A 101,602-nucleotide genomic window follows, 5' to 3' on the forward strand; every position below is an offset into this window, starting at 1 on the left:
TTTGTGAGATAACATGATGTTAAACAACAGAAACTGTTTCATAGGGATGATATCAATAAAATATAATTTGGGGTTTCAAAGTTGGCATGATATTTATTTTGATAAAGCATTTTATTTAACTTTTGTACAAAGTTCATTCGATTTCCTGTTCTATCCATAACATACACATAGCCTGCATGGACAGGTGTGTAAAAATGCCTATATTTTATTTAGTCAATAGCTTACGAAAGGAGGGCGGAAGGACATTAAGCCGTAGTCTTTTTCACATTTCAAAGGACCTGCTTTTTTTATGGTGCTGTTCCTATGTCTTCTAGATTTCTTCTATTTCATGTTCAGTTGATTTGCAACTCCGGCTCCCTCTCACACTAAACGCAACGAGAAGTTTTTCGCTCTCTTCCAATTGGTTGCCGACTGGCGGCTCTCTTATCACAGTAAGGTTCTCATTCATACACCCTGTGTACGCCTTCTAAAAATAACTTACTGTCATCCATGGTACCGACTTTGAATAGACGGGACAAATCATTTCAATTGGGGAATAATTCAACTGAAAGAATAGACGACTGACAACATAACGACAGGTGGGTGAGGAAATTCCATTTGTAAGAATGCTAGTCGTTGTCTTTTCTAACCATCCACAAACCTGTGCATGCAGCATGTTTGGTGACCATAAATCAATTCCACTGTTTTCTTACTAATTCTAGATTCATGCCTTTTCATAAAACTATCTCATTTATCAAGATTCCATGCCAGTCTTCGGATCTGGTTCAATTTAGCTTAACCAAATGCTTTTCAGGCTATCATCCGTTAAAAATGATTTTTTTTCGTTTACAAGTTTGTTTTCGAAATGTGTTTTGGTTTGCCCTAATATAACTCGCTTTCAAGGTTTCTAGATGAGTGAGAACTGTGGTTAGAAAAAGTGCATAGATTAGGGAAAATCAGTTCGTTCTCATTTATGATGGATGACAGCACGCGCTTGTGCAAGGTAAGATGCTTAAAATGTAACACTAGAGGCTTTCAGCCCACGGGCTGTCTCGGAGGAAAGCCACTGCAGTTATTCAACAGTCCTCCTGAGCCGCTAGTCGCCTAATTGGCTACAGATGCGGAATTCTATGCTCTTTTACCGTTTAGAAATTGGATGCATTTGGGAAACTTTATGAGGCGAGCCTAACGTTTGCCTGCAGAAGCTGAAAATAGTGCTCACCAACAATTATCAATAGTGCCACGATCATAAGCCCCTTAGATAATATACCAGTAGCCGAGGTGATGCGGCAGAAATTCAATAACCAAAACATTTCAGCCAAACATGAAAGTATTCCATAAATATGTGAGTGTGGGCCTTTAAAATATCTGATCACACACTAGTCAGTTCGTGTGTTTCATATTTACTTATTTAGAGATTGCTATAACATGAATTCTGGATGTGTAGCGGTCTATCTGTTTTCGTCGTATTTTTGCTATGTGGTTGTTTTTAACATAATGCCGCTGTTGTTTTGGGGTCCCTGCGCCATGTATTGTAGGCCTATATCGACAAGTGCTTCCTTACCTTTCGTTATTCACAGTTTTCACAGTGACAGTGAGTGTCTCCTGTCAACGGACGAGTCGAAATTAATTATGCTATGGCTGCAATCTGCATTGACAATAAAAAGTTAGTTTTCATTATTCACTCGTTCTGTTTTTGGAGACCAGTGTTTGTCTCAGTGTAATTTGCTTGATGTTAGGAATGTTAAATGTTGCACGTGCCAATCTTCTTAATCATTCCACACCGAGGGAACGACCAAAGACTTCGTCCTCGAGCTGCCCTTTCACCCTAGACTTTGTAAGCTGCACTTATTAAAGAGAAAAGTGTTTCAATATGTGGTAAGCTTTAGGGAGAAAAGTAGGGAAGGTTGGGGTTTGGGATCTCCACCTGAGTTGTCTATCGAGCAAGTTAAAGTCATTCAACCATGGTAGTGATTCCGATCATCATGAACAGTGGTATTATGGATGCGAATATGTGACTGGTAATTAGATTATCATTGTACCACTAAATATGTGATGAAGGAAACAACAGTGCACGGACGGTCATACGGCTGAATGAATCAAGTCTGAGTCCAATAATTTACAGTGGGCCTATGAACCAAATCTGAACCTATTATATATTTTGGTGGAAGTGCTTTCACAGAATGGAACGCAAATCACAAAACCGCAAGGCGCTCCTGGCGCGCTCCAGAGATCTCTAGCTGTGTTGGTTATTGATAACTTTGTCAATAACTTACCCTGATATCACAACAACATGAACAATAGCAAAAGGCTTCCGAAATAAAAAAGGTTTTCAAATTGTTTATTTAATTTAATGTGTGGCCTGAGGCTAGGCCTATACATAAAACAATCATTTAACTTGAGGGCGACAATATCAAAACAAAGCTAACGTGATAACAACCAGAATGCAGAAAACGGAACTATCAGCCTGAGGGGAAGATTTTCAGGAGGTATCACTGCCATTGAACATTCACAAAAGTTTGCATGGGGCCCTGAAAATACAAGTTATTTAATTTAACATAAAAAAAATTGCTTGCAAAAGAGTCAATGAAGTATGAGTTAATGGATGAATGAAGCTTGAATACTGGATGTGTGGATATTAGTGCATTATGAAGAAAAGTTGTTGATGGTCTAATGCATTACTGAAGGAGTGGGCGGGAGAGTTTGTGATTCCAGTGTTACGTCTAGCGGGAGAGTTTGTGATTCCAGTGTTACGTCTAGCCTATACTATAGCTCTTTACCAATAGGAAGCTGAGTCATTCTTCCACCAATCAGACATGACATATTGCCATGATATAATATTTATTATTCCCCACACTATAGGCTTTATTTGTCATTACATTGTTATTACATTATTGATTATTTTCGTCTGCATTGAACCACAATTGGTGATCAATATGCCCATAATTATTATAAATAGTATTATTGTTCACATTAGCCAACTAGTATAATTATTGTGCACATTATTAGCATATTATTACTATGTTTTACAATTATATTTATTTGTGTGTTTATAATTAATTTATTGTCTTATTATTTTAGAATATATTGCTCTTTTTCACTTTTTCACCTTTTTTGTTCTAATATTCCTCTCCCCAAGTTCCGTTGAACAGTGTTGAAGACCTCTCGACCCTCTCGGTTCTATGAACATGTTTCAGACCGTGCCTGACACTTCGTCTTACGTCAAGGTAAGACAATATCTTCTCTTCGAGCAGGTAATTTTGCTGAACAGTCTGGGTCCTCCCTAATTTTCTATTCATGATGATCCTTTGTGAATAATTAGCATCTTCTTGTCATTCTTTAAATAGCTATCGGTAAGCATACCCTAGGCCTAATATGATAGGTATCAATTAAATCTTGTCACAATTGTCTCTCTCTATTCGGTTGTTGTTACCATGTTATAACCATTATGCAAGAATAGACCTGCATTCAAACATTTTATGGTAGACTACTGTATAATGTGATTCTCTGCATTTGTCTGGACATCACGATTAATTGAATGTCTTTGCCTCCAGTGCGGGACGGTTATAGCACATTGTTATATTTGACATCATGCAGTTTTTTTCTCTCTCCGCCACAGTCTCAAAGAATGTAAACAAAGCAAATAGTGCACATCTGGTTTTCACGTTTAAAACTCTGTGCATTGAATCACGTGGTACAACGTGGAATTCCTGCAACCTGACAATGTATAGGCCTTGGGACGATTTGTTGGAAACGAAATATGCACTCCCATTGTTAATCTTATAGCCTATATTAAAGTGCACAATCCACGGCATGCCATAACCTACGTTTAAGAAACTATCAGTGTAAGTGCAGTCGCCATGTATTATGGGAATGTTTGCCTACCTGTCATTGAGTGCTCACCATAACACATCAACATTTCCGTAGGCTATTATGGGAATCTGGCTGTTTTAAAATAGTAGAGGAAATGTGATGCCATGTCTTTCTGTCATAGATCATTGGTCGAAGATTATGAAAATTAACATTTGTGCTTAGTCAATTAATAAAATCTTTATACTCAAAATATTCCAAGAGTGACTTGTTGTACTTTGTCGACTTATTTCCCTTTGCATATAAGGGCTCTTTTCATACATCCATACCGTTTGTAGCGCTCTGCAGAAAATGTCACTGGCCACATTGCTTGAGTTCTCTGATTTGTTTTGGGAGATTTGAACAGCAAGGAATGTTTGAGGAGAAAATATGCTTTGAAATGAGCCTTTCTGCTCCCTAAATAAGACAACAAGTCAATGACAGGGAAACAAATCCAGGAACCTGTGTAAAGTGTTCTTAGGTGAACCATTTAATGCTTACGATTGCTTAAACAACCAATATTGAACACCAAGTTCGTCAGTTCAATTAATATCACATTGCCCTCGTTTTAATCTAAACCTTCACTGAATTATTTTGCATTTGGGGGAAGATATTAATTGTTCAGAATGTGAACCAGGCACTTCTCAAGACACATTTGTAAGACATATTCTGCTTCATGGTCTAGCATTGGTTTTGTTTGATTAAGGCCAGGCGAGACTCAAGCTCTCCAATAAAAGTACATCTCAAATTAATGATGGTCCGGAGCAAGGGACCAAACGGTTCGATCTCTGCTTTTTTTTCTGAGTATTTTTACTTGGGCTTTATTTTTGCCGGAGAAAGAGAAGGGACTTACCTGAACTCTCAAGTCTAATGAACAATCTTAAATGGCCGATCCATGTCTATGTCTATGTAGTGGTTAGAATAATAGGCCTAAAACGTTTGTCACATAAATTAATTTATAGAAGTCACAACAGACAACCTGTAGGCCTAGGCCTAATGGAATTTGTTTAGTCTTTTATGAATTAATATTTGTTCACGAATAATATAAACATAGGACTCTTTCAGTAGGCTAATAATATTGCCTAATAATTCAAATGAAAACCTATAATAATACCGTCATAATGATCTGATCACCGTCATAATTTATCCTTGGATCATTTGGTAACTTAATGGAGACGTCTTAGGTCTATATCGGCTATTATTGAACATTTGTAAGCATGTGAAGTTGTGAAGTGCTATAAATTCACGATGAGCATAAACTGAAACGAACCCACGTGTATTGTCCAATGGAGGTGCTAGGGCTTCCCAAGGCTCGTGGTAGGAAATGTCTGGCTGTCAGATTTCAGCGTCAAGTCAGATGTTCTGTGGTTCGCTGTATAAACCAACTTGCATCTGTTTATTGGCCTCCGAAAATATTTGTTACCACTCTCTTTGCATAAGCATGCATGTTCCGTGCGTAATGGAGTGAATAATTTGATTAGCTTTAGTCTTTAGTTTGTTAGCGATTTGCCTCGGTTACTGTGGCTCTGTGACCAACTCAATCAATAGTGCTAAGTGATTTCAGAATTTGGTCACATTATACCTGAAGTAACCTCAGGTGTCAACGAATCACATAAGATTTTGTTTGCGTTTTACGGGGTATTAGGCATATTTGAAATAGGCCTACTTATATGGCCCATACAATGACAGTCATTCACTATTAGGCCTACTAGCCAACAGGCTATTAAAAATAATAAACATTTATTATTTTCAAAACGCTAAGCCATACCAATGCCCTCTGCTATTGCAAACGGGTCTAAAATGAATGGAATCTATAATTACGCAATAACGCACGAGGAGGTGTGGTATTGCGGAGTGCCTGGATACAGCCCTTTTTAGCCGTGGTATATTGGCCATATACCACAAACCTCCGAGGTGCATTATTGCTATTATAAACTGGTTACCAACGTAATTAGAGCAGTACAAGTAAATGTGTTGTCATACCCGTGATATACGGTCTTATATACCACGGCTGTCAGCCAATCAGCATTCAGTCCTTGAGCCACCCAGTTTATAATGAATAGTATACCATGACATTCATTCGGCCTACTTTCTTTCGGCCTAACTCCAATACAAAACCAAAACAGGAATCTTGAATAAGAAAATGTAACGGCCACTAAATAGTTAAACAAGGGGTCTCCCTTAATTACACGAGGCTGAATTGGCCTCAGGCAGGAGAAGCCTTGACCCCAAGCAGGATCCAGATGTGGTGGTATAGAGGGGGCCTCTCCCCCAACAGACCCCCAAGTCGAGAGCGGACAGGTCGGCCAGTCTGTCAGTGGCAGCGTCGCAGGCTCCGTTTGGCCGCTCTGTGGCCTGGCCGCTCCCCCAGGCAGAGCCCATTGGTCTGGTCACGTTCAGGGCTGGCTCCATGTCTAGCATCTGCGCTGAACTTGTGTCTGAAATGGCAAGGACAATTTCCAAATGTAGAGGGAAAATTGTTGGGGATGGGGACTGGAGATTTTTGTCCATGGGTCCAGTAGCTTAAGAAAGTAGTTCAACTATAGCCTAGGTCTAATAATAATAATAATAACAACAACAACCAAAATAATATTACAAGCCTATAATAATGTAATAACAATGTAATAACATAACATGGGAGTAAGTACACTTCATCATTACTTTAACGAAAACCATACACATTTACTCATTAACTAATCTCCAAACATATTAAGAGACGGGGTTCCCCTTAGCAATATTTGGAAATATACAATCCATTATCATTCCCTCCTGTGTTTGATGCAGACTCACACGTGTAGAGCAGACATTGATATTATGCCTCTGGGGCGCTGCGTGCTTGGGTTTTATTAGGAAAACTTCACAGAGGCTTGGAAGGCTATAACAAAGAGTAGCCTAGATCGCAACAACCCTCGCCACAGGTAGTTCAAGTTCGTATTCCTCTTGGTTAGATTTACAGTTCATTTCATCAGCACTCTCGAGGAAAACATCTGTCTGCTTTGAAAGTGAAACGCTATTTTATATATCTATCTCGCAGTGGAAACGTGAATATAAAAAGTTAATAGAGTTGGGAATGATTTGGGCTACAGTAAAATCATAATTGTGGAAAACTGTTTCACGCATTGCTTTAAAGCAATGCATACGGATATTATAAAACATAATGGAATCCCATAACAGCCTATAGCGGTTAAAATTATAACTTTTTAATTGGAAAGTAAATGTAACATAATACATGTATATTGATGGAATTGCTGAAACAAACTCATTCGCCAGTGTCTGTGACTTTTGGATAACAAAAATGCTCAAATGTAGCCTACAGCAACATATGCATAACGCTGGCAACCATTCTGTAAATGTTTCCGAGTAAAAACATTAACAGGGGGGAACACGCAATTGTTTTCCTTGCTTATCTCTTCGTGACAAGTATCCTGCTTTTTGGAACTGCAATGAAGGCAGGGCTTGAAGTGACACACATAGCTTCCTTCTCAAAAGCGGTGACTTCCCTTCCCAAATGTAGAGAAAAAAAAACATCCGGTTAACTGTCTCTTTCTCCCTGAGATATATCGGGGGCTGGAATTAATTCAGGAGCGTGTCATGTTTGGAATATTGTTGGGGTCCGCTGAAAATTGCGCAAAATGGACGGAACTATTAAGGTAAGGGTGGAGGACGGGGTGTACGAGTTTGTGAAAGCTTTGCTTTTCGGAGTTGCGCCTCCTTTTAGCATGAGTTGCTATGTCTGTGAGTAGTAGCCTACAATGTTGGGCAATGAACGGCTTTTTATTTTGCTCCGAAATCGGTAACCAGATGTCATTCTATTTTCCTCTTTATCTCGAAGTTTCCTTTTCCTTTAGGAAACTCTGAAAGTGAAAATAAGAATTTGGTTGGATGCGAGCGCGTAGACTCACGTCTGGAATTAAACAAAGTGCTTATTTTATTCAGTGAAAAGTATGTATTTATATAACAAAATGTAGGGCAATTATATTTATCCAGTTGATATAGTGATGATGAGGGATTAAGCAATATGTAGGCGATATATGGCTGTACTGTTAGATGAACGTGCGTTTCTTTGTCAAGTAATGTATGATGTGTCAAAGAGGGGCTGCGCAATAGTGGTGGCACGGTGACCGGGGATCCTCTCGCAGTTCATGGTTCAAAACGTTAATGATGGTGTTTTGGTGGTTCATGTCGTTCATTATGCAGGATATACAAGGAAGTACAATCCCTGCGTAAAACCATTGATTTTATACGAATATTTTCGGTTGTAAAAAGAGTGTTAGAACAGTTGCCATTTTTAGTAGCCTTGTCAATGGCCAAAATGTAATTTGGAAATATCACGGGTTAATTGAGAAGCAAAAACTGCGCATCTCCTTGTAATTCACTATTAACAAAAGGCTCACATGCTCACCTGGGTATTTATGCTTATATTGAACACAAAAAGTAATTAATTACAGGGAGAGTGCATATTTTACTTTTGAGGGACGGGTATTCAAGCGCGGTCTTCGGTTAGCCATGCAGCCTCCGGTATTGAAATTCCAGATGCATTGCTATGCAGATATTTGATGGTTAGGTCCCTGCATTTCACACCACGGTATTGTGTCTTGAGTTTGAGTAGACATGGCCGATTGTCCTGTAGACATGGCCGAGTTATTTCGCTCAGATATCCAACGAACTGGACTATTATAATAGCCATGTAAACGTATTGTCTGTCAGTGTGTTTTCTGTGCTGGTTGAAAGAAGCTGGTTTGTGTGGTTGAAGTGGTGGCTGGGTGAGGTGTACGTTTTTGAACAGTTTAAGCGTTGACTGCACAGAAATGTTTAATTTATATAAAATAATTCTCACCCGACTGGTTTGTGATTGTTTAACACTCAAACATGCAAAATAGAAAAATGTAGGCCTTGTGAAATGATTGTTTAATTATATTATCCTAAATTATCATGTATTGATGACAATACTATAACAACAATAATGACTCATTATTATAAATGTATCAGGACTGTGTATGTCTCTCTGTGTATATTTGATTGACTACTAACTGTTTCTGACTTTAGTCATAAAAAAAAGGGGGGGGGTGTTATCGAGCCATGAGAGCTTCCTGTTCTACACAATCTGGTTTCCTGACAGGTTTCCCTTTCCTCCTCAAACAAAGGACAGGAATGCCCCCTGAATCGCAACGATGCTGATGAGTGTGTGTGGACAACAAAATAGACCTGTGCAGTCTGGAAGTAGCGCACTGGCGCACAAACCCTTTAACAAAACGCGACATGATGCATTTGCAGGCAGGCTGTTTGGCTGTAAAGCATCTGTGGTGGCCTAGGCACGTGGCAGCTTCCACTGTCAGTTTCCCAATAATAGTTTGGAAAGATCTGTTAGTTTATGAATGAGGGTGGTGAACAACATTACACTATTTTGAGATGATAATGGCACCCTATGTACCATTTAATGATTGATATGTACAGTAAATAATTTAGAGAAAGCAAGACTTGGAGTGCAGTTATTATTGTTCCCTGGTAGACTACTTGAATAGCCTAGATGGGAAGGGTTGTTGGCACAAGATGTTCAGAAGAGACAAATGTAGATGAATTAACTGTATCTCTGTCCCACCCGTACCATAGACGTGTGTGTGTTCCACACTGATACAGAACACACATACCAAATAGACTCAGAGTGGTGTGTTAGACTGTTTGGAAGTGCATACATTCACACTATTTTTAAAACCTGTAATCTTGATCGGCACATGCCACTTGCCAATCATGGATTACATGGCAGGGGCTGATATGTCAGTGTAAATGTAATGTGCAACAGCCATAATAGCAGAGCTGCACATTCCCTCACTGCTCTCAACATATAATCCACAGCCCTGGCCAGCTGCTGAATAAACCACTCTGATAGGGTATATGGCTGCCAGACTGCCAGTGTCCAGCTACAGTATGATGGTTTGACTGATGAAATCACAGGCATGTCTGTCCAACTCTGACTGCGTTATCTGATGCTGTCTCACAGTATCGTCCCTCTAGCCCTCCCAATGAATGGCCTCAAAAGCTGTCATCTTGGTCAGTTTGGAACCTCTGGCACATCACGGACACATACAGTCAGTGTTAGTGAATGTACTTTGTAGCATTAGTTTTCTGAATCGTACTGTACGTGAATATAATATGTGTATTCTTCTGATTAGCGGTGAAGATAGAAATCCCCGTCCCAAGATAGACATCTCAGGAAATGAGTACACAGGCTGTAAACAGCAGACTGGCCACTGTATGTATCACTGGAACTTCAGGCTAACTCTGCTTCACTTTTTCACTTGTTAGGACTCATTGAAATGTAGCACTTAATAGCCTTTTTTATCCATGTTTGCTATTTCATGAACAAAGTCAGACGTGTTTTGATGCGTACATACCTTGTTGTTCGACAGGGGAAGAACTGTGTGCTAATGGCACATCATTGTCTTGATCGAGTATGTTATCTTTGAACATATCTTTAATCCCCCAGGATTACAGATACCTCTGTCTAATCTGTGACATCAGATGCTATCAGATCAGATGTGTGTCAGACGTGAGCATAATCCTTGAAATGGCTTAACTTTAATGACTCTAGATCAGTTTGTCTCTATTGCTACTGCTTTGTTTCATTAAAATGATTCATTGACAGAGCTGAGGCAAGGCAGGCCTCACCAGCTCCTTATTCATAGTAAACAGAGGGTTTAAAACTGATTTAGCTAAGAGGCTGCCCCGTTCTATACAGGCAGCCATTTACCTGTATATCTCATACATACTCTAGAACTCTTTGGCTCTGTGTAAAGGTTATTGTATGTCACATCATTGTGAATAGCAAGTATTGTATTCCCATTAGCCCATATACATCTCTGACAATGATAGATCTGATATGTATTCCATGCATCAGTTACCAGGCATGAGACGGAACACGTGGACACAGACAGAGGAGTGTACCAGTGGAGACGTTTGTTTTATTTAATAAACGTACATTGCTCCAGCAGAGCTGTCAATGTAGAACTGATCCCATCCCTGATCCAGTTGAGTCTTCAGCTGCCATTCCTTCTCTGTGGAAGGAAAACTCAGACTAGATCTTTTTGTGTGTAGTAGTCATCCGAATTGTAGTCATGTTTGAAGTCATGGTAACATCAACAGGAAGCTGTAGTTGCTAAATAGGCCCAATTGCTCTATACACAAAGCACTTAGGATGCCAGATTGTGATATGAGACATAACTGCACATAATTACTCTAAACAAAATGTGTCTACAACAAGTGAGAGATTGAAGTTGTGAGATCACAGGTTCTCTCTGTTGTTCTAGAGGAGCCCTGCTATAACCTGCTCCTCCTCTGGCCTACAGGAGGCACTGTCAGTGGTGAGTGAAGACCAGTCCCTGTTCGAGCCTCCTTACGCTGCTGCTGCCCCTCTACCCAAGACAGACATGACTGCATCTGGCACACAGGACTACGTCCAGCCCCACAAAATCCACCCATTACCCCCTCAGCAAGAGTGGATTAACCAGCCAGTCCGAGTCAATGTCAAGAGAGAGTATGACCACATCAATGGATCCAGGTATGTTCAGCAGTATGCAAAGTCCATCTCACTAGACTCCAGGTTTTATGTTTTGTCCCTGTATGTCTTAGTCTATGCTGATTAGAGTTGATGTTCCATAGATTAGTCTAGATTCAAAAGGACAGTTGATCAAAACAATTGCTTGTGCACAGTTAGATACCATTTTTGGCCACTTGCAGAAATTGGCACTTACATTCCATTCGGCTCTCTAGCTCCACTCCATTGGCCCTGTGGTTGTCTATATGTCAAAACATTTTCATCTCCCTTTAATAGACACTTTGAGACAATATAAAGATGTCTCTCCCTGACATTGACACTGTGTGTCTGTGCAGCAGGGAGTCCCCAGTGGACTGCAGTGTGGGGGGTAAATGCAATAAGCTTGTGGGGGGCAACAACACATCTCAGATGAGTTACGGAAGCTACATGGATGAGAAGAATGCTCCGCCCCCCAACATGACTACCAATGAGAGGAGAGTGATCGTCCCCGCAGGTAACAATGACTTCTATGATACAAACCACATGGTATTTCTTTATAATTAACAAACATTTCATATTGTTTTTATTTTATTTCTCATGTTATTAATTGTTCATAAACTAGACCTACAAGTTGTATGACTCTCCATTCCAGCCTGTGAGAAATGTTTATTTCTCAGTAGTTTTTCTTCATAGTCAGATGGAGGGCGTATAAACAGGCTCTCAATTGGCATTCATTTTCTGATGTCATAGAAATGTTTTTATTAGCCTCAGATCTATTTAGCTGGGCCACGGGGGAAGGATCTTTGATGCTTTTGTTAGTCATGTTTTAGCTTACTCATGGGAGCATGACTCAACACATTGAGGCAACCGAGGTCTGTTCAGTCAAAGAGCTCTTTACATTAGCTAATTGATTCACATATTACAGAGTGTTATTTATGAGGGATAAATGCTTTGGGAAACATTCTCTCTCTGTCAGTCTTGGAAGAGATTTATTGTACATCAGATATACTGTAGAATATATGCAGGTGCATGATTACATAGGCTACACAATCTGGGAAAGGATGGGTCACATAAATTAATTGAAAGATGGATGAATGAATAACTAGATGAATAAACAAGTGACAATAACGGATGAATACATTAGCCATCATTTGGAAATAATTATGACACTAAAACTTGAATTGCATTCTCAATCACTGTGAAAATGGTAGATTGTCCAGTGATGTTTACAGTACATTACCTCTGTCCCCTTGTCTTCCTCCAGATCCATCGTTGTGGTCTCAGGATCATGTCCGCCAGTGGCTGGAGTGGGCCATCAAGGAGTACGGCCTGCTGGAGATGGACACGGCCATGCTCCAAAACACAGACGGCAAGGAACTGTGTAAGATGAGCAAGGACGACTTCCTCCGACTCACCACCATGTACAACGCTGAAGTCCTGCTCTCTCATCTCAATTATCTCAGGGAAAGTAAGTTCTGGCAGCCATTTTAATTGATCTATACTGAACAAAAATATAAATGCAACATGTAAAGTGTTGGTCCCAGCTAAAATAAAAGATCACAGAAGTGTTCCATATGCACAAAAACCTTATTTCGCCAAAATGTTGTGCTCAAATTTGTTTACATCCCTGTTAGTGAGCACTTCTTCTTTGCCAAGATAATCCATCCACCTGACAGGTGTGGCATATCAAGAAGATGATTAAACAGCATGATCATTACACAGGTGCACCTTGTGCTGGGGACAATAAAAGGCCACTCTAAAATGTGCAGTTTTGTCACACAACACAATGCCATAAATGTCTTAAATTTTGAGGGAGCGTGCAATTGGCATGCTGACTGCAGGAATGTCCACCAGAGCTGATGCCAGAGAATTTCATTTTAATTTCTCTACCATAAGCCGCCTCCAATGTCGTTTTAGAGAATTTGGCAGGACGTTCAACCAGCCTATGGCGTTGTGTGCGCGAGCGGTTTGCTGATGTCAACTTTGTGAACAGAGTGCCCGATGATGGCTGTGGGATTATGCTATGGGCAGGCATAAACTATGGACAATACATTTTATCAATAGCAATTTGACTGCACAGAGATACTGTGATGAGATCTTGAGGGCCATTGTTGTGCCATTCATCCTCTGCCATCAACTCATGTTTCACCATGATAATGGACGGCCCCATGTCCCAAGAAACTGTATACAATTTCTGAAAGCTGGAAATGTCCCAGTTATTCCATGGCCTGCGTACTCACCAGATGTGTCACCCATTGAGCATATTTGGGATGCTCTGGATTAACATGTGCAACAGCGTGTTCCAGTTCCCGCCAATATCCCGCAACTTCACACAGCCATTGATTAGGAGATGGACAACATTCCACAGGCCACAATCAAAAGCCTGATCAACTCTATGCTGAAGGAGACATGTCGTTCTGCATAAGGCAGATGTTGGTCACACCAGATACTGACTGGTTTTCTGATCCACACCCCCTACCTTTGACCAACAGATGCTTACCTGCATTCCCAGTCATATGGAATCCATAGATTAAATTAACTGATTTTCTTATATGAACTGTAACTCAGTTCATATAATTGTTGCATGTTGTGTTTATAATTTTGTTCAGTATATGTCTGATGGATCATAGAGGTGTAGAACTGTAGTTTCATAGTGATCTTTGTTCTCAATGTCGTAACAAACAGTGATAAATTGACCAAAACAGAAGTTCTCTGTCTCTTCCATTAGACAGTTTGTACTGCAGTCTCACATTGACATACTGTACATCAAGACTCGTTCACCCGGGTATGTGAGAATGCCAGAAAACGTGGTTTACCCGTTTGTAATGTTTTACATTGGTATTTTGCCTGGATTGTTTTTTCATAAAGAGTAGAGGAGGCTTAAATAGCACAGACATTTCAGTCTGTTTCTCAGCCCATCGCCCCTGTTTTTGGATGTCAACTGAGGGTAAGAATGCCAAACCAAGGGGAATAATATGACTCACTGTGTTTTGTCATCATAGTCATCGTTTTATATTCGCCAGACAATGATACAGCCTTACAGGAAAATGGTCGCCCTGCAGGCCTTGGCACATATAGCCATTGCAGCCAAGAGGACATAAGAGTTTTTTCCCTGTAGATAACCATCATCTCTGGACTGTAACCCGTTCTCCCTCCACTTAGGAGTGCCTTATTCCACATATGTCACAGTAAGATGAAGCCCATGTGCATTGCCTCAGGAATCACGCGAGTGAGTGAGGTCTGTGTTCAGCAGAGCACAGGAAGTGTATCTGTAATATACAATGGAGGCAGCTTTGCTGATTAATTGGAAGGCCTTTTGTACATTACGGCCTCGCATGTTTTGGCAGCGAGACACGGCTGTAAAGAAACAATGTTTCTCTGCACCATAATGCAAATGCCATCTATACGCAAGATATCAGGAGGACAGGCAGCATCTGGCATAGCGTACAGATCATCGGGACTGTGTACCATTCTGTGCTGTGCTGTATAGTTCAGGTTTTATAGACATCCACTGCATTGTATGGAGTTGGTGAATGGCCATCAAAAAACAGACTAAGCCATAATATTGGATGCCATCCATAAAATCAGTTATTTCAGTAAACCAGTAAATATATCTCACCCTCTACTGTATGTATGACGGTTATCCTCTGCTGTTTGCACTGTACTGCAAGAATAGCAGCTGCAAAACTCCACCATTTGGGTGGAGCCCCAAATGGTTAACTAATGGTTTAACATTTCTCTTAAAAATTGTGATGGGTCTTGCTGTGATGTAATGGGAACTTTATTCGGTGGGTGTCAACAGTTTTCTCTGTGCTGTGTGTGGCGTCTGGGTATAACAGCCCCATTGTGTTACAATGCAGCATGGACTGGAGGCTCTGTGTGTCTGACTGACCACCACCGGGCCCTCTCTGCAGAGCAGTTTTCATTAGGAACGGTTGCTGCGGGACTTAGCCTGGCTTAGGCGTGCTGCACTGCGTCTTCTCCCCTCACCACAATTCTTTTGATTTAGTTGTTGTGTGTTTTGGAAACAGAAGAGATGTTTCGGAATCCTCCGCTCGGCCATTGAAATTGCTTTGGACCCCTTCCCAAGCCATGAGACAAATGCTCTCTCCTCGTCCCGTGCCTGGCTGACCAGTGGCAGGCCTTTTGAGAAATGAGCAGCAATAGGGCATATATTGGGAGGGGGGCTCGGGTTGAGGTGGGAGGAACTGTGTTAGTAAAGGCACGACGTCGGATGAGGGTAGAGAGCTTCCAGGGTTTATCCTGGAAACTGAAGCCGATCTCTTCCCCCCCCTGCAGCACAAACAAACACAATCACAGACAAGGAGCTAGCCCATCCAGAATGCAGACCACTGGCTTCACTCACGAGGAGAGCTGGAGCAGAGCCGAGCTCTCGGTTCAGACTCAGACACACATATAGAAGGAGAGGGAAAAGGAGAGGGAGAGGCAGGCCCTGGAAGTTTTTAGTGAATACAGGCAGTCTGATGCCTCACCCTCTCCCATCCTCCCCCCTCCACTCTCTTCCCAACCCGACGACGGTCCGTCCTCGACGAGCTGGAATCATTTCATACACATCTGTGTACACCATGTGTGTTACTTTGGGGTCGGTTTATTGAAACTCTGATTAACATTCTTCAGTGTCATTAAGCTTGTTCACTGTAGGCCAGAGAAGGGCATGGACATTTCCCCTCCCTGCGGCTATAAGCTAACAGTAACATCACACACCTGTCTGATTACTCTTAGTCATACACAGGGAGTAATATAATAAATGCACATGCCAGCAAGACATTCTGCACATATCTGAATCTCTGTCTCCAGCTGCGAACAGTAATAAGGGTGGTTGCCCGTGCATTATTTTGGCCCCATAGTTGGTCACTTATCCAGATTTTTATACGCGATGGCCGCCTTTTCTGCAATGTGCTTTCAATTTGGGGCGCAATTTGAGAATTTGTTCAAATTAGTCTGTCAGGGAGGGACTGAGGACTGTTTGCTTTATTGCACCCATGTAGGTCGGTTTGATACCACGTGTGCTGGAACAAACCAAGCACAGAACAGTGAAACCTCCATCAAGGAGAGACTGTATCCTCAGCCACAGAGACAGGAGAAAGGGGGAGAGAGAGAAAAAGAGAGAAAGAAAGAGTGGGAGTTTTTATTGAAGTGCGTGGAAATGGCCTGAAGTGGCTTTGATTGAGTGCCATAGGAGAATAGCTGCATTGCTTTCTTTCCCAGCTGTCCCTGCTCTGGTCTGGTCTGCTCTGTGTGGCTGACTGTGGCTGGATGGATTTACAGGAGGGAGTAGAGAAAGTGATAAGTCTGGGCTCCCAGCCCCCCAGGCTGCCTCTGCTCCTGATCCAGCCTCCCGGGCTGCATCTGCTCCTGATCCAGCCTCCCGGGCTGCATCTGCTCATGATACAGCCTCCCGGGCTGCCTCTGCCCCTGATCCAGCCTCCAGCCTCCCAGGCTGCCTCTGCTCCTGATCCAGCCTCCAGCCTCCTGGGCTGTCACTGCTCTTGATCCAGCCTCCAGCCTCCCGGGCTGCCTCTGCTCCTGATCCAGCCTCCAGCCTCCCGGGCTGCCTCTGCTCCTGATCCAGCCTCCAGGCTGCCTCTGCTCCTGATCCAGCCTCCAGCCTCCTGGGCTGTCACTGCTCCTGATCCAGCTTACAGCCTCCCGGGCTGCCTCTGCTCCTGATCCTACTGTTGCTGCTGGTGCAGAGTGGGGAAATTCTCAAGCCCTCAATAGTTTATGCAGACCATAAACATCTGGGCTGAAGAGGAAAAGGTGGTTTTGAGTGCTCTCCTTTGCAGCCATTCTCTCTCTCTCTTTCTCTCTCTTTAGGTTTTTATGGAGGTCTCCCTGTATTAGTTCTTTCTATTGGCAGATTAGCACTCCAGTATAGGGGCTCAGAGGCCTGTCTGCCTGCCTCTGTTGTTAGCTGTTAGGTACCATTACACAGTACCCCTGGTTGGTTTGGATTGGACAGGGAACTGGGCTAATGTATTCTAGTGAATGGGGTCTCCTAGCCCTCCTTTTAAGGGGCCCTAGTCTCACTGCCCACGTGGGTGCCCCTCAGTTTGTTGATGGAGAAAGGGGTATTTACATGTTTGAGGGGGTAGTATAGATTTTAGCTTGGTAGGATCAACAACAAGCCAGGACTCAGCAAAGGCCAATGACGTCTAACCATCTCACAGGGATGTCTGTCAATATTATGGTTGAAGGGCAGGGGGCATTTTAAAGAGTCATCATTAATTGAAAAGAAAATTAAACAATGCTATTGAAGTTATTTTGTAATAGAGGAACAGACTCTGGGCAGATGTTGCTTGGTTTGAGGAGGCTGAACATTAGCCAGTCATCCCAATGTGCAGTCAGATTACTGGGAAGTGTTTGTTTTTCGAGGGTGAAGAGCGCGCCCAAATAAATAGGCGGTATAGCCAAGCCTCCCCCGCCTAAAGTGTCAGTGTTGGCGTTCCCCATTTCTCTCTCTCTCTCTCTCTCTCTCTCTCTCTCTCTCTCTCTCTCTCTCTCTCTCTCTCTCTCTCTCTTCCTTATATTCGCGGTCCCAGTGTTCTCTTTTGGATCTGTTTTCTCTGGGGCGGCGGGGAGGGGAGGGGTTTACCCTACCCCCCTTTCTCTCTCTCTCTCTCTCTCTCTCTCTCTCTCTCTCTCTCTCTCTCTCTCTCTCTCTCTCTCTCTCTCTCTCTCTCTCTCTCTCTCTCTCTCTCTCTCTCTCTCATTCTCTCCCTCTCCCTCTCTCTCTCTCTCTCTCTCATTCTCTCCCTCTCCCTCTCTCTCTCTCTCTCTCTCTCTCTCTCTCTCTCTCTCTCATTCTCTCCCTCTCTCTCTCTACTTCTCTTACTCTCCCTGAGGAAGAGTCGGTGCCGTGCCTGCCCCATGCGCTTACACTGTGTGTGGAATAATGTTAGTATGGGGAGCTACGTTTGATTGCTGTGTAGGGACCCTATCTCACACAATGCTTCCCCTGTTCAGCGGCCACAGGTCCAAATCAGGACCAGAGCCTTGGGGTGGGGTCGGCTGGGGTGGAGCGAGAATGGGGTTTGGGGTTAGAATTTGTGTGTAGAGTCCCCCTCCCCCGCCTCCCTCCACCAGCCCCCCTAAAAACAGCCCCCAGATCTGCCTTGCTGTGGGCCCTCTCATTCCCCTACACCCTCCAAAATGAGCCAAGGCACGCCACTCCAAGGCTTCCCAAGTTATAGCCTATACTGTTATTCATCTCTCCATCTCCTCCTGCCCATTCAGAAAATCTCCTAGGTTTCCTTTCTAACTAGCAACTCCCCATAGTAGTAGTCTTTATATTCAATCTTACACTCTCCATAGCAGTAGTAGCACTGGTGTTTTCCCAGTGCATTTTTGGTCTGTTTTTCCTCTCTGATTTATGCCTAGGGGCAGCTAAAATTAAGAGAGCGTTTTGGTGCTGCTTGTGTCAGCAGAGGAATGCGGAGCACAGTTCTGCTCTATAAGGTGAAATGAAAAGCAATCATGCTATTATACATATTGTAGTCTTGGTTTCTGAACTTTAATAGTCAGGGGGTTTGTGGTAGAATTGTTGACTCAGCACAGCGTTCCGAGTTTAAAGGATTACATATTAAAATATTGCTGGGTTGATTCTTTATTGGGTAGAATGGATTAATTGTTTACAATGTACCATGGGCAATTTTTAAGTATAATTTTAAGAGGCATCTCAAATGAAAGGAAATTGAGATCTACTTACAGAAATCAATGATCTTCTTACTGCCACCCTCTGGGTATTGTCCAGTGTTACTACTCACAGCTAACCGTTGTACACTGAGTGTACAAAACATTAGGAACACATTCCTAATATTGAGTTGAATCCAATGCTTCCCACATGTGTAATGTTAGCTTGATATCATTGGGTGGTGGACCATTCTTGATATACCCTTCTTGGAAACTGTTGAGCATGAAAAACCCAGCAGCATTGACGTTCTTGACACACTCCAACCGGTACGCCTGGAACCTACTACCATACCCTGTTCAAAGGCACTTAAATATTTTGTCTTGCCGATTCACCCTCTGAATGGCACACATACACAATCCATGTCTGAAATGTCTCAAGGCTTAAAAATCATCCTTTAACCTGTCTCCTCCCCTTCATACATTGATTGAAGTGGATTTAACAGGTGACATCAATAAGGGACATAACTTTCACCTGGTCAGTCTATGTCATGGAAAGAGCATGTGTTCATAATGTCGTGTACACTCAGTGCATAATGAATATGAATCATTAAAATTAATACTTGAATTAGTATACTATACTGTATAACCTATTAGCCAGTATTTTTTATTAATCATGCCCTATGCACAGATAACTGTGAACTTTAAAATCATACACCTCTGATGTTGTGCCTATCTGGCATGTTGCAGGTAGCTCATCATTATCCTACAACACTCCATCTCACATGGATCAGTCTCCAAGCCTGGCTGCCAAAGAAGGTAGGACAGCATTATCTTCCAAAACCTTACTGCTAACGTTAAATATGGGCAACTGTTTTCTATTTCAGAGTTTATTTTTATAGGGGACGATGTTTCCTGTATTGAAGAAAGCCAGGTATATGTTGAGAGAATGAGAGAGAGGACAGAAAGATTGTTCTCATTTAGCCAAAACAATAGAGCTGCGGCACGCCCCTCTCTGTCTGCTACCACAGAGGCAGCAGCTGCCCCGACACCCAGGTCCTGGCAGCACCAGGCAGAGACATAGTTATTAACAGGTGAATCTTTTGTACAGGGGAATAATACCAGGCAGCACTACACCAGTCTGTGCTGTTCATGGCCTACCTGCACATGGGGGAAAGTGAGTGCCACCTCAGAATGGAGGGGAATTAGCAAGACAAAAGGCACGCCGTGGCTAACCTCACTATCCACAGGAGGAGATAAAGCAGGATAGGGTGGGGGGCTCAGGGAGATAGAACGACTAAGGTCATTTTTGTGGAGGGGTGTATTTAAAGGATAGGTGGTTCAGCCACAATGCAAACAGAGAGGAGGAGACAGAAAGGGAGATGAGTTGTTTTTGTTTTCACAACTTTGACTCAATCAAGGAGGGAACATGTGGTGGTGGGGAGGAAAGGTTTTAGAGGGGATTTGTATTTGTGTGGATTTGGGAGCGGTCTAGGTCACTGTTCAGTGTTTTAATGTGTAGATTAGCATTCTGTGTTTGGTGTTTATGAGGCTTGTTCATTCTTTCCCATCAGGTCGCTGGAAGACAGTTTTTTTTGCAGACAGCTAAAATGTGAACTTATTGTCCCTAAAAACCTCTGAATATATTTCAAAAACCCATAACAGTCTAAGCCATGTCTGGGGGGGTTCTACTAAGCTATATGGAATTGGTCATACCAAGGACCATGTGGCTATTTGATTTTGAATTGAAATACCCCTTGAAGTATAAAAAGCCCATACAAATGCATTGAACAACAGATTCACAACAGACAGTCCCAAAATAAAAATCTAAAGGACGTTTGTTCTGAAGTGTGCGTCCTTTATCTGAGAGATATAACCCCTGATTCTTGGAACTAAACAGTCTCCATATAGACTTTCATACATTTTTTCAACTGGCACTGGGGGACCTTGTGTTTTGTGAGGCCTGTGGACATACTAGAGCAAAGCAACCCACATGTACTGTAGGTGTTCGTGAGAGTCATAATGAGTAAGGATAACTTGGCTATGTACACAGGGTACCAGTACTGAGTGGATGTGCAGGGGTGTGAGGTAATTGAGGCAGATATGTTCATACTGTATCACTAGGAATAAAGTGACAGACAGTAAACAGTAGCAGCAGCGTATGATGAGTCAAAAAAGTTAGTTAAAAAGTTTAAAATGCAGGTAGTCTAGGTAACTATTTGGTTAACTATTTAATGAACTATTTAGCTGTCTTATGGTTTGGGGGTAGAAGCTGTTCAGGGTCCTGTTGGTTCCAGACATGGTGAGTCAGACCCACCTAAGCCTATATTAGTGTCTGTGAAATGAGGTACATATCCTTTACATGTGGACTGTGAAGTCACCACCACATACAGTACACTAGAACTGGCTGCAATAACAGTGATATCCTGGCTCACAGGAAAAGGGTGTATCTAGGTAGGGGGAGAGGAAGAGAAAAAATAAATGTTTAACACACCCCTCCAGTCCACCGCTGAGCTACACTGTTCTGTTCCCTCTAGTCCACCGCTGAGCTACACTGTTCTATTCCAACGCTGAGCTACACTGTTCTGTTCCACCGCTGAGCTACACTGTTCTGTTCTACAGCTGAGCTACACTGTTCTGTTCCACCGCTGAGCTACACTGTTCTGTTCCACCGCTGAGCTACACTGTTCTATTCTACCACTGAGCTACACTGTTCTGTTCCCTCTAGTCCACCGCTGAGCTACACTGTTCTGTTCCCTCTAGTCCACCGCTGAGCTACACTGTTCTATTCCACCGCTGAGCTACACTGTTCTATTCCACCGCTGAGCTACACTGTTCTGTTCCCTCTAGTCCACGGCTGAGCTACACTGTTCTGTTCCCTCTAGTCCACCGCTAAGCTACACTCTTCTATTCCCTCTAGTCCACCACTGAGCTACACTGTTCTGTTCCACCGCTGAGCTACACTGTTCTGTTCCACCGCTGAGCTACACTGTTCTATTCCACCGCTGAGCTACACTGTTCTGTTCCCTCTAGTCCACCGCTGAGCTACACTGTTCTATTCCACCGCTGAGCTACACTGTTCTATTCCACCGCTGAGCTACACTGTTCTGTTCCCTCTAGTCCACCGCTGAGCTACACTGTTCTATTCCCTCTAGTCCACCACTGTGCTACACTGTTCTGTTCCCTCTAGTCCACCGCTGAGCTACACTGTTCAATTCCCTCTAGTCCACCGCCGAGCTACACTGTTCTGTTCCCTCTAGTCCACCGCTGAGCTACACTGTTCAATACCCTCTAGTCCACGACTGAGCTACACTGTTCTATTCCACCACTGAGCTACACTGTTCTATTCCCTCTAGTTCACCGCTGAGCTACACTGTTCTATTCTACCACTGAGCTACACTGTTGTGTTCCCTCTAGTCCACCGCTGAGCTACACTGTTCTATTCCCTCTAGTCCACCGCTGAGCTACACTGTTCTATTCCACCACTGAGCTACACTGTTCTATTCCACCACTGAGCTACAGTGTTCTGTTCCACTGCTGAGCTTCACTGTTCTATTCCACCACTGAGCTACAGTGTTCTATTCCACCACTGAGCTACAGTGTTCTATTCCACCACTGAGCTACACTGTTCTATTCCACCACTGAGCTACAGTGTTCTATTCCACCACTGAGCTTCACTGTTCTATTTCACCGCTGAGCTACACTTTTCTCACCCTGGTTCATACCATCAGTTTTAGACAATAGACATGCTCAATAAGATTCTGCAGTGTCACCTCAGCCCGATCCTTCCTGGTTCTCAGTGGCTGGTATTCTGAATGGCAGACCCAGCAGGTGAACTCCCCTCAACACCATTTCCCCAACACACAGAAGTGATTTCTATTATGGGCTACCATAATAACAGTGCTCCTTTTGCTTCAAGAAATGCCAGCTTTGAGACGTTTATCAACTTTCTATCGCCAGATGTTCACAGTCATATTGCCTGTAGAAAAGGGTCACATACCAACTCAGCTCTCTCAGGGTATAGTAAGCACCATTATTCAGCAGGAGACCTCCAAATCTTTTCCAGACTGTCTGATGTAAAAAGCTAGATTATGAATAGTTAGCAAATAAAACATGGAATGCAACAGCCATGAAAAGTGTGTGTGTGTGTGTTCATGTGCTTGCTTGCATGTGTGTTGAGCTAAAGGATACAGGGAGATAGTTTGGAGATTCAGTGATTTACCACATGGCTCCTCAGTGTTCACAGAGAGGGAAGCTTTAGAGATTGATGGGCTATTCTTTGTCTTTTATCTTTCCCTCTATGGCCTCCCAAGTGGAGGACTGCTGATTTACATTGGTTGTACAGTATAGCCAGGCATACATACAGTACTCTATCCATTGTATGTCCATTGTGTCTGCTAAAGATTGGCATCTGCCTCTTCCTCAAATACCTATTTCCTTTTCTCACACAGATGGCTTTTAATAAAGCACCTGTATACAGTATAAAGAGCCATGCTCTGTCTGAGTCTGTGTCTTTGGAGACTGTGGGTTAAAAGTGGTCCATGACTAGACTTCTCTCTCGCTGGTTCTCAGCCCTTGTTTTGAATAGCTGGTCTGCAGTCAAGTCTCCCAGGACGAGTGAGCGTTGCACCACACCCCAGCCCAGAGTGGAAACTGGCTCCACTCAGAGAGAGCCTGGAAAAAGAGGGAGAGGGACTCCGACGTGCCGTACTTCTGGGGTGTCTGTTGAGTTTTCATGGCTGACTGTGTTCCTGACCTGCTGTGCTCATCTGGACTCTGGTCGTCCTTCCCAGTCTGTCTGCCTGGCTGCCCCCTCTCCTCTCCCCACCTCTCCTCTCTTCCTCTTGGCTCCTCATCTCTCCTCTCCTCTCATCTCCTCTGCTGAATGGTGTCCCACTTTACGTCTCATGTCCACCCCTGCCCCTCTGGTCTGACTCAGACCCTAATCGAATCAGGTATAGGAACTTCCCCACTGTCTATAGCGGTGAACCCTTAATATTAGGATATTGCAGGCATGTGACCCTCTCTCATGTCAAAAGGCTACGTAGTGGAGCCGAGCATAGTCTATCCAACCACATCCTCCACACTTAATCAGACAGTAGCGGGATACAACGCCATTGTTTTCTTTTCACATTCCAATGTTGTGTTTCGTCTGCCTGGGTCTCTTGGTTCTCTCTCTCTCTCTCTCTCTCTCTCTCTCTCTCTCTCTCTCTCTCTCTCTCTCTCTCTCTCTCTCTCTCTCTCTCTCACACCCCCTTCTGTTTGTGACACCTCTGTTGGAAGGAGGTAGCCCCTGTATGGTTTTTTTCACAGGGGGGGGGGTGCAGTAAAACAAAGAGAGGTTGTCTGCAGGCGAGGCAGGCAGGAAACACAACTCTCTTAGGACTCTCCTCCAGTCGTTGCTCCTAGACTATCCCACAAGCCCACTGCAGCATGGACCTGACCGCCTCTGCTGAGACCCCGACTGTTATTCTCTCTTTCTCTCAATTCAATTAAGGGCTTTATTGGCATGGGAAACATGTGTTAACATTGCCAAAGCAAGTGAACTAGATAATAAACACAAGTGAAATAAACAATAAAATTAACAGTAAACATTACACTCAGAAAAGTTCCAAAAGAACAAAGACATTACAAATGTCATATTATGTGCAAATAGTTCAATTACAAAAGGGAAAATAAATGAACATAAATATAGGTTGTTTTTACAGTGGTGTTTGTTCTTCACCGGTTGCCCTTTTCTTGTGGCAACAGGTCACACATCTTGCTGCTGTGATGTCACACTGTGGTATTTCATCCAATACTTTTATAAAGCACAAACACACATGAGTAAAAGGAAAGAAGTTTAAATAACATCCATTGAAAGTGTTCCGAGATGTGATTGAATGCGAAATGTTTTCCAATTTTCATTGTAAATTTATAATTTATGAGACAATAAAACACTTTCTAGTGATATTGCCTTCTAGAAAGCCAGAGTGTTTTTTTCTATTACAGCTTTGAATCAAGTTTGTGGTGGAGAAGTACTCAACACTAAAGTGAACATGCATTTAGATTTATTCAATGTTGGTTGAAGTAAACCAGTGGAAGGTCTGCATTTCCAAATGTTTGTTATATAAGATCAGCATGCTTATGACCACAAGAGGGCAGTGTTGGATAATGTTTAGAGAGATCATGACATGGATCTCAACCAGTTCTAGATGAGTCAGAGGGAGCCACATTAGTAGGACATTATATCAGTTAAATGTCATATTAGTAGTACATTATATCAGTTATATGTCATATTAGTAGTACATTATATCAGCTATATGTAATATTAGTAGTACATTATATCAGCTATATGTAATATTAGTAGGACATAATATCAGTTATATGTCATATTAGTAGGACATTATATCAGCTATATGTCATATTAGTAGGACATTACGTCGGTTAGATGTGTGTCTTGCTTCACTGGCTGTTATATGTCCTCTTGTCTAGTGACTCTCTGCATGTGGTACAGTCTTAGCCGTTAACAAAGCTGTCAAAACTGTCAGGGGTGCTACAGTCATTGCCAGCCAAATGAAGATTAAATTGTATCTACTTTCAATTTAGAATGTTGCAGTACTGCTTTTGATGCCTTGATGGAGAAAATATACATCCTCTTTTATATCTGCACATGTCAAGGAGACTGATTACATCTGGTATCAATCCAGCTTCCCAGACCACATTCAGTCAGTTGTGAACCATGCAAACGTGGGGCAATTCTTTCCAACTCAGTTACTTTTGCAGCATTTTACAATCATCCATTTCTAGGATGTCTATCTGTCTGTTGTGTGTCTGTATGTGTGTATGTTCCCCTCCTGTTTGTGTGTCTGTATGTGTGTAAGTTCCCCTCCTATATGTGTGTATGTTCCCCTCCTGTTTGTGTGTCTGTATGTGTCATGTCTTGTCATATTATGTCTTGTTCCTGTTCTTTCTCTTCACTCTGTCTCCCTCTGCTGGTCGTATTAGGCTACCTTCTCTTTCTCTCCTCCTCCAGCTGTTCCTCATCTCTTCTAACTACCTCGTTCACCCTTTTCCCACCTGTTCCCTTTTTCCCTCTGATTAGGTCTCTATTTCTCTCTCTGTTCCTGCTTCTTTCCTTGTCAGATTCTCATTTGAGTTTCTCATGCCAGAACCAAACTATCATCTTGTTTGCTTCACCCTTGTCCCATCCTGTTGGAATCTGCCTGTTCTTCTGATGCTACGTGTGATCAGGTACCTCTGTCCGCTACGACCCGCGCCTACCCAGAGAGACCAGCAGTCTGTCGCCGCAACCCAGCTATTCTCCTCTGCTGCTAAGAAGGGGACTCTTTAGTAAATATCAGAAGGACTTTCTGTTTCATTTGTCGCCCTCTCTGAGGGTTGTCTATTTTGCCATTTTCTACATTAAAGGACTCTGTTTTTGTTAAATCGCTTTTGGGTCCTCACTCAAGTGCACAACAGTATGTGTGTATGTTCCCCTCCTGTGTGTGTGTGTGTGTGTGTGTGTGTGTGTGTGTGTGTGTAAGTTCCCCTACTGTTTGTGTGTGTGTGTAAGTTCCCCTACTGTTTGTGTGTGTGTGTAAGTTCCCCTACTGTTTGTGTGTATGTGTGTAAGTTCCCCTACTGTTTGTGTGTCTGTATGTGTGTATGTTCCCCTCCTGTATGTGTGTGTGTGTGTGTGTGTGTATGTTCCCCTCCTGTATGTGTGTGTGTGTGTGTGTGTGTATGTTCCCCTCCTGTATGTGTGTGTGTGTGTGTGTGTGTGTGTGTGTGTATGTTCCCCTCCTGTATGTGTGTGTGTGTGTGTGTGTGTATGTTCCCCTCCTGTTTGTGGTCACCATGGTGCAACCTGCTCATGAAACTGTTCTTTTATTGAAGACATCTTGTTGGTTCCTCTAGTTTTGAGACATAGTTGTATGCCAGATAAACCCACATTACCTGGGCCAGATATCCTGCTGCACATGGTTTCTTGGACAGGCTTGGATAGGCAGGCAAACCTTTTTATAGCCGGCTCTTGGCATCATTTCCCTGCCTTTTTTCTGTGACAATCTCGTTGCTCGTATAAAGCCAAGTTGTGTTCCTGAGATGGGTTTGCTTGCAGATGGGGAGGTAGAGAGCACAGTCAAAAACATACACAGCCACATATCGAAAAGAGCCACTACCCCTTTTAATTCAGGACTAGTGTATATTATGAGATGAGGTGGAGGGTTCCTGTCGTCGAGTTAGAATCAGTTTATTTCCCACTCGTGTATAGGCTGCTTGGTTGTTTAGCCACAAAACCGATGTGTGCACAACTATGGGGCAAAACAGTCAGGGGTTGGTTTAGATTTTTGACAACATGGAAACTATTTTCACCTCCAATGTTTATTGGAAACATAAATACATGGCAGCTTCTTGTAATTGTTGCTAGCTATCTGACAGTTCAGAATCATAACACCACACGGCCTTCTGCCTCATCGATGCTTATGCATCATTTTCGTGACGATGTCAGCCAACCCGTCTATAGGAAAAATAAATGAAATAGTCCAATATTAAATGTTAGGAAGTGCAGTAAATTGATAAATCTCTCTCTGCTTCTCAGACCCATCATATGATGCTGTACGGCGGACTGGATGGTCGAACAACATGCACAATGGAAAAGGTAAACATACTCTTTACTTTACTGAGTCGCAGAAAGACTAACCACACAAGGAATTCATATATGGTCCTACACATCATGCATCATATTCTTTTTTGAACCTTTATTTAACCAGGCAAGTCAGTTAAGAAGAAATTCTTATTAACAATGACGGCCTGGGTTAACCGCCTTGTTCAGGTGCAGAACGACAGATTTTGACCATGGGGATTTGATCCACCAACCTTTCGGTTACAGGCCCAATACTCTAACCACTAGGCTACCTGCCTCCCCACTAGGCTACCTGCCTCCCCACTAGGCTACCTGCCTCCCCACTAGGCTACCTGCCTCCCCACTAGGCTACCTGCCTCCCCACTAGGCTACCTGCCTCCCCACTAGACTACCTGCCTCCCCACTAGGCTACCTGCCTCCCCACTAGGCTACCTGCCGCCCCACTAGGCTACCTGCCGCCCCACTAGGCTACCTGCCGCCCCACTAGGCTACCTTCCGCCCCAAAGCTCAAAGCTTCATAGAGCAATTTGTGAGAGCCCACTCTCAACCCAAGCACGCAATGATTGAATCCTCAGTCGTCAAACCCTGAAATCTGGGAACTTTAAGCACTTACCCTAGCCACCAGTTACTGCCCTGTTTACTTTGGAACGGGGCTGACGTGCCGTTTAGATGTGTACCGTGGTTTATCCATGACCGCCCAACTGGCTTTCTTTCCTCCTGTGTCTTTCCCCTCCCAACCCCTCCCTCTTTAGGCTCGCCGGTGGTCACACAGAACGTGTCCAAGTCCACTGAACAGCCCAGACCTCAGCCAGGTAATGTATTTCACCCTGCTCATTCCTTCTATCATGTGTGTGCACTCCACCTAAGACAGTGGGTTACACCCATCTCATTGGGATGAGTGTCAACCTAATGTATATTGATAGATGCAGACTAACAGACCTCTCTCTCTCTCTCCAAAGATCCTTACCAGATCCTGGGGCCCACCAGCAGTCGACTGGCCAACCCAGGTAGGTACGAGAGAATGTATGAGACCAATCATATATTCAATGTAAACTACATTGCCCAACATACATTGCTTCATTATGGCCCCTGTGTATTGCTCTTTAAAATTGACATTTTTATCTAATGAGAATTGTTGGAATTCTACTTTAGAATTGGCATTCTACTTTATTGCAGTATTCAGGAAGTACATAATGAGTTATGGGTCTTTGATCAACTGGCTGTTAGGTGTTCAGTTATAGAACAGCTGTTGATTCGACCTGTGTGTGTCCTGGTCAGGTTCAGGACAGATCCAGCTGTGGCAGTTCCTGCTGGAGCTCCTGTCAGACAGCGCCAATGCCGGCTGCATCACCTGGGAGGGCACCAATGGAGAGTTCAAGATGACTGACCCAGACGAGGTGGCGAGGCGCTGGGGCGAGAGGAAGAGCAAGCCCAACATGAACTACGACAAGCTGAGCCGCGCCCTGCGCTACTACTACGACAAGAACATCATGACCAAGGTGCACGGCAAGCGCTACGCCTACAAGTTTGACTTCCACGGCATCGCCCAGGCCCTGCAGCCCCACCCCACCGAGTCCTCCATGTACAAGTACCCCTCGGACCTGGCATACGTGCCCTCCTACCATGCCCACCAGCAGAAGGTCAACTTCGTGTCCCCACACCCTCCCTCCATGCCAGTCACCTCTTCTAACTTCTTTGGACCCACCGCTCCATACTGGAGCTCCCCAGGGGGCATCTACCCCAACCACAGCGTCCCCCGCCACCCCAACTCCCACGTGCCCTCTCACTTGGGCAGTTACTACTAAACCCCACTGCACCGTGCCATCTTCCCCCAACCTCCCCTCCTCTCCCCAAAACCAACCACACCAGGGCTGACTTGCACTCTCGCAATGAAATGAAACTAAGACCGAGAGAAAGGGGGATTCTCCGCCTCCACCCAAAGTCTGCTCTTAACTGGCAAAATGAAGGACGCTAACTGAAGTATGAAAAAAACTGGATGCTGTGATCCAAATGGAATACTACTTATTTACAAGACAATACTGTTTCCATGTTTGTTTTCTTATGTTGATGTGCGTAACAGTGCGTCTGTGTTTTTTCTGCCTTTCTGTCCCCTGAAAGCTGCACCCATGGGCCAGTTCAGAGTGCCCCCAAAATCTGGACACGGTTACCCACACAGACGCAGCCTTATCAAGAGACAATAGAGGCTCTCATACCTACTGTGTGCCTGATCACAGACATGGACCCATTCTCTATGGGACTCAATTTACATTCTTCTCATACAGTGAAACTCCTGCCTTGTTCCTCGTTTCCGTCTCTGGGGTCTCAGATCCACATCATGTCTGTCTGCCTGATGTTCTGTTATCAGTTTGTCAGTCCGTCTGCAACTCTTTATGTATGCGGAGCATCATCTGGAACTGTTGAGGAAGGGCTCCAAAGAAAAGGACTTCTCAGCACTGAATGAAAATGAAATATTGGCAACTGGAATATGCCATTGATTCACACTTAACTTATCCTCCAAACTGGAAGTAGGCGAGTTGGAGACCAGAGTTGGATGTGAAGCACTGTAGCTATGTTTTCAGGGGGCCACACACCAGTTGACTGTTGTTACAGTAACTATGTTTGTCCTCTTCAGCCATTGGTTCTTTCCATTCCAGGATATAAGTCATTATTAATGTGAATGCCCTCTGGTCCATGGAACACATCATCAATTTGACAATCACAGTTGTTTCTAGAAGAGCTACGTGTCTCACGGTGGTCTCTCCCTCTTCTGTCCAGGCCAGTCAAGTGTCGACACAGAGTGACTTACCACAGCACTATGTCGTGTCATGTCAACCCTCACCTAACTGTCTCTGTGCATTCATACAGCACTGCCATTTTAAAACGTGCATTTTCAGATGGTTAAAGTTTGTTGTATGAAAGAAACAAGTGTATTTAAACAGCTGAATCTGGACTTTTGTCTCAGTACTTCTTGAAAATAAATGGTTTACTAAATAAAGAACAAAACCAGTGAAGTAAGAAAGGATGAAAACAGAGAAATCCTCAGATTCGCGAACGCTGTGCGTTTGTCAGACATATTTTCTATTGTTTTGTGAACATCGGTCAACTAGGCATTAAAACAACTTACTGTATAAATTATGCAGAGTTATTTTCATATGTGACACAGTTTTAAAAAGTCAAGAGAATAAATACGAGTTGACCTCGGTCCAAAATGCAATTTTTTAAAAGTCCGTTACTGATATGTAGTATGTTCAACATTTTTAAACGTTTTATATCTGTACATTTGGGCAATACATTTTTACGTTTGTATTTTATTTTTTAAATTAGTGAACACAAGATTTGTTCTGGTTATTATCAAATACCACAAATGCCTGCTTGAATCATAATCCTATACTTATAGTCAATCTGTTATTCTGTATATACCAAGATTATGGTTGCTTTTAATTCTAAAATAGGCCAACAACACTTTCCATGTCCATGTACCATTAAGCCAACCAGCCCAGAAATTGGCAGCTTTTGTCTGTGCCTTTAAAATGGCCAGGTATATTATGCAAATGAGTGCAGACACCCCTAATATTCACAGGAATCTCTTGAAGCTCCATTGGTTTAGTGGTTTGAACTAAAGGGAATTTGTTAAATTTAACATGAAGGTAATCATCAAAAATGTACCCTTTACGCCCACCTCTCAATAGTAATGTTCAATGAAAGGGAACTGTTACTTCATATATGCAATGTATTTTGGATATTAAATATATAAATATTATGTAATTTTGCAATTAACCATTTTATTATTGTTGTAATTCCTGCGATGTATTAAGTAATACCTTTTGAAATAGGATTTTTTGGGGGGACAAAATAAAAGTTTTTACTTCTGAACAGATTTACTTCTCTTGGTCCATTGTCTGCCAGAAAGTAGAATAGTGCTCTTTAGCTATTAGGCAAAGTTACAACATGAAATTCATAGTGTAGCTCTGTTTCAATCAATACTTAATCATCATTACTAGCCATTTCAACCGGACTATAACCCAATTTCATTCATTTTTAGATTTTCAGTGTTAAAAAAATGATTTGTGGAGAAAATACATTTCCTCTGGAGAAGAGAAACAGGAAATCCTTTATGGGTTCCTCTGATGTGGGGGGGGGGGGGGGGGGGTGTTAGAAGTGTTATGTAAGCCTCAGAAGGGTATATTGAGACTCCTTCCCAACTTGAGAGGTACAAGGATGAGAGGTGGGGCCTTTGTCCTCTTGTTATCATAGATGATGTCAGGTCTCTGTTAATGGTAACTGCATTATTTACAGTAATGTATTCAGTATACTGCCATTAGCCTACGCACAATGGAGTCGTACAAAATAACAGCATGGGTTGTCAGTGTGTGCGCGTGCGTGTGTGTGAGAGAGAGAGGGAGAGAGGGGAGAAAAACACTTTCCTATCCTATACTATCAATTTAATTTATCGATGTATCATGTAGGGTCGGTTAAGTAACACAGGTGTCATCAGGCAATACGTTTCATATGAAATGTTTAATGTGATGTCCATTGAAAGCTTTGATTTTCTGCATGGATTTAAAAGGTTGTGAAATAGCCTGGGCGTGATAAAAAAGTGATTGTATGCCATTAAACAGAGAAGGTCACATCCATCACATCCAACCCATACCACCTTTAAAATCAACAATGGCAGTCATGCACATCACCACAGGGGGAAAAGCGATTCACTGTCGCCACCATGTGGCTAGTATTGGCCAACGCGGGGGACCACTTCGCCGTGTAAACCACCAGTGGCACTTGTGTGACCCGTCCGTGCGGGTGCTTTTTCAAAGGCTATGTCAGACACTCCAGTGAGTGTAATGAGCGTGTAATTTCGTCAATATTAGGAGTTGAGAAATAAAGTTGACATCATTAGAAAGAAGATATTATATTTTCTGCTGTAGGTAATTTCAAATTAGCTTATTATTTTGTTGCTAGCAATATTCATATAAACATACAAAAATCTCATTTTGTTTTGTCAATGCTAGTGTGGTTCCTTGGGACGACCCTATCCTAAACTCTAACTGTAACTATTACCCTAACCCTAACCTGAACCATAACCCTTACCTGAACCTAACCTTAACCCTTACAATTTTCCATTTCAACTTCAATGAGGTAGGCACGTCTCAAGGATCCCAGATAGCAAGGACCATTTAGTAATGGACAGAATTGTCTTCAAGTTCAGTAGCCAATTTGGTGGGAAAGCATATTCAAGTCTTGTGTCTCAAAATGCTGTCACTGTGATGACATTTCAGTTTAAAAGAGATGTTTTTCATTTAGTTTCCTTCATAATGTAAAGACAATGCTAATGGTAGCTGACTAAACTACATTCCATGGTGAAGGAAGTTTCTGATGAACACCAACGGAGTGGAGTAGAAACCAGGTTTTGTGGAACTCGCCCAAGCTCAATACTTACAATGTTTTTAAGGAAACGCTTACCTTGTACTGATGTTTGTGCCTTTGTTTGCTGAGATCAATACTTTTTCAATAAACGTTAATCAAATACACAGACTGTTTTCTCATTGCTATTACTCTAAGATGCAAAGTCAGCTCAAATGCACATGTGCCAATTGAATCGGTGGTTGTATTTGATTTATAAAAAGAAGAATGGATTTCAGCAATCAAAGAAAGGGCCCAAACTAGAGAGGACAAACATACAGTTGAAGTCAGAGGTTTACATACACTTAGGTTTCAGTCATTAAAACTTGTTTTTCAACCACTCCACAAATTTCTTGTTAACAAACTATAGTTTTGGCAAGTCGGTTAGGACATCTACTTTGTGAATGACACAAGTCATTTTTCCAACAATTGTTTACAGACAGATTATTTCACTTATAATTCACTGTATCATAATTCCAGTGGGTCAGAAGTTTACATACACTAAGTTGACTGTGCCTTTAAACAGCTTGGAAAATTCCAGAAAACTATGTCAAGGCTTTAGAAGCTTCTGGTAGGCTAATTGACATAATTTGAATCAATTGGAGGTATACCTGTGGATGTATTTCAAGGCCTACCTTCAAACTCAGTGCCTCTTTGCTTGACATCATGGGAAAATGTAAAGAAATCAGCCAAGACCTCAGAAAGGAAATTGTAGACCTTCAAAAGTATGGTTCATCCTTGGGAGCAATTTCCAAATGCCTGAAGGTACCACGTTCATCTGTACAAACAATAGTATGCAAGTATATACAGTTCATGAAGGAGATGCATTCTGTCAATGTATTCAGAGCTGAATTCCACAAAGCCTGGTATCAGTTTCATAAGAAACTTTCTTTCATCATGAAGTTGAGTTTAGTCTGCTACGTTAATTCAAGACTTTTAAGAAAATATAATTTCTCATTGGTCATGCGGTTTATGAACAGGCCTAAGCCCACATCTTGAGATGCTGTCATTTGTTCTAAAACTATTAAAGACCCTTCCATTGAAAATAGGATATTTTAAAAAGAGCATAACAACAATGTAGCTTCGGTGAGGGTGGGATTCTGGGCCCACAAATTGCCACAATTATATGATGCCCTTTGCGACAGATATATTTAAAACCCCACATACAGTAGGATAACGTGCATGCATAGGTCTACACTCACTACCCAGCTATCACATAACGCTCTGAGAACCATATGTTTCTTAGAGATTGGTGAGAGTGTGGTTTTGCATACAACCTTCCCATAACGCTTCCTCATCGTTCTATTTCAAGTAATGTTCTGAAATTATTTTGAGAATGTTAACAACGTTCCTCTGTGGGAATTTCAGTACTTCGGCATAAAGTTTCCTAAAGGTTTCCTTGTGGTTCTATTTAAAATCATGTTGATGCTGGCTTGCATCTGAAGCTAAGCAGGGTTGCTCCTGGTTGGTTCCTGGATGGGAGACCAGATGCTGCTGGAAGGGGTGTTTTAGGGCCAGTAGGAGGCACCCTTTCCTCTGGTCTAAAAAAATATCTCAATGACCCAGGGCAATGATGACATTGCACTTTGTAGGGTGCTGTCTTTCGGATGGGACGTTAAACGGGTGTCCTGACTCTCTGTGATCACTAAAGATCCCATGGTACTTATCGTTATTACAGGGGCTGAGTCACTGGCTCACTGATGTTCTTCCATGCCGTCCCTAGGAGTGGAGCGTCACTTGAGTCACTGATGTGAACTTCCTGTCTGGGTTGGCGCCCCGCCTTGGGTTGTGCCGTGGGGGAGATCTTCGTGGGCTATACTCGGCCTTGTCTCAGGATGGTAAGTTGGTGGTTGAAGATATCCCTCTAGTGGTGTGGGGGCTGTGCTTTGGAAAAGTGGGTGGGGTTATATCCTGCCTGTTTGGCCCTGTCCGGGGGTATCGTCGGACGGGACCACAGTGTCTTCCGACCCCTCCTGTCTCAGCCTCCAGTATTTATGCTACAATAGTTTGTGTCGGGGGGCTAGGGTCAGTCTGTTATATCTGGAGTATTTCTCCTGTCTTATCCGGTGTCCTGTGTGAATTTAAGTATGCTCTCTCTAATTCTTTCTTTCTTTCTCTCGGAGGACCTGAGCCCTAGGACCATGCCTCAGGACTTCCTGGCCTGATGACTCCTTGCTGTCCCAAGTCCACCTGGTTGTGCTGCTGCTCCAGTTTCAATTGTTCTGCCTGCGGCTATGAAACCCTGACCTGTTCATCGGACTTGCTACCTGTCCCAGACCTGCTGTTTTCAACTCTCTAGAGACAGCAGGAGAGGTAGAGATACTCTGAATGATAGGCTATGAAAAGCCAACTGACATTTACTTCTGAGGTGCTGACCTGTTGCTCCCTCCACAACCACTGTGATTATCATTATTTGACCCTGCTGGTCATCTATGAACATTTGAACATTTTAGCCATGTTCTGTTATAATCTACACCCGGCGCAGCCAGAAGAGGACTGGCCACCCCTCATAGCCTGGTTCCTCTCTAGGTTTCTTCCTAGGTTCTGGCCTTTCTAGGGAGTTTTTCCGAGCCACCGTGCTTCTACACCTGCATTGCTTGCTGTTTGGGGTTTTAGGCTGGGTTTCTTTACAGCACTTTGTGACATCAGCTGATGTAAGGGCTTTATAAATACATTTGATTGATTGGTTGATTGATTGATTGAGTATATTCTTAAGGACACATGAGATTGAGATTCAGATAAGCTTTATTAGCATGAATGACAAATCCAATGTTGCTAAAGGGAAGTGAGATAATTACAACAACAATAACAGCAAAAAAAGAAATAACTATAATAATAATCCTAGACGTCATGCCCATAGGTGCACATGTCACCTCAGATTTGTCCGATTAAAATAAGTGTATTTTTGTTGTTTCTCTGTAATACTACTAGTCACCTAGCAATGTATTATAGTTCCCAATCTCCCAACTTTATAACTAGCTACCAATAAGCCATTTCAAGCTATCAATCAAGTTAGAGTAAATCAAATGAAATTATATTTGTCGCATGCACCGAAAACAACGGGTGTAGCCTTAACCGTGAAATACTTACTTACAAGCACTTCCCAAGGTATTTGAGGTAGGTGTGTACATAAAGGAAGGATAAGTATCAGAATAGATAATAACAAGGTATTTGAGGTATATATGTACATAAAGGAAGGATAAGTATTAGGATATATAACAATAAGAGTAAAATAAAGAACAGAACATATAAGTATAAAAGTGTGTGTGAGTGTGAGTGTGTGTGTTGTGTTGTGTTATGCGTGTGTGTGTATATGTGTGTTTGTGTGGTCGGTATGCGTGGGTGTGTTATGTGCATATGTATGTAGTGTGTGGGTTTCGTGTGAGAGTGTCAGTGTCAGTGTAGTGTGTGTATTTCGTGTGTATACACTGAATGTACAAAACAATAGGACCACCAGCTCTTTTCATGACATAGACTGACCAGGTGAATCCAGGGGAAAGATATGATCCCTTGTTGAAGACACTTATGAAATCCACTTCAATCAGTGTAGATGAAGGGGAGACAGGTTAAAGATAGTTGGTAGAACTCGGTTCGATACCCACAGGGGACCAGCATGAAAAATGTATGCACTACTGTAAGTCACTCTGGGTAAGAGCATCTGCTAAATGACAAAAAAATAAGACATGGATTTTGTATGTGTGCAATTCAGACAGTGAATGGACAAGACAACATATTTAAGTGCCTTTGAATGGGGTATGGTATTAGGTGCCAGGCGCACCGGTTTGAGTGTATGAAGTACTGCAACGCTGCTGGGTTTTTCACGCTCAACAGTTTCCTGTGTGTATCACAACTTGACACAACTGAATTGAGGCTGTACTGGCTGTTCTGAGGGCAAAAGGGGGTGCAACTCAATATTAGGAAGATGTTACTAATGTTTTGTACACTCAGTTTATATATGAAATATTTAGCAGTCTTATGGCTATTTAGCAGTTTTATGGCTTGGGGGTAGAAGCTGTCTCGGAGCTTGTTGGTCCGAGAGCCAATGCTCCGGTACCGGAGGTTTCTTGTTTGTTTATGGTCTCATACGGTTTGTTGAGTTTCAGAGTGATATTGGCTTGTGGAGGAATATATATGGCCGTAATGATTACGGATGAGAACTCTCTTGGTAGATAAAAGGGTCTGCAGCTTACTATGAGGTATTCTATATCAGTTGAGCAAAAGCTAAAGATTTCCTTCACACTGGAAGCAGAGGACCAGTTGTTGTTTTTGAAGAGAGACACCCCTCTCCCTTTGGACTTGCCAGCGGCTGCCTTCATCCAAATATGCCGCTGAAAGGAGAAACAGCAGAGTCCTACGAACATAATCATACAGCCATGTCTCTGCAAAGCATATAATATTAAACAAAGTAGAGGGTCAGAGGGTCAAGATGGTAAAGGTGAGAGGTTAGCATGTCTAGGGGTATGATCTTTGACCCTGGGTAACATTCTCACTCATCATTATTCATGATATATTCAGGATTATTTCTAATCATGGTACCATTCACAATAATGTAGAAGTGTTTAGAAGCATATTATATTCTTATTTGCAATAAAACTCACTCCAGAATGACACAATACATTATTTACCATTCATTTCTGTTGGGCTCAAAATAATCTGAAACACAACCAAGACAAACTGCAAATACATCCAACAAGTTTGTAGAGTCACAAGCTTGATGTAGTCATTGCGTGCTAGGAATATGGAAACAAATACTAAACTTTTGACTACTTTATAAATAAGAATCTTAGGGAAGTCAATAGTTTTGACCCCAATATATTACTTGTTAAACAAAATCTCTTTCTCTGAGTAATTTCCATAGTATAAAATAACATAATTGCATAAATTATAGCTCAGTATTTGAATGAATTATTTTAAAGTCAATATTGGTCATCTTTATAAAGGGTGTCAATCATTTCAAACCCTACTGTATATATAAATATTACAAGATAAAAAAATATCTTCACATATTGCCATCCAAAAGTTCACATCTTGGTTATATTAAATTATTCTAGAATATCAATAACTTCAAATCCAACATTGTCAATGACATTAATGGAGGGGAGGTGATGTCCCATTATGTTGTGGAAGCAGTAGGCACAGTGTGCAGTGGCAACGGACGCTACCTTGGAGAAGTTGGAGAAGTCCACTCTGTACTTGCCCTCTTTGCTGCGGGAGATGATGGGTAGGAAGTTGTAACCCCACATGATCTCCTGAGGAATGAAGGAAGTCCTGACCTGGCAGGCTGAGCTGGTGGTCTCGGCTGTACCCTCCAGAAAGACCACCAGCTCAAACTCCTGCTTACGGAGAGTGTCCACTGCCATCTCAAAAAAAGGGCTAGCCTTGTCAATCACATGGTAGAGTGTGAGAGGGCACACAAAGAAGAGGTTGTCCTTCCCAGCGTCCATCATGAACTCAATGTTCACCTGGTCCATGATGATTGTCTCCCCATCGGGTTTGACTGTTGTCCTCAACAGCTTGCCGTAGATCTGGCTCCCGATCATCAGGGTCTTGCGTAAGTTGGCCACTCTTATCATAAGGCAAAGGAAGTCCTTCTTAGGACAGATGACAGCCACCTCACTGAATGAGATGGTCTTGGCCCTTTTCTTAGGGAGGGATATCTTGGACACAATGATTCCACACATGAAGCAGTGTATGAGGGCCCCTATGAGAGTCTGGATAATGATGAGTGCTACAGCACCAGGACATTGGGGGGTGACAGCACGTACACCATACCCGATGGTGGTCTGGGTCTCCAGGGAGAAGAGGAAGGCCGTAGTCAGACCGTAGACGTTCCACATACAGGGGGTGTGGTTGCTTGGGGGGTTCTGCCATGTCAGGTCCCCGTTGTTCCGGGCGACCCAGAACCACAGCAGGCTAAAGATGAACCAGCTCAGGGTGAATGAGGCGATGAAGAAGAAGAGGACAAAGCGCCAGCGGAACTCTACGAAGGTCGTCCAGAAGTCCACGAGGAAGGCAAAGTGGTTGCCGTACTTCACATTGCCGAATTCAATGTTGCAGTGGCCATCTTTGGTCACCAGCCGGCTTCTGCGGATTCTTCGCTCCACCAGGTGGTCCTGGATGTGCTTCCGGATGCCAAACACCATTTTCTAGGTCCTGTCGTCTGTTAGAGAGGACAATTTGTTATTTAACACACCCAGACAAATAAATCAATATCCTCGTCATCCAAGAACTGTTAGATATATACAGACTGGATACTATTAATACAGAACACTGGAGGTTTTCATTAATATGTTTAATCTTCAAGATAAACCTTCATCCGACCCTGTAACCTATACCTCCGTGTACGCCAGTCATGAAATTCAAGGTGTCTTAAAACTGCAGACTAAATATTCATATTTTGTTCAAGGCTCTTGGATGCTTTGAATTGAATGGAACAAATTACAAACTAGAATTCAATGATAAATAATGTCATTTTCCGTCAATATCATTGTTCTTCAAATGAAATTGCTGCCCTCACAACTTTCATAAAGCAATAATGACAAACCAAGCATTGGTCTATAAGAGGATGTAAGAGAGAATGGAGTTGTGTAACATTCACTCTTGGATCCAGACTTGTGAAATAGTTCATGTTTTACCTCCTTTAATTCTTAATTTCACCCATTGTTAGTGAACTAATTAGGTAAAACACAAGGTAAAGTTCCACTGACCTTAATTCTCATCTAAATATAAATATGTGAAACAACTTAGTAGCACAAACTCCCCAAATGATCAATTAAATGATTTCACCTGCCCCAACCATCCGTCTTATTACTTACTTAAAGTGTTGCTCTAGTTACTAGCAATTGCTATGCATCACTTGCACATGTGAATCTACACGTAAATCCTGCAAATCCTGTAATCCTGGGCACATGCCATAGTTAAGACCCCAAGTCATTACAGAAAAGTTATTGTTGAAATATTTCACTCCACTGGCCCAAATCAGTCAGATAACCATAACCTTCCTAAAATCATAATCATCTAGCCTACTACAACTATATACAGTTGAAGTCGGACGTTTCCATACGCCTTAGCAAAATACATTTATACTCAGATTTTCACAATTCCTGACATTTCATCCTAGTAAAGATTCCCTGTCTTAGGTCAGTTAGGATCACCACTTTATTTTAAGAATGTGAAATATCAGAATAATAGTTGAGAGAATGATTTATTTCAGCTTTTATTTCTTTCATCACATTCCCAGTGGGTCAGAAGTTTATATACACTCAATTAGTATTTGGTAGCATTGCCTTTAAATTGTTTATCTTGCGTCAAACATTTTGGGTAGTCCTCCACAAGCTTCCCATAATAAGTTGGGTGAATTTTGGCCCATTCCTCCTGACAGAGCTGGTGTAACTGAGTCAGGTTTGTTGGCCTCCTTGCTCGAACACTCTTTTTCAGTTCTGCCCACAAATGTTCTCTAGGAGACGCTCCTTCATGAGCTGTATGACGGTTGCGTGGTCTCATGGTGTATATACTTGCGTACTATTGTTTGTACAGGTGAATGTGATACCTTCAGGCATTTGGAAATTGCTCCCAAGGATGAAACAGACTTGTGGAGGTCTACAATTTATTTTCTGAGGTCTTGGCTGATTTCTTTAGATTTTCCCATGATTTCAAGCAAAGAGGCACTGATTTTGAAGGTAGGCCTTGAAATTCATCGACAGGTACACCTCCAATAGGCTAATTGACATCATTTGAGTCAATCAGAAGCTTCTAAAGCCATGACATAATTTTCTAGAATTTTCCAAGCTGTTTAAAGGAACTGTCAACATAGTGTATGTAAACTTCTTACCCACTGGAATTGTGATACAGTGAATTATAAGTGAAATAATCTGTCTGTAAACAATTGTTGGAAAAATGACTTGTGTCATGCACAAAGTAGATGTCCTAACCGACTTGCCAAAACTATAGTTTGTTAACAAGCAATTTGTGGAGTGGTTGAAAAACAAGATTTAATGACTGCAACCTAAGTGTATATAAACTTCCAACATCAACTGTAGATAGCACAGAATTATTTGATTGATGGTCCCTGGCAAGATATCAGGAATCAAGGTAAGACCCAAGTGCAGACTGGGCAGGCAAACGACAAGTCAAGGCAGGCAGGGGTTGATTATCCAGAGTAGTAGCAAAGGTGCAGGACAGCAGGCAGGCTCAGGGTCAGGGACAGGGGCAGGCTGAAATCAGTTATCCAGAGGTGGAGCAAAGGTACAGCATGGCAGGCAGGCTCAGTGACAGGCAGAGGCTCAGATGACAGGCAGAGTGGTCAGGCGGGCGGGTACAGGGTCAGGACAGGCAAGGGTCAAAAGTCCGGTGGACGAGAAAAAGAAAGTCAGGGAAAAAACAGGAGCTGACAGGGCTCCTGTCTTTTGTGCTATTATGTGGGGGGTTTTGCATTATTTGTGCATAATTTTTATGGCAAAAAAAGCTCTTCTGGATATCAGGACAGCGATCACTCACTTCGGATTAGACAAAGATTTTTTCTTCAACAAGCAGGATGTAAAGGACATTCTCCGAACACCCGACAAGGCCAACATCCCAGTTATTTGCAAGAGGAAGAGAAGCAGGTACAGAGGACACAGGGTGGGATGCCTTGTGAGGATCCGCAGAAGGTGAGTGCGAATGCAGCTGCCGTTACCGTCAATATTACTCACCAACGTGCAGTCATTGGACAATAAATTAGACGATGTACGAACACGAATATCCTACCAACGGGACATCAAAAACTGTAATATCCTATGTTTCACGGAATCGTGGCTGAATGATAACATCGATTTTCAGCTAGCGGGATATATGAGGGGACGAGAGGGGGCGGGCTGTGCATATTTGTGAACAACAGCTGGTGCACAAAATCTATGGAATTCTCTAGATTTTGCTCGCCTGAAGTATAGTATATTGAGATAAATTGCATGCTACACTACTTCCCTAGAGAGTTTTCAGCTATACTTTTCGTGGTTGTTTATTTACCACACAGACAGATGCTGGCACTAAGACCGCACTCAGTCAGCTGTATAAGGAAATAAGTAAACAGGTAACCACTCACCCAGAGGCGGCGCTCCTAGTGGCCGGAGACTTTAATGCAGGGAAACAAATCAGTTCTACCTAATTTCCATCAACATGTTAAATGTGCAACCAGAGGGAAAACAATTCGAGATCACCTGTACTCCACACACAGAGACACGTACAAAGCTTGCGGGACTCTAACACGTGCGGGACTCTAACCCGGAAGCTTATAAGAAATCCTTCTATGCCCTGTGACGAACCATCAAACAGGCAAAGCGTGAATACGGGGCAAAAATTGAATCGTACTACACTGTCTCCGACGCTCGTCGGATGTGGCAGGGCTTGCAAACAATTACAGACCACGAAGGGAAGCACAGCCAAGAGCTGCCCAGTGACACGAACCTACCAGACAAGCTAAATAACTTCTATGCTTGCTTTGAGGCAAGCAACACTGAAACATGCATGAGAGCATCAGCTGTTCCGGACGACTGTGTGATCACACTCTCCGCAGCCTATGTGAGTAAGACCTTGAAACTGGTCAACATTCACAAGGCCGCAAGGCCAAGTGGATAACCAGGACGTGTACGCCGAGCATGCGCTGACCAACTGGCAAGTGTCTTCACTGACATTTTCAACCTCTCCCTGTCTGAGTCTGTAATACCAACATGTTTCAAGCAGACCACCATAGTCCCTGTGCCCAAGAACACTAAGGTAACCTGCCTAAATGACTACAGACCCGTAGCACTCACGTCCGTAGCCATGAAGTGCTTTGAAAGGCTGGTAATGGCTCAAATCAACACCATTATCCCGTAAACCCTAGACCCACTCCAATTTGCATACCGCAAAAAACAGCACCACAGATGATGCAATCTCTATTGCACTCCACACTGCCCTTTCCCACCTGGACAAAAGGAACACCTATGTGAGAATGCTATTCATAAACTACAGCTCAGCGTTCAACACCAAAGTGCCCTCAAAGCTCATCACTAAGCTAAGGATCCTGGGACTAAACACCTCCCTCTGCAACTGAATCCTGGACTTCCTGATGGGCTGCCCCAGGTGGTGAGGGTAGGTAGCAACACATCTGCCACGCTGATCCTCAACACTGGAGCACCCCCAGGGGTGCGTGCTCAGTCCCCTCCTGTACTCCCTGTTCACCCACAACTGCATGACCAGGCACAACTCCAACAACTCCAACACCATCAATAAGTTTGCAGACGACACAACAGCCTGATCACCGACATCAATGAAACAGCCTATAGGGAGGAGGTCAGTGACCTGGCCGGGTGCCAGAATAACAACCTATCCCTCAACTTAACCAAGACTAAGGAGATGATTGTGGACTACAGGAAAAGGAGGGCCGAGCACGCCCCCATTCTCATCGATGGGGCTGTAGTGGAGCAAGTTAAGAGCTTCAAGTTCCTTGGTGTCCACATCACCAACAAACTAGAATGGTCCAAACACACCAAGAGAGTAGTGAAGAGGGCACGACAAAGCCTATTCCCCTCAGGAAACAAAAAAGATTTGGCATGGGTCCTCAGATCCTCAAAAGGTTCTACAGCTGCAACATCGAGAGTATCCTTACGGGTTGCATCACTGCCTGGTACGGCAATTGCTCAGCCTCCGACCAAAAGGCATTACAGAGGGTAGTACATACGGCCCAGTACATCACTGGGGCAAAGCTGCCTGCCTTCCAGGACCTTGACACCAGGCGGTGTCAGAGGAAGGCCCTAAACATTGTCAAGACCCCAGCCACCCCAGTCATAGACTGTTCTCTCTACTACCGCAGTAGTCTCACTACTGTTATATTTCACTGTGTTTTAACTGTTGTTTTTATTTCTTTACTTACTTATTGTTCACCTCATACCTTTTTTGCACTATTGGTTAGAGCCTGTAAGTAAGCATTTCACTGTAAGGTTTACACCTGTTGTATTCTGCGCACCTGACAAATAAACTTAGATTTTATTTTATTTGCATGCTGACAAACAAGGCGAACATGGCACAGACAGAGGATAAGTGAGGAAGATGGGCGACACCTGGAGGGGTGGAGACAAGCACAAGGACATGTGAAACATATCAGGGTGTGACACAAGATTAAAGGCAGTGGAGTTTTCTGAATAAATCTGTCCTGTGTTGCTGACAAGCTATGCCAAATACTGAGTTGGATTTTTTATTTTTTATTTTATTTATTTATTATTTACATTTTTCTTTCACCTTAATTTAACCTGGTGGCCAGTTGAGAACAAGTTCTCATTTACAACTGCGACCTGGCCAAGATAAAGCAAAGCAGTGCGACTAAAACAACACCAAGTTACACAAGACAAACAATCGTACTGTCAATAACACAATAGAAAAATCTGTATACAGTGTGTGCAAATTAAGTAAGGAGGTAAGGCAATACATTGGCCAATAGTGGCGAAGTAATTACAATTTAGCAATTTACACTGGAGTGACAGATGTGCAGATGAGGATGTGCAAGTAGAAATACTGGTGTGCAAAAGGGCAGAGAAACAAAAACAAATATGGGGATGAGGTAGGTGGTTGATTGGTTGGATGGGCTATTTACAGGGTCAGGGTGGTGGTGCGCTTGTTAGGCCAAACACTGAGTTGGATGGTGGTGTGCTTGTTATGGAGTATTGTGCACAAAATGACCAGCGCCATAAGCTGGTGCGTTTGTTTCTACGCTCAAAGCTTGGAAACGTCCTGCCTTTCACAAACAAAAATCCAATAATCACTGTTTTGTTGTGAAGCTTTTCTCTCTGGACCTCACAACCCTTTCAGACCTAATCATTATTTCTTCTGCATTCTTACTGTAACACTATGAAACAAATTCTGAGATCATTTCAGGTTTACTTTGATACGATCCTTGGCTGATGCATTGCAATAATATACTTTTGAAATAGTGATACTTTTATTAGTATTGTATGGTTCAGTTGTTATTCCAGTAATAACTCTTCGACAATGAATGATTTCCTCTGGAAAATCATGTAATCATTTATTTCGGCATAATACACACTGTTCTGCAACCAATGACAAGGTAATAGGGACCATTTCCACCCTTGTAATCATCAGTTTGTGATTAAGTGCAGTGTAATCATCAGTTTGTGATTAAGTGCAGTGTCATGACTACAGTTATTCACATTTTATTGTTTGAGCCAATTAAATATTTCACTCAATATTTACACTGATAAATGTAAGCAGATGTTGTATAATTTGCTTCCACAGTGAGAGGTCAGAAAGTTTGCAAATTATGTTCCCCTTTTGAGAGAGAGACTGTGGTTACTGTAAATACAGTGCCTTGCGAAAGTATTCGGCCCCCTTGAACTTTGCGACCTTTTGCCACATTTCAGGCTTCAAACATAAAGATATAAAACTGTGAAGCTGCGATTACAGCTGTAAGTCACTTGGGGTTTGTCTCTATCAGTTTTGCACATCGAGAAACTGAAATTTTTTCCCATTCCTCCTTGCAAAACAGCTCGAGCTCAGTGAGGTTGGATGGAGAGCATTTGTGAACAGCAGTTTTCAGTTCTTTCCACAGATTCTCGATTGGATTCAGGTCTGGACTTTGACTTGGCCATTCTAACACCTGGATATGTTTATTTTTGAACCATTCCATTGTAGATTTTGCTTTATGTTTTGGATCATTGTCTTGTTGGAAGACAAATCTCCGTCCCAGTCTCAGGTCTTTTGCAGACTCCATCAGACTCCATTCTTCCAGAATGGTCCTGTATTTGGCTCCATCCATCTTCCCATCAATTTTAACCCTCTTCCCTGTCCCTGCTGAAGAAAAGCAGGCCCAAACCATGATGCTGCCACCACCATGTTTGACAGTGGGGATGGTGTGTTCAGGGTGATGAGCTGTGTTGCTTTTACGCCAAACATAACGTTTTGCATTGTTGCCAAAAAGTTCAATTTTGGTTTCATCTGACCAGAGCACCTTCTTCCACATGTTTGGTGTGTCTCCCAGGTGGCTTGTGACAAACTTTAAACAACACTTTTTATGGATATCTTTAAGAAATGGCTTTCTTCTTGCCACTCTTCCATAAAGGCCAGATTTGTGCAATATACGACTGATTGTTGTCCTATGGACAGAGTCTCCCACCTCAGCTGTAGATCTCTGCAGTTCATCCAGAGTGATCATGGGCCTCTTGGCTGCATCTCTGATCAGTCTTCTCCTTGTATGAGCTGAAAGTTTAGAGGGACGGCCAGGTCTTGGTAGATTTGCAGTGGTCTGATACTCCTTCCATTTCAATATTATCGCTTGCACAGTGCTCCTTGGGATGTTTAAAGCTTGGGAAATCTTTTTGTATCCAAATCCGGCTTTAAACTTCTTCACAACAGTATCTCGGACCTGCCTGGTGTGTTCCTTGTTCTTCATGATGCTCTCTGCGCTTTTACCGGACCTCTGAGACTATCACAGTGCAGGTGCATTTATACGGAGACTTGATTACACACAGGTGGATTGTATTTATCATCATTAGTCATTTAGGTCAACATTGGATAATTCAGAGATCCTCACTGAACCTCTTGAGAGAGTTTGCTGCACTGAAAGTAAAGGGGCTAAATCATTTTGCACGCCCAATTTTTCAGTTTTTGATTTGTTAAAAAAGTTTGATATATCCAATAAATGTCGTTCCACTTCATGATTGTGTCCCACTTGTTGTTGATTCTTCACAAAAAAATACAGTTTTATATCTTTATGTTTGAAGCCTGAAATGTGGCAAAAGGTCGCAAAGTTCAAGGGGGCCGAATACTTTCGCAAGGCACTGTATCTCAAATAACAATAAAACCATTATTTCTCCCAGGACCATTTCCTTTTAATGTTAAGATCCTCAACAATTTACAAGACCACAAACTAGCCAATACATGCATCTGCATAGAAAGCTTGGAGTGGAGTCAGATCAATCCCATTAAGAATTTGTTCTTAACTGACTTGCCTAGTTAAATAAAGGTTAAATAAAATAAAATGACATACAATGTTTACTGGCAGACGTGTCACTTTTCACTGATAGTGTTTTGGGAAGTAGTGTTTCTTGGAAGTAAGAAGAACATTAGTGGAATGTCAATTAAAAATATTTGCAACACATATTTGTAGAAGAGAGTATCTGTAACACGGCAAGCTCACCCTAGGCTCAAAGACGGTGCATTTAAACATGATAGATATCATCATTACACTGTTGATATAACAGGAGAAAACCAAGTACTCACTGGATGATACTGGTCCAACTACAGAAGATGAGATCCTGTCAGTGTGGAAACTGTGGAAATACAAAGTTGTGTTGCACACGGGATCCCCTCTGTCTCCGTCTCTCTCCCAGCCAGTCTCTGAGGGTGTGCCCTTTGAACTGTAGTTAGTGTTCTGACAGCTCTCTCAGTGCTACAGATGTGTGTGCTTTTATAAAACTTGGGATTGGAATCACATCAGGTGATGTTTACACACACACACAAACATAAAGTAGGCTACCAGTACAGCCCTCCAGCAGGACTGTTGCGTGGGCATGTGTTTACCCCACACAGCGCCAGTACCCAGGTCCAGCCTGACTCCCCCCTGCTACACCACCCGTGTCTTGGGCAGGGCTCTCAATGTCTAGATCAAGAGGAAGCTGTTTACAGTACACACACATGCACAATCACACACACGTGCTTGTATTTGCTGTTAAGTCAAATAGTGTTACTGCATTTCAAATAAAATAAAATAAAATGGTATTTGTCACATGCACCGAATACAACAGGTCTAGGTAGACCTTACAGTGAAATGCTTAACCCTTAACCAACAACGCAGTTTTAAGAAAATACCTTAAAAAGTAACAAATAAAAGTAACAAATAATTAAAGTGCAGCAGTAAAATAACAATTGCGAGGCTATCCTGTACCGCTTGCTGTGCGGTAACAGAGAGAACAGTCTATCACTTGGGTGGCTGGAGTCTTTGACAATTTTTAGGGCCTTCCTCTGACACTGCCTGGTATAGAGGTCCTGGATGGCAGGAGGATCTGGAGGATCTGGAGAAGGTCTGTATGGAGGAGTGGGCCAAAATCCCTGCTGCAGTGTGTGTAAACCTGGTCAAGAACTACAGGAAATGTATGATCTCTGTAATTGCAAACAAAGGTTTCTGTACCAAATATTAAGTTCTGCTTTTCTGATGTATCAAATACTTATGTCATGCAATAAAATGCAAATTAATTACTTAAAAATCATACAATGTGATTTTCTGGATTTTTGTTTTAGATTCCGTCTCTCACAGTTGAAGTGTACCTATGATAAAAATCACAAACCTCTACATGCTTTGTAAGTAGGAAAAACTGCAAAATCGGCAGTGTATCAAATACTTGTTCTCCCCACTGTAGATATATTTTTTTATACCTTTATTTAACTAGGCAAGTCAGTTAAGAACAAATTCTTATTTTCAATGACGGCCTAGGAACAGTGGGTTAACTGCCTGTTCAGGGGCAGAACAACAGATTTGTATCTTGTAAACTTGGGGGTTTGAACTTGCAACAGTTACTAGTCCAACGCTCTAACCACTAGGCTACCCTGCCGCCCCAATATCAACGGTACTGTTCCTGTTATACCTTGTTGTGGCTTGCAGGCTTTCCTCAGGACACATCAGACACACTGTGGCTGCAGGTCTGATGTGTCCTGAGGAAAGCCTGCAAGCCACAACAAGGTATAACAGGAACAGTACCATGCTGGCATCTTACGTTTTTTTGTTTGTTTGTATTTTACCTCCTTTTCTCCCCAATTTCGTGGTATCCAATTGTTTTAGTGGCTACTATCTTGTCTCATCGCTACAACTCCCACACGGGCTCGGGAGAGACGAATGTCGAAAGCCATGCGTCCTCCGAAACACAACCCAACCAAGCCGCACTGCTTCTTAACACAGCGTGCATCCAACCCGGAAGCCAGCTGCACCAATGTGTCGGAGGAAACACCGTGCACCTGGCGACCTGGTTAGCGTGCACTGCGCCCGGCCCCCCACAGGAGTCGCTGGTGCGCGATGAGACAAGGATATCCCTACCGGCCAAACCGTCCCTAATTCGGACGACGCTAGGCCAATTATGCGTCGCCCCATGGACCTCCCGGTCACGGCCGGCTGCGACAGAGCCTGGGCTCAAACCCAGAGTCTCTGGTGGCACAGCTAACACTGCGATGCAGTGCTCTAGACCACTGCGCCACCCGGGAGTCCCATGCTGGCATCTTACAAGTGCAGGTATAGACTCTCAGAGTCACATAGAGAGTGTGTGTGTGTGTGTGTGTGTGCGCCCGTGCGTGCGTGTGCATGCTTCCCTTCCTCCCCTGCCTTGCTAGAACAGGTTGCATTACCTAGCTCCATGGCACGTACACCCCTCCCAAGACTTCACGACGATTAAGAAGCCATCTAGCTTGAAGAAAGTAATTACACCGAAGTGAAAGAAAAGGCCTAAATTAAATCTGAGCCTCTGAAAAGCTGAAAATCAATTCCTTTCTCCAGCGGCCTTTCTCACCCTGTTCTGTTCTGTGAAGGTGCAGTGGCGTGTGTTATGATATGAGTGCCAATGTAATTTCTTACAGATGTAGGATCTTAATTTGATCACCCTGATGCAGGACATTTAAAACTTGTGTTGTTTTTGAGGTTTATAAAGTATTCTAAAATTTGTCATTACCACTTTCAGACGTGATTTTCCCTTATGAAAAATGTATCAACCCATACAAAAATGTCCAGTCATTATAATCCACATTATAATTCACATTTCCTGTTTTGCTTTCTTGCTTTCTTGCTGTTGCAAACAGGCTCAAATTAAGATGCTACATCTGTAGAATGTTATGAGCCACTAAGAGGTGGAAAGAGCACCATTTGTAAGAGAGAACATTAAGTTAAAGCCCAACAAGCTCTTCCTATTGTTCCCTCTGACTGGTTTAGTTTCTCCACGTCTGCTGTTGTAGATACCACCACACCATAACTAGATCCCCTTTCATTTACAATTACAGGTACAGTTCTTCACATTTAGCTGGTGTTTGTTTGGGTGGTAGAAAACACCGTTACAAGAGATGACTTACAACAACCCTCTTTCTCCAGCCCAGCCAACAGCCACAGCCACAACTAGTTATTCACCTCAATAACAAACCTGCAGCGATACTTGCAACTGTACATGCACACAGAGCACAGCAGCTGTCAATGCAATTCTTCAATTATTTACTGCTATACTTATTCTCTCCACGGTGTCAGTGTCAGGGCTATCCTTCACACGCACAACACACAATCTTGTGGAAGTGGTCTAGTCTTCCAGTCGAATGCATCCTTGCTTTCTGTTTTGAAGTTGAAATCCCAACCATATTCTAGAAAATGTTTGCAGTTCTCAATTTAAATAGTGTCTCTGATTGGAGTAGAAAGCTGGAGAACCAGTACTTCAAAAACATTGACAATCTTTTTAACTGAGGTGTCGCAGATAAATTGTTCAGTGGTCCTGGAATGTTAACTTTTATCTCCCCATGTGATTTATGTTAAGATCCCCATAGAGGAAATGAAAGTGTCCGAACAACGGGATAAAAACACACTACATGAGATTGAGTAGACCTGGATGAATAATGTATCCACATAAAAGAAGTAGGTCCATGCACGATTAGATAATTCATCATTTAAACACCAATAGATGTTCTCTTTCCCATAAGTTAGCTCTTGTAACAAACATGTGTACGTATATTGATGTTTGGCTGGTAAATGGATGGTCTAATCTGGGGTTGTTCTTGAAATATCCTTTCACTCTTTGACCAGCAGCTCAATCCAAGGCAATGATCTACAAGAGCTGTATGCTCAAGATGTTTGTGTTTATTGAAGTCAGTCCTATCACAGACGATAAATGAATAATTGAACCATTTTCTGGTGCCAACAGATATGCTTCATTATGAATGTATCATTGCCATGCTATTAATAATGGTGGCCCTCTGCTTAATACCAAATGCAAAAGGATAATTTAGTGAAGAGGATAAATATTGTAGACATTAATGCAGGGACTGACCTTAAAAGCAGTTAAAACCTATAACTTTCTGTTGCACTGTTTAGTCAGCCAGCAGAGCAGCGTGATTATGGAATATCATTTACGTTTTTTTATCAATCTCTCCCTCCCTTCCTCCATAGTCCCGTTTCTTCCATGATGAGGAGTTTATATGTGGTGTGAGTCATTGGCGTGCTCTGATTTCCCTGCTCTGCTTCCGCCTGGTCCTCGTGCATGGTCCTTCTTGTTCCTGGGAGCTGGTAACATTTCAGTTCATTGGGGTGCCATGCGCTCTGACAAGAGGATCAATCACAACTAATGAACCCTGTGAAAATGCAGTAGGGAGGGAGGGAGGGAGGGAGGGGGAGAGAGAGAGAGAGAGAGAGAGAGAGAGAGAGAGAGAGAGAGAGAGAGAGAGAGAGAGAGAGAGAGAGAGAGAGAGAGAGATGTCTGACCCATTTTCAAGGGTCACATCCAACAACCACAGGGCAGGGCTTGAGTAAAGGGTCAGACCAATGATCCCTGGATGTGAAGGAGATGTGCAGTCAACCTCCAGGTCCATCAATTACAGCAATACTGTATAGCTGTCCTGCCTGACCTGTTTTTACTACATTGAATAAAAATATAAACACAACATGCAACAAGTTCAACGATTTTACTGAGCTACAGTTCATATAAGAAAATAAGTGAACTGAAATAAATTCATTAAGACCTAATATATGGATGTCACATGACTGGGAATACAGATAGGAATCTGTTGTTCGCAGATACCTAAAAAAATGGTAGAGGTGTGGATTAGAAAACCAGTCAGCATCTGGTGTGACCACCATTTGCCTCATGCAGTGCGACACATCTCTTCAATGGCTATGCGAAGTTGCTGGATATTCGCGGGAAATGGAACACACTGTTGTACATGTCGATCCAGAGCATCCCAAATGTGTTCAATTGGTGGGTATACAGGCCATGGAAGAACTGGGACATATTCAGCTTCCAGGAATTGTATGGGGCCATGCATTATCATGCTGAAACATGAGGTAATGGTGGCGGATGAATGGCACAACAATGGGCCTCAGGATCTCGTCACATCGTGCATTAAAATTAACATCGATAAAATGCAATTGTGTTCATTGTCCGTAGCTTATGTCTGCCCATACCATGACCTCACCGCCATCATGGGGGCACTCTCTTCACAACGTTGACATCAGCAAACCACTCGCTCACACAACGCCATACAAGCTGTCTGCCATCTACCTGGTACAGTTGAAACGGCAATTCATCTGTGAAGAGCACACTTCTCCAGCGTGCCAATGGCCATCGAAGGTGAGCATTTGCACACTGAAGTTGGTTACGACACCAAACTGTAATCAGGTCAAGACCCTGATGAGGATGACGAGCATGCAGATGAGCTTCCCTGAGACTGTTTCTGACAATTTGTGCAGAAATCCTTCGGTTGTGCAAACCCACAGTTTCATCGGCTGTCCAGGTGGCTGGTCTTAGACGATCCCACAGGTGAAGAAGCTGGATGTGGAGGTCCTGGGCTGGCGTGGTTACACGTGGTCTGCGGTTATGAGGTCGGTCGGCTTATGGTAGAGAAATTAACATTAAATTCTCTGGCAACAGCTCTGGTGGACATTCCTACAGTCAGCATGCCAATTACATGCTCCCTCAAAACTTTAGATATCTGTGGCATTGTGTTTGTGTGACAAAACTGCACATTTTAGAGTGGCCTTTTCTTGTCCCCAGCACAAGGTGCACCTGTGTAATGATCCTGCTGTTTAATCATCTTCTTGATATGCCACACCTGTCACATGGATGGATTATCTTGGCAAAGAAGAAGTGCTCACTAACTGGGATGTAAACAAATTTGAGCACAACATTTTGTAGAAATAAGGTTTTTGTGCATATGGAACGTTTCTGTGATCTTTTATTTCAGCTCATGAAACATGGGACCAACACTTTTACATGTGGCGTTTATATTTTTGTTCAGTGTACATGGCTAAATTAATTAGTTAGAACATGTAATGTATTTTCTTTCCATGCACAGTATCCCATCACGCTCTTATAGAGTGGGTTAGGGTTAGGGTTAGGGTTGTGTGCACAGTAAACACAGTTTTCCTATTTACTATTGGGATCCAATGTAGCTCACAATAATAGCGCAACTCCATTGTAAATATAGTTTATCACATGTCTACTCATGGGTATGGAAATGGCTGAATTAATGAATAAAAAGTCCCCCAGAACACATTTACATAATACTATAGTTCTGGAAATAAACTATTGTCTTCAAGCTTGAAACTTAAAAATGCTGTACAATACGTTTCTCCCTTGACACCATGCTAATATAAACTCCCCATGCACCCAGATCCCATCCACTCTCCCTCTCTCCTCTCCCTCTCCCCCAATGGGAGCTTTGATTGTGTTGATGTCCTGGGGCTCTGTGGGGTCTGTTTGTGTTAGTGAACAGAGCCCCAGGACCAGCTTGCTTAGGGGGAACTTCTTTAAGTTAATTGCTCTGGAAGTGATGGCTTTGTTATGGAACATGTGGGAATCGCTTCCTTTTGTAGAAATTGTAGAATTTAACAGCTCTTTTCTTGGATTTGGATCATTAGGGGGCTATCGGTCTAAATCTGCTCTGTATGCATTATTTGTGGTTCGACATTGTACACTGAGGATATTTTTGCAGAATTCTGAATGCAGAGTTTTAATTTGGTGTTTGTCCCTTGTTGTGAATTATTGGTTGATGAGCGGACCCCAGAACTCACAGCCATGAAGGGCAATGATTTCTATAACTTATTGAAGTATTTTTTATCCAGATCCTAATTGGTATGTTGAATTTTATGTTCATTTTGATGGCATAGAAGGACCTTCTTGCTTTGACTTCTATCATTCACAGCTTTGTGGAAGCTACCTGTGGCGCTGATGTTTAGGTCGAGGTATGTATCGTTTTTGTTGTGCTCTAGGGCAATGGTGTCTAGATGGAATTTCTATTTGTGGTCCTGGCCGACTGGACCTTCTTGCAACACCTTTATTTTTGTCTTGCTGAGATTTACTGTCAGGGCCCCGGTCTGACAGAATCTGTGCAAAAGATCTAGGTGCTGCTGTAGGCCCTCCTTGGTTGGGGACAGAAGAACCAGGACATCAGCAAACAGAAGACATTTGACTTCAGATTCTAGTAGGGTGAGGCCGGGTGCTGCAGACTATTCTAGTGCCCTCGCCAATTCATTGATATATATGTTGAAGAGGGTGGGACTTAAACTGCATCCCTGTCTCAGCCCACAGGCCTGTGGGAAGAAATGGGTGTGTTTTTTGCCTATTTTAACCGCACACTTGTTGTTTGTGTGCATGGATTTTATATTGTCGTATGTTTATCCCCCAACACCACTTTCCATCAAATTGTATAGTAGACACTCATGCCAAATTGAGTCGAGGGCTTCTTTTAAAATCAACAAAGCATGAGAAGACTTTGCCTTTGTTTTTGTTTGTTTGTTTGTCAATTAGGCTGTGCATGGTGAATACGTGGTCTGTCATAAGATAATTTGGTAATAGCCAATTTGACATTTCCTCAGTACATTGTTTTCACTGAGGGAATGTAAGAGACTGCTGTTAATGATAATGCAGAGGATTTTCCCATAGTTGCTGTTGACGCATTTCCCACAGTAGTTATTGGGGTCAAATTTGTCTCCACTTTTGTGGATTGGGGTGATCAGTCCTTGGTTCCAAATATTGGGGAAGATGCCAGAGCTAAGGATGATGTAAAAGAGTTTTAGTATAGCCAATTGGAATTGGTTGTCTGTATATTTGATCATTTCATTGAGGAGACCATCAACACCACAGGCCTTTCTGGGTTGGAGGGTTTTTATTTGTCACGTAGTTCATTCAAGGTCATTAGAGAATCCAGTGGGTTCTGGTAGTCTTTAATAGTTCATTCTAAGATTTGTATGAAGATCATGTATATGTTTTTGTTCTTTGTTCTTTGTTATAAAGCCAAAAAGATTGGAGAAGTGGTTTACCCATACATCTCCATTTTGGATAGATAACTCTTTGTGTTGTTGTTTGTTTAGTATTTTCCAATTTTCCCAGAAGTGGTTAGTCTCTGGATTCTTCCATTACATTGAGCTGTTTTCTGACACGCTGTTCCTTCTTTTTCCATAGTGTATTTCTGTGTTGTGTATTTCTGTGTTGTTTTAGTGATTCACAATAGTGAAGGCGTAGACTAGATTTTTGCATTCTTCATCAAACCATTTGTCATTGTTGTCCATTTTCTTCGGTTTTCTATTTGAGATTTTTAGATTTGATAGGGAAGCTGAGAGGTCAAATATACTCTTGAAATTTTCTACTTCCACGTTTACACCTTCCCGATTACAGTGGAACTTTTTGTCCAGGAAGTTGTCTGAAAGGGATTGAATTTGTTGTTGCCTAATTGTTATTTAGTAGGTTTCCAAACTACATTCCTTCCATCTATAGCATTTCTTAATATTACTCAGATCCTTTGGCTTTGATGCCTCATGATTGAGTATTGCTCTGTTCAAGTATACTGTGATCTCTCCCTATACTCTATCTCCCTATACTCTATCCCTCTATACTCTCTCTTTCTCGTTACCTCTCTCTCTACCTATCCTCTCTCTCCCTATCCTTTATCTATATCCTATAATCTCTCTCTCCGCCTACTCTCTCCCTATAATCTCTCTCTCTCTCTCTCTCTCTTTCTCTCTCTCTCACTCTCTCTCACTCTCTCTCACTCGCTCACTCTCTCCCTATCCTTTATCTCCCTATAATCTCTCTCTCCAAATAATCTCTATTTATCTCTCTCTCCACATAATCTCTCTCTCTCTCTCTCTCTCTCTCTAAATAATCTCTCTCTCCACATAATCTCTCTCTCTCTCCACATACTCTCTCCCTATAATCTCTACCTATCGCTCTCTCTCTCCACATACTCTCTCCCTATCTCTCTCTCCCTCCCTATCCTCTATCTCCCTATAATCTCTCTCCCTATCTCCCTATAATCGCTCTCTCCACATAATCTCTACCTATCTATCTCTCCACATAATCTCTACCTATCTCTCTCTCCACATAATCTCTCTCTCTCCACATAATCTCTCTCTCTCTCTCCACATAATCTCTCTCTCTCTCTCCACATAATCTCTCTCTCTCTCCACATAATCTCTCTCTCTCTACCTATCTCTCTCCACATAATCTCTCTCTCTCTCTCTCCCCCTCTCTCTCTCCCTCACTCTCTCCACATTACCTTCTCTCTCCCTCTCCCTCTCTCTCTCTCTACCTCTCTCTCTCCCTCTCTCTCTCTACCTCCCTCTCTCTTTACTTCTCTCTCTACTTCTCTCTCTCAATGCAATTCGATTCAATTGACTTTATTGACATGTCAAGTTCATTATTACTTACATTGTCAAAGTAATAAAAATATATATTTATATATAAATAAATGGTGGGACAAACAGCAATAATAATAGTAGTAGTGGACATGGGATTACCATTAACAACAACTACAACAACAATATTAATGAGAACAACAATACATTTAAGCAATGGTAGTAGACCAGTGTCAACATGACTGAGAAGACAAGGTATGACGTGATATGAAAGACAAAACAAAACATTGAATTATAATTTTGGGAAATAAATATTCTCTTAGGTCTGAGTATTTGTCACAGTGTAATAGGAAATGCAGCTCTGTCTCTACCTCTCTCCTGGGGCAGAGTGAGCACAGCCTTTCCTCTCTGGGCAGCCAGGTTTGTCTGTGACGACCGGTCTCTATAGCCAGACTGTGCTCACTGAGTCTGTACCTAGTCAATGTTTTCCTCAGTTTTCTATCAGTCACAGTGGTCAGATAGTCTGCCACCATGAACTGTCTGTTTAGATTCAAATAGCATTGAAGTTTACTTAGATTTTTTGTGGTGTCTTTCCAATAGGTGATATATTTTTCTTTTTGTTTTGTGATGATTTGGTAGGGCCAGATTTTCTGAGTGCTGTCCTGATGCTCTAAGGGGTTGGTTTGGGTTAGTGAACTGAGCCTCAGAACCAGTTGGCTGAGGGGACTCTTCTCTTGTTTCATCTCTTGACATTGTAGAGCTGTGTGATGGAATGTTTTGGGGTCACTTGTTTTTAGATGGTTGTAAAATTTGATGGCTCTTTTTTTCTACATCGAATGAGGAGGGGGTATTGGCCCAATTCTGCTCTACATGCGTTTTTCTTTGCACTTGCAATACAGTCTTGCAAAACTCTGCATGCAGTATTTCAATTAGAAGTTCGTCCCATTTGGTAAATTCATTATTAGAGATTGGACCCCATACTTCACTGCCATATAGAGCAAATGGTTCTGTAACTGATTGAACATTTTTGAGCCAGATTCTAATTGGAATTTCGATATTGATGTTAATTTTAATGTCTCTCAGCTCATTCAAAGCCATGTGAAAGCTACCTGTGTTGCTGATATTTAGTCCTAGATATGTGTAGTTTTTGGTGTGTTCTAATAGAACTGTGTCCAAATAGAATTTATATTTGTCATCCTTATTTCCGGACCTTTTTGGAATATCATTATATTAGTTTTTTTAGTTAACGGTCAGAGCCCAGGTCTGACAGAACCTGTGAAGACGATCTAGATGCTGCTGTAACCCCTCTTTAGTGGGCGACAGCAGCACCAGGTCATCTGCGAAGAGCAGACATTTGATTTCAGTGTTGTGTAGGGTGATATCAGGTGCTGACGATTATTAGAATGTTTTTGCCAATTTATTAATGTAGATATTAAATAGTGTTGGACTTATTGGGCAGCCCTGTTTCACTCCCCTTCCCTGAGAGAAGAAGTCTGTTTGGCTGTTGCCAATTTTAACCGCACATTTGTTTTTAGTGTACATTGATTTAATAAAATCATATGTTTTCCCTCCAATACCACTTTCTATTAGTTTATAATAAAATACCTTTGTGCCAAATTGAATCAAATGCTTTCTTGAAATCTACAAAACACGAGTAGATTTAGCCTTTGTTTTGTTTTACTTGTTTATCAATTAGAGTGTGGAGGGTGTAAATGTGGTCTGTTGTACGATACTTTTTTAGAAATCCAATCTGGCTTCTGCTCAGGACGTTGTGTTCATCAAGGAAATGATGTATTCTGCTATTTATAATACTGCAAAGAATTTTCACCAAGTTGGTGTTAACGCAAATTCCTCTGTAATTATTTGGGTCAAATTTGTCTCCATTTTTATAGATTGGTGTGATCAATCACTGGTTCCAAATATCGGGGAGAATACCTGCAGTGAGGATAATGTTGAAGAGTTTGAGTATAGCCAATTTGAATTTGTGGTCTGTATATTTTTTTTATTTCATTTAAAATACCATCAGCACCACAGGCCTTTTTGGGTTGGAGAGTGCATAGTTTTTCCAATAATTCTTCTTCTGTAATTGGGGTATCCACAGTCTTTGACTGCTAATTCAAGGATTTGTAATTTTTCTTGTATATCTTTTTGTTCTGGGCTCTTTGTTATATTGCTGTAGAGGTTTGCAAAGTGATTTCTCCACATATCCCCATTTTGGATAGCCAATTCCTCATGATGAGTTTGTTTAATTTATTCAAATTCTCCCAGAAGTGGTTTGATTCTATGGATTCCTAAATTCCATCCATCTGATTTCTAATGTGCTGTTACTTTTTTGTTCTTAGGGTGTGTTTGTATTGCTTCAGTGTTTCCCCATATTGAAGGCGTATATTTTTGTTGTCTGGTTCTCTGTGTTTTTGATTAGATATATTTCTCTCTCTCTCTGCCCGTCTCTCTCTACCTCTCTCTCTCTCTACCTCTCTCTCTCTCTCTGCCTCTCTCTCTCTCTCTCTCTCTACCTCTCTCTCTCTACCTCTCTCTACCTCTACCTCTCTCTCTACCTCTACCTCTCTCTCTACCTCTACCTCTATCTACCTCTCCCTCTCTCTCTACCTCTCTCACTCCACCTCTCTCGCTCTACCTCTACCTATCTCTACCTCTCTCTCTATCTCTACCTCTCTCTCTACGTCTACCTCTCTCTCTCTCTACCTCTCTCTCTACCTCTCTATCTCTACCTCTCTATCTCTACCTCTCTATCTCTACCTCTCTATCTCTACCTCTCTATCTCTACCTCTCTATCTCTACCTCTCTCTCTCTACCTCTCTCTCTCTACCTCTCTCTCTCTCTACCTCTCTCTCTCTCTACCTCTCTCTCTCTCTACCTCTCTCTCTCTATCTCTACCTCTCTCTCTCTACCTCGCTCTCTACCTCTCTCTCTACCTCTCTATCTCTATCTCACTCCTTCTCTCTCTCCCTCTCTCTCTCTCTACCTCGCTTTCTACCTCTCTCTCTCTACCTCTCTCTCTCTCTCTACCTCACTCTCTCTATCTATTCTCTCTCTCCCTATCCTCTCTCTCCCCCTCGCTCTCTCTCCCTCACTCACTCTCTACCCCACTCACTCTCTACCTCACTCACTCTCTACCTCACTCTCTCTCTACCTCACTCTTTCTCTACCTCACTCTCTCTCTACCTCACTCTCTCTACCTCACTCTCTCTACCTCACTCTCTCTACCTCACCCACTCTCTCCCTATCCTCTCTCTCCCACTCTCTCTCTCCCTATCCTCTCTCTCTCCCTATACTCAAATTAAAATTCAACTGCTTTATTGGCATGAAAACCATTGTGTCAATATTGCCAAAGCAACAATGTATACAATATACATTGTAATACAATTATTAAGAATAACAAATAATAATATAAAATTGTATTAAATAATAATACAATATTAAATACAAAAATGTCAATAATAATATGGTAACAAATGTAATAAATATAAAAAGCTATACATGGAAAATGAAACTATAACTAACTTATAATTAAATCACTGTCATCTTCACCACTACATCAGTACTACAGCTACCATCATCATTACTACTACTACTACTACCACCACCACCACCATCATTAAACTGCTATCACTACCACCACCCCTACTACCCATACCACGACTATTCGGAATGATAATCACACCACAACACAATAATCACAGCTGATTATTTTTAGTTTTTCCTCTGGGTTTAATAAGTTACAATTTTGAATAAATGTAGTAAATTCTGTGAATAAAGAATCTATTGGTGAGGAATATTTATCACGGTAAAGGAGAAAGTGGAACTCTGCTTACCTCCCCTGTTGTGCAGTGACCACGTACACACTCCTCTTTGGGTAGCCATGTCTTTTTATGTCTGTCGGTTTCTATTGCCAATCAGTGGACACTCAGCCTGTACTTGGTAAGGATCTGTCTTTGCTTCGTATCTCAAATCAAAGTTTACAGTGAAATGCTTACTTACAGGCTCTAACCAATAATGAAAAAAAGTATTTATGTGAACAATAGGTAAGTAAAGAAATAAAACAACAGTAAAAAGACAGGCTATATACAGTAGCGAGGCTATAAAAGTAGCGAGGCTACATACAGGCGCCAATTAGTCGGGCTGATTGAGGCAGTATGTACATGTAGATACATGTAGATAGTGTTAAAGTGACTATGCATATATGCATATATGCATATATGATAAACAGAGAGTAGCAGTAGCGTAAAAGAAGAGAACGGTAGTAGAGAGAACAGTCTATGACTGGGGTGGCTGGGGTCTTTGACAATTTTAGGGCCTTCTTCTGACACCGCCTGGTGTAGAGGTCCTGGATGGCAGGCAGCTTAGCCCCAGTGATGTCCTGGGCCGTACGCACTACCCTCTGTAGTGCCTTGCGGTCAGAGGCCGAGCCATTGCCGTACCAGGCAGTGACGCAACCATGTTGCAGCTGTAGAACCTTTTGAGGATCTGAGGACCCATGCCAAATCTTTTTAGGTTCCTGGGGGGGAATAGGCTTTGTCGTGCCCTCTTCACTACTCTCTTGGTGTGTTTGGACCATTCTAGTTGTTTGGTGATGTGGACACCAAGGAACTTGAAGCTCTCAACCTGCTCCACTACAGGAATTTTGTAGTCCAAATAGAAAGTCCAAATAGAATCAAATGCTTTTTTAAAGTCAATAAAGCAAGCAAAGATTTTGCCATCTTTTTTTTGGTGGACGTGTTCATTAATTTGTGTGTGTAAGGTGTATATACAGTGGGGCAAAAAAGTATTTAGTCAGCCACCAATTGTGCAAGTTCTCCCACTTAAAAAGATGAGAGAGGCCTGCAATTTTCATCATAGGTACACTTCAACTATGACAGACAAAATTAGAAGAAAAACCCCCAGAAAATCACATTCTAGGATTTCTAATGAATTTATTTGCAAATTATGGTGGAAAATAAGTATTTGGTCAACTACAAACAAGCAAGATTTCTGGCTCTCACAGACCTGTAACTTCTTCTTTAAGAGGCTCCTCTGTCCTCCACTCGTTACCTGTATTTAATGGCACCTGTTTGAACTTGTTATCAGTATAAAAGACACCTGCCCACAACCTCAAACAGTAGCACTCCAAAATCCACTATGGTCAAAGGACACCAGAAACAAAATTGTAGACCTGCACCAGGCTGGGAAGACTGAATCTGCAATAGGTAAGCAGCTTGGTTTGAAGAAATCAACGGTGGGAGCAATTATTAGGAAATGGAAGACATACAAGACCACTGATAATCTCCCTCGATCTGGGGCTCCATGCAAGATCTCACCCCGTGGGGTCAAAATGATCACAAGAACGGTGAGTAAAAATCCCAGAACCAGACGGGGGGACCTAGTGAATGACCTGCAGAGAGCTGGGACCAAAGTAACAAAGCCTACCATCAGTAACACGCTACGCCGCCAGGGACTCAAATCCTGCAGTGCCAGACGTGTCCCCCTGCTTAAGCCAGTACATGTCCAGGCCCGTCTGAAGTTTGCTAGAGAGCATTTGGATGATCCAGAAGAAGATTGGGAGAATGTCATATGGTCAGATCAAACCAAAATATAACTTTTTGGTAAAAACTCAACTCGTCGCGTTTGGAGGACAAAGAATGCTGAGTTGCATCCAAAGAACACCATACCTACTGTGAAGCATGGGGGTAGAAACATCATTGTTTGGGGCTGTTTTTCTGCAAAGGGACCAGGACGACTGATCCGTGTAAAGGAAAGAATGAATGGGGCCATGTATCGTGAAATTTTGAGTGAAAACCTCCTTCCATCAACAAGGGCATTGAAGATGAAACATGGCTGGGTCTTTCAGCATGACAATGATCCCAAACACACCGCCCGGGCAACGAAGGAGTGGCTTTGTAAGAAGCATTTCAAGGTCCTGGAGTGACCTAGCCAGTCTCCAGATCTCAACCCCATAGAAAATCTTTGGAGGGAGTTGAAAGTCTGTGTTGCCCAGCAACAGCCCCAAAACATCACTGCTCTAGAGGAGATCTGCATGGAGGAATGGTCCAAAATACCAGCAACAGTGTGTGAAAACCTTACAGAAGACTTAGAAGACTTACAGAAAATATTTGACCTCTGTCATTGCCAACAAAGGGTATATAACAAAGTATTGAGATAAACTTTTGTTATTAACCAAATACTTATTTTCCACCATAATTTCAAATAAATTCATTAAAAATCCTACAATGAGATGTTCTGGATTTTTTGTTCTCATTTTGTCTTTCATAGTTGAAGTGTACCTATGATGAAAATTACAGGCCTCTCTCATCTTTTTAGTGGGAGAACTTGCACAATTGGTGGCTGACTAAATACTTTTTTGCCCCACTGTATGGTCAGTGGTGGTTGGTTGTTGGGGAGAAAGTACATTTGACATTTTCTTATTACATTTTCTTCTTGAAGAATGGTTTGAATTCTTGAATTCAAAATGCTACAGAAAACCTTTCCCAAGTTGCTGTTTACACAAATTCCCCTGTAAATTTTGGGGTCTGATTTGTCTCCACTTTTGTGGATAGGGGAGATGAGCCCCTGGTTCCAGACACCAGGGAAGCAGCCATAAGTTGTAGCATTTTGCTACTCAGGTGCGCTGTTTTTCAGCATTTCATTTCTGATGTTATCTAGACCACAAGCCTTCTTTGATTTTATGGATTTGAGCTTTTCATTTAGTTCGTGTTGGGTTATTGGGTAATCTTATGGATTTTGGTTGTTCTTAATGCAAGGATGCTCAATTTTTTTACATTTCTGTTGTAAGTCTGTATGTGGGATGTTTTTGTATAGATTATCAAAATAAGTTTTCCAAATTCCTTTCATCTTGTATGGTTAATTGTTGTGGCTTTGTCGTGCTTGAATTGTTCCACATATCCCAGAACGGATTTTGGTCAATTGTGTTTTCAATTTCATCAAGTGTCTTGTTGTTATAATTCAATTTCTTGTATTTCAGTGTTTGTTTATACTGTTTCAGTGTTTCAAAGTATTCATAGCGTAGCTCTAGGTTGTTTTGCTGATTATATTTTTTATTTTATATTTGTCTTAGGTGCTTTCTAATTGTTTTACATTTGTTATCAAACCATTTTTCAGAAACATTTTGGTTTTTGTTTCTGATGTTGCATTTCTTTGGTTTTCTGAAATGTGCTTTTGATGCTGCTTTTTGGAATATGCAATTGATGTTTTGAGTAGCCAAATTGACACCTTCTTTATTGTCTTGGTATTGTGAGTTATTGAAGAGCTGTATAGAGTTCATAATTTCATTTGAGTTCAGTGATTCAATGAATCTTTCTGCACTGTTTTTAGCCCATCTGTACGATTGGTTTATGTTGTAGAGTTTATTGGGCTGTTTTTTTGAATGAATATTACTGGTTAATTTCTTCAGAAACACGTTGATCTGACTGTGATCTGACAATGGTGTCTGTGGTCTGACAGTGAATGCACTAATGGAGGAGGGGTCAATATCAGTGATGGCATAATCGACTACACTTGTCCCAAGAGCTGAGCAGTAAGTAAAGTGACCTAAAAAGTCCCCTCTGATTCGACCATTAAGCATCTAAGGCTCGACAGAGATGCACTAACTCCTTCCCATTTTTGTTCAGTATTTGGTCAGGACTGTTTCTATTATTTATAATAGGGCTACTGTACATGGAGGGGTGTCCAAATATGTGGTGGTTACCTCCCGCATCAGTGTAGTCAGGCTCAGAACCGGTTCTTGCATTGAAATCTCCACAAAGAAGCACTTTACCCTCTGCCTGAAATTGAATGATTTCTGTATGGAGATTGTCAAAAAACTGATCATCAAAGTATGATGAATCTGAAGGAGGAGCATAAGCTGCACATACGTAAACATCATTGTCACAATAGATTGTACCTTCGTTAAGTTTTAGCCAAATGTGGTTAGTACCTTTTTAATTTCATTCAGTGCTCAATATGCTCTCTCTACCTCTCTTTCTCTTCTCACTCTTGCTTTCCCTCACTCTCTCTCCATGTTACTCTCTCTCCCTATAATCTCTCTCTCTCTCTCACTCTCTCTCTCTCTCCCTATCCTCTCTCTCTACCTCCCTATACTCTCTCTCTACCTCACTCTCTCTCTCTCTCTCCCTATACTCTCTCTCTACCTCACTCACTCTCTCTCTCACTCTCTCCCTATACTCTCTCTCGCTATACTCTCTCCCTATACTCACTGGGCAGCAAGTGGCTAGAGCATTGGACCAGTAATCAGAAGGTTGCTGGATCCAATCCCCGAAGCTGACATGGTAAAACTCTGTCGTTCTGCCCCTGAGCAATGCAGTTAACCAACTGTTCCCTGGGTGTCATGGATTTTGATTAAGGCAGCCCCCCACACCTCTCTGATTCAGAGGAGTTGGGTTAAATGCGCAAGACACATTTCAGTTGAATACATTCAGTTGGACAACTGACTAGGTACCTCCCTATTCTCTGCCTCTCACAGTGTTCTTCTCTTCCCAGCTCATTCCTCTTTGACTGCAGAGTGAATCGTGCCATGTGGCACAGACACACACACACACGTAAAGGATAAATCCTAAGAGACAAGAGCTCTGCGTGGAAGTAAGAGGAGGGTGAGGAAGTAAGAGAAGAGCAAGAGGGTGAGGGGGGTGGTCGGGGGAGGAAACACTCACACACTCAAGCACATAGGACTAGAGCGGTGAAAAGGAGAAGAGAAGAGCTGGGAGGCAGGAGGGCTGCTGAACAAAGCAAGGGAAGGAGAGGGAGGTCCATGGGAGAGTAGCAGCCGTGAAATGCCTTGACGGGAGCCTGCCAGCTGCTCCTGTGGCTTCCTGAAGGTAAGACTCATGCTAGACTGAGAAAAAGTAGGGAGACATGGCCGGAGCAGAGAGAGAAGGAGGGAGAGAAAGTATAGCTCTGATGCAAGCCTAACGCTGTGCTTATAGGGTACACTTGGGCTGCAGCTGAGCTGTTCGATCTGCCTTTGAATGCGATGCCATGCTGTCATTACATTCTGTAATTCATCACCTCGCCATCATCCATTTAGCTGCGTGTCAGATCAAAGTGTGTACGTGAATTAAAACCATATAGTATGGTTGCTATGCTCCCTAAGAGAGAGATACCTCAGATACCTCCAGCCTGCACTGCCTCTTTCCCATCACAGCCTGCTTGTGTTCTATATCACTAATGTCACTGCAGTGCATTTGTTTGCTCTCATTCTGAGGGCTAGGTAATCAAAAAACAATGGGTTTCCAGCCCTGTCAGACCACTGTGAGATGCTGCTGAGGCTACTGCCTAGTTGCCTGATGCTAGAGGATGCTTAAATTCTCCTATAGTGGAATGCAGGAGTTTAACGAGTGCAGCAGCCAACAGTGTGGGGGTTTTACACACAGCACCGTGTGTTGTGTTGTTTTCGATTCCACACATTCAATGAAAGAAGGTGGTGAGAGAGAGAGAGAAAGAGAGAGAGAGAGAGAGAGAGGCCATTATCTGTTTGCAGTAGCTTTTCGCTGGAATATCGGAGACTAGTAAAGAATTTAGAGCAAATCATTTGCATTGATTCTGTTGGAGCACTCAGTCCTCTCTGAGCCGGGGATTAGAAAGGCTAGTTTCAGGGCTGTGATGTGCTATTGTCTGCTCTTATAGTCTGTCCTGGTTGAGTGCACTCTGCACAAAATATCTTGAGTTGTCCCTGTAAAACTTTCATGACAATGGGGTCTGTGGCCATGTCCAACGGGCATATTTTTCCGACGCAATGTTCCTGGGAATGTCCTCAGCAGGGAATGCAGAGGTGGTTTAAAAGTATTCGGTATGTGATCATTATTTTTTCAAACATTTCCCATTGAGCAGTGTAAAGGTAGGGCTAACAGGGAAATGAACTATAGGAGAAGGATGGTGCAGAACAGTAGTATATAGCACATATTTTATTCTATGCTCACCTTTTTAACCTTTTGATTAAGTTTGTGTGTGTGTGTATGTGTGTGTGTAACCAGTCCATTTGTATAGGTATCACTTCAATCTGACATGAACCATTGATGAAATGGTGCAGCCATTTTGATTGGTGCAGCCACTGTTTGATTGTTGCACGGGGTGAAAGTTGTAGCACCGTAAGTCATTTTGATGGATGGCCCTTTGACCTTGTAAACTGCATTAGAGTTATGCTGTAACTCCTTTTGTAAAGCCATCAGTATCAGCCAGCCTCTGTGCATCACCTCAGTCAACCACTGAAACCAACTCAGTCTCTCTAATGTTGTGGACTGAGGTTTGATTCAGCCCAGAACGCTAGTCCAAATCTAATGAGACATTGAGATGAGATTACTGTGTGTTTGAATAATTAATTGTGTGAATTTATTTTGTGAAAACCGGGTCTCTGGGTAAGGTGGTAGGCATGGCTGAGATAAATCAGCCCATCCCCGCTTGTATTGCAGCAATGCATCTGTGTCAGGAGCTTAGCCAAGCGTGAACAATTCTTTGTATTAAGTGCTATGGAAACTGTGTGTCTGTATGATTTGAAAAGAAGGCTACTGCAGCCCTGTAAAGCCACTCAGCTAGGCAGAATGGGAGAGCATTTCTTGTCCAGGTTAATTGGCCGTTACCGAGGTGGAGGTGGAAGTGGGAGGAGAGTGATACTTGGCCATGCTCTAATCTGTCCAGTGTCACCGACTGGAGAACAATGTGGGATGACATTGAGGTTTTAGAGACAGAGCTCCTTGCAAAAGCAATGATGTCCTTTATCTTGAAGGGCATTATGGGGATTAAGATGCTGCAGGTCATACGGACTGGAGCTCCATTGTTAAAGGGCGGCTGAACTTCCTGATTTGGCCTAGTTTTAGATTTGGTTCGTTAAGAAATGCTAGAGGCCATGACTGAATTCAAAAGTGAGTTGGTTTCGTGGTGTGGTTTGATGTGGGTATCTCCTGTGTGTTTGCAGGTGGGAAGAGTTAGCCAAATTATTGGCTTCAGCTTGCTGGTGTGCAACAGTAGCAAAATTGGTTTGACTTTGGATATTCTATCTCTGGGTCGGTCTTGTCAATAAATGACACAATGTAAATGAGACAGTATTTTCATGTTGCACACCTTTTAAGCTCTCATTAAATGCTTTCAATATCTGTATGTTAATTTCTTTTTTTTGCCATTAATGAATGTGTTATTCAATGTGTTTCAATGGGCTACAGTAGTAAAAGCCAATATAAATGTGTTTTTTTAATACATTTTTTAAAATCCCCAAATTTGAATTCAAATAGTTAAATGATCCACGGTATGACCGTCTTAAAACAATTCCATATGTTAGGTTAGTAGAACCCTTTCATATGCAATATTCATGTATTATTTGTTCAATAATTTGAAGCAGTAGTGGTGTCTATCCTGGAGAATCATAATTAGAACCCTTGCTATCATTAGGTGAAATAAATTAACATCTTGTTTACTTAACCATCTCCAGACGGATTTTCCTTTGCGTACACATCTATCTATGGAGCCAAGTGTGAGCATCCATCGCCCAGGGTGAGTAGTTTCCCTCAGTCACAGCCTATTAACACAGGGAATGAGACATATGTTCAGCATAACGGGCTCAAGGCTTATTGAGTGACACCATGGATGTTCTGACATGGTATGTGGTGGCGAGGAGCGGCCTCCTCAAAGGACTGGTGCAGGGACAGAGCGAGGTGCCGCAAGAATTCTAATCAGGTCCGTGTGACCTTTGGCTCTTTCTGCATGCGCTCAGCACCCCCTCCTCTCTTCCTCTCCTGCTTTCTACCTCCTCTTGTCCATCCACCAGTCACTCTCTCACTCCTGTGAATGTGGGCTCTGGCCCGTAAATCACGATAAGAGGCTGACGAGCCACCTGATAAATACGGGACATGGTGTTGCAGGGTGTTGGAGCTCCTGTCCTCTCCTTAACCCCCATCCTCCTCTCCTGCCACATTCATGTCCTATAGGACTACTCTGGTCCAGTGGACTGGGTGTTGTTGGCTTGGCCTGGTGCTCAGTCCGTCCAGCATCACTCAACAGTGTTGGGGAGTTTGGGGCATCACTTATAAATACACGTACCCTTGGCACAGGGGCGCGAGAGGACGAGATTCGAGTAAGCAGCAGTTATTCCTGGCTGTGGCTGTGTGGTGTTTAGTTTTTTGGTCCGTTGTCATTTCATTAGACTAATAGTCTCCAAGTGGGCAGGCCGTCTAGCTGAGGCGGTGTCTATTGCTCAGGAGAAGGTGATCCGTGAGAGATGATACAAGTACTATACTGTATATGCTTAAGGCCGGCTATCAGCCACGAGGAGGGGAAAAATGAGTCTGGGCCTGAAGCCAAGCTGGCTGGCATTAATAGGCTTTGGAGACATTTTTAGTCATTTGCCCTGACCGACCTCAAAGTGTCATAAGTGAGCAAAGATAGGGATGAAGCGCTGCACTGTGAGCCACTTGTCTTATGCCTCGATCACACAGCGTCCTTACATTTTGGCACACCAGAAATACATTCATTTCCAATGGAACACTTTGTTTGCCTTGCAGCATTGCGTTGCAGAGGCAGTTGCAGTGCGTTCTGTGTGGTGCATACGTATGCATCAAACTGTATGCGTAGACGGCTTGACAGAAATGGTAGCAGAGGGGGAATGTTGAACTTTTGTTGCACACATATCAAGATTATGCTGCGTACCATTTTGCGCAATGATGCTCTTGGTGTGATCGAGGCATTAGCCTGCGACTAACTCATGAATGAGAGCCTGGTAACCATGACGCTGCTGATGAGAGTTGGCTCTGGGAAGAGTGAAGCAGGGGAGGGGGAGAGAGGAGCAGGGGAGGGGAGGGGAAGTTCCAGTAGGCTCCCAATGCTGGGCTACAGAAATGACAGAGACATTGGAGCAACTTATTCCACTAGAGAAGATATATATCTTCTGCACTGATTGTGCAGATCCTCCCAGTGCAGATGTTATTGAAGACTCAGCTCTCTCCCTCTCTCTTTCCTCCCCTCTGTCAGACCTATGCTTTGTTTTGATGACTCCTCAGAATTGAATTTTCTGTGGAAAATAGAAAGCTTCTGTATGACCTCAGAATATATGGATTAGTGCCCCTAAATAACAGAATTTGTATTGTAAACCAAAGGGTTACTGCAGAATTAGCAGTTTCTTACTGCACTCATCATTCTCTGAGGAATGGACAGTAGCGTGGTATACTGGAGCTTGTTCATAGATCTAGCTTGAAACCATTTGCAAAACATGCACGTCTCATGGATATTTTCAGACAGGAAATGTGTTTGATTGAGTCCCCAAATTTGCTCTTTTAAAGAGCTTTGATTACCTTCAAATTATGTAAGCTAATCGAGAAAATGAAGTGCTCCAAACCCAGTTATCTTGTTGATCAAGTTTTTTGTCTTCTCAGGCAGAGTAATGACTAGGGGCTAATCTAAGTCCTCATTATTACGGTCCTCCAGAGGCCAGTTAACTCTGTTGGCCGACGGTCGTGTTATTGGAGCAGTATTTAATATTGATACAAGCCTTGTCCTGGCCACCTAACTCCTCACAACTAGCACTCACATTTCCTAACTGCACAGAGGGCTGACATCGACAACATTTTAAAGAGCCTCTAATGAAGATAATTAAACCTTACAATAGCTGTTTGTGTAACTCAAACAAAGACTTGGACTGTCCTCAAAAAACGTAATGTGAAAGTGTACAGGTGGAAACATTACAGCAGCCTGAAACAGCTGCTAGAGAGAGAAAGAAAGAAAGAAAGAGAGAGAGAGAGAGAGAGAGAGAGAGAGAGAGAGAGATAGAGAGCGCACGAGCACAACGGTAGGTTTACTTCTCCGCCACCAACAGATGAGCACTCACTCTATCAGAGTCTAAACCCAATTCACCCAAAGCATCCTGTCGCTCTCCAAGTAACAAGATGAATGCTTGTTACCCTCTTAAAGATAAAATGCTGAGCTGGAATCTGTGTTTGCACAACCGCTGGTGAGTCTGCAGCGAGAGCAGAGCAGCAATCAAACACAGGCAGAGTATGCACACAGGTCCTGAGTTCACCAGTCACTGGGGAGATGTTTAATGCATGAAAGTGTCATGATGTTGGCCTGGGCGTAGGTTTATGACAGTCATAAATACCTCTTCCCCCCTTTTTCCTCTCTCTACCCTACTGATGTTACATTTGCAAAACCCTTGGTTAACATAGAGATTCTGGGAACATCAGAAGGTGGGGGGAAATTAACTATATTCCAAACAATCCAAACAATTGAACATATGCGGTGGTATTTAATGAATATGATGTCAGCTCGGTTGTCATCTGAGACATTCTCATCAATGATAAGATGACATAAACTCTACAGTGGAAAGTCTACACATCAGAGTTATCGGATTCACATGGAATTGTTGTTCAATATGTATGTTTGAATATGAAATTATTCGTGATGGGATGAAATGTGATTTTAGCTTCTAAAATGTGAGATTTGGGTTTTCACAAGGTAGGTCTCTGCTCAATCAGTGGCTCGCCCCTGTGAAGGGACATGGGCTATAAAACCTTTCAAACACGCCCTCCTCTCCCTTCCTATATAAAGCCTTGACAACAATGTAACCTCCTGTTCCGAGGATGTGAGGACGACGGTCCGATGTCAGAATGGTTCAGATAATAACTACAGAACGAAGCCAACATCAGCGTGAGCTTTGGTTGCGAATGGTATGAACTTTGAACTCTTATTCACTACAGAAGTGATACCTCCTAGCCGTTGAGTTAGCAACAGCAGCTGCAAACGCATGTTAGGAAGGAACAGACAGAGTATCCCGTCTACCACACAATGACGTTACTACAACGTATCCAATTGACAACCAGAGACATTCTTCAAAGGACAAAGGACTCGGTTTGGCAACACGGCCTTCCATCTACCACCAACTTACTGAAGCGCAGCTCAGAGTAAATATTTATTGCATTTTCCTTTTCCAAATTGGCTGTAATTTAGAATGCACAAGATACTGTATTTACGATAGCACAGCTTCGCCCAGTCTTCCCTCTCTTTCACTCAAACCCAGAACCTTTTCTTTTGTGTAACAAGCTGTCGTATCTGTTCCGCCCGCCAGGGACGTTTTCCTTTGTGACGTAATTTGTAATCAAGTTATGATTAATTATGTGTATGTGTGATTAGTTAGGTATTTAGTAAATAAATCATTAAACCCAATTTTGTATTGCTGATTCAACTTGTTAGTGCAGATAACCAAGAATTTAAAGAATTTAAAACTTTCAGATGAGACTGAAATAAGGTGACGATTAATATTGACTGCTACTGATGTAAAATATTACTTGGTCTTTAAGAGTTTATTCGGAAGATAACAGCTCTATAAATATTATTTTGTGGTGCCCCGACTCTCTAGTTAATTACATTTACATGATTAGCTCAATCAGGTAATATTAATTACGGATAAATTATTTTATAGAATAGCATGTCATATCACTTAATCCGGCATAGCCAAAGACACGACATAATCCTGAACTGACTTGGAAAGCAGGACCTGGCGACACTATAACGCATTCACTATTCTGGGCCTTGTGTGTCTTGTATTCGTGTCTGTCTGTCTGTCTGTCTGTCTGTCTCAAATGCCTGTCACGTCGCTCTGCCCTTTGCTTTAGACCCGTCTATGTCAACACTGTATTCCTGTGTGGATCTCATGTGTGACGTGGGCCCTCGCTCCTCCACCCCACTTTGCATTTTCTCTCCATGATGCCTTGCCTTGCATCTATCACTGATCAAAATGGAGCAATGTCAGAGCATGACGACAGAGACAAATCAGATGGTGTTGTTATTCTCAGGTAGAAGCAATCTGGTGATTGCTTTCTGATTGGCAGAGGTGGAATCAAGACACTATTATTCGAATCACAAGGTTTGAGTCTCAAGTCGAGTCCCAAGTAGAATGGGTCGAATCTCGAGTCGGGTCCAAGTCGTGCATTCTAAGAGCAAGTCGAGTCAAATCATACGTTTTTTAAAGTCAAGTCTCATGTATAAGAAATAAGTTATACATGCAATGAGTTGTCTATTTATTGAAGCTACCAGACAGCACTTTTCATTATTTTGTCTACAACATATTTTAATTATGTAATAACTCATTTTAACAAGAAATTATAAATGCAAGCTTCATGAGTAAATTATGCATTTCAAGCAATTTTGAAATACTGTACCTAAAAACCAGTAGACCTAGTTAGACCTATGCTAGTAATTGTTGGTTGAGGGTCCATTGCTGGTGAGTTTGCAAAGTAAACAGTCGATATTCTTGATCACACATTTTTTGTAGCTGCATATTTATTTATGGCAATGCTCTCCTTACAATCTGATGTTTGTGTTGCACCCGATCCTATAGCTGTATAGCAAATCAGAAATCTGTAAGTGATTCTCAACGTTTTTGACCCCCATTCCCCAAAAAGTTGTGGCTCAAAGCTTGCGAGCCCCGCGCACACACATGAATGCGCACACAATGGCTGCGCAAATGTAGCCTGTCAATAAAGCCAGAAATGGCAATGCATTTTCTAAACTTAAGATATAGAAATAAACTATTTTTTACACCTGCATTTTGAGCTGAAAGTGATTCATGTTTGCAGCCAAGTAGGGATATCATGCCATCACTTCTCTAAGCAAGAAGAATCATACGGCCTAAATACCTGTACACAGGAGGTTGCAGGATCAGATGGAAAGCATGGTCTGTCTGCACCAAACACTATCACTTTGGAGGGCTGCCTGCCCGCAGAATGCTTGTCAACTAGGTAGCCCATTTCTTCCTCACAAATACCGTTATTAATTCACCAGAATATATCTTCATCCCACAATACTGAAGGCAGTGAGATGTTACAGCTGTCTTTAGACATATGGCCAGTAACCACCCAAACTTTGAGAATGTTTTAACTTATTGTGTGCATAATGTTGCTGCTACCGAATGACCGAAAATAACTTCTGGACATCAAAAAAGCGATCACTCACCACTGACTGGAAGACATTTTTTCGTTTAACTTTTTCCTTTAACGAGTCCGACGAGAAGAATATCCTGCTTTCACTGGAACAGGCCCAGATCCACGCCTTTTGCGTAAAGAAAAGACGCTGGAAAAGGGGACGCAGATTGGGAATCCTTCTGAGAAGCCGGAGGCGAGCGAGTAAACTCCCAACTCCATCCTCCTTGCTAACGTGAAATCGTTAGAAAATAAAATTGATTACCTATTATTAAGATTATCCTACCAAAGGCACATTAAAAACTGTAACATCCTATGTTTCACTGAGATGTGGCTGAACAAAGAAAAGGATAATATAGAGCTGGCAGGATTTTCCATGCACCGGCAGAACAGAGACGCTACATCTGGTAAGACGTAGTGTGTGTCTTTTTTGTCAATAACAGCTGGTGCGCGATGTCTAATATTAAAGAAGTCCCGAGGTACTGCTCGCCTGAGGTAGAGTACCTTAAGATAAGTTGTCGACCACACTATCTACCAAGAGAGTTCTATTCGTATTATTCGTACCCGTCTATTTACCACCACAAAGCGAAGCTGTCACCAAGACTGCTCTCAACCAACTCTATAAGGCCATAAGAAAATGCTTACCCAGACGTGGCGCTCCTAGTGGCCGGGGACTTCAATGCAGGCAAACTTAAATCAGTTTTACCACATTTTTACCAGCATGTCACATGTGCAACCAGGCGGGAAAGAAATCCTAGACCACCTTTACTCCACACACAGAGATGCATAAAAAGCTCTCCCTCGTCCTCCATTTGGCAAATCTGACCACAATCATATCCTCCTGATTCCTGATTTCAAGAAGAAGCTCAAGCAGGAAGTACAAGTGACTCGCTCAATACGGAGCTGGTCAGATGACGTGGAAGCTACACTACAGGACTGTTTTGCCAGCACAGACTGGAATATGTTTGGGGATTCATTCAATGGCATTGAGGAATACACCACCTCAGTCATTGGCTTCATCAATAAGTGCATCGACGATGTCATCTTGGGATATGTACTGTACGTACATATCCCAACCAGAATCCGCATCGAGCTAAAGGCTAGAGCTGCCACTTTCAAGGAGCGGGAGACTAATCTGTACTCTTATAAGAAATCCAGCTACCATCAAACAAGCAAAGCGTCAATACATAATTAAGATTGAATCCTACTACACCGACTCTGACGCTCGTCCGATGTGGCAGGGCTTGAAAACTATTACGGAATACAAAGGGAAACTCAGACGTGAGCTGCCCAGTGACACGAGCCTACCAGACGAGTAAATGCCTTTTATGCTCGATTCGAGGCAAGCAACACTGAAGCATGCACGAGAGCACCAGCTGTTCTGGATGACTGTGTGATAATGCTCCCAGTAGCCTATGTGAACAAAAACTTTAACAGGTCAACATTCACGAAGCTGCTGGGCCAGACGGATTACCAACTGTCAAGTGTCTTCACTGATATTTTCAACCTCTCCTGACCGAGTCTGTAATACCTACATGTTTCAAGCAGACCACCATAGTCCCTGTGCTCAAGGAAGCGAAGGTAACCTTCCTAATTGATTACAGAACCATGGCGCTCACGTCGGTAGCCATGAAGTGCTTTGAATGGCTGGTCATGGCTCACATCAATAGCATCCTCCCGGACACCCTAGACCCACTCCAATTCGAATACCGCCCCAACAGATCCACAGATGACGCGATCTCAATCACACTCCACGCTGCCCTTTCTCACCTAGACAAAGGAACACCTAAGTGAGAATGCTGTTCATCAACTACAGCTCAGCGTTCAACACCATAGTGCCCATGAAGCTCGTCACTAACCTAAGGACTCTGGGACTAAACACCTCCTTCTGCAACTGGATCCTGGACTTCCTGATGGGCCGCCCCCAGGTGGTAAGAGTAGGCAATAATACATCTACCACGCTGATGCTTAACACCTCAGGGGTGTGTACTTAGTCCCCTCCTGTATTCCCTGTTCACCCACGACTGTGTGGCCAAACACGACTCCAACACCATCATTATGTTTGCTGACGACACAACAGTGGTAGGCCTGATCACCGACAACGATGAGACGGCCTATATACCTCTCCCTCAATGTGAGCAAGACAAAGGAGCTGATCGTGGACTACAGGAAAAGGCAGGCCAAACAGGCCCCCATTAACATTGACGGGGCTGTAGTGCAGTACATCACTGGGGCCAAGCTTCCTGCCATCCAAGACCTACTGTATATAAGAGGCAGTGTCAGAGGAAAGCCCATAAAATTGTCAGAGACTCCAGTTATAGACTGTTTTCTCTGCTGCCGCACAGCAAGTGGTACCGGAGCACCAAGTCTAGGACCAAAAGGCTCCTCGACAGCTTCTACCCCCAAGCCATCAGACTGCTGAACAGTTTTGCCACCAGACAATTTACATTGACCCCCCCTCTTGTACACTGCTGCTACTCGTACCGCTGCACACTGACTCGGTACTGGTACCCCCTGTATATAGCCTCATTATTCTTATTCTTATTGTGTTACTTTTTATTATTACTTTATTTTAGCCTACTTGGTAAATATTTTCTTCTTCTTGAACTTCACTGTTGGTTAAGGGCTTGTAAGTAAGCCTTTCACGGTAAAGTCTACACATGTGACCCTAGATGCCTCACAAGTCCTCAACTGGCAGCTTCATGAAATAGTACCCGCAAAACACCAGTCTCAACGTCAACAGTGAAGAGGCGATTCCAGGATGCTGGCCTTCTAGGCAGTTAAAGTCGAGTCCCAAGTCTTGAGGCTCCATGTCAAGTCTCAAATTTGATTTTCTATCAAGTCGAGTCTCAAATCAAACTTGTGACTCGAGTCTCACTGGAGTCCAAGTCATGTGCCTTGAGTCTACACCTCTGCTGATTGGTGATTATGGAACACATAGTTCATACTCTGTCACTATATTGGATTATTTTTAAACACCAGTGACCCTATCAGTTATTCCACTTTTATATAACTGAAATGGTGTTGTGAAATTGCAGCTAAAATTAGTCCCTATAGACTTGCCCTCTCCCCATCTCATATCTGTAGTGCTGACTTCCCGTATGTAATTTAATCCCATTGCCAAAAAATATTATTCATTAATTTTTTTCCCTCTGTCGGTTTGAGTATGCAATTGATGTTTAAAAATACAATTTCTAGCACATTAAAATCAGAGCACAGACACTGCAGTCTGTCATTAGATCAATGTATTACACCAATAGACCTAAAACAACAACAAAGAAACCACATTTACTGTTCGAAAAGAAGTCTTCGAAACTAAAGAGCTGTTATTGTAGGCACATGGGAAGTTTAAACAAAGAAATGAAGACATAAAAATGTGCTGTGGACATATTGTGAAGGGTCCAGGCTGGTGATTATTGTGATTCAAGTAGTGGTCAGCTTGTCCATGCAGCATCAGGGCTTTTAACAGTTGGGTTGGTGTTCAGCCCAGGCAGTGTACTGGCACTGATGTGTTCTCCTCCTCAGGGGGATAACAAAGGTTGAACACGGTAGCTACTGACAGCTGAGACTGCTTCATTCAGAGATTACAAATTAGCTAACAGAGTGAGTCCAATTTCTCATGTGAGTCCAGAGTTAATCCACACATTAGCATTCTGTGTTGGTGAAAAAGGTCTGTCTTATTATGATGAACTGAGGCTCTGTTCTAATGTCCTCACTACTGACTTCACTGTCCTCACATGCCACCTACTGTAGCATTAAGTAATGAATGAAGTAATGTACTGGATTTGCATTCTTAATGGAATGCTAGTATGGTTGTTGGAGCATAACAGTAGCCTAGATTTGACATGAAAATGGAGACCTGAGCATGCATTGTTAAGTTTCAGGCTCGCTGTTAGTAGTGGCTCTTATTCAAACAGATGACTGGCATAGTAGTATTGATTTTGTTAAAGTGATTGACATGATATGTGTAGAAAACTTTTTTTTCAGGGTTATCAGTCAATGCAGTATTGACTATGCAGAATTTTTCCTAATCCTTGATTTTTCCTGATTGATCTTAGGGGATATGTTGTGAAAAACAATCTATTGGTGAGATTTGATTGATGCATAATTCTGTGCATTAATGAAAGTGTAATGCTGAATTCATTGGATATTCAAAGCTAGTTGAATCTCCATCTCCCTCTCTCCCCACAGGTGTTGAGCTCCACCTGAGGATGGCAGGAGATTCTCGAGTCCACATGGACCACGACATGGAGATAGGTGTCACACCCACAGCAGTAAGAATTTTTTTTTATTTTACCTTTATTTAACCAGGTAGGCTAGTTGAGAACAAGTTCTCATTTGCAACTGCAACCTGGCCAAGATAAAGCAAAGCAGTGTGCCACAGAAAACAACACAGATTTACACATGGAGTAAACAATAAACAAGCCTATAAGTTTGAAAAGTTTGAAATATCCAATAAATGTCGTTCCACTTCATGATTGTGTCCCACTTGTTGTTGATTCTTCACAAAAAAATACAGTTTTATATCTTTATGTTTGAAGCCTGAAATGTGGCAAAAGGTCGCAAAGTTCAAGGGGGGCGAATACTTTCACAAGGCACTGTAGGTAGATTGGGTGTGCTATTTACAGATGGACTATGTACAGCTGCAGTGATCAGTTAACTGCTCAGATAGTTGATGTTTAAAGTTGGTGAGGGAAATGAAAGTCTCCAACTTTAGCTATTTTTGCAATTCGTTCCAGTCACTGGCAGCAGAGAACTGGAAGGAAAGGCAGCCAAATGAGGTGTTGGCTTTGGGGATGATCAGTGAGATATACCTGCTGGAACGTGTGCTACGGGTGGGTGTTGTTATCATGACCAGTGAACTGAGATAAGGCAGAGATTTACCTAGCATAGACATATAGATGTCCTGGAGCCACTGGGTCTGGCGACGAATATGTAGAGAGGGCCAGCCGACTAGAGCATACAGGTCGCAGTGGTGGGTGGAATAAGGTGATTTGGTAACAAAACAGATGGCACTGTGATAGACTGCATCTAGTTTGCTGAGTAGAGTGTTGGAAGCTATTTTGTAGATGACATCGCCGAAGTTGAGGATCGGTAGGATAGTCAGTTTTACTAGGGTAAGTTTGGCGGCGTGAGAGAAGAATGCTTTGTTGCGAAATAGAAAGCTGAGTCTAGATTTGATTTTTGGATTGGAGATGTTTAATATGAGTCTGGAAGGAGAGTTTACTGTCTAGCCAGACACCTAGGTATTTATAGTTGTCCACATATTCTAGGTCGGAACCGTCCAGGGAGGTGATGCTAGTCGGGTGGGTGCGGGCAGCGAACAGTTGAAAAGCATGCATTTGGTTTTACTATCGTTTAAGAGCAGTTGGAGGCTACAGTGCACAGTGTCCAAGGAAGGGCCAGAAGTATACAGAATGGTATCGTCTGCGTAGAGGTGGATCAGGGAATCGCCCGCAGCAAGAGCGACATCATTGATATATACAGAGAAAAGAGACGGCCCGAGAATTGAACCCTGTGGTACCCCCATAGAGACTGCCAGAGGTCCGGACAACATGGCCTCCGATTTGACAGACTGAACTCTGTCTGCAAAGTAGTTGGTGAACCAGGCGAGGCAGTCATCAGAAAAACCAAGGCTACTTAGTCTGCCGATAAGAATACAGTGATTGACAGAGTCGAAAGCCTTGGCCAGGTCGATGAAGACGGCTGCACAGTACTGTCTTTTATCGATGGCAGTTATGATATCATTTAGTACCTTGAGCGTGGCTGAGGTACACCCGTGACCGGCTCGGAAGCCGGATTGCACAGCGGAGAAGGTACGGTGGGATTCGAAATGGTCAGTGATCTGTTTGTTAACTTGGCTTTCGAAGACTTTAGATAGGCAGGGCAGGATGGACATAGGTCTGTAACAGTTTGGGTCTAGGGTGTCACACCCTTTGAAGAGGGGGACGACCGCTGCAGATTTCCAATCTTTAGGGATCTCAGACGATACGAAAGAGAGGTTGAACAGGTTGGTAATAGGGGTTGCAACAATGGCGGCGGATAGTTTTAGAAAGAGAGGGTCCAGATTGTCTAGCCCAGCTGATTTGTACTGGTCCAGGTTTTGCAGCTCTTTCAGAACATCTGCTATCTGGATATGGGTGAAGGAGAAGCTGGGGAGGTTTGGGCGAGTAGCTGCGGGGGGGGCGGAGCTGTTGGCCGGGGATGGAGTAGCCAGGAGGAAGACATGGCCAGCCGTTGAGAAATGCTTATTGAAATTTTCCATTATCATGGACTTATCAGTGGTGACTGTGTTACCTAGCCTCAGTGCAGTGGGCAGCTGGGAGGAGATGCTCTTGTTCTCCATGGACTTTACAGTGTCCCAAAACGTTTTGGAGTTAGAGCTACAGGATGCAAATTTCTGCTTGAAAAAGCTAGCCTTTGCTTTCCTGACTGACTACGTGTATTGGTTCCTGACTTCCCTGAACAGTTGCATATCGTGGGCACTATTTGATGCTATGGCAGTCCGCCACAGGATGTTTTTGTGCTGGTCAAGGGCAGTCAGGTCTGGAGTGAACCAAGGGCTATATCTGTTCTTAGTTCTGCATTTTTTGAACGGGGCGTGCTTATCTAAGATGGTGAGGAAATTACTTTTAAAGAATGACCAGGCATCCTCGACTGACGGGATGAGGTCAATATCCTTCCAGGATACCCGGTCTATAAGAAAGACCTGCTCGCAGAAGTGTTTTAGGGAGCGTTTGACAGTGATGAGCGGGGGTCGTTTGACCGCGGACCCATAGCGGATAGAGGCAATGAGGCAGTGATCGCTGAGACCCTGATTGAAAAAACAGCGGAGGTGTATTTGGAGGGCAAGTTGGTCAGGATAATGTCTATGAGGGTGCCCATGTTTACAGATTTAGGGTTGTACCTGGTGGGTTCCTTGATGATTTGTGTGAGATTGAAGGCACCTAGCTTAGATTGTAGGACTGCCGGGGTGTTAAGCATATCCCAGTTTAGGTCACCTAACAGAATGAACACTGAAACTAGATGGGGGAGATAAATTCACAAATGGTGTCCATGGCACAGCTGGGAGCGGAGGGGGGTCGATAGCAAGCGGCAACAGTGAGAGACTTATCTCTGGAGAGGTACATTTTTTTAATTAGAAGTTCAAACTGTTTGGGTATAGACCTGGAAAGTATGACAAAACTTTGCAGGCTCTCTCTGCAGTAGATTGCAACTCCTCCCCCTTTGGCTGTCTATCTTGACGGAAAATGTTGTGTGATGATAAGAGAGGTTGTATCTCTGGATAAGCTGGTTATAATGGGTGAGATCATCGCATGTGTGGGAGGTGGGACAAAGGAGGTATCAGAGGTATAATGAGTGGAACTAGGGTCTCCATTGTAAACTAAAACAATGATAACTAACCTAAACAACAGTATACAAGGCATATTGACATATGAGAGAGCCATACAGCGAGGTATAAAGTAATCACAGGTGTTGATTTGGAGAGCTAGCTAAGACAACAACAACAGCTAATCAGCTAAAACAACAACAGGTAAAATGGCGATGAATGTGCTGAGAGTCGGTTAACTACACACAGAGCCTGAGTTCGTGGCTGGGGCCGGAGATAAACAAACAAACAAAATAAATATATAAACAGATTGGAGTACCATGATTAATGGGCAGTCCAGCGGGCATCAGCTATGTAGCCATGTGATCATAGGGTCCAGTTGGCAGCAATAGATGAACAGGGAGGCAGCGGAGTAGTCGTTACTACGCTAGCACGCGGGTGACGCGGCGTTTAAAGTTTGTAGCCCAGGGCTAGTAGAAGCGTCTGCTCCGATGGAGGCTGGTTGAAGGCACAGCGGATGGAGTATTCGTCGGCAGACCTGTCGTGGTGGTGCGGCGGGCACCGTGTCGACTAAGGATCCAAGCCAGGTGGCAAAAGAGGTATTGTAGTTGTAGTAATTTAGTTTTCTATCCGGCAGATGCACCTGGCTCACGGCTAACTGGTGCTAGCTTCGGGGCAGAGGCGTTAGCCACTCAGTAGCAGCGGTGATCCGGTGCCAAGGTCCAGAGCTTACGGCAAGGATCGGGTGGAGTAGAGTGTTCTAGCCGTGTTTGGGTGGAGTCCGTGTGAACAACCGAGTAGGCTGGGAGGTGGGCCTCAGGGATAGCTTCGGTACTGGGTAAATTGGTGGGTGCTACATAGCTGTGAAGATGAGGAGAATGGACCAGGGATTACTGCAGGAATCCGGTGTTGTAGTGGAGAAACAGTCCGTTACTGGTAGGCTGGCGAGTATTATCCAGGCTAAAAAAAATATATATTTTTTATAAAGGGCTGGTACCTGTGCAAAAGGTAAAGGCCGCTAGCAGTGGCTAACAATTACTAATTAGCTTGTAGCTAATTAGCTGGTTAGCTTGTGATGTCTGGGGTTCTTGCTATCAGGTCTAAAAATGACAAATAATAGCGGTTCCGTATCACATTGGGTGAGGCAGGTTACCGGAAGGTATAATTGAACTAAAATGGAGAAGAGATTGAAAATAGAATTGAAATATATACAAAAAAAGATGAAAAAATACAGAAGTACACGAGAGGACGAACAAAACACGTCTGCACTGTTACGCCATTTTGGATACATGTTTTCCATACATACACACATTCCTCTCCCTCCCCCAATTGTCCTGTGTGACACTGCTGGGAGGTAGAGAGAGAGCGAGGAAGAAGGAAAGAAAGAGGGGGTGGTGAAAGATGGAAGTGTCTGGTGTAAGGGAAAAATATAAGGGGACGAGGGGGAAACATTGTGGATCATGAGTTTCCTAAAAGAAGGGTGATCATGTGTGTGTGCCTGACTGTCTGCGGAAGATGATGGATGGTTCAGCTCACTACCATGGAGAGGGAAAGAGAGGATGATTGTGAGAAAATGACTTGCATGTCCTGATAATGGATGGTGAAATAGGCCAGGTTATTTGTCTTTATTCCAGAGGCAATTTAATTTATTCTTCCTGAGTGTGGTGAGGCAAACCAACTGTGGGAAACACCAGCACACAACAACGGCTAATTAATTTGTATATGGAGTATCTGCCCTGGGGACGTCATTGACTCTGGGCTGGCTGCACTACTGTAGCACTGTCTGTGATGGCTTCATCAATCACTCAATTAGGAATTTCTTTAACACTCTCAAATGGAAACAAACAGGTCCATTGTCTTTGATTTAGGACTGTACAGGTACAGATGTAGGATCTTCATTTGTTCACCCTGTTGGAGGATAACTTGCAATGCAGGAAATGTAAACTGTGTAGTGTAGTCAAGGTTTAAAAAGGATTCTGAAGTTGGTAATTTCCACTTTGAAATTTACGAAAAATGTAGCAACCCCCACAAAAATGTCCATTCTAATCCACATAATAATTCACATTTCCTGTTGCTATATGATTAAATACCTGCTGTAGAAAAATGGCTCAAATTAAAGACATTACATTTTCAAGTAACCCCTATTTTTTAACACATGTCACAGGATCCCAATGTCATTGAGTGACTAATTGCTGTATTGATCAATGGGTGTTGTCTTTCACTTCACTGTCAAACCTTTCATTACTGTATAATATATCAATAAAGCAACATCTGATACATGGAATACTCTCCTAATGTGCGTGTGTTTATAGAACTACAATGAAGAGTTCCTAGCTAGAATTTCAAACAGTAGCTATGTTTCCATTAACTTGTCCAGTGATTTTTTGTTGTTGTTGACATTTATAAAATGTTCATAGAAAATAGGTTTGACAATTGTCTGCTATGGTGCGTTTCCATTTAACTGTCTTGTGTCAATAAAAACAGCTGGCCAAAATGACGTCACAGCTAAAAATAATCTACAGTGTTGATTACAAATGAAGTGCTTGATGTATTTCCATGACCTATTTAGGCAAATTGCCGATGAATAAATTGGTGACAGGCTGTATGCCCTCCCACCTATCTGTTTCATGTCTCAGGTAGCACACAAAAGCCAGCATGGAATGCAAGAATTTATTAATATTTACCATATTCTAATAATTCTTGTGTCAACGTATCGCCACGGTCTGTGCCATGGTGAAACTTGCACATCTGTAGATCTGAAATAATTGGATGGTGAAACATGCATTCAACCAACCACAAAAGTCAAAGCAAATAAGCCATATTTGAAAGTCAGGACAAGGATCCTGCAAAGATAGATTTAATAGGCAGTAGGCATTTCGAATTAAATGTGGAGTGCTGCTTCATCGTTACCTGTTGACATCACATGCCCTGTGTACTTTCAAAATTATTCGGCAAGCATTTATTAGAAAACCCCTTTTTCCGTCATAATTTGTCGCAATATATAAAGTTTATTGCTCGACCCCTGTCGAATGGATAAAAATGTTGTAGATCTTTACAATATTCCTCCTATCGCTGCTATTTCCATTAAGTGTCACAATTTATTTATTTTGGGCTTTTGTGATAGGAAACCTGCTTACAGTATTCAGATCTATATTTAAATAATTTGCAGGACTATAGCATGTATTTTCAAGGGCATGTCTTTAATTTAAATTCCTTCAATTGAACATCAGGAGCCATTATTTCAGTTTTGGAGCTGGATCTGAATTATACTCAATGCAGGTTGCAAAAAAAAGACTAGATTAGCAGCCTCCTATGTTCCTATCCAGACCTGCCAGTGTCCCATAGGGAGTGAGGTACAGGAGAGGTGCAGCTGTGGAAACAGATCGCCTGTCTGGAGCTGGGCCAACAGTGAGGAATGAAGGCAGGCCCCATACTCTTGTGGTCTCTCTCTCTCTTCTCCCTCCCAGTCATGACGCACCATATGCTTGGAGAGACACTCTCTCACACAATGTTATGGGAGCAGTGCAGCTACAGTATCAGGAGCCTTCATTTCAATTAGCCAGGGCAGCGGTTCCCAAACTTTTTATAGTCCCATACCCCTTCAAACATTCAACCTCCAGCTGCGTACCCCTCTAACACCATGGTCAGCGCACTCTCAAAATTAGTTTTTTTGCCATCATTGTAAGCCTGTAAGTCATTTTTTCCCGCACATCCTAGATTCAGATCATTCAGGTGAGGAAAAAACATCACCCAGAGAGGCCAGTCATGTGAGAAACTCGTCATCATGCAAGCGGTCAGACAAGTGAAAATGATGGTCTCTCAATTCAAAGAAACGTGTCAATACTTTGTCCCTTGATAACCAGTGCAGTATGTTGTAAAAAAGTTACATAGTCGCTGCCCATATCATTGCATAGTGCAGAAAATACACAAGAGTTCAGGAGCCTTGCTTTATCAAAGTTAACCATTTTCACTGTAGTGTCCAAAACGTCTTTCAAGCTGTCAAGCATTCCCTTGGTAGCAAGAGCCTCTCGGTGGATGGTGCAGTGTACCCAAGTTGCATCGGGAGCAGCGCGCGTTACCACTCCGCTATGTCTCCCTGTCATGGCTTTTGCGCCATCAGTACAGATACCAACATGAGCAGAAGCTATGTTTGGCTACATACGGACCGTTAGTGGAATTCCTACGAGAGAGTAATGGTTAATGTGATTGGATGTTAATTATTTGACTATGCTACCTGTATTTGACATTGTATTGTTATCTCGCTGAACACTAGATGGTTTAATTTTATTTTTGCCAGTGAAACAAGGCTACTCAGGCAAGAAAAAAAACTCACCCAAATGTATAGCACCGTTGGAAAATATAAATGGACTGTTTTTAAATGTGAATCACGTACCCCAAAGAGGGTGGCAGTTGAAGGTGGTTGAGGATGAAGTCAAAGCAATTACTTAAAAGGTTGAGAATGTGTATTTTCTCATATAACATGACAGTGTGACAGCACTGCAATTCACACATTGTAGCAACAAGGGCAATATGAGAAAATTCCACACAGACATTTCACACAGACATATGAAGACATTTCACACATTTTAGCAAGAATGGTAATATGAGGATGTTTCACACATTGTAGCAACAAGGGTAATATGAGGACATTGCACATGAATAGAGGCAGACATTTTTGCTGACCTTTTGACCTGACCAGGAAAAACAATGGTCTCAAGCGATAGACTGTAATGAGAGCCCAGTGTTTTTCCTGAACAGGTCACTCCTGGCTCCACACATTAAATACTGAAAACAATGATATTGTGACCAACGTCTCAGAGGAACTGTCTCTCTTCCTCTCTGTCTCTCCAGGTGCAAAAGCTTCCCAAACACATGCGGGAGGCCCAGATCTCCACCGAGCACACCCACCTCATCGCCGACCCAGTCAAGAAGCCCCGGCAACGCTATGTGCAGAAAGATGGCAAGTGCAACGTTCACCACGGAAACGTGCAGGAGACCTACCGTTACCTTAGCGACCTGTTCACCACCCTGGTAGACCTGCGCTGGCGCTTCAGCCTCTTCATCTTCACTCTGGTGTACGTGGTCAACTGGCTGTTCTTCGGCCTGCTGTGGTACATCATCGCCCTGATCCGAGGGGACCTGTGGCACAGCGACGAGGAGGGCTGGACCCCTTGCGTTGAGAACCTCAACAGCTTCGTTTCGGCCTTCCTCTTTTCCATCGAGACGGAGACCACCATCGGCTACGGCTACCGCGTCATCACAGAGAAGTGCCCTGAGGGCATCATCCTGCTGCTGATCCAGGCCATCCTGGGCTCCATCGTCAATGCCATGATGGTGGGCTGCATGTTCGTGAAGATCTCCCAGCCCAAAAACCGCGCTGAGACGCTCATGTTCTCCCACAAGGCAGTGATTTCTGTGCGGGACAACAAGCTGTGTCTCATGTTCAGAGTCGGGGACCTGCGCAACTCTCACATCGTGGAGGCCTCCATCCGGGCCAAGCTTATCCGCTCACAGCAGACCAAGGAGGGGGAGTTCATCCCTCTCAACCAGACGGACATCAACATCGGCTTCGACACAGGAGACGACCGGCTCTTCCTGGTCTCCCCACTCATAATCTCCCACGAGATCAACGAGAAGAGCCCCTTCTGGGAGCTGTCCCAGGCACAGATGGATAAGGAGGAGTTTGAGATTGTGGTCATCCTGGAGGGCATGGTCGAAGCTACGGGTACGTCCTCTTGAACCAAGGCTAATAGGTCACCAGAGTATAGGGCACCAGGTTAATGGTCACCTGAGTGAAGTTCACTAGTGTATTGGACCCCTAGCCCATAGACCCCTCATGAAGACCTGAAACAATTAGATAGTTATATAAGCAATATGGTAGTAGCGCCACGTTGTCTTCTGATAGGGTTGGTGGAATTGACCAATAATTTTGTATCTACACTAGTGCATTGGGGGTAGGGGACAGCTAAGTGTTGTTTCTGAATAGGGCCTTGGTCAGTTCCATTTCAACTCTTGTCTGTTCAGTAAATCCATTGTGGTTCTTCATATTCATTGATAATGTCATGTCTTTCATTCAACAAACCAGACAATTTCCAACCCATACAAACACAATTTCTAAAAGGTACCATATGGTTTGGATCTGCATATACAGTAATAAATATATTTACCAACTCAGGTAAATATGGCTGTCTAGTGTCATAAGAGACCATTTAAAAATTTAAAATATAGCTTTTTGAGAGCATAGGTTATTTCCTGTTACCATGACCAACTCTGTAATTTTCCACAAAGACAAATTACCCAAAAATTAACAGTGGGCAGGGTCTTTATTTGGAAGGTTGTTGCAGGTAGGCAAATGTTTCCACATCCATACTGAGGCCCGCATCTCCCCTATGTTGGTGCATCAGGGAGGCCTCTTTGAGATGTTTGTTTGTTAAAGGAAGGAGTGTTAGCCTCCCACGCTGGTCTGTGTATAGGGAGAGGTGTTGCGGTAATGAAAGAAACAGGTTGTTGAAGACAGTACTGGCCTGGCTAACATATACTCTTCTCTGGGATGTTACCACCAAAAACACAGAAGCAACTTTTTATACACGTCTGTAAAATAGCCTGGAAAGGGAGATTCAACTTTCTTTTTTTTTTACATTTAAATTCAAACTATAAAAAAACTGTCCCATGCCTAGTGAGTTGCATCCCAGAGACTTGAACTATTTGTACTCAAGAGATCCCCAGCTAGCTTCCTGGTAGCCTTGGAAGTCTTTGTATTGATTATTGAATGAGGAAATCTGCTTATTTATCACAGTAGCAGAGGGAATGACGACACTTGTACAGCCCTGGCCACACTCCACTGCTAATTCCTTATTTGCTCCTAATATGTTCCTGTGGTGAATTAGTCCACTCAGGTAAACACTGTATGTGCAAACCTTACACATTGTGTATCGGCCTTTGTTCAAGGACAGATTATAATGCAATAATCTAAATACAATGCATTATACATGTCACTTACATACTTCATTCGTAGGGTCATGATTTTTCTTCTTCCTAGTGAATATTAATGTTTTTAAGAAGAAAGGAGAAACAAGGCACTCTTCATGTAATTACAATGCCTTTAGTTGTATGGCATGTTCAATGGAACAAATGTTTAAAAACTAATTTAAGTGACGCATTTCGGCAGCATGGCCTTCATCAGGGAGTACAAAGATACAATGATGCAATTATTTCTTTGTGCTCCTTGAAGGCCTAGCCCAAAGGCAGGCAGATGGCGATATTGAGGAGCTTCATCTTACAGTCCAAAGGGAATGTATGCAGCCTGCTATACACTCGTATCCCCGTGGACCGGTTCGTACATAAAACATTCTCCATTCAGGCAGCAAATACGTCAATTTCCTCCTTAACTCGATTTAATGGCGAGAAGGTGGAGAAAAATGGAGAAAATATGCATACTTTCTTCATGAATCACCTTTTTCCACCACCATACTGGAGTGGCTCAGCCAATCAGGTTGCAGCAGTCTGTTGATTACCCTGAATACTGTACGCAATGTCATGAAGTAGCATTAGCAACCCTAGCATATTGGTGGGAAATTGTTTAGAATAGTCCGTTTGTAACTCCACTTACTACTTGTAGCGGTATAGTCTGTTTGTTTGAGTTGTTGGTTTTGGCTAGCTTATTGTTCCAGTCAGTAGCTAACTAACACTCACCCACGTGGCTGCTAGCGCCGTCATGGAAAGGGACATGAGAGAAGCTCTCTAATATTAGGTTTTTCTAAGTCCAGAGAACGCTCGAGAGCAGGCAACGTTGAAAAGTAATATTTAGACCTGTTTTACTTTTCTTTAATGGAGTTTTATAATATTCTAAAACAAGCAGACAACAAGAAAATTGTGTTTGAAAAATTGAACGTTTTAGCTGTGAGGCAATTGGGTAACCTAGGTAACCACAGGTTGTTTTCCCCACAGGCGAACGGGTCCACGACGTTCTATCTAATACCGACTGGGACTACTGCACATGCAGCAACTACCCTTCCTAAAATAATTGGGATTAAAATAAAACCTATATATTGGTAAGAGACCAAGAGAAAACCAAAATACTATTTAGACACTATTCATATATACACATATTAATATTCCTATATGCAGTACAGTTCAATTAGATCTTTAGAAAATGGAGAGGATCTGTGATACAAGATGTCTTTTTAATCCGTTTTTTTTAAGCATGCTTTTTGCCTGAGTAACCTCTGGTGACAGAGCATTACACGATAGCATGGCTCTATAAATAACTGGGTGACGCATTAAATCTGGTCAAAATCATTCATTTTGGTTTGGGTACCGTGAAGAAACCTATTGTGGCGTGTCTGGTGGGACATGTCTGTTTGAAGTGTATGCAGGCAGCCTAGTGGTTAAGCGGTTTGGGCCAGTAACTGAATAGTTAATGGTTTGAATCCCTGAGCTGACTAGGTAAAAAATGTGTTGATGTGCCCTTGAGCAAGGCACTTAACCCTAATTGCTCCTGTAAGATGCTCTGGATAAGAGTGTCTGCTAAATGACTAAAATGTATGTAAACAGATTATACAAGCGCGTAGGCATTTTTAATATACAAATATTTCACAAAAAGAGAAGTAGTCAATCTTTCCTCAACCAGGAAAGACTATCATGCATGGTGTTGATGTTAGTTTTGTGTGTGCAGTTAAGGACAAAGCATTTTGAGCCAGCTGCAGCTTTGGTAGGTCTATCTTTGTCGCACCTGACCATATTACCAGACAGTAATCAAGATGGACAAGACCAGAGCCTGAACCAGCAGTACAGTTGATCTTTGTGTCAAAAACGCAGAACATCTTTTTATAACAGAAATATTTCTCCCCATCATGTAAATGCAGTTTAAATGCAGTGACTACAAGAAAAACACAGCAGCATAATTAGGAATATTTTAATCGGTGGACAGAGAATTTTCTGTCTGCGTTTTAACCACCCCTGTTTTTAAAATACAGACATCACCAACCACTAATTTGATCTGTCACTGCCTTTCATACATCTGAACATTTCTGCTCTATTTTTGGGGGGATTTATTTAATTTGTATTTTCATACCACCAGTGGTCAACCATCACACTCACACTGTGCCTCATGTCTAGACACAGGCATTAAATCGCATCACTTTCCTCTTGACCAGTAAGAGCATGGCAGACTGGACCGTGTCGTCATGGCAATCACTGATCATTGAGTAATTCTGACCCTTCCCCCACTATGTCATGATAAAGTTTTTTTTAGCAATCACACGTTTTTCTCACAGGAATTAACAGAAGGACATCTCCTGACCTGGGAATTGTGGCCTTCATTAAATGTTGTTAATCTGCAGGAGAGGAAATCAAAGCTACGGGGGGATATGGTCGGCTCTTGCTAATGACATTGATTTTGTGGACTTTGTGTAAATTGCATCTGTACTGCATCTGACAAACGGCCCAAGTGATCAGTCATCTTGGTATTGGCTAACACCAGAGAAAGCATAGGTCTACAACTCTTACTGTTGGATCGAAGCCCACAGTACCTAAATTGGGTAATGATGGCTCACTTTTTTTGCATTACTCAGAGTTAACAACCAGTGGATTTATTATAAGGTCAAAGACACCATTACAGTAACCTCATTGGTGCAGCAACTTTTGAATTGATGTCATTACAAAGGTTTGTTAGCCTACTTTGTTATGGCTAGATAGATTCTATATGGGGTACATCATCTTCTGCAGTGATAAATTACGAGGCTTAGTTAACGTGCTGTTGACAGACAGTAAGGATTTCAGACTAATAGTGGAATCATCTGGATGGTTAGTGGGATCCATTCCTATAGCCAAGCAGATGATTTGCTAAACAGCCACCAATGCAAAACACATCTCCATCTCTTGAGGTACAGTAAACTGCACATTTTGTGTACATTTTTTGCCGTGTGGACATTTATAGCCCTTCAACAAGCATCTGATTGCATAAGCATAATATCATTGACAAAAATAAAATCTGACGTTTGCTGCTGCTGTCAACAGAGCCTATCATATAAACACTCGTACACATAATCTATAAGGTATGAGCCGCCTGCAGTTAGAATGCTACAGCATTCTGAATTCTGACAGAGACAACATATTAAGAGGAGATGAGGGATTGGAACAGCTTCAATTTCATGCTAATGACCTTACCACCCTGTAGATTGGACATAAACACCAAGTCAGCAGCTTATATCACTGACAACTTTAATTTCTCGCTCACCTTGAGCATTTCAGATAATTAGAAAACAAAGAATATTATGTCAATGTCTTTGTCATTGCAACAGTAACAGATATAAAGTGAATACATCAAATAGTCTTGTACGATACTCTGATTATCATTCTCAAAGCACATGCATTATTAAAATGTCCATACACTATTTATTACAACCTGCTTCAAATGCAATATCACAAATGAACATCTTATGAGACCCTCTACATTTAAAATTCAAGCCAAGCTAAGCTAATAACCATTTTAATCCTCCCTGACAAACTGAACAGAAAACACACGTCAGCAAGTATTGCAATGCACAAGAGAAAACAAGGTGTTCTGTGTCCCCATACAGCCTGCATTGTGTTACCAGCTGTCATCGTGTGTGTGTGTGTGTGTGTGTGTGTGCCACTGGTGTTCCAGACACCCCAGCAAGCTCTGTCGGTGAACAAATGCCATTGGCTAAGGCTAGGACAGCTCCAGTGCAATGAGTGGAGCTTACTCAGGTGTTCAAAAGTGCATATTAGACCAAGAGCCTAATGATTCTTAGGTTTTTTTTATTCTTAAGTTTAGATAACAATCTCTCCACAGAAGTTACAGGGATGATAAAAACAGCTTGACTGCCGTAGCAACATCAGGGAAACTGGGCAGAAGAGAGCTTCAAATACAGCAGTTCTACAACATCTTTAATTGAGCCTCACATTCGCCTTAATTGCTGGTCTCAATATGTTACGGAAAGAGATTAACTGTATAGGAAGCTCTGGGGACAGGTTGTCTGGACTTGACAGCTGATAAATTAGCAAATGCAAACAGATTATCATATTTAGCAGATAACAGTTCTTTAGGACTTGAACAAAAAAAGCGGTTTGTGATTTCGTTCATACTGGTGAACCGGCATTTGAATTGTGTGGTTGCAATGTCAACAGTCACTCCAAACATTTTCACACAAAAAAAGCAGGACATCGGGAGACCTCTCAAGTGGGATTTAACTTAATTGAATTTGCCTTGAATATTTCAGTCCATTTGTGTAGGCTAGATATTCCCAAACTGGGGTATGCGTACCCCAGTGCTGTCGGGGGTACGCCAAATAAAAATGTGATAAATGTTTTTTTTATTTTTAATCTACACATTTTCAAACAGTCCATTTATATTTTCCAATGAGGTTAATTTCTCGCCTGACTAGCCTCGTTTCCCTGCCCCCCCCCCCCCCCAATCAACCATCTAGTGTTCAGCGAGATAACAACACAATGTCAAATATAGGTAACCTAGTCAAATAATGAACATCCAATCGCATCAACCGTTACTCCCTCGCGGGAATTCCACTAACGGTCCGTATCTAGCCAAACGTAGCTGCTGCTTATTCCATTTGCTCAAAAATTGATTAATTGTTCAAAAAAAGTAAGGCCCACGTCTGTAGAGACACATACCAGCTCTACTGGTAGTATTGCTACTACTGGTAGTACTACACCTGCACCTGTCGATGACACAAGTTGTACTGCTTCCAAAAGCACATCCAATGCTAGCATCAGTAACTCTACATTTGTTGTTAGCCCAGCTAGCATGGACACTGACATTTGTGAATCTGATGCAGCCGAAGAGCTACTGCCCCCTTATCCGGGAAAGCACCGAACAACAGACAGGGATGTTGGACAATCGAAGAAGCGCAAATATGATGAGAACTACATTGATTTGGGGTTCACTTATATTGGGAGTAGTGCCATTCCTCAACCCCAGTGTGTTATATGTGCAAAAGTACTCTCTCACATATCAATGAAACCTTCACCATTGCGCAGACATTTAGAAACAAAACATGCCAATTTGAAAATAAGCCACGGGAGATTTTTGAGCGAGAATTAAAATGACCTTTGAGTAGTAAGACATGTATAAAAGCAGCAGATACCATTAATTAGAAGGGGCTAGAAGCGTCTTATATGGTGAGCTACCGAGTGGCTAGGACAGGCAACCCCATACTATTGTGGAGAACTTAATTCTTCCTGCTGCCGCGGATATGGCTGGGACAATGCTGGGGGAAAAGTCCCAAAAAACTATACAGACAATGACTTAATTAAACAACATTGTTTCACAATGCATCAGTGACATGGCAGTAGATGTTTTGAAACAATTACTGCTACGCATACAAGCCAGTGAATTCTATGCGTTACAGCTGGATGAGTCAACAGACGTGGCGGGCCTGGCACAGCTCCTGGTATATGTCCGTTATGTTCATGGGGGGTCAAATAAGGAAGACATCCTCTTCTGCAAACCACTGGAAACCAGGACAACAGGAGAGGATAATTTTAAAGTACTGAATGCTTTGTGACATCAAATGGACTTTGGTGGTCAAGATGTGTTGGTATCTGTACTGATGGTGCAAAAGCCATGACAGGGAGACATAGTGGAGTGGTAACACACGTGCAAGCAGTGGCTCCGGACACCACTTGGGTACACTGCAGCATCCACCAAGAGGCTCTGGCAGCCAAGGGAATGCTTGACAGCTTGAAAGACGTTTTGGACACCACAGTGAAAATGGTTAACTTTGTTAAAGCAAGGTCCCTGAACTCTTGTGTATTTTCTGCGCTATGCAATGACATGGACAGCGACCATTTAACTCTTTTAAAACATACAAAAGTGTGCTGGTTATCAAGGGACAAAGTATTGACATGTTTCTTTGAATTGAGAGACGAGCTTAAAGTTTTCTTTACTGACCATAATTTTCACTTGTCTGACCGCTTGCATGATGACGATCATGATCTGAATCTGAATCTAGAATTACAGGGAATCTCCGCAACTATATTCAATGTGTGGGACAAAATGAAGGCTATGATTAAGAAATTGGAATGTTTCTCTGTCTACATTAACAAGGACAACACACAGGTCTTTACATCATTGTATGATCTTTTTGTGCAAATGAACTTAAGCTTACGGACAATGTCAAATGTTATATAGCGAAGCACCTGAGTGAGTTGGGTGTGCAATTACGCAGGTACTTTCCCGAAACGGATGACACAAACAACTGAATTCGTTATCCCTTTCATGCCCTGCCTCCAGCACACTTACCAATATCTGAATAAGAGAGCCTCATCGAAATTGCAACAAGCAGTTATTTGAAAATGTAATTTAAATCAGAAGCCACTGCCAGATTTCTGGATTGGGTTGCACTCAAGAGTATCCTGCCTTGGGAAGACACTGATACCCTTTGCAACCACGTACCTACAGTACCGTTAAAAAGTCTGGGGTGACTTAGAAATGTGCTTGTTTTTGAAAGAAAACACATTTTTTGTCCATTAAAATAACATCAAATTGATCAGAAATACAGTGTAGACATTGTTAATGTTGTAAATGACTATTGTAGCTGTAGCTTTTTAATGGAATATCTACATAGGAATACAGAGGCCCATCATCAGCAACCATCACTCCTGTGTTCCAATGGCACGTTGTGTTAGCTAATCCAAGTTTATCCTTTTAAAAGGCTAATTGATCATTAGAAAACCCTTTTGCAGTTATGTTAGCACAGCTGAAAACTGCAAAATTATTGATTATTATGATATTATTATTTGTTCCCTGGTCCTATAAGAGCTCTTTGTCACTTCCCATGAGCCGGGTTGTGACAAAAACTCACACTCATGCTTATGTTTAATAAATGTAGCGTATATTGTGTGGCGGGCTTACAATGATGGCAAAAAACAATATTTGAGAGAGCGCTGACTCTGGTGCTAGACGGGTACGCAGCTGGAGGTTGAATGTTTGAAGGGATACGGGATTATAAAAAGTTTGGGAACCACTGGTGTAGGCTATAAGCCAGAGAAACTCACAGAGCTCAAGCCGACTACTTTTTTCCACACTGTTAGGCTATTTGATGTGTAATTTTTATAAAAAGTTTATAAGTAGCAACTAATTACGATATATAGATATAGATAGTACACTGCATAATGAAACAATCCCTTCTAAGCTAGGGTTTTGAGGATGGACTGACTGTATTCTTTGGCATTAATAGACTTTGCGGGGATCCAGAGAAACTGTGTTACCTAGTGGTGTGTGTGCGGGCATGCGTACGAGCGTTCCATTGTGTCAGTTGAACTCACTGTCAGGCAGCACACACACAGCTCTCTAGATAGAAATAGCCAGCGGAACCCTGATGTTGAGGTGCTGGCTGGTGTTCTTAAGGGGCCAGAAACACGTTCCGGTGTTCTATTGACTCTCAGGATTAAGAGGGATCCAGGTCCCGTATGTGAGTGAATAGGCTCTGTTGTGCTGCTGCTGGATGCTAAATGAATGATGCAGAGGGATGACATCCCTCTCCCACACATGCCTTGTCAAGTTTGATGGCCCTGAGAAGTGACTGTGGATGGGGATGGAGGGGAGGGGTGGGTAGAGACCACCGTGGCGTAGTGTTATAAATGCCCATGGATTATTCCAATCCCAACTTTGAGAAGAGCTGTAGAGAAATGGTGGTGAACAACATGCGACAGCCTTGCAAAAGTTTTCTTCCCCCTTTGTGTTTTTCCTATTTCGTTGCATTACAACCTGTAATTTAAATGGATTTTTATTTGGATTTCATGTAATGGACATACACAAAATAATCCAAATTGGTGAAGTGAAATTTAAAAAACAACTTCTTTCAAAAAATTGTACAAAATTAAAAACTGAAAAGTGGTGCATGCGTATGTATTCACCCCCTTTGCTACGAAAACCCTAAATAAGATCTGGTGCAACCAATTACATTCAGAAGACACATAATTGGTTAAATAAAGTCCACCTGTGTGCAATCTAAGTGTCACATGATCTCAGTATATATACACCTGTTCTGAAAGGCCCCAGATTCTGCAACACCACTAAGCAAGGGGTACCACCAAGCAAGTGGCACCATGAAGACCAATGAGCTCTCCAAACAGGTCAAGGACAAAGATGTGGAGAAGTACAGATCAGGGTTGGGTTATAAAAAAAACACCCCATCGAGCACCATTAAATCCATTATTAAAAAGTGGAAAGAATATAGCACCAGAACAAACCTGCCAAGAGAGGGCCGCCCACCAAAATTCAGGCAAGGAGGGAATTAATCAGAGAGGCAACAAAGAGACCAAAGATAACCCTGAACGAGCTGCAATGCTCCACAGCGGAGATTTGAGTATCTGTTCATAGGACCACTTTAAGCTGTACACTCCACAGAGCTGGGCTTTACGGAAGAGTGTCCGGAAAAAAAGTAATTGCTTAAAGAAAAAAATAGGCAAACACTTTTGGTGTTCGCCAAAAGGCATGTACGAGACTTGAGTTTTGAGACTGGGATGGAGGTTCACCTTCCAGCAGGACAATGACCCTAAGCATACTGCTAAAGCAACACTTGAGTGGTTTAAGGGGAAACATTTAAATGTCTTGGAATGGCCTAGTCAAAACCCATACCGAGAATCTGTGGTATTGACTTAAAGATTGCTTACACCAGCCGAACCCATCCAACTTGAAGGAGCTGGAGCAGTTATGCCTAATTCCAGGTTGCCATGGGGGGTGAATACTTTTGCAAGCCACTGTATAAGCACTGGTTTACTTTTTGTGTATTAGTAGCTTTTTGAGTTACTACACCCAAAGACCCGAGTCATAAAATAACTTCCTGCAGTGTTTCTTGTTGCCTATATGCACTGCTGTTGTTTTTAATGTTCTCGGAAGAGTTGGGGGATGAGACAGTTTCACCTTATTTATAGACCAAATATTCCTGTTTTATTCCATTTACTGACATTTCTGTTGTTGTGTAAACGCTGAAATCTATATAAAGATGTCCTTGGGTATGCTTCCCTTTAAATGAGAGAATTAACTTAGTCCTATGTATAATGATAGGGAAGGATGGTAGGGAGAGAGATAAATACATTTTGTCTGTTTACTGAACATTCTTCTCCAATATCCCTCTTGCTCACTGTGTGATTTCAAAGAAGAGCGTGTCAAACATAAAACAGAATGACTAACTGATTCATGAATGTGTTAAATATAGAATCCTGTTTTGTATTATGTAACATTTATATGATAATCTAACCACATATACTGTAGCCTGAATACATTTATATAATGCACACTGAGCCCACATGTAATGCATATGTTAACCTAGATGTTGGTATTGTATAGAAAACATATATTGTACATTTATAAAGTGGATTTATTGCTTAATTTGAAACATGAACAAACACTGGTTGCAGTCAACCAACCACGTCTCAGAATATTTCATATTATTCTGTCAGTAAATCTGAGATATCCATTTAGTATGATATGTTAATTTTGGATGGTATGTATTAATTTGTGGCTGTCCATCACCCATTTCATATGATATTTCACAATTCGTATTATATGTTACGAATTTACTAAACATATAATATGTTATGAATAAACTAAACGTATAATATGTTACGAATTTACTAAACGTGCAATATGTTACGATTTTGCAAAACGTACGTTATGTTAAGAATTCTAGCTAGGTGGCTAGGTGGCTAACTTTAGCAACCTTTGAGTTGCTAGACATTCATGTAGTACGCCCACCAATCCACCCCGACCAACCACCCTGCTGTTATTTTTGTCTTAAGTAGCCATCTGTCTTATGGAACCATACCAAACGTAACATATCATACTAATTTGGTGTCCCAGATTTGTACTCATTTGGTATCCCGGTTTATGTTTACTATGTTACGTCTAGTCTATGAGACCAGGCTGAGTCAAAAGGATCATACCACATCTTTCTCTCTCTTCCCATATAATAGATAGTGTTTGTGTCTTCTTCCCACCCAGAGTAATGGATTTACTATGCCCTGATGTAATCACAGCAGGAGAGTAGCAGGCTGCTGTAGATGCTGTTATTTAGCTATAGATCACAGCAGATAGGTGGGTCTGTGTTTTCCGCAAAACAAACCAAAGGATGTTTATTCAGTGATTCACCAATAAAAACAATCCTATGCTAGAAGCAGTTGGCTTCGCAGATCAATTGATTATGTATCAAGGATGCTGGGTGCTGTCAATTACAATAAGGACCCTCCAGTATTCTGCCCTAGCAAGCAAAAGAGCAACTAATTGACCGGAACTGAGAATGGCTTCAAAGGGTTTTTATTGTCAAACCAAATGAGTTGTAGGTAGATCACTGTAAATGTGGTTATTTGTTGTCTTACTAACAGGTTATTTTTTTTATTCATATTGACCCTGACATGACCTTTGACCCTAAACGGAAGTTCCTGAATTCTTGCTTGGCACACCTACTGGAATACATTTCCATTACAATTTATTATTGCACAAACTTGTGTTCATAGATTTATTTATATGTGGTTGTCAGTTTCATATAGTTTGATACTTGTATTAGCAAAGAACAATCAGTAATACCAAGGTAAACCGTAGACACTGCAACCCAAAGCTAAAAGATCAAAGTTATTAACTAAGGTAAGTGAAGGCAGTTACTGTTTTTTCCTTTGTTTTCACTGTAACTTTTTTGCAGCTACTGCAAACATGACCTCCCATTTTCTCCATAACACAAAACGATTGAGGCGGGATATACTGTCTGTTCACATGATAAAGCAGGTGTTAAATGTAATTCACACATTTTTGACCAAATGTGCAGTTACTGCCCTTTTGCTTGCTAGGGCAGTATAGTCTACATACTCAATGTGGATAGATATTCCCCATTTATTATGTTGGACACTACAGCGAGGGCTGTATGGTTAGTGACATCTAATGTGTGTGTGTGAACATGTGTGTGAACATGTGTGCGTGCCTGTGTGTTAACAGGGATGACCTGCCAGGCACGGAGCTCTTATCTGGACAAAGAGGTGTTGTGGGGCTGGCGTTTCACCCCGGTCCTGTCTCTGGAGAAGGGCTTCTACGAGGTGGACTACAACAGCTTCCACGACATCTACGAGACCAACACACCGTCGTGCAGCGCTAAAGAGCTAGCCGCTACGCTGCGAGAGGGCCAGCTGCTCCCCACGCTCTCTCTGCTGACGCCCGAGCTCCCCAAACCCTACACCCTGGAGCCCATATCCACCCACAACCCTCTCTCCAAAGAGGTGGACAAGGGGGAGGAGGGGGAGAAGGGGGAGATCAACGGCTCAGCTGCAGCTCTGAAAGACCAGCCCGGACTGGACTGACTACTTCAGATAAGCCAAACCAGAGACAAAGTTACTAAAGACTATGCTTAATTTAGTCAATGGCCAGCTTGTTCCATTGCATTGCTTGGAGATCAAAGATCCCCCGCCCCATGCAATACTTCTCTAGTGTCTATAGTATATATAGTATATATTTGTTTTGTAGACACAAATACACACAGACACACACACACATACTTACTCCAGATTGGTCGTATTGTCTTTATATATTTGAGGCGACCACATATATTTCCATTACACTAGTAATAGCTCAAGTGATATACTGTAACCTGATGTGGAACAAGTAGCCATGATGAATGAATATCACATCTTACAAATGATCCAATAACCTAATTTTAGAGGTTGTTGATTCTGCTGATCGAGTATTGATTCCATCTCTTGGCTAATATCTCCCCACGTTGCTCCCTGCTGCTCCTAACACAATGACAGAATATGTGCCGACCAGATCATTATCTTCAATCCCATCACGCTTTGTTATTACTCCACTACGGAAACTCTTAATTGAAGGCAATATGTACACAGCCGCGCTTTAACCCTCCTTCATTCCTGTAGGCAGGAAGTGGAGCTCAGCTCAGTTCAGCCCGTAGCTATAGATCAAGCTCTGTCTCTTTGTATTGGGTACGATCATCTCTGTTACGCATTTTGTCCAATCACCCGTTGCGTTTCCACTGTCATGCTTAATCACATTACGTGTGAGGAATATATTAGAGCAAAACACAGGGCCCAGAGAGTTCCTCAGTATTGGAACCAGAGGAACGGGCAGTACCTCATTTTGATACTCATGATACATAAGCACAAGTCCTGTGACCCTGATATGCCCCCCTTTCCTCCATCTCTGTCCCCCCTCCTGGTGCATATTTTAGTGCATGGTGTTATGTATAGGCTTCTGATGATACAAGCAGGTTTATAATGATGTCTACGCCCATGAGTGTTTCTTCCCTGCACTGTGACATAATACAAGCTATTAGTGCTATTCCTCTTCTTTAACCTTTGGTTAGTTCTCTTTATATCAAAAAACAATAAAACTATTATTCGAGTACACAAATTTAGCAGATGTCCAGATTCAGTTCTATTCTACCCATAGTCCTGGTCTGGACTCAGCTAGCTCCTGTTGTCTCTGCTTGAGAGAGTGTATGACCCTGTCACTTGTACCGTGTGTCACATTTTCTACAGTTGTATTTTGAGGATGTGTGTGACAGAGCTTGCATGATAATGAACTGTCCCCTCGACATAGCAAGTTTAATACACTGCTAATAATACAGGGTATTTTCTAGGCATGCAAATTGCAAATAACATTTTTTACAGATATTGACAACCAATACGTTGATGATAGCTAAGATGACAAATCTCTTAAACGTTAACACTTCTCCCCCCTTCTATAACAATTATTTGCATTTTTCTGGACACTTGTCCCAACAATGTATTTTATTTCACTGTGACATTGTAGCATCATATTTATGCCATTTACATAAAGATCATTTATCATTAGAGAAAAAAAACTGCTCCCATAGCTGGAATGTCATCTGTTTTCTGTGTGTTCTTATGGGAATAAACCTAATATGGCCAAAAGCACATTACAGTATGTTTCTGTTAGAGAACCATGTGTGTGTGTTTGCATGCTTGTGTGCATGTTTATGTGGGTATCTGTGTCCGCCTGTCTGTGCACACGTGTGTGTGCGTTTGTTAGTGTGTTAATTTAGTCCTCTGTAAGTATGTGTGGTTAGGAGTTATTCCCCTCACAGAGAGAGAGAGCTACAGTGGCTTGTGAAACTATTCACTCCCTTGGCATTTTTCTTATTTTGTTGCCTTACAACCTGGAATTAAAATGTCTTTTTTTGGGGGGGGTGGTTTGTATCATTTGATTTACACAACATGCCTACCACTTTGCAGATGCAACATGTTTTTTTATTGCAAAACAAACAAGAAATAAGACCAAAAAAAACTGAACTTGAGCGTGCATAACTATTCACAAAGCCAATACTTTGTAGAACCACCTTATGCAGCAATTACAGCTGCAAGTCTCTTGGGGTATGTCTCTATAAGCTTGGCACATTTAGCCACTTGGATTTTTGTCCATTCTTCAAATCAAGACTGCTCCAGCACCTTCAAGTTGGATGGGTTCTGCTGGTGTACAGCAATCTTTAAGTCATACCACAGATTCTCAATTGGATTGAGGTCTGGGCTTGGACTAGGCCATTCCAAGACATTTAAATGTTTCCTCTTAAACCACTCAAGTGTTGCTTTAGCAGTAGGCTTAGGGTCATTGTCCTGCTGGAAGGTGAAACTCCATCCCAGTCTCAAATCTCTGGAAGACTGTATTTAGCGCCATCCATCATTCCTTCAATTCGGACCAATTTCCCAGTCCCTGCCGATGAAAAACATCCCCGCAGGGATGGTATTCTCGGGGTGATCAGAGATGTTGAGTTTGTGCCACACATAGCATTTTCCTTGATGGCTAAAAATTCAATTCTAGTCTCATCTGACCAGAGTACCTTCTTCCATATGTTTGGGGAGTCTCGTACATGCCTTTTGGCAAACACCAAAAGTGTTTGCTTATTTTTTTCTTTAAGCAATGGCTTTTTTCTGGCTACTCTTCCGTAAAGCCCAGCTCTGTGGAATGTACGGCTTATAGTGGTCCTATGGACAGACA

The 101,602-nt window shown here is 42.4% G+C and overlaps 3 protein-coding genes across 8 annotated transcripts; 2 read left to right on the forward strand and 1 right to left on the reverse strand.

Annotated features, from left to right (window-relative positions):
- Positions 1-391: 391 nt before the first annotated feature.
- Positions 392-33,163, forward strand: LOC109905796 (Friend leukemia integration 1 transcription factor). Of its 6 annotated transcripts, XM_031791012.1 has the most exons (10): positions 392-578; positions 3,119-3,206; positions 11,172-11,383; positions 11,716-11,873; positions 12,624-12,827; positions 19,760-19,828; positions 27,591-27,650; positions 28,388-28,447; positions 28,595-28,642; positions 28,914-33,163. In XM_031791012.1, the coding sequence occupies exons 2-10, from the start codon at positions 3,162-3,164 to the stop codon at positions 29,438-29,440; spliced, it is 1,383 nt and encodes a 460-aa protein (XP_031646872.1). In that variant the 5' UTR covers positions 392-578; positions 3,119-3,161; the 3' UTR covers positions 29,441-33,163. The 6 variants fall into 6 exon arrangements, with proteins under 6 accessions (XP_031646872.1, XP_031646873.1, XP_031646874.1 ...); XM_031791013.1 differs by lacking the exon at positions 392-578 and having other exon boundaries at positions 3,069-3,206; positions 11,719-11,873; positions 28,914-30,770; XM_031791014.1 differs by lacking the exons at positions 392-578; positions 3,119-3,206 and adding an exon at positions 7,331-7,478 and having other exon boundaries at positions 28,914-30,770.
- Positions 33,164-35,762: 2,599 nt separating this feature from the next.
- LOC109906096 (ATP-sensitive inward rectifier potassium channel 1-like) lies at positions 35,763-47,445 on the reverse strand. The gene is made up of 2 exons (XM_020503755.2): positions 47,283-47,445; positions 35,763-39,195 (listed from the first exon to the last, which is right to left on the reverse strand). The coding sequence occupies exon 2, from the start codon at positions 39,176-39,178 to the stop codon at positions 38,078-38,080; it is 1,101 nt and encodes a 366-aa protein (XP_020359344.1). The 5' UTR covers positions 39,179-39,195; positions 47,283-47,445; the 3' UTR covers positions 35,763-38,077.
- A 17,381-nt stretch (positions 47,446-64,826) lies between these two features.
- Positions 64,827-100,738, forward strand: kcnj5 (potassium inwardly rectifying channel subfamily J member 5). Its single transcript, XM_020503404.2, has 4 exons — positions 64,827-65,195; positions 77,466-77,548; positions 85,456-86,329; positions 98,576-100,738. The coding sequence occupies exons 2-4, from the start codon at positions 77,486-77,488 to the stop codon at positions 98,932-98,934; spliced, it is 1,296 nt and encodes a 431-aa protein (XP_020358993.1). The 5' UTR covers positions 64,827-65,195; positions 77,466-77,485; the 3' UTR covers positions 98,935-100,738.
- The last annotated feature ends 864 nt before the right edge of the window (positions 100,739-101,602 follow it).

The sequence above is a fragment of the Oncorhynchus kisutch genome, linkage group LG15 (genome assembly GCF_002021735.2).
Source record: "Oncorhynchus kisutch isolate 150728-3 linkage group LG15, Okis_V2, whole genome shotgun sequence".
Lineage (NCBI taxonomy): Eukaryota > Metazoa > Chordata > Actinopteri > Salmoniformes > Salmonidae > Oncorhynchus > Oncorhynchus kisutch.

What these genes read in the sequence shown, in the direction of transcription:
- LOC109905796 (XM_031791012.1), top strand. Translation starts at nt 3,162, where the DNA reads ATGAACATGTTTCAGACCGTGCCTGACACTTCGTCTTACGTCAAG. An exon ending in CAACATGCACAATGGAAAAG is followed by an intron (nt 27,651 to 28,387) that starts GTAAACATACTC and finishes CTCCCTCTTTAG; the next exon opens with GCTCGCCGGTGGTCACACAG. An exon ending in ACAGCCCAGACCTCAGCCAG is followed by an intron (nt 28,448 to 28,594) that starts GTAATGTATTTC and finishes CTCTCTCCAAAG; the next exon opens with ATCCTTACCAGATCCTGGGG.
- LOC109906096 (XM_020503755.2), bottom strand. Translation starts at nt 39,178, where the DNA reads ATGGTGTTTGGCATCCGGAAGCACATCCAGGACCACCTGGTGGAGCGA.
- kcnj5 (XM_020503404.2), top strand. Translation starts at nt 77,486, where the DNA reads ATGGCAGGAGATTCTCGAGTCCACATGGACCACGACATGGAGATAGGT. An exon ending in TAGGTGTCACACCCACAGCA is followed by an intron (nt 77,549 to 85,455) that starts GTAAGAATTTTT and finishes CTGTCTCTCCAG; the next exon opens with GTGCAAAAGCTTCCCAAACA. An exon ending in GGGCATGGTCGAAGCTACGG is followed by an intron (nt 86,330 to 98,575) that starts GTACGTCCTCTT and finishes GTGTGTTAACAG; the next exon opens with GGATGACCTGCCAGGCACGG.